The 143,886-nt window shown below is 45.9% G+C and overlaps 8 protein-coding genes across 9 annotated transcripts in view; 5 read left to right on the top strand and 3 right to left on the bottom strand.

Annotated features, from left to right (window-relative positions):
* LOC144480712 (uncharacterized) overlaps positions 1-21,509 on the top strand; it is a 22,910-nt gene extending 1,401 nt beyond the window's left edge. Inside the window, exons 2-3 of the mRNA XM_078200304.1 lie at positions 3,878-3,880; positions 20,796-21,509. Coding sequence (XP_078056430.1) covers positions 3,878-3,880; positions 20,796-21,509 — 717 coding nt within the window. The remainder of the gene's footprint in view (positions 1-3,877; positions 3,881-20,795) is intronic.
* Positions 21,510-28,926: 7,417 nt separating this feature from the next.
* Positions 28,927-77,392, top strand: LOC144480711 (uncharacterized). Its single transcript, XM_078200303.1, has 2 exons — positions 28,927-29,542; positions 76,871-77,392. The coding sequence occupies exons 1-2, from the start codon at positions 28,961-28,963 to the stop codon at positions 77,390-77,392; spliced, it is 1,104 nt and encodes a 367-aa protein (XP_078056429.1). The 5' UTR covers positions 28,927-28,960.
* On the bottom strand, positions 41,312-46,572 carry LOC144480988 (uncharacterized). Its single transcript, XM_078200614.1, has 2 exons — positions 46,414-46,572; positions 41,312-42,841 (listed from the first exon to the last, which is right to left on the bottom strand). The coding sequence occupies exon 2, from the start codon at positions 42,488-42,490 to the stop codon at positions 41,984-41,986; it is 507 nt and encodes a 168-aa protein (XP_078056740.1). The 5' UTR covers positions 42,491-42,841; positions 46,414-46,572; the 3' UTR covers positions 41,312-41,983.
* LOC144480982 (uncharacterized) lies at positions 51,083-56,953 on the bottom strand. Its single transcript, XM_078200607.1, has 2 exons — positions 56,766-56,953; positions 51,083-52,830 (listed from the first exon to the last, which is right to left on the bottom strand). Exon 2 carries the CDS (start codon positions 52,645-52,647, stop codon positions 51,634-51,636), a length of 1,014 nt encoding a protein of 337 aa, XP_078056733.1. The 5' UTR covers positions 52,648-52,830; positions 56,766-56,953; the 3' UTR covers positions 51,083-51,633.
* On the bottom strand, positions 57,541-68,759 carry LOC144480981 (uncharacterized). 2 transcript variants are annotated; one of them, XM_078200604.1, is made up of 4 exons: positions 68,676-68,759; positions 68,206-68,293; positions 64,061-64,299; positions 57,541-59,592 (listed from the first exon to the last, which is right to left on the bottom strand). In XM_078200604.1, the coding sequence occupies exon 4, from the start codon at positions 59,481-59,483 to the stop codon at positions 58,446-58,448; it is 1,038 nt and encodes a 345-aa protein (XP_078056730.1). In that variant the 5' UTR covers positions 59,484-59,592; positions 64,061-64,299; positions 68,206-68,293; positions 68,676-68,759; the 3' UTR covers positions 57,541-58,445. The 2 variants fall into 2 exon arrangements, with proteins under 2 accessions (XP_078056730.1, XP_078056731.1); XM_078200605.1 differs by lacking the exons at positions 64,061-64,299; positions 68,206-68,293; positions 68,676-68,759 and adding an exon at positions 60,151-60,174.
* Positions 77,393-79,346: 1,954 nt separating the features above from the next.
* LOC144480710 (uncharacterized) lies at positions 79,347-108,306 on the top strand. Its single transcript, XM_078200302.1, has 3 exons — positions 79,347-79,474; positions 80,925-82,254; positions 106,679-108,306. The coding sequence occupies exons 2-3, from the start codon at positions 81,283-81,285 to the stop codon at positions 107,705-107,707; spliced, it is 2,001 nt and encodes a 666-aa protein (XP_078056428.1). The 5' UTR covers positions 79,347-79,474; positions 80,925-81,282; the 3' UTR covers positions 107,708-108,306.
* LOC144480983 (uncharacterized) lies at positions 92,011-101,333 on the top strand. The gene is made up of 2 exons (XM_078200608.1): positions 92,011-92,062; positions 98,378-101,333. The coding sequence occupies exon 2, from the start codon at positions 98,730-98,732 to the stop codon at positions 99,651-99,653; it is 924 nt and encodes a 307-aa protein (XP_078056734.1). The 5' UTR covers positions 92,011-92,062; positions 98,378-98,729; the 3' UTR covers positions 99,654-101,333.
* Positions 108,307-115,978: 7,672 nt separating the features above from the next.
* On the top strand, positions 115,979-135,117 carry LOC144480709 (uncharacterized). Its single transcript, XM_078200301.1, has 4 exons — positions 115,979-116,465; positions 116,700-116,875; positions 134,026-134,351; positions 134,436-135,117. Exons 1-4 carry the CDS (start codon positions 115,979-115,981, stop codon positions 135,115-135,117), a joined length of 1,671 nt encoding a protein of 556 aa, XP_078056427.1.
* The last annotated feature ends 8,769 nt before the right edge of the window (positions 135,118-143,886 follow it).

Raw genomic sequence — 143,886 nt, 5'->3', positions numbered from 1 at the left:
GAAGTTGTTGAACTCAATGTTGAGTCCAGGAGGCTGTAAAGTGCCTCATCGGAAGATGAGGGGCTGTTTGTCCAGCTTGTGTTGGGCTTCTCCGGAACATTGCAGCAGGCCGAGGACAGAAATGTGAGTGTGAGAGCAAGGTGGTGAATTCTAATGGCAAGCAAGCGGAAGGTCAGGGTCATGCTTGTGGACTGAGCGGAGGTGTTCCACAAAGAGGGCAGGGAACAGGCTACAGATGAATTCAAGAGAAACCATTTGTGTCCAGAACATTGTGAACATCCTTTTACTCTGGTTGTCTTTGATCCTCAAGTCATTTTCTGTTTGTTTTTAACCATGTTCTGTTTCATTAATAAACTTTTATCAGTAAAAATATTTGATTTTTTTTCTGGACTTTTCCTGATGAGATTGATGCACTTTAGGGAAAGTGGGTGAGAGGGGTTGGCAGGCTCTTTAACAGAAAGTGATCCCTCTAAGGTAATTGGCAAAGGAGCCAGAGGGAGAGATGAGATTTTATTTTTTGACACAGTGAGTTGTTCTGATCTGCCTGAAAGCAGATTCAATAGTTAACCTCCAAAGGGTAAAGACTTGAGTGGGAAGAATTTGGGGAAAGAACAGTGCAGTTGGATGAATCAGAGAGTTCTTTCAAAGAGATAGCAGGAGGATGATGGGCTGTATGGACTCCTCCTGCAGCCTGTCAATCTCATCCTCCAGCTTTTGTGCATGTTAAAAGGGGCAGATTTCATTGCAGCCTCTTCCCTGTATATGTATTTAAAGAGACGGGTTTCTCTTTAGCCCTGAGTGACCGATATAACAATTGATTGGAGGCCCATTTCTCACTCAGTCCTCCAGCACCTTCCTGTCTCTCGATTACTGCAACATACATTGCAGTTTTCCAACTGGGGCGCAGGCCTCATTATTCACAGCTAAATTCAGCCCTCAGCTCCGTCGCCTGGCTGTCATTGACAAGAGCAATAGAGAGACAGAAAGGTACCCCAGGCTCAAATGGGAAGTCAAAACACAGGGCTTTGAATGAATTATTAGGATCTCTGTAATGATCAATAATTTAAAGAAATGAATTCTAAACTCAATGAGTAAATTGAAGAATCACAGGACAAAACTTCCAAGTTTTATGACTTCTACTCCAACAAACTGGAAGCAACAATGACTAAACACTTCTTTGTCGGGAACATAACCCTTAAACTGTAAAATTGAACTTTGCCCTTTTCCTCTTAACACCATCAAATGTCCCACTCAATGGTTATATTTTATTCCACCTTGGAATGTTCACACTCAATTCTCCAAGAATGAGTCCAAGGTGATTTTTCACTCCCCAAGAGTTTATTTCCATTGTTTTCCTTTTCCAGTCGGGCAACCTTTAATCCCAGAGCTGTCCTTCACAGTGATGGTTCTCCTGGACATTTTCCCACGAACACAAGCAAGGCGAATCTTCCAGCCTTGTTTCACAATTCTCAGGAATTTGTGACCAACATTCGACATAGGAGCAGAAGTTGGCCATTTGGCCCTTTGAGTCTGCTCCACCATTTATTTAGATCATGGCTGATCTGCTTGTGTTGTGGGAAATTTCCCACTTCGGAGTCAGACTTGGAGGTTCAACAAAACAGTTTTATTTCGGACAAAGCTTTGGGAGAAAGCACTGGTACTCCGCAGTACTTGGCAGCGACCTTCTCAACTACACAATGGTAGTTGAGCATCTTTGTACCTTTTAGACAATAGATAGTACGGACATTAGCCGTTAATAGATCGTTACAAGTTGAGGAGGCAGATACAGACATCGACAATTAACACATTGTTACAAGCAGACAGGTACAGACATGGACAGTTAACACATCATTATACATAGAATGGATACATTTATGCAGTTATGTCCTCTATCAATGACTGGTTTCGATATATACATTTATGTATTTATGTCTCCATCAGTGGCTGATCTCGTTACATTTATGTCCCCATCAGTGGTGGATCTTATTATCAAACTCATTGTTCTGGGTCTGCTCTTATCTCAAATCTTAAAGTGCCCCAGGTCTGACCAGCTTCCTGCAGCAATTCAGATACTGCAGGTTTTAACTCTTTGTGTAACTGTCTGTGCCCAAAGCCAGTGCCTTTTAATGTCCCTTCCCAGAGTCCATTTTGTGTGCCAGGTAACCATTTTGTGTCCATTATTTTAATGTCACTATAACAGTTGCGTTCCACATTCTCGTTCCACACCCGATATTTTTGATGCCCTTATCCAACAACAGTTGGTATGAAGGCAAAATTCTGCTGTTGTTGGAATGTGAAACAAAAACAGAAAATGCTGGACAATCTCAACAAGTCTGACATCATCTGTAAAGAGAGAATAGAGACAACATTTTGAGTCAGGATGACTCTTTGTCAGAGGTGAAGACAAGGAAAATCGGACAAACTTTATCCTGTGAGGGTCAAGAATTGGGAAGCAATCTATTAAACCTCCTCTGAACCACCCTCAATGCATTTGTATCATTTCATAAATAGGAGACAAAGCTGCACCCAGTGTTCAAGATGCAGTCTCAGAAACGCCCTGTATAACTGAAGCAGAACTTCTTTACTCCGATGTTCAATTTCTCTCGTAATAAAGGATAACATTCCATTTGTCAGAACTTTGATTTATTTGAACTAAGATTTATGGGGGTTCTCTTGTTTACAATAATCTCCCCAATCGTAAATCACACCAGGTTCCAGTGTCTTAACCATATGGCAAGAAAGAACAATTTAAATGGTGAATTCAGAAAGTTTATTAATCATTAAAAATGTAACAAGTCAGAACGATAAAAGGCAAAGTATCGATTAACAGTTAATCGAGAAAGTTTAACTTTAACAATTGAACAGACTTCTCTCCATCTCTCTCAGACCAGGACATGAAGTGACGGCTCCAAAAACGTGGATAACTTGTAAAACCAACAGCTCTCCACACCTCTCTGTAAACATCTCTCCCTTCACCTCTCTCTACCAAATTGCCTTCTCAAGATCACTTTTTTATACTTTAAAAATGCCGAAAGCCCATCTTAGCCAATTCCCATAAATCTTCAATTATAAACTAAAATAGACACGGGTTTTCAGGTGATTTGAAAAGAAATGAACTGTCTGCTGAAAGGGTTAACTTTTCTACAGAACCTAAAGGGATGGGGAGTGAGCAGAAAAAAATTGGCCCACAATAATACCACTTTACACAAGTATAAAAATCAAAACAAACTCGATTGTAAACTTCATCTCTTAATTTTTTTGTTATATTCCACAACCTAATTATTTTTATTTGATCAGTTTTGTTAGGGATGGGTAACTTCTGTTCTTTATAAACTGGCTCACTCATTTTGTTTATTCTACATGGGCTCAGAGAATCAGAACCCAGACTTTACCATCCTTATCCTTTTTCTCCCTTTGCCACCACTCCCTCCGTTTTGCGGAAGGGTCGTGGGGATTCCAATCAGAACTAATCATTTTATCATAAAAGTTAAATACTGTGGATGCTGGAATCTGAAACAAAAACAGAAAATGCTGGAAAATGTCAGCAGGTCTGACAGCATCTGTGGAAAACACAGTAAGAAGTTTAACAACACCAGGTTAAAGTCCAACAGGTTTATTTGGTAGCAAAAGCCACACAAGCTTTCGAAACCACATAAACCTGTTGGACTTTAACCTGGTGTTGTTAAACTTCTTACTGTGTTTACCCCAGTCCAACGCCGGCATCTCCACAGCATCTGTGGAGACAGAGTGGAGCCAATGTTTCAGGTATGGATGACCCTTCATAAGAGCTGTTATGAAGTGTCTTCCAGACTCGAAATGTTGGCTCTATTCTCTAATAATTTTATCGATAAGTTTCTTGTTCTTCGTTTCCAAATAGCAGGTAAGAGACCTGTCCAGTCCTCGCTCAAGCTCTGATTTTTTCACTGGCCATGCTTGGGTCAGTTTATAACCATTAGAATCTACTCTCAGAGGTCTGCTTTTCAGTCCAGTGCTATTTGGAGTATGCCGTCACTTCACCGACTATCGGGTCACATGTCCCTCATAGTTCTTATCACAAATTTGGGATAAAATAATTTAAACAATGCCTGAGAACGCTTTTTAACTTCTTAACCAACTATCTCACACTGTTTGTTGATTGGTCAGACCTCCTCTTCACAGATTCGGGTATCTCAGCCGCTGAACACCAGCCGGTCCTGGAATAAGATTCATTCAAACTCATTCTGAGTAAATATTCTCACCAGGTCCTCTGTCGGGGCCCTGCTAAGCAGCTTTAATGGTTCGTGATTGCAGAAACTGAGCTGTCACAGGAATGTGGTCAAGATAGTCCAGTCCCATAATGCCTCACATTCAATTTGCAGTCCTTCAATTATAACAGAATATGTGGCTGTATGTAGCTGCCTCGGCCGTGGTCAACCCCAACACTGCCTTCCTGAACTGCTACAATGCCTGAGGTGTAAGTACACCCACAGTGCTGTTAGGGAGGGATTTCCAGCTACACATTCCAGACTTTCACTGGACTGTAGGTGGATATCAGATTGATATATTCCATTCAACCACACCCAAGGTGAGTTATTGCAATTCCTTTATTGTCCAGGACAAGATATTCACAATATCTTTAAAACAGAAATTAAACATTCCCATTTGATTTCAGGTATTAACATATTCTGTTAGTTTGTTCTTTATTGTCAATGTCAGGCTGGGGTTGTTCCTCTTGGAGCAAAGGAGGTTGAGGGGAGATTTGATAGAGGTGGACAAGATTCTGACAGGTTTAGATAAGGTGGACAAAGAAAAGCTGTTCCCATTAGCTGATGGGACATGGACGAGGGGGGACACAGATTTAAAGTTTCAGGTCAGAGATGTAGGGAGGGATGTGAGGAAGAATATTTTGATGCAGCGAATGGTAATGACCTGGAACTCACTGCCTCCGAGGATGGAGGAAATGGAGACAATAAACAATTACAAAGGAAATTGGATGGGCACCTGGGGGAGTTTCAAACAGAAATGCTGACTAAATATCTCTGAACTTCCTAACACCCTGTCACTCTGTGATCCTTGTGAAATTTAAAACAAGGTATTCGCAACAAGACTCAAAGAACATCAGCTCACTGGAGGCAAAGTTGTGAGACCGGCCAGTCCAGCAGAAAGAAACCCTCCGACCCTCCCCATTGACCAACTGTGAGAATGAACAAAATGCAGTCCTGGATGTAACTGAGAGCAGAAACAATAACAGCAGAATCCAACCCCTGTGAACTTGTTGGTGCCTCAGCAGCTGTGATGAAATTCTGAACACTTTTTATACACTGAGCAGGTGGACAGTTTCTCCCCAGTGTAACTTCACTGATGTCTCAACAGGTGGGGTAACTGAGTGAATTCCTTCCCACACTCAGAGCAGGTGAATGGTCTCTCCCCATGTGAATTTGCTGGTGTCTCTGCAGGTTGGATAACTGACTGAAACCCTTCCCACACTGAGAGCAGGTAAATGGCCTCTCCCCTGAGTGAACTTGCTGGTGTCTCCGCAGGTGGGATGACTGAGTGAATCTCTTCCCACACTGAGAGCAGGTGAAGGGCCTCTCTCCAGTGTGAACTCGCTGGTGTTTCTGCTGGGTGGATAAGTGACTGAAACCCTTCCCACACTGAGCGCAGGTAAATGGCCTCTCCCCAGTGTGAACTCGCTGGTGTCTCCGCAGGTCGAATGACCGAGTGAATCTCTTCCCACACTGAGAGCAGGTGAACAGCCTCTCCCCAGTGTGAACTCGCTGGTGTCTCTGCAGGTCGGATGACCGAGTGAATCTCTTCCCACACTGAGAGCAGGTGAATGGCCTCTCCCCGGTGTGAATGTGCTGATGTGTCCGCAGGTCGGATGACTGAGTGAATCTCTTCCCACAACGAGAGCAGATGAATGGCCTCTCCCCAGTATGAATTCGCATGTGTGTCCATAGATTGGATAACTGGTTGAATCCCTTCCTACACCGAGAGCAGATAAACAGCCTCTCCCCAGTGTGAATTCGCTGGTGTCTCTGCAAAGTGGATAACACAGTGAATCCCTTTCCACACTGAGAGCAGGTGAACGGTCTCTCTCCGGTGTGAACTCGCTTGTGTGACTGCAGGCTGGGCAACAGAGCGAATCCCTCCCCACACTGAAAGCAGATGAATGGCCTTTCCCCAGTGTGGCTGCGCCGATGAGCATCTAGCAGAGAGGGGGCTCTGTATCTCTTTCCACAGTCTGCACATTTCCATGGTTTCTCCATGGTGCAGGTGTCCTTGCCTCTCCCTTGGGTGGCCAATCAGTTGACGCCTTGTCCACACACAGAACACGGGTACAGTCTCTCCCTGCTGTGAATGGTGTGATATTTATTCAGGCAGTGTAACTGGTTAAAGCTCTTTAGTCAGTGCACTGGAACACACTCACTCGGGTGTGGCAGTGTGTTGCTGCTTTTCCACTCACTGATGGCCGAAGTATTTTCAAATCCAAGTGGAAGCTTTAATCTGAAGCTCAGTGGTCAACTTCCGCATTGAGACGTCACAATGGAGCGCTGCCTGAATCAGCCAATAGGAATTACTCGGCTCCGCAGTGACGTGTCGGGGTTCCATGACGCAGGCCCGGCTCGCGGACCTGGGAGCCCCGCCCCCACCCATTGTTCCCCTCCCCCCTGAACCTCCTCCAGCCACGGTTTCCAGGCAACCGGCTGGCGGCTCCGGCCAGAGCGAGAAGCCGCTCGGTGATCTCCCCCTCCCCCCTCTCTCTCCGGCGGCTGCTCCAAAAAGAGATCGAGAGCGAACGTTGGCGGCAGCCGCACTGCGCCTGCTCCGGACAGCTCGGCTCAGCAGCGCTCTCTGCGCCTGCTCCGGACAGCTCGGCTCAGCAGCGCTCTCTGCGCCTGCGCGTTGGGCTGCCAGCTGAGGGAGTGGGGGAGGGGACTTTGCAAAATCTCTTCCCATCATTTTCTTCCAAGTCCCGCAGTTTGATTTGAAACAGAACAGCTTTTGTTTGTAGCTTCACCACAGACTCAAACTTCACCACAGACTCAAACTTCACCACAGACTCAAACTTCACACACAGACTCAAACTTCACCACAGACTCAAACTTCACACACAGACTCAAACTTCACACACAGACTCAAACTTCATCCTCTGGACAACATCTGTGAGGAAAACACTTTCTTTCTCCCCCTGGGAAATACAGAGACAGAGAAATTCTCTGGAACTGGAATTAGAGCCAAATATACTGAGGGGGAAATGTTTGTGATTTTGTGGAACCTGTTTTTATTGTCTTAGCTTTTTAAAGTGTAATTTATCCTGTCTATTCAAATACTGTTTCTTAATGCATGATTCAGTGATGTTAATTTTAGATTAATTTTTAATGTAAAATTTTTAAAAATGAAACATTGTCTTTTAGTTTATTCTATTGGGATTTGTGGGAATTTGCTGATTATAAGGTGACCATGAGGATCGTAACAACATTGATATGTCTGGTGTTGTTATATGGTGCATATGATGTGGAGATGCCGGTGTTGGACTGGGGTGGGCACAGTAAGAAGTCTCACAACACCTGGTTAAAGTCCAACGGGTTTATTTGGAATCACGAGCTTTCAGAGCGCTGCTCCTTCTCACCTGATGAAGGGGCAGCGCTGTGAAAGCTTGTGATTCCAAATAAACCTGTTGGACTTTAACCTGGTGTTGTGAGACTTCTTACTATATGGTGCATATTAGGTATATTATTTATGGATTTGTATTACAGTTGATTTTGTTTAATTCCAGAATAGTATTGTAACTACTCTGTATATTTTCCAGTCAAAGAGTCAGCAGAGCACAAGATAAATCAATTCAGCAACTTGAGTCCGTGCCCAGTCTCTGTCGGGGAATCCACTCGGTGCCATTTTTCCTCGATATCCCTGTTCCCCAGTACGTTTCATTCCTTCAGGTGCCCGACCAATTTTATTTTGAAATCACTGGTCGTCTCCACTTCCACCACTCTCATCATCAGTGAGTTCCAGAACATGATTGCTTGCTCCCCAAGTCAAGTTCTTCCGCACCCATCTGTATCTCTAATCATGTAATAGAGTGCTGAATATTGCATACATTTTTAGTTCACTAAATATGCAAATGTTTTATATGCTTAGACACAAGCCTGTGTGAAGATTTCAGGAATATGTGTCCTGTACATGAAACAGTCGGCACGGATCTGTCGATTAGGTTGAATCAGCACCCTCAGGAAAATGTTAGACCTCAAATAGACAAAGGTGAGAATGGAGGGAGAGTGTTTGGGATGGAGATTTACAAATTTTCAAGAATGAGAGGAAAGAATGTTCCACAGAAACTAGAATTGTCTGTTCTGAGTTTTTATCCTGTACTGACAGCAATGATTCTTGTGAATTTCTTTCACAGGCTATTAGAAGGGGAGAATTTACAGACACAAATCTCAACAAACATGACGTTAGGATCTGACAGAGTCACACAATTATTCAGGATCTGAATACCATCGGCATTTGAAACTAGAATGGAAAATGTTTGTCTGTCCCTTCAAACTGTTTAAACATCAGTGTGACTGGAAAATCACTGAGACACAGACACTCGAGTGAGAGTATTCCAGTGAACTGACTGTGGAAAGAGCTTTAACCAGTTACACAGCCTGGAAAAGATTGAAGGATTCACAGTGAGGAGAGAGACCATGTATGTGTTATCTGTGGGGTCAAACCTTCATCTGAACCTGGAGATGTACAAAGACACTCAGACCATGGAAATGTAGGGACTGTGGGAAGGGATTCAATTGTCCCTCGAAGCTGGAAACCCTTCGATGCAGCCACACTGTGGAGACACTGTTCACCTGCTCTGAGCTTGGAAGGGGATTTCGTGATTCATCCACCCTGAGGAATCACCAGCGACTTCACATCAGGGAGAGGCCATTCACCTGCTCTGAGTGTGGGAAGAAATTCAGCGATTCGTCTGCCCTGCTGACACACCAGCGGGTTCACAATGGGGAGAGACCATTCACCTGTTGTGTGTGTGGAAAGGGATTCACTCAGTCATCTACCCTGCAGAACCACCAGCGATTTCACACGGGTGAGGGACTGTTCCCCTGCTCAGAGCGTGGGAAGGGATTCACTCACTCTTCCCTCCCGCTGACAAACCAACGCGTTCACACTGGGCCGAGGCCATTCATCTGCTCCGAGTGTGGGAGGGGATTCACTCAAGCTTTTGTGAGAAATGACTGAAAGGCAGTGGGAATTGTCAGGGTCTGATTACCTGCTGATGCTCTCGGAGTCTGAACCATACAACCAGTGGAAGAATGAAGTGGCGATGTGGACACGGGTTACATCCTGATCAAGGAGGAAACAAGATCTGGCCTTGGCATTGTCACTTCCTAACACAAGGAAAATCAGCAACAAAGCATTTTCTGATCAGCCAAACTGCAAGTTGATAACTGCACTGGCACGGATGATTCATGTAAAGAATTCACTTCAGGTGGTTGGAGGGTAGAATCCCTGTCAATTGGTCTATGGGAGAAATCCCTAATTACCCTCTGTGCCGGGCGATCGCCCTCCTGCTTTAAAGGGATACAATTAGTTCCATTTTCAGTCATCAATTATCTGATTGTTCCATGAAAAGAATTGCTCAAAGCAACAAATTATTGGAGATACCAGAAGAGGGTTTCTTCATGTGTAACGTTTGTACTGAAGAAGAAAAAACATCTTTCTCTTCGATTTGTTTTGAAACACTGTTTGTGTGAATTTTTGCGATCCCGGTCAGGACTGTTAACGTTTGCAGAGAAATTCGAACACCCGGTGATTAACTGAAAGAATTACATCACAAGATTCCACATTGTTAAACAAAAACAAACTTTATTGTATGTTTAACTAAAATTTAAAAAGACAACACTACAAATTGAATACTACACGCAATAAAGATTTATGATATAAACCTAGTTCTATTTTTTTACCTCACCCCAAGAGTTTCTTTATACTTAACAATATCTTGAAGGTTCATTCACTTCTGTTCCTAGGAACCATCCCTCGGACCATCCCAAAGGTATGTCAAAGCTCTCCACAATTCACTTTAATTCTCCCCAGTACTCCAGATATTCTCCAAGCTCCAAGAGTTTATGGGAGTCCATCCATTATCTTTTCACGAAACAAGCCTCCAATTTTCCTTTAAGCTCTCAAACTGTGGACTCCTCAGTCCAAACATGGGCTTCACTGCATTCTTGCTGAGGGATTTAAATGTTGGAAACACCCCTGGTTTCTAATGGTCCTCTAGGCTTCTAGTCCCACAGCTGGTTCACAGCTCCTGGTCCCACAAGTGGTGGCTTCCAAGCTAACTGCAGACTGTCCGCTGGAACCAGGTCATTGATTGGAAAGGACTCAAAAGGTTACGGGGAAAAGGCAGGAGAATGGGGTTGAGATTTATCAGCCATGATCGAATGGCACAGCAGATTCGATGGGCCGAATAGCCTAATTCTGCTCCTATATCTTATGGTCTAATTCTAACCAAGGCTCCACCCTCAATCACATATCCCCATGGTAACAGAGACCAGGTGGAATATCTGACAGATATTTAGCTTCAAAACTAAACCCTTTTTCCCTGAGGTCTGCATGAAGAATTCACCGAAAACAGTACAATAATTGTCAGACCCTGTCTCCAGCTAAAAGATCCAGCTGACCTTTTACAGTTCTTACCTCTCGAGTTTTGACTTCTTAAACCAACATGGGCCATGCTTTGTGACTGCGAATTCCCTGAGGGTGTTTTCATCAGATTCTCAATCCAGGTTTTCCATTTTTTAAAAGCAATTCTTGCAACTAATTCATATTTCTAAAACATAGGAATTATAAAATTAGATTTTTGGAACAAAAACAGGAAAAAATGAAAATGTATCACCTTCATAATATCCCATTTAGAATATTACAATATACAACATGCTGTATATCTTAACAACAGCCATGATCTTATTGAATGGCGGAGCAGGCTCGAAGGGCCAAATGGCCTCCTCCTGTTCCGAAGTCCACTGTTTTCCTATGTTGATCTATCTTATAACCTGCAATAGACATAATAATCCCTCCATTGTCCACTTCACATTCACAAGTCCAGCTTGGTAACAGCACACTGCTGGGTTCCATGTCCAGGAATCTCAGTCCACTGAAGATGGAAATTACTGCTTGCAGTCTTTTCTGATGGTTTTCTTTTTACAATAATTATAATCCAAAGTTCCTCCTGCAAAGAGAGAGCCTTCATTGCTGTTCATTTGTGAATTTTCAAGTTCTATTTTGAAAACAGTCTGTTCAGAGTTCACATTTTGAAATTTATTTTCTTCCATGTTTGCAGTTCCTCCATTGTTTAAATCCAGAGAGAATATTCCACTCAATTCCACATTGAAACTGTCTTCTTCTTGCTCAGTTATAGCTGATTCCTTTATTGTCCAGGACAATATATTCACAATATCTTTAAAACAGAAATTAAACATTCCCATTTGATTTCAGACAGGAACATATTCTGTTAGTTTGTTCTTTATTGTCAATGTCAGGCTGGGGTTGTTCCCCTTGGAGCAAAGGAGGTTGAGGGGAGATTTGATAGAGGTGGACAAGATTCTGACAGGTTTAGATAAGGTGGACAAAGAAAAGCTGTTCCTATTAGCTGAAGGGACAAGGACGAGGGGGGACACAGATTTCTTGTTTTGGGTCAGAGATGCAGGGGGGGAGTGGGAGGGGGGGGGGAGTGGGGGGTGGGGGGGGGGGAGATGTGAGGAAGAATATTCTAATGCAGCGAATGGTAATGACCTGAAACCCGCTGACTACGAGGGTGGAGGAAGTGGAGACAATAAACAATTAAAAAGGAAATTGGATGGGCATTTGGGATGTTCCAAACAGAACGAAGAACAAAGAAAATTTTGTTTTCTTTAAACAAAAAAACAAAACAAAACAAAAAAAAACCAAAGAAAATCCATCAAGACATCATTTGATTGAGTGTGGCAGGAAGGGACCGACACAGGGTTGGAATCGGTGGGAGTTGGGGGGGGCGGAACTCTCCGCCGGTTGGGGATATACCAGGTACAGACGAGGATGGCTGTGGTTGTTGGTCAGTCATCACTGCAAGGGTCACTGCAGGGTTCATCTAAAACTCTGCTGGCCATGTTTAAACTCACATTAAGTGTTATTCCACTATCACCCTTGTGCACGATGATCCACCCAGTAAAGCAACAACTTAACATTAAAATTCTCATCCTTGGTTTCAAATCACTCCATGACCTTGCCTGTCCCAATATCCATAATCTCCGATAAGCCCCACAACCCTCAATATATTACACTGCTCTAATTCTGGTCTTTAGTTTGTCCCTGACCTTGCTTCACCATTACAAGCTCTACCTTCAGTTGCTGAGGCTCCAACCTCTGGAATACCATCCCGACACATCTCCAACTCTCCACCTCGCTTTACTCCTTTAACACACCCCTTAAAATCTACCACTTTGACCCAACGTTTGGTCATCTAACCAAATATCTTCTTTGTGGCTCAATATCATACTTTATTTTACAATGCTCCTTGGATGTTTTATTACTTTAAGGCGCTATATAAATATATTTTGTTGTTCCTCATGTCTCCTGGGCCTAATCATTTTCAGCTGCTTCATTAATTACCGTCTCCCCACCGTAGGGTGGGAAACGGGGATGTTCACTGATGATTGCAGTGTATATTACCATTCACAACTCTGAATACTGAAGCTGCCCGCATGCAGCGCAGGACCAGGACAACATTCAGGTTGGAGCTGATTGTCAATTCATATTGACACCACATAATTATCAGGAAATATCTATTTCCAGCAAGAAAATCTAACCATCTTCCCTTGATATTCAATGGCATTACCATCAGTGAATGCCCCACCAGCAATAACTTTGGGGTTACCATTGACCAGTCATTTAAACACTGAGGTTACAAGAGCAGATCAGAGGTTGGGAGTTTTGTGGCAGGTTACTCACTTAATGACTCCCCAAAGGCTTGCCATGATTCACAAGGTATAAATCAGGAGTAAGGGGGAATATTCTTTACCTGGATGAGAGCAGGAAAGGTTAAGGAAAGATTTAATAGTGATATTCAAACTTTTGAGAGGTTTTGATAAAATGCATGTCTGTTTCCATTGGTTTAGAACCAAAAGACATCGGGTGGAATTCCATGTAAAAAATTCGAAGTGCTGAATGAGTGAGAAAAGTTTCAAACTCGTTTCTTGGGCAAATTTTAAAAAAGCAATCTTGTGGCACTTAGTCAAAAACAGTCACAATATAATCCTCACTGCAGGAGGAAGGGGAGGAACCTAAACTTGCTGGGGAAGCCAGCTGCTGATCTGGAGGGGTGTCATTGTGCATGCGCTCCATCCTCCCAGTTTCCATCTTCAGTGGACATCCCCCCCTCCCCACAGAAATCGCCCCGCCAATCTCCTCATCTGTAGCGTTTCCCCCAAATCACCAACCCCTCCCCCAATCAGCATCCCTGCAGAGTTCCCCCTCTCACCCCCTCCCCGATCACCACCCCTGCAGAGTTTCCCCGATCACCAGCTCCCTCCCCCATCAGGACTCCTGCAGAGCTCCCCCCACTAACCCTCTCCTCAATCACCACCCCTGCAGAGTTTCCCCGATCACCAGCTCCCTCCCCCATCAGGACTCCTGCAGAGCTCCCCCCACTAACCCTCTCCTCAATCACCACCCCTGCAGAGTTTCCCCGATCACCAGCTCTCTCCCCCATCAGGACTCCTGCAGAGCTCCCCCCAACCCCCTCCTCAATCACCACCCCTGCAGAATTTCCCAATCACCACTCCCTCCCCCGAGTCAGCTTCACCGTCCCATGAAGTGACCCAGGGGTCCATTGGCGCCTCGAGGGAGGAGGGGGGCCTGGGGACGGTGCTGGGGCCTTCCACCCGGGGATTCTGGCCGATGGGATGCAGGGCTTTCCGACTCCCCCTTTCCTGACACCGGTGCATCTCAAGAGCAGCAGGGTGAACAGCAAGGCAAGGATACATCCATATCACCAGGAAGACGGCTGGACCCCTCTAGGTCCCAGCTCTCCAGCAGACGCCTGCCAGGGGCATCACAGGCAAATGGGTGCGGAGTGCAGCTGGCTGCCTCCAGTTCTGATGTGCATCCTGGGGGGACGTGTTGATGTGGCGCTGGACCACGGGAGATGGAGATGTTGTGGGGTCGCCAGGAGGGCACGGGTGAAAGTCTATATGAGAAAGGTTTAGGGAATTGGGCTCTGTTGACGATTACATCCACCTGTTTTATAGCACTGTTAACTATCGGCCCTTCGTGTTATTGCATTGTTAGTTTCACCAATAAATGTCCAAAGATGTGCAGGTTAGGTTGATTGGCCATACTAAATTGATCCTAGTGTCAGGGGGATTAGCAGGGTAAATGTGTGAGGTTGCGGGAGTAGGGCCTGGGTGGGATTGTGGTCAGTACAGACTCGATGGGCCGAATGGCCTCCTTCTGTACTGTATTGATTCTATTTTATTCTCTATAAAATTACAGCACAGAAACAAGCCCTTTGGCCCTCCAAGCATGTGGCAACCATGCTGCCCGTCTGAACTAAAACCCCCTACCTTTCTGGGGACCATATCCCTCTATTCCTATGCTATTCATATATTTGTCAAGACACATCTTAAAGTCACTATCATATCTGCTTCCAATACCTTCCCCGACAACGCGTTCCAGGCACCCACCACCCTCTGTGTAAAAAACCTGCCTTGTACATCTCCTTTAAACTTTGCCCCTCGCACCTTAAACCTATGCCCCCTAGTAATTGACTCTTCCAACCTGGGAAAAAGGTTCTGATTATCCACTCTGTCCATGCCCCTCATAATCTTGTAGACTTCTATCAGGTCGCCCTCTTCAACCTCCGTCGTTCCAGTGAGAACAAACCAAGTTTCTCCAACCTCTCCTCATAGCTAATGCCCTCCACGCCAGGCAACATCCTGATAAATATTTTCCACACCCTCTCCAAAGCCTCCACATCCTTCTGGTAGTGTGGTGACCAGAATTGAACACTAGATTCCAAGTGCGGTCTAACTAAGGTTCTATAAAGCTGCAACATGACTTGCCAATTTTTAAACTCAATGCCCCGGCCGATGAAGGCAAGCATGCCGTATGCCTTCTTGATTATCTTCTCCACCTGCATTGCCACTTTCAATGACCTGTGTACCTGTACACCCAGATCCCTCTGCCTATGAATACTCTTAAGGGTTCTGCCATTTACTGTGTGTTTCCCATCTGTATTAGACCTTCCAAAATGCATTACCTCACATTTGTCCAGACTAAACTTCATCTGCCATCTCTCTGCCCAAGTCTCCAACTGATCTATATCCTGCTGTATCCTCTGCCAGTCCCCATCGCTATCCACAATTCCACCAACCTTTGTGTTGTCCACAAACTTACCAATCAAACCAGTTACATTTTCCTCCAAATCATTTATATACATTACAAACAGCAAAGGTCCCAGCACTGATCCCTGAGGAATGTCACTTGTCACAGCCCTCCATTCAGAAATGTACCTTTGCACTGCCAACCTCTGTTTTCTTCTGACTAAATATCTCTCAACTTCCTAACACCCTGTCACTCTGTGATCCTTGTGACATTTGAAACCAGGTATTCACAAAAAGACTCAAAGAGCATCAGCCCACTGGAGGCTGAGACCAGCCAGTCCAGCACAAAGAAACCCTCTGACCCTTCCCATTGACCGACTGTGAGAATGAACAAAATGCAGTCCTGGATGCAACTGAGAGCAGAAACAAAGCAGCAGAATCCAACCACTGGAATCACTCGTGAACTTGCTGGTGTCTCAGCAGCTCGGATGAAACTCTGAAACGCTTTCCACACTGAGAGCAGGTGAATGGCCTCTCCCCTGTGTGAACTCGCTGGTGTGTCTGCAGGTCAGATGAGTTCGTAAATCCCTTCCCACACTGAGAGCAGATGAATGGTCTCTCCCCAGTATGAACTTGCTGGTGTATCTGCAGGTGGGATGACCGAATGAATCCTTTCCCACACTGAGAGCAGGTGAACGGCCTCTCCCCTGTGTGACGGCGCTGGTGTCTCTGCAGGTCGGCTGACTGAGTGAATTCTTGCCCACACTGAGAGCAGATGAACGGTCTTTCCCCAGTGTGAACTCGTTCGTGCGTCCGCAGGTTGGATGAGTTCATGAATCCCTTCCCACACTGAGAACAGGTGAATGGCCTCTCCCCAGTGTGAACTCGCTGGTGTCTTTGCAGGCTGAATGACCGAGTGAATCCCTTCCCACACTGAGAGCAGGTAAATGGCCTCTCCCCAGTGTGAACTCGCTGGTGTGTCAGCAGGCTGGATGACTGAATGAATCCCTGCCCACATTGAGAGCAGGTGAATGGCCTCTCCCCAGTGTGAACTCGCTGGTATGACTGCAGGTTGGATGACCGAGTGAATCCCTCCCCACAGTGAGAGCAGGTGAATGGCCTCTCCCCTGTGTGACGTAGCTGGTGTGATTGCAGGTTGGATACCCGAGTGAATCCCTTCCCACACTGAGAGCAGATGAACGGCCTCTCCCCAGTGTGGCTGCGCCGATGATCTTCCAGCAGGGATGGGTATCTGTATCTCTTCCCACAGTCCACACATTCCCATGGTTTCTCCATGGTGCAGGTGTCCTTACCTCGCTCTTGGGTGGACAATTATTTGAAACTTCGTCCACACACAGGACAAGATTACAGTCTCTACCCGCTGTGAATGGCGTGATATTTATTCAGACTGTGTAACTGATTAAAGCTCTTTAGTCAGTGTATTGGAACACTCTCACTCGAGTGTGGCAGTGTGTTGATGCTTTTTCACTCACACTGACATTTCAAATCTTTTCAAATCGAAAGACTGGACAATCATTTCTCCTTCTGGATTCAAAGTCCAATGATATTGAGGTCCCAAGGAATATGACTCTGTCAGATCTAGACGTGAAGTTTGAGATTTCAGCCTGTGATTCCTCTTTCAATATCCTGTAAAATCAGTGTCAGTACAGGATAGAAATTCAGAACAGACAATTTCTATGGAACATTCTTTCCTCTCTCATTCCCCAAAAGCTGTAAATCTCCATCCCACACACTGTCTCCCCATTCTCAGCAGGTCTGGCAGCATCTGGATGGAGAGAAAAGAACTGATGTTTCAGAGCTTTGACAAAGGGTCATCGAGACAAGAAACATCAGCTCTTTTCTCTCCTTACAGATGCTGCCAGACCTGCTGAGATTTTCCAGCATTTTCTCTCTTGGTTTCAGATTCCAGCATCCGCAGTAATTTGCTTTTATAAGGCTGCAGATACCTCCTCCCAAGTAACATGCGTGTGCCCAAGACATCACCACTTGTTCCCCTTATTTCTTTAGCACCCATGGTGCTCTCCGCAGTAAACACAGAGGAGAAGTATTCATTAAAAATCTCACCCATCTCCTGTGGCTCCACACACAGATGGCCATACTGATTTTTAAGGGGACCTATTCTCTCTCTAGCCACCATTTTACTCTTAATATAGCTATAGAACCTCTTGGAATTGTCTTTAATCTTACCTGCCAGATCCATATCATACTCTCTTTTTGTCCTCCTGATTTCTCTCTTCAGTATTTTCTTACACTTTTTATAGTCAGAGTGATTCACTTGTCCCCAATTGCCTAAACCCAATGTATGCTTCCTTCTTTTACCTGACCAGAGCCTCAATGTCCCTTGTCTGCCAGAGAACCCTAAATTTACCATTCTTTCCCTTCATCTGAACAGGAATATACTGCCCCTGGACTCTTGATATCACACTTTTAAAACCTCCCATTTGCCAGTCATTCCTTTCCCTTCAAACAAACTCACCTAATCGACATCTGCTAGATCCTGCCTAATGCCCACAAAAGTAGCCCTGCTCCAGTTTAGGGCCTTGACCTGTGGACCTGTCCTATCTTTTTCCTGAACTATTTTGAAACTATTGGTGCTCCCAATAGTGCTCCCTGACTGACACTTCAGTCACTTGCTCGACCTCATTTCTTAACTGTCTCATAGAAAGTGAGTCCAGGAATTGATAATGAAAAATAAGGAGCTGGGAGATGAATTGAACAAGTATTTTGCCTCGGTGTTCACAATAGAGGATACAGTTAAAACTCAGAAACAGCTGGAAATCAGAATGGTTATTAATTAATAATAATGAATAATAAAATACATTGTAGGAGGAGGCCATTCATCTGGAACCCTCATCCATTTCATTGTGATGTCACACCCTCACCCATTCCATTGTGACGTCAGGGCTTCCCTCTCCGATCACAATCCCTGCCGGCCTCCCACATGCAGCCTCAATGGCGGCAGTCAGCCTGGGTCTAACACTACAAGCTGCCGCTCCATTTGGGACAAAGGGGGGAAACGGGAAGTTCATTTCCGGGGTTTGGGTTTGAACAACATGTTTACAAAGCCTCTCCACCCACCCGCCACATTTATCATTCCCCGCGCGCCGCCCTCTACCTCGTATTGATCTCGCTTCCAAACTAAAACCGGCCGTCCGCGCCATTACCCGCACTGCGCGTGCTTCAGGTCCCGCCCCTCATTCACTCCGATTGGCTGGAGGACCAGCCGCTCCCGCTCGGTCCTCCAGCCCTGCCCCCTCTTCCTATTGGTCCGGAGCTACCGTCAATCAGCGCCTGGGCATTGTGATGTGGAGCATGCGCAGTGTCATTGCTGTCCTTGGCGCTTGTTTGTCCCGGAGAAGCGGAGTCAGCGTTAGGCGGTGGCTGGGAGGATTTGGAAACACTTTGTGGATCCGCAAACCCTTCAGAATCATTGTCAGCTCCCTGGTTTGCAGCTGCGGGGCTTCTCCCTCCCGGGAACAGGCCCAGGTTAACGGCCCCATCCTGGCTCAGCCACTGGAGGATGGTTCACATCAGAGGATGGGGGAGGGGGACAATAAATAAGAGGTTACACTTTGGCCTCAAATCAATGAGGACTCTGATCTCTGGGAAGGAAGGAAACCCTGGGAGGTGGGCGGGGAGGATTCACAAACACCCGCTGGAGGCCCCAACACCCCCAGTAAAAAGCTGCAGCTCCCGGGTTTGCAGCTTTTTCCCGGGAGGGAGTTGGGGAAGTTTTGTGGAGACAATTCCCGGCTGGTTCAGTTCGTGGTTCCTGGAGCTCAGAAACCCTGAGTTAGAATCCTGAACCCCACACTGGGTGGTTGTTTTATTAAATACTTTTTATTTATTAATCATTAAAGTATTAATTTGTTTTGAAAAATCATTTTATAGCATGTGAAAATGCCCATTGAAATAGCAATTCTCCCAAAGTATTTCATAGAATCCCTACAGTGCTGAAGGAGGTTATTCGGCCCATCGGGTCTGCACCAACAACAATCCCACCTAAGCCATCTTCCCATAACCCCACATATGTAACCTGCTAATCCCTCGAACCTACTCATCCCAGGACACTAAGGGGCAATTTAGCATAGCCAATGCACCTAACTGGCATATCTTTGGACGATGGGAGGAAACCGGAGCATCTGGAGAAAACCCACGCAGACATGGGGAGAACGGGCAGACTCCACACGGACAGTGACCCAAGTTGGGAATCGAACCCAGGTCCCTGGAGCTGTGAGGCAGCAGTTCTAACCACTGTGCTGCCGTCATTGCTGATGAGAATTTTAATTTACTGACTTGGGAATTAATTCTTGGGAATAGTCATTCTGAAAATGACCATTAAAATGTGTTTTAATTTACCACATAATGCCAGATTTCAGTTTGCATTTCAAAATTGAATTGAGAATGTCTGAGAGCAAATGGTGAAATGAGGTTTGAGACGCCAGCTGCAATTATTTTCTGTGACTGATGATACCTTTGTGCCTGTGCAGGAGGTAATTCCCCTGCTGTTGTGGCACAAATAAAATGGAGCCTTTCCTCGGAACAGGCCCATGTTAATGGTCACCGTGGTGTTTCATTGGTGAGCAGAGCACATGTGCCTATTGTGGTAACAATAGAGTCAGTGGGGCTGCACGTCCCCTGACTTGGAAGGAAAATAATTGACTCCTTGATTGTACTCTCAATCTGTACATGGTCTGGAGGACTGAATCCAGCTGGAGGGAGAGGGAGCTGGGCTCAGAGTGGAGATGGGGCAATGAGTTTGATTTCAGCTCAGGGACAAGAGAGAGTGTGTGGGATGGGGATTACAGCTCAAGATAAATGAGATGGAGAAATGTTTCGTGGAAACTGAAATTGTCAGTTCTGAAGCAGTTTTTTAAAACTCTTTTTGCAGGAAACTTGATGAGGAGGATTCACAGACAGGAAACTCAAACTAAATTTCAGGTCAAGTTCTGACAGAGCCATTCGATTCATCATGACCTGAATATGATTGCTTTTGACAGTGGAGGGAAAAATCATTCCCTGTTTTGTCAGTGGAAGAAAATTTCAAAATTCAATGTGACAGATAAAGAACTGAGACACACACACACATACCCAAGTGAGAGTGCTCCAGTGAACTGACTGTGGATAGAGTTTTAACCAGTTACACAGCCTGAAAAACATCACACCATTCACAGTGGGGAGAAACCATACACATGGTGTGTATGTGGATGAGGCTTCAACTAATCATCCAACCTGGAGAGACAGAAGGACAACAGCACCGTGGACAAACCGTGGAAATGTGAGGATTGTGGTAAAGGATTCAATTATCCATCCCGGTTGGAAACCCATCGACACAGTCACATTGGGGCTGGGAAAATGAAGAAACCATGGAAATGTGATGATTGTGGTAAAGGATTCAATTATCCATACTTGCTGGAAAACCATAGACACAGTCACACTGGAGAGTGGCCATTCATCTGTTCTGTGTGTGGGAAAGGATTCACTACCTCATCCCACCTGCTGTTACACCAGCGAACTCACACTGAGGAGAGGCCATTCAGCTGCTCCACCTGTGGAAAGCGGTTCTCATGTTCATCCAACCTCAGTGCACATCAGCGAGTTCACACTGGGAAGAGATCGTTCACCTGCTCCTTGTGTGGGAAGGATTTTGCTGGGCCATCTGGTCTTTGGTCACACCAGCGAATTCACACAGGAGAGAAGCCATTCACCTGTTCTGTGTGTGGTAAGAGATTCACTCTGTCATCTAACCTGCTGTCACACCAGCGAGTTCACACAGAGGAGAGACCGTTCAGCTGCACTTCCTGTGGAAAGAGGTTCAGGTCTTCATCCAACCTCAGTGCACACAGGCGAGTTCACACTGGGGAAAGGCCGTTCACCTGTTCCATGTGTGGGAGGGAATTCACCAATTCATCCAGCCTCCTGTCACATCAGCGAATTCACACGGAGGAGAAGCCATTTATTTGCACATACTGTGGAAAGAGTTTCAGGCAGTTATCAATCCTCACTGCTCATCAACGCACTCACACTGGGGAGAGACCATTCACTTGCTCCATGTGTGGGAAGGGATTCACTCAGTCTGGCAGCCTGCATTTACATGAGCTCACCCACACTGGGGAGAGGCCATTCACCTGCTCTGTGTGTGGGAAGGGATAAACTCGGTCATCCCACTTGCTGACACATCTGCAAGTTCACAATTGCCTGCAGGAGTTGGATTTTGCAGTTACTGCAGCTGTTAATCACATCCAGGATTGATAGTCTGACAATATTTGGTTTGTTTCTGCTGACATTAACGATCCCTACAACTGGCTGAAGTTTAATATTCTGAGATGTCACTGATTTTCAGGGCTGCTGTGTCCCTTTTTAAAAGCACCATCTGTGATTTTTTTTAAATTCAGGAACTCTCAACAGGAACTTGTTTCTCATAAGTTTATGAACTTTTCCTGCAATCTTAAATTGATGTTTGGTGCAAACTGTACAATTCAGTGTCTGAAAGGTTCCACTGCTTAAGATTTCCAATTAGAAAATGCTGACAATTCTTACTGACTTGCACATTATTCACAGTGACACTTCCCCGATCACATTTAATTATCAAGGAACATAAAACAATGCACAGATACTTGTTAGAACTGAACTTGAATATTGCTGAAAAGAGAGACCTGTTGCTGAATCTCTTCATCATGCACTCATCAGGACAAACAGAAGAATGCCAAATTTCAAATGATCACAATTGGTGGACTCTCATTGACTTGAAGCATCACCATGGAGAAATCAATAGAAGACTGTAGGTTTCTCAAGCTTCTGGGAAATTCAAAAAAGGTGCAAGACTTGAAAATTCTCCTTTTGTTTGCAGGGAAAGGATCGCTGAGTATAAATGTAAGTTGCTTCTCACAACTACAACTGAGCCGTATTATGAACTCGACTGATTATCTTCAGTTGATTATGAGTGTAGCTATTGACACACTCAGGATTGTTCAGCAAGTGCTGCCCAATCTGTATTCACAGTAAACATTGTATTTTTGGTTTGGTGAGTGTTTCCTGCTGAAAAAATCACTACCTATTCTGACAGAATCAAACAGCATGTTCCTTGATTTATCAGCCACTCACTGGGATGTACAGCCTGGTACCCGGCACTGCACTGGCAAAGATATTCATACCCAGCCTTGCTCATTTGTGTGGGAGGCTGAATGCCTTTTTGGTGCTGGCAGCTAATTAGTGGAAAGTATCACTCGTGTAACCACGACATAGTCGCAGAACGAAACAGATTAGTGTTCCCTCTGTATTGTGCAGCCTTGTGATTGTGCTAAAGGCCATCACTTTCAGATCTGAAAAGTGCCTGGGTCAAGGTCAAATTACCCTCTCTCAAATCTGAAGCAACAGGTGAAGCAAATCATTTCACACTGAAACACATCTTCAACGTTGCGGTAGTTTGTTCAGTTACACACTTGGTGGTCACGTGACTCTGGTTGTAGCATTCCTGAGCCTCATTGGAGGGATTCCTCACATGAGCCGAGTTTGAGGAGAGTATCTCTGGCCTCCAGTGATACAGCCGCTGAATCTATTCCTGGAAAAAACACATTTGGAATATTGTGATAATGCTGTCTGAATCCATCAGGACAATTTTGTATTCAAGTGGGGGGGTGGATAATGTTCACTGTTCTTTATTTGGTTCTGGGGGATAATGTTCACTGCTTTATATTCGGATCTGGGGGATAATGTTCACTGTTTTATATTCGGGTCTTGGGGGGGGGGGTAATGTTCATTGTTTTATATTTGGGTCTGGGGGATAATGTTCACTGTTTTATATTCGGTTTGGGAGATAATGTTCACTGTTTTATATTCAGGTCTGGGGGGAGAATGTTCACTGTTTTATATTCGGGTCTGGGAGATAATGTTCACTGCTTTATATTCGGGTCTGGGGGGGTTAATGTTCACTGTTTTATATTCGGGTCTGGGGGGGATAATGTTCACTTTTATATTCGGGTCTGGGGGGGATAATGTTCACTGTTTTATATTCGGGTCTGGGGGATAATGTTCGCTGTTTTATATTCGGGTCTGGGAGATAATGTTCACTGTTTTATATTCGGGTCTGGGGGATAATGTTCACTGTTTTATATTCGGGTCTGGGGGGGATAATGTTCATTGTTTTATATTCGGGTCTGGGGGATAATGTTCACTGTTTTATATTCGGGTCTGGGGGATAATGTTCACTGTTTTATATTCGGGTCTGGGAGATAATGTTCACTGTTTTATATTCGGGTCTGGGGGATAATGTTCACTGTTTTATATTCGGGTCTGGGGGGCATAATGTTCACTGTTTTATATTTGGGTCTGGGGGATAATGTTCACTGTTTTATATTCAGGTCTGGGGGATAATGTTCACTGTTTTATATTTGGGTCTGGGGGGGATAATGTTCACTGTCTGGGGTTTGTTCGCTCGGGTTGATTCTGCTGACGGTGCATTCTCGGTTGTCAGAGCTCTCATTAAAAGCCCTAATTTCCAGTCAGTGACTCAGTTGTCTCTGATGGGATGGGGAATCAGAGTGGGGGTAATGTGCTCATGAACAGCGATGGGTTGGAATGAGTATAAAATAAACCCGGACTACACCAGGTAATTGTGAGAACATTAAAACCATCACAAAAAATCATAGCACCATGTTGGAAAACAGAATACTTTGGCTCAATCTTTGATCAATTTTGTTTGATTCAATATTTTGAGTGGCTTGTTGGATTGCTGGTTATTTTCTAACGGCAGCTCAACACCATCATTTTGACCATAACTCGGCCCTGGTGACTGCTGCATTTTTCCAGCACCTTCTGTTTTAATTTTAAGTGGAACCTTAATATCTGCTTAGTACACAGGCCAGTTTATCTTTCCAGGGGTGAGTGTGTCTGAGAGGTATGCAACTGGAAAACATTTTCCATTCATCTCCTATCTTGCTGCAGTATATAGATATTGTTCTCACTCTGCCAGCAGGGCTGTGGGATTAATTGGATAGATCTTAAAGACAGCCCGACTGGGCAGGATGAGCCAAATGGTTTCCATCTGTGATGTATCATTCCATAAAACATTCAGCATCAGGAGAAAGAAAATGAAAGAAACCAATCTCTGTGGGATTTACCCAACCTGTGTGAGCACCTTCAGGGGAGCAGAGAGAGAGGGAAACCAGTGGGAAAAGTTTTTAAAACTCGGGGTATTCCCACAGGAGAGCACTGGTTTAAATCAATTTTAGAAGTAGAGAATGGCAGCGCACAAATTCCGAGGAATGCATTTTTAAAAATTAATTGATCTTCATTGAACAAGATAATTTCGTACTATCGTCTTTGACAATGACGCCGTTAATTCCCAGGTGCCCTTGCGGGTGCGAAAGTGTCCTCTTCATTCCACAGGAGCCTATTGCGCAGGCGCGGTGCTATGTCTCGCGCGTGCGCAGTGTCACTTTGCCCGGAGTCCTGCGAGTGCGGGAGACGCTTTTATCCCCAAGTGAGTCGGTGGGGCTGCGGGAGAAATGGAACCGGGAGTCGGGGGAGGGAGTGAGCTATGGCTTTACAAACATCCGCTGTAGGCCGCACGGCCCGAATAAGATCCTGCAGGTCTCGGGTTTACAGCTCCCAGGCGTTTATCCCGGGAACAGGCCCCGGTTATCGGCCGCCATCTTGTTTCAGCGGGGAAGGGGAGCGCATGCGCTGCTGTCGGTTGTGGGTCACAATGGGCGTGGTTTCGGGCTGGTTCAGAACCTCGATCTTCAGAGGGACAATAGGTAGCAGGGCGCATGCGCAGCTATCCAAGAACAGGAGCCAGTCATTCGGCCCATCGAGCCTGCTGCATCATTCAATAAGATCATGTCTACTTTGCTACCCCCAGCCCGTCCATACCCTTGACTTTCTTGTGGATCAAAACCTCAGCTTTGAATATATTCAATGACCTGCCTCCAATCCTCACTGGTGAAGACAGAGTTCCAAAGATCAACAACCCGCTGAGAGAAAAGATCTCTCTTCATCTTCATCTTAAATTTGAGATCCTTTATTTTTACTTGATTTCCACACCAGAGGAAACATCCTCTCAGCATCTACCTTGTCAAGCACCTTATATCATATGAATCATAGAATCCCTACAGTGCAGAAGCAGGCCATTCGGCCCATCGAGTCTGTACCGATCACAATCCCACCCAGGCCCCATCCCCACAACCCCATGCATTTGACACTAGGGTCAATTTAGCATGGCCAATCCACTTGACCCACACATCTTTGAACTGTGGGATGAAACCGGAGCACCTGGACGAAACCCACACAGACATGGACAGAAAATGTGCAAACTCCACACAGACAGTGACCCAAGGCTGGAATTGAACCTGGGACCCTGGCACTGTGAGGCAGCAGTACTAACCACCATGCCGCCCTTAAATTCCCAGATGTTTCAATAACTTCTCAGTCTTTTAAACTCCAATGAGTACAGGCCCCAGCTGCTCAACCTGAAAGATAAAACTCCTCATTTCAGGAATCAACCAACTGGACCTTCCCTGAACTGCCTCCACTGCAATTTTGTCCCAGCTAAAGTAATTCTGTGCCAGGTTAAAGGAGGAGAGAATGTTTTGAATTTCTGTTCTGGACAGATGCTGATGGATTTTGGAAACTCCTTTTACAGGGGGTTAGAAGGGGAGGATTTACTCACAGCAAACTCAGACCAAAAGAAATGTTTGACTGTCTTGAATTTCTAACCTTGAATTACACCGATAACTTTCCTCATTTACAGGGACACGATTTGAAGATTGCAACATTTTTCCCGGACACCAATCTCTCTGAGATCTTTTCAGCTGCAGCAGATTTTAAAATTGAAAACAGTGAAATTGTCTTGAGGTGAGTGTTAGTGAGCATTAATTCAAATTTAGAGCATGCTCTGATTCCATGGATTCGGGCTATTATGACTCCTTTACCATGGATGGGGAGGCAATGGTGCAGTGATAGTGTTATTGGATTAGTAACACAGGGATCCAGGCAACACACTGTGAACCCTGGGTTCGAATCCCACAACGGCAGATGTTGAAATTTGAATTCAGTACAAATCTAGAATTAGAAGTCCATTGATGACAATTGTCGTAAAAATCCATCCGATTTAATAATGTCCTTTTAAAGAAGGAAATTACCACTTCCCCCAGCAATGCAAGCCACTCAGTTCAAGGGCAATGAGTTGTAGGCAATAGATGCTGATGCAGCCAACACATAGAGTCATAGAGCAATACAGCACGGAAACAGGCCCTTCGGCCCAACTGATCCATGCCAACCATGGTGCCCTCCCAGCTAGTCCCAATTGCCCATGTTTGGCTCATATCCCTCTAATCCTTTCCAATTCATGTACTTATCCAAATGCTTTTTAAATGTTTAAACCTGCTGTTTAAACCTGCCTCAACCACTTTCTCTGGCAGCTCATTCCATGGACACACCACCCTCTGCATGAAGAAGTTGCCCCTCAGGTCTCTTTTAATCTTTCCCCTCTCATCTTAAACCTATGCCCTCCAGTTTTCAATTCCCCTACCCTGGCAAAAAGACTATGTGGGTTCATCCTACCAATGCCCCCCATGATTTAATACACCTCAATATAGTCACCCCACATTCTCCTACATTCGAAGGAATAAAGCCCTTGCCTGTCCACCTCTCGTGATCACTCAGGCCCATTAGTCCCAGCAACATCCTCATAAATCTTCTTTGCACTTTTTCCAGTTTATCAATGTCTTTCCTATAACAGGGTTACAAAAACTGTACACAATACTCCAAGTGCAGCCTCACCAACGAATAATACAACTATAACATAATGTCCCAACTCCTATACTCAGTGCCCTGACTGATGAAGGCCAGTGTGCTAAATGCCTTCTTCACCACTCTGTCTACCTGTGACATCACTTTCAACGAACTATGTACTTGTGCTCCTGGGTCCCTCTGTACTCCTGGGTTCCTCTGTTCCTCAACACTCCCCAGGGCCTTACCATTTACTGTATAAGTCCTACCCTGGTTTGACTTTCCAAAATGCAACACTCACACTCAAGACCATAAGACATAGGAGCAGAATTAGGCCACTTGGCCCATCGAGTCTGCTCCACCATTCAATCATGGCTGATATTTTTCTCATCACCATTCTTCTGCCTTTTTCCCATCACCCCTGATCCTCTTATTAATCAAGAACCTATATATCTCTGTTTTAAAGACACTCAATGACCTGGCCTCCACAGCCTTCTGCGGCAAAAAGTTCCACAAATTCACCACTCTCTGGCCGAAGAAATTCCTCCTTATCTCTGTTTTAAAGGATTGTCCCTTTAGCCTGAGGTTGTGCCTCTGTACTCTGTATTATCTGTACTAAAATCCATTTGCCAATCATCGACCCACTTCCCTAACCGATCAACTGATCAAGATCCCCCTATAATTTTTGATAACCTTCTTCGCTATCAGCGATACCTCCTAATTTAGTATCATCTGCAAACTTGCTAACCATGCCTTGTACATCCATGAATGAATATTTTAACGGCCATCCATTTCTCTGTTTCACCTCTGCCCTCCCTGATCAGCTCTCTGCCATTGTCTACCTTCCTCTGCCTCTAACAAAGGGTGTATTTTAACTATTATTTTGGCAAGCTATGTCTTGATGTTTTTACCACTTCACAACTCTATTCACTGCTGATTTACCAGCTTAGTCTTACAATGTTCAGGAATTGTTTCTCTTCCACTGGAGATCATTTCCCTTCCACTTCTGAGCTTATATTGACCAACAAAATCTGAGACATTTTTATTCCCTCTAATTCATTCTGCCCACCCTGAAACGTTAATCTTCTTTCTGTCTAAAAGGATGGTCTCTTTCCAAATGTTCACAATTAAAGGGCAGCAGATGGCTGATATTTAAGGGGACAGTAAATTAATATAGGACAGAGATATGTCTCGTGTTATTATATGGTACCCAGATTAGATATATTATTTATGTTTCTGTAATAAAATACATTTATTATTATTTCTTGCATTATAATATAATGCTGCAGCGATGTTATACATTTCGAGCCATAACGTCATTACAGCACAGAAGGAATCCATTTGGTAACTCGAGTCCATGCTGACTCTCTGTATAACATTCCAGTCCCATTCCCACTCTATATCCCCATTCTCCTGAAAGTTTATTTCCTTGAAGTGCCCATCTACTTTCATTTTTAAATAGAATCCTGTTCTGAATTTCTATCCTGTACTGACACTGATGATATGTGTAAACTCATTTTACAGGATATTGAAAGAGGAATCACAGGCCGAAATCTCAAATGTCACATCAGATCTGACAGAGTCATATCCCTTGGGAGCTGAATATCATCGGACTTTGAATCTAGAAGGAGAAATGATTGTCCAGTCTGTTGATTTGAAAAGATTTCAAACATCAGTGTGACTGGAAAAGCACCAACACACTGCCACACTCGAGTGAGTGTGTTCCAGCGCACGAACTAAAGAGCTTTAACCAGTTACACAGCCTGAATAAATATCACACCATTCACAGCAGGGAGTGACTGTACCCTTGTTCTGTGTGTGGATGAGGCTTCAACTGATTGTCCACCCAAGACAGAGGCAAGGACACCTGCACCATGGAGAAACCATGGAAATGTGCGGACTGTGGGAAGAGATACAGAGTCCCATCAGAGCTGGAAGCTCATCGGCGCAGCCACACTGGGGAGAGACCATTCACGTGTTCTCAGTGTGGGGAGGGATTCACTCATTTATCCAGCCTGCGCAAACACCAGCGAGTTCACACTGGGGAGAGACCGTTCACCTGCTCTCAGTGTGAGAAGGGATTCACTCGGTCATCCCACCTGCAGACACACCAGCGAGTTCACACTGGAGAGAGGCCATTCACCTGCTCTCAATGTGGGAAGGGATTCACTCGGTCATCCCACCTGCAGACACACCAGCGAGTTCACACTGGAGAGAGGCCATTCACCTGCTCTCAATGTGGGAAGGGATTCACTCGGACATCCCACCTGCAGACACACCAGCGAGTTCACACTGGAGAGAGGCCGTTCACCTGTTCTCAGTGTGGGGAGAGATTCACTCAGTCATCTGCCCTGCGGAGACACCAGCGAGTTCACACTGGGGAGAGGCCATTCACCTGCTCTGAGTGTGGGGAGGGATTCACTCGGACATCCCACCTGTTGAGACACCAGCGAGTTCACGAGTGATTCCAGGGGTTGGATTCTGCTGTTATTGTTTCTGCTCTCAATTACATCCAGGACTGCATTTTGTTCATTCTCACAGTTGGTCAATGGGGAGGGTCGGGGGGTTTCTTTCTGCTGGACTGGCCGGTCTCACAACTGCCTCCAGTGAGCTGATGCTCTTTGAGTCTTGTTGCGAATACCCGGTTTTAAATTTCACACGGATCACAGAGTGACAGGGTGTGAGGAAGTTAAGAGTCACTATATTTGTTTGAAACCCCCTCAAACGCCCATCCCATTTCCTTTGTAATTGTTTATTGTCTCCACTTCCTCCACCCTCGTAGGCAGCGAGTTCCAGGTCATTACCATTCGCTGCATCAAAATATTCTTCCTCACATCCCCCCTGCATCTCTGACCCAAAACCTTAAATCTGTGACCTCCTCATCCTTGTCCCATCAGCGAATGGGAACAGCTTTTCTTTGTCCATCTTATCTAAACCTGTCAGAATCTTGTCCACCTCTATCAAATCTCCCCTCAACCTCCTTTGCTCCAAGGGGAACAACCCCAGCCTGACAGCGACAATAAAGAACAAACTAACAGAATATGTTCCTGTCTGAAATCAAATGGGAATGTTTAATTTCTGTTTTAAAGATATTGTAAATATATTGTCCTGGACAATAAAGGAATTGGAAAAACTCACCTTGGGTGTGTTGAATGGAATATATCAATCTGGAACCCACCAACAGTTAGTGAAAGTCTGGAATGTGTAGCTGGAAATCCCTCCCTAACAGCACTGTGGGTGTACCTACACCTCAGGCATTGTAGCAGTTCAGGAAGGCAGTGTTGGCGCTGATCGTGGCCGAGGCAGCTACATACAGCCACATATTCTGTTATAATTGAAGGACTGCAGATTGAATGTGAGGCATTATAGGACTGGACTATCTTGACCACATTCCTGTGACTGCTCAGTTTCTGCAATCACGGACCATTAAAGCTGCTCAGCAGGGCCCTGACAGAGGACCTGGTGAGAATATTTACTCAGAATGAGCTCGAATTAAACTGGGGCGGCACGGTGGTACAGTGGTTAGCACTGCTGCCTCAAAGCGCCAGGGACCCGGGTTTGATTCCCAGCTTGGATCACTGTCTGTGTAGAGTTTGCACATTCTCCAGTGTCTGTGTAGGTTTCCTCCGGGTGCTCCGGTTTCCTCGCACAGTACAAAGATGTGTGGGTTAGGTGGATTGGCCATGCTAAATTGCCCCTTTGTGTCAGGGGGACTAGCTAGCGTAAATGAATGGGGTTATGGGGACAGTGTCGGTGGGATTGTGGTTGGTGCAGACTTGATGGGCCGAATGGCCTCCTTCTGCACTGGAGAGATTCTATGAGATTATTGCAGGACCGGCTGGTGTTCAGCGGCTGAGGAACCTGGAATCTGTAAAAAAGGGGTCTGACTAATCAACAAACGGGGGTAGGTCGCTGACTAAGAAGTTAAGAAGTGTTCTCAGGCATGTTTAAATTATTTTATCATAAATTTGTGATAAGAACTGTGAGGGACTTGTGACCTGATAGTTGGTGAAGTGACGGTATACTCCAAGTAGCACTGGACTGAAAAGCAGACCTCTGAGAGTAGATTCTAATGGTTATAATCCTACCCAAGCATGGCCAGTGAAAAAATCAGAGTGGGGACCGGACAGGTCTCTTACCTGCCATTTGGAAACTAAGAACAAGAAACTTATCGATTAAAATTATGAGAGAATAGAGCCAATCTTTCGAGTCTGGATGACACTTCATATGAGCTCTTATAAAGGGTCATCCAGACTCGAAACATTGGCTCTATTCTCTCTTCACAGATACTGTCAGACCTGCTGAGATTTTCCAGCATTTTCTGTTTTTGTTTCAGATTCCAGCATCCGCAGTATTTTACTTTTTTGATAAAATGATTCGGTCTGATTGGAATCCCCACAACCCTCCCGCAAAACAGAGGGAGTGGTGGCAAAGGGAGAAAAAGGATCAGGATGATAAAGTCTGGGTTCTGATTCTCCGAGCCCATGTCGAATGAACAAAATGAGTGAATCAGTTTATAAAGAACAGAAGTTACCCATCCCTAACAAAAACTGATCAAATTAAATAGGTTGAGGAATATAACAAAAAAATTAATAGATGAAGTTTAAAACCATTTGTTTTGTTTTAATCTTGTGTAAAGTGATGTAATTGTGTGCCAAGTTTTTGCTGCTCACTCCCCATCCCTTTAGGTTCTGTAGAAAAGTTAACCCTTTCAGCAGACAGTTCATTTGTTTTTAAATCACTTGAAAACTCGTGTCTATTTTAGTTCATAATTGAAGATTTATGGGAATTGGCTAAGATGGGCTTTTTACATGTTTTAAGTATAAAAAAGTGGTCTTGAGAAGGCAATTTGGTAGAGAGAGGTGGAGGGAGAGATGTTTACAGAGAGGTGTGGAGAGCTGTTGGTTTTACAAGTTATCCATGTTTTTGGAGCAGTCACTTCATGTCCTGGTCTGAGAGGGATGGAGAGAAGTCTGTTCAATTGTTAAAGTTAAACTTTCTCTATTAACTGTTAATCAACACTCTGTTTTTTATCTTTCTGACTTGTTACATTTTTAATGATTAATAAACTTTCTGAATTCACCATTTAAAGTATTCTTTCTTGCCACATGGTTAAGTCACTGGAACCTGGTGTGATTTACGATTAGGGAGGTTATTGTAAACAAGAGAACCCTCATAAATCTTAGTTCAAACAAATCAAAGTTCTGACAAATGGAATGTTATCCTTTATTATTCCGGACAAATGTGAGGTAATGCATTTTGGAAGGTCTAATACAGATAGGAAATATACAGTAAATGGCAGAACCCTTAAGGGTATTGATAGGCAAAGGGATCTGGGTGTACAGGTACACAGGTCACTGAAAGTGGCAATGCAGGTGGAGAAGGTAGTCAAGAAGGCATATGGCATGCTTGCCTTCATCGGCCGGGGTATTGAGTTTAAAAATTGGCAAGTCAGGTTGCAGCTTTATAGAAGCTTAGTTAGGCCGCACTTAGAATATAGTGTTCAATGCTGGTCGCCACACTACCAGAAGGATGTGGAGGCTTTGGAGACGGTGCAGAAAAGTTTTACCAGGATGTTGTCTGGTATGGAGCGCATTAGCTATGAGGAGAGGTTGGAGAAGCTTGGTTTGTTCTCACTGGAGTGACAGAGGTTGAGGGGGGACCTGATAGAAGTCTACAAGATTGAGAGGCATGGACGGAGTGGATAGTCAGAAGCTTTTTCCCAGGGTGGAAGGTTTAAAGGAGATGTTCGAGGCAGATTTTTTACAGAATAGCGGGTGTTTGGAACTCGTTGGCAGGGGAGGTAATGGAAGCGGATACAGTAGTGACTTTTAAGGAGCGTCTTGACAAATACATGAATAGGATGGGAATATATATGGTCCCCGGAAGGGTAGGAGGTTTTAGTTAAGTTGGGCAGCATGGTCGGTGCAGACTTGGAGGGCTGAAGGGCAGAATTTTGCCTTTATACTAATTCTTGTTGGATAAGGACATCAAAAGTATCGGGTATAACACGAGAACGCAACACAAACAGATCAGCCATGATCTAAATAAACGGTGGAGCCGACTCAAAGGGCCAAATGGCCGACTTCTGCTCCGATGTCGAATGTTGGTCACAAATTCCTGAGAATTGTGAAACAAGACTGGAAGATTCGCCTTGCTTGTGTTAGTGGGAAAATGTCCAGGAGAACCGTCTCTGTGAAGGACAGTTCTGGGATTAAAGGTTGCCAGACTGGAAAAGGAGGAGTAAAGAATCACTTTGGGCTGGTTTTTGGAGAAAGTATGTCAACATTCCAAGGCAGAGTAAAATATATCCATTGAGTTGGATATTTAATGGTGTTAAGAGTAAAAGGGCAAAGTTTAATTGTACAGTTTAAGGGCGATGTTCCCTATAAAAAAGTGTTTAGTCATTGTTGCCTCCAGTTTGTTGGAGTAAACATCAGAAAACTTGAAGTTTTGTCATGTGAATCTTTAATTTGTTTACCGAACAGTTCATTTAAAGCCACACGTTTCGACTTCCCATTTGAGCCTGGGGCACCTTTCTGTCTCTCTATTGCTCGTGTTAATGACAGCCAGGCGACGGAGCTGAGGGCTGAATTTAGCTGAGAATAACGGGGCCTGCGCTCCAGTTGGGAAACTGCCATGGGCGTCGCACTAATAGAGAGACAGGAAGCTGCTGGAGGACTGAGTGGGAAATGGGCCTCCAACCAATTGTTATATCAGTCATTCAGAACTAAAGAGAGACCCGTCTCTTTAAATACCTATACAGGGAAGAGGCTGCACTGAAATCTGTTCCTTTTAACCTGCACAAAAGCAGGAGGCTGAGATTGACGGGCTGCAGGAGTCCATTCAGCCCGTCATGTCCCTGCTATCTCTTTGCAAGAACTCTCTGATTCATCCAACTGCTCTGTTCTTTCCCCACAGCCCTGCAAATTCTTCCCTTTCAAGTCTTTACCCTTTGGGAATATACTATTGAATCTTTCAAGCAGATCTGAACAACTCGCTGTGTCAAAAAATAAAATCCCATCTCCCCCTCTGGCTCCTTTGCCAATTACCTTAGAGGGACTCACTTTCTGTTAAAGAGCCTGCCAACCCCTCTCACCCACTTTCCCTAAAGTGCATCAATCTCATCAGGAAAAGTCCAGCAAAATCAAATATTTTTACTGATAAAAGTTTATTAATGAAACAGAACATGGTTAAAACAAACAGAAAATGACTTGAGGATCAAAGACAACCAGAGTAAAAGGATGTTCACAACGTTCTGGACCCAAATGGTTTATCTTTAATTCATATGTAGCCTGTTCCCTGCCCTCTTTGTGGTAAAGGCAGAATTCTCTGGATAGTAAATTTAAAAAGAAGTTTATTGAATGAAAAAGGTTTACTGAATACGGTGGTACAGTGGTTACTGCTGCCTCACAGTGCCAGGGACCCGGGTTCAATTCCCGGCTTGGGTCACTGTCTGTGCGGAGTCTGCACATTCTCCCCATGTCTGCATGGGTTTCCTCCCCGTCCTCCGGTTTCCTCCCACAGCCCAATGATGTGAAGGTTAGGTGGATTGGCCATGCTAAATTCTCATTCAGTGTACCTGAACAGAGTGTGGCAACTAGGGGAATTTCACAGTAGCTTCATTGCAGCGTGAATGTAAGCTGACTTGTGACTAATAAATAAACTTTAAGACATTGACTTTTACAGCTTCATGCGGGTGATCAGTCTGTAGAAGAGTAACCCTCTCTGGCTCCTTCTTTGACAGGAATTCTTGTGTAATTCAGCTTTGGGAGTCTGGCTCCTTCTTTGACAGTAATTTCCTTGGAACTTGGCCTTGGGAGGCTTCAGAATTTGGTTCACAAGGAAAACCTTCAGAACCTCTACTTTTATCACCAAAGTGACCGTTACTGGTGGCACGGTAGCACAGTGGTTAGCACTGCTGCTTCACAGCTCCAGGGTCCCGGGTTCGATTCCCGGCTCGGGTCACTGTCTGTGTGGAGTTTGCACATTCTCCTCATGTCTGCGTGGGTTTCCTCCGGGTGCTCCGGTTTCCTCCCACAGTCCAAAGATGTGCGGGTTAGGTTGATTGGCCAGGTTAAAAATTGCCCCTTAGAGTCCTGGGATGCGTAGGTTAGAGGGATTAGTGGGTAAAATATGTGGGGTGGGATTGTGGTCGGTGCAGACTCGATGGGCCGAATGGCCTCCTTCTGCACTGTCGGGTTTCTATGATTACCACACGTCAGAGTTGGGCCTGTTGTAACATGACAATTGGTCAATTTGGTCTCCAGATTAATTGAATTGGATCCGCAATTACTGACACCACTTTCTCTTATTATCTTAGACAGGAATACAAGAGAACTGGTTCATACTATCCCTTTATCTGATTCTATACAATACCCTTATTCACACAGTTTCAAATGTTGAGGCTAATCAGAGCTTGAAGATCTCTCTCGCCAGTACACTATGCCAGCTGCGGCACAGTGGTTAGCATTGCTGCCTCACAGCGCCAGGGATCGATTCTCGGCTTGGGTCACTGTCCATGTGGTGTCTGCATGTTCTCCCCGTGTCTGCCTGGGTTTCCTCCAGCTGCTCCTGTTTCCTTCCCCAGTCTGAAAGACGGGCTGGTTCAGTGCATTGGCCATGCTACATTCTCCCTCAGAGTAACCCGAACAGGCACCAGAGTGTGGTGACTAGGGGATTTTCACAGTCACTTCATTGCAGTGTTAATGTGAGCCTACTTGTGACACAAATAAATAAACTTTAAAAATGTATCTTCATTGCACATTCGTTACATACACAATTAAGATTTTACATTTTAAAAGCAAATAAAAACTCAGTCTTTTACTATAACGACTGATTCATTAATTGTAACTCAATTAAGGGTCACTGCTTATTCAATCACCATGATGCCCCCTCCGTGGCCAATTCCTGAACGCCCCCCCGTGCACATCCACCCTCCTTGGCAGAGATTCACCCCCCGCCGTCCCCCCCGATCACCCTCCCCCCCCATACAAAGCTCCCCCCTTGGCATCCACCCTCCTTGCATAAGCCTCCAGTCATTATAAATACCCCTCCACTAAGCCCCACCCCCACCCATCCCCTTGGCACTGCCCATGGTACATTTATGGTACTCAACTGGGCACTGCCAGGGTGCCAGGAGGGTACTGAATGTGGCACTGCCCCATGGGCACTGCCCCTGACCACCATGGTGGCTTCAATGGCCTCCGATCCCACCCCCCCCCCCACACCCCCAGTGTGGCCCAAGCACCTGGTCCCCGCTGGTGAAGACCAGTAGTGATTCTCGCCGATGTGACGTCTCGCCAGTGAGGGGGGGAAGCAGCCATGCTGAACCCACCAATCACATTGTAATGTAGGCAACTCTGTGCAAATAACCTTCACTCACTTTCTGGGAATGAAGCCGGCAAAACACGGGCCGGGAAGATAGCAATCCTTTAGTCTCGCACGCTATCCTCCTGGCTCACCGGTCTAATCGAGCGGCGAGTCAAGCCGGTAAGATCGCCCCCTGTATCTTTCTTTCACACTCAGACTGAACAATCAGCCTTATTCTTGAGGCAGATTTCACAGAATATAATGTCCTCTCGCTGATCAAAATGAAAGAAGAAATTCTTAGTTTAAACAATTCCTGCTCGCTACACAGATTCCACAAGCATTGAGGTGAATACAGTGTGGTCACAACAAAATGACAACAATACAGTTCAGTAACAACAAACTTTTTTAAACTTCATCTTTTTTTAATTATATTCCTCAACCTAATTATTTTAATTTGATCAGTTTTTGTTAGGGATGGGTAACTTCTGTTCTTTATAAACTGATTCACTCATTTTGTTAATTCTGCATGGGCTCGGAGAATCAGAACCCAGACTTTATCATCCTTATCCTTTTTCTCCTTCTGCCACCACTCCCTCTGTTTTGCGAGAGGGTCGTGGGGATTCCAATCAGACTGAATCATTTTATCATAAAAGTAAAATACTGCGGATACTGGAATCTGAATAAAAACAGAAAATGATGGAAAGTCTCAACAGGTCTGACAGCATCTGTGGAGAGAGAATAGAGCCAATGTTTCAAGACTGGATGACCCTTCATAAGAGATCTTCTGAAGTGTAATCCAGACTCAATGTTGGCTCTATTCTCTTCTCATTGTATCGATATGTTTCTTGTTCTTAGTTTCCAAATGGCAGGTAAGCTCTGGTTTTTCACTGGCCATGCTCGGGTAGGATTATAACTATTAGAAGCTATGCTCAGAGGTCCACTTTTCAATCCAGTGCTACTTGGAGTATACCGTCACTTCACCGATTATCGGGTCACAAATTTATGATAAAATAATTTAAATAATGCCTGAGAATGCTTCTTCACCAACTACCTATCACCGTGTGTTGATTGGTCAGACCCACTTTTTACAGATTCGGGAATCTCAGCCGCTGAACACCAGCCGATCCTGGAATAAGTTTAATTCTAACTCATTCTGAGTAAATATTCTCACCAGGTCCTCTGGCGGGGCCCTGCTAAGCAGCTTTAATGGTCCGTGATTGCAGAAACTGAGCAGTCACAGGAATGTGGTCAAGATAGTCCAGTCCCACAATGCCTCACATTCAATCTGCTGTCCTTCAATTCTAACAGAATATGTGGCTGTATGTAGCTGCCTCGGACATGGTCAACCCCAACACTGCCTTCTTGAACTGCTACAATGCCTGAGGTGTAAGTACACCCACAGTGCTGTTAGGGAGGGATTTCTCGCTACACATTCCAGACATTCACTGGACTGTAGGTGGATACCAGATTGATATATTCCATTCAACCACACCCAAGGTGAGTTATTCAAATTTCTTTATTGTCCAAGACAATATATTCACAATATCTTTAAAACAGAAATTAAACATTCTCATTTGGTTTCAGGTATTAACATATTCTGTTAGTTTGTTCTTTATTGTCAATGTCAGGCTGGGGTTGTTCCCCTTGGAGCAAAGGAGGTTGAGGGGAGATTTGATAGAGGTGGACAAGTTTCTGACAGGTTTAGATAAGGTGGACAAAGAAAAGCTGTTCCCATTAGCTGATGGGACAAGGATGAGGGGGGTGCAGATTTTGGTTCAGAGATGCAGGGGGGGATGTGAGGAAGAATATTTTGATGCAGCGAATGGTAATGACCTGGAACTCGCTGCCTACGAGGGTGGAGGAAGTGGAGACAATAAACAATTACAAAGGAAATTGGATGAGCATTTGGGGGGCTTTCAAACAGAAATGCTGACTAAATATCTCTTAACTTCCAGCCTGGGCTCGATTCCCGGCTTGGGTCACTTGTGTGTGGAGTTTGCACATTCTCATCGTGTCTGCATGTGTTTCCTCCGGGTGCTCTGGTTTCCTCCCACAGTCCAAAGATGTGCAGGTTAGGTGGATTGGCCATGATAAATTGCCCCTTAGTGTTAGGGGGACCAGCTAAGGTAAATGCATGGGGTTATGGGGATAGGGCCTGGGTGGGATTGTGGTCTGTGCAGTCAATGGGCCAAATGGCCTCCTTCTGCACCGTCGGGATTCTATGATTCCTAACACCCTGTCACTCTGTGACCCGTGTGAAATTTAAAACCAGGTATTCGCAACAAGACTCAGAGGGTATCAGTCCACTGGAGGCAAAGTCATGAGACCGGCCAGTCCAGCAAAAAGAAACCCTCCGACCCTCCCCATTGACCAACTGTGAGAATGAACAAAGCGCAGTCCTGGATGTAATTGAGAGCAGAAACAATAACAGCAGAATCCAACCCCGAATATCACTCATGAACGCGTTGGTGTCTCAGCAGGGCAAATGAAGCTCTGAATCCCTTCCCACACTGAGAGCAGGTAAAGGGCCTCTCCCCAGTGTGAACTCGCTGGTGTGTCCGCAGGTTGGATAACTGAGTGAATCCCTTCCCACACTGCGAGCAGGTTGCGAATACCTGGTTTTAAATTTCACAAGGATCACAGAGTGACCGGGTGTTAGGAATCATAGAATCCCGACGGTGCAGAAGGAGGCCATTCGGCCCATTGACTCTGCACAGACCACAATCCCACCCAGGCCCTATCCCCATAACCCCATGCATTTACCTTAGCTGGTCCCCCTGACACTAAGGTGCAATTTAGCGTGGCCAATCCACCTAACCTGGTTTCTCCCCGGTGTGAACTCGCTGGTGTCTCTGCAGGATGGATGAGTGACTGAATCCCTTCGCACACACATAGCAGGTGAACAGTCTCTCCCCAGTGTGACTGCGTCGATGAGTTTCCAGATCAGATGGGACTTTGAATCCCTTCCCATAGTCCCCACAGTTTCTCCATGGTGCGGGTGTCCTTGTGACTCTACAAGTTAAACAATCAGTTAAATCTCACACAGAACAGTCTCTCCCGCTGTGAATGCTGTTATATTTTTTCAGGCTGTGTAACTGGTGAAAGCTCTTTCCACACTCAGTGCACTGGAACACTCTCACTCGAGGGTGTGTTTGTGTCTCGGGGTTTTTCCAGCCACACTGATGTTTAAAATCTTTTGAAGCAGAAAGAACATGGAAACATTTCTCCTTCTAGAGTCAAAGGTCGATAATATTCCAGTCTTGATTATATGATATATTATATTATTATGATTATATTATTCAGATTCTATGATTCCGATTTAAAAACAAATGAACTGTCTGCTGAAAGGGTTAACTTTTCTACAGAACCTAAAGGGGTGGGAAGTGAGCAGCAAAAACTTGGCACACAATTACATCACTTTACACAAGTTTAAAACAAAACAAATGATTTTAAACTTCATCTATTAATTTTTTTTGTTATATTCCTCAACCTATTTACTTTAATTTGATCAGTTTTTGTCAGGGATGGTAACTTCTGTTCTTTATAAACTGATCCACCTATTTTGTTTATTCGACATGGGCTCGGGAATCAGAACCCTGACTTTATCATCCTTATCCTTTTTCTCCTTCTGCCACCACTCCCTCTGTTTTGCGGGAGGGTCGTGGGGATTCCAATCAGAACTAATCATTTTATCATAAAATACTGCAGATACTGGAATCTTAAAAATAACAGAAAATGCTGGAAAATCTCAGCAGGTCTGACAGTATCTGCGGAGAGAGAATAGAGCCAATGTTTCGAGTCTGGATGACCCTTTATAAGAGCTCTTATGAAGTGTCATCCAGACTCGAAAGATTGGCTCTATTCTCTAATCATTTTAATCGATAAGTTTCTTGTTCTTAGTTTCCAAATGGCAGGTAAGAGACCTGTCCGGTCCCCACTTGAGCTCTGATTTGTCACTGGCCATGCTTGGGTAAGATTATAATCATTGGAATCTACTCTCTGAGATCTGCTTTTCAGTCCAGTGCTACTTGGAGTGTACCATCACTTCACCGACTATCAGGTCACAAGTCCCTCACAGTTCTTATCACACATTTATGATAAAATAATTTAAACACACCTGAAAACGCTTCTTAACGTCTTAACCTCCCCCCGTTTGTTGATTCGTCAGACCCCTTTTTCACAGATTCCAGGTTTCTCAGCCACTGAACACCAGCCGGTCCTGCAATAATCTGATTGAATCTCTATAGTGCAGAAGTAGGCCATTCGGCCCATCAAGTCTGCACCAACCACAATCCCACCGACCCTATCTCCATAACCCCATGCATTTACCCCAGCTAGTCCCCCTGACACTAAGAGGCAACTTAGCATGCCCAATGCACTTAACCTGCACTTCTTTGGACTGTGGGAGGAAACCGGAGCACCCGGAGGAAACCTACACAGACATGGGGAGAACGTGCAAACTCCACACAGTGATCTAAGCTGGAAATCGAACCCGGGCCCCTGGCGCTGTGATGCAGCACTGGTAACCACTGTGCCACCGTGCTGCCCCAGTTAATTTTAACTCATTCTGAGTAAATATTCTCACCAGGTCCTCTGTTGGGGCCCTGCTAAGCAGCTTTAATGGTCCGTGATTGCAGAAACTGAGCAGTCACAGGAATGTGGTCAAGATAATCCAGTCCCATAATGCCTTACATTCAATCTACAGTCCTTCAATTATAACAGAATATGTGGCTGTATGTAGCTGCCTCGGCCGTGGTCAACCCCAACACTGCCTTCCTGAACTGCTACAATGCCTGAGGTGTAGGTACACCCACAGTGCTGTTAGGGAGGGATTTCCAGCTACACATTCCAGTCTTTCACGAGACTGTAGGTGGATATCAGATTGATATATTCCATTCACCCACACCCAAGTTGAGTTTTTCCAATTCCTTTATTGTCCAGGACAATATATTCACAATAACTTAAAACAGAAATTAAACATTCCCATTTGATTTCAGGTATTAACATATTCTGTTAGTTTGTTCTTTATTGTCGATGTCAGGCTGGAGTTGTTCCTCTTGGAGCAAAGGAGGTTGAAGGGAGATTTGATAGAGGTGGACAAGATTCTGACAGGTTTAGACAAGGTGGACAAAGAAAAGCTGTTCCCATTAGCCGACGGGACAAGGATGAGGGGGACACAGATTTATGGTTTTGGGTCAGAGATGCAGGGGGGGAAGTGAGGAAGAATATTTTGATGCAGCGAATGGTAATGACCTGGAACTCGCTGCCTATGAGGGTGGAGGAAGTGGAGTCAATAAACAATTACAAAGGGAATTGGATGGGCATCTGGGGGGTTTCAAACAGAAATAGTGACTCTTAACTTCCTAACACCCTGTCACTCTGTGATCCTTGTGAAATTTGAAACCATGTATTCGCAACAAGACTCAAAGAGCATCAGCCCACAGGAGGCAATGTTGTGAGACCGGCCAGTCCAGCAGAAAGAAACCCTCTGACCCTCCCCATTGACCAACTGTGAGAATGAACAAAATGCAGTCCTGGATGTAACTGAGAGCAGAAACAATAACAGCAGAATCCAACCCCTGGAATCACTCGTGAACCCGTTGGTGTCTCAGCAGCTGGGATAAAAGACTGAATCTCTTCTCACACACAGAGCACGTGAACGGCCTCTCCCCAATGTGAATTCGCTGGTGTGTCAGCAGGCTGGATGAATCACAGAATCCCTTCCTACACTGAGAGCAGGTGAATGGCCTCTCCCCAGTATGAAATCGCTGGTGTCTCTGCAGGTGGGATGACTGAGTGAATCCCTCCCCACATCGAGAGCAGGTAAAGGGCCTCTCCCCAGTGTGAACTCGTTGGTGTTTCCGCAGGGTGGATGAACAAGCGAATCCCTTCCCACACTGAGAGCAGGTGAATGGTCTCTCCCCAGTGTGAACTCGCTGGTGTCTCTTCATGTTGGATGAGTGAGTGAATCCCTCCCCACACTGAGAGCAGGTGAATGGCCTCTCCCCAGTGTGGCTGCGCCGATGAGCTTCCAGCAGAGAGGGGGCTCTGTATCTCTTCCCACAGTCCCCACATTTCCATGGTTTCTCCATGGTGCAGGTGTCCTTGCCTCTCCCTTGGGTGGACAATCAGTTGACGCCTCGTCCACACACAGAACACGTGTACAGACTCTCCCTGCTGTGAATGGTGTGATATTTATTCAGGCTGTGTGACTGGTTAAAGCTCTTTAGTCAGTGCACTGGAACACTCTCACTCGAGTGTGGCAGTGTGTTGGTGCTTTTCCAGTCACACTGATGTTTGAAATCTTTTCAATTCAACAGACCGGACAATCATTTCTCCTTCGAGATTCAAAGTCCGATGATATTCAGCTCCCATGGAATATGACTCTGTCACGTCTAGACGTGACGTTTGAGATTTCGGCCTGTGATTCCTCTTTCAATATCCTGTAAAACAAGTTTATAAAAGTCATCACTGTCAGTACAGGATAGAAATTCAGAACAGACAATTCTAGTTTCTATGGAACATTCTTTCCTATTTCAGTCCCAAAAAGCTGTAAATCTCCATCCCACACACTCTCCCTCCATTCTCACTCTGCTGTATCTAATATTCACCCTCCCAATTCTCCTGAAGGTGCTGATTGAGGCTGATTGACAGATCCGTGCTCACTGCTTCCTGTCCTGGACACTGAGACCATAACAAATAGGAGCTGCAGTCGGCCATTTGGCTCATCGAGCCTTTTAAACTATTCAATGAGATAATTCGTTCATCTACCTCAGCATCATTCTCCCCACACTAAACCCATATCCCTTGATCTCCTCAATATCCAGAAACCAATCAATCTCTCTCTTGAAAATAGTTGATGACTGAGGCTTCACTGTCCTCAGGGGTTGAGAATTCCAAATCTTCACCACATCCTTGAGTGAAGAAATCCCCTCACATCTTAGCTTTTGCTCCATCTTCTTGTCTGTTCCCCATAACTCTTGACACCCTTGTCAGTCAAAGATCTGTCTAACTGGAATATATTCAATGATCCTCAGCCTCCACTGGTCCCTGTGGAAGAGAAATCCAAAACCTCACAACCCTCTGAGGGAAGGGATGTCTGGAAATATATAACGTAGCTACAGTTCCATATTACAAGATATTCAGATCCCAACAAATATGACTCTGTCTAGATGTGACGGTTGAGATTTTTGCCTGCGATTCCTCGTTCAATATCCTGTGAAATGAGTTTGCAAAAGTCATCACAGTCAGTATAGGATAGAAATTCAGAGCAGACATTTCTAGTTTCTCTGGAACATTCTTTCATATTTCATTCCCAAAAAGTTGTAAATCTCCATCCATATCTATGGATTCTATTTACAAATGAAAGTGGATGGGCACTTGAAGGAAATAAACTTTCAGGAGAACGGGGATATCGAGTGGGAATGGGACTGGAATGTTATACAGAGAGTCAGCATGGACTCGAGTTGCCAAATGGATTCCTTCTGTGCTGTAATCATTTTATGACTGGAAATGTATAACATCGCTACAGCCTTATATTACAATGCAAGAAATAATAATGAATGTATTTTTTTACAGAAACATAAATAATATATCTAATCTGGGTAGACATATCTCTGTCCTATATTAATGTACTGTACCACTTAAATGTCAGCCATCTCCTGGGGAAAGCTGCCCTTTAATTATGAACATGATGAAAAAGACCATCCTTTTCGCCAGACAAATAAATGTGTCAAGCTGAGGGAGCAAAGGATGTTCACCAGGCTGATTCAGGGAATCGCGGGACTGATGTATGAGGAGAGATTGACGAGGTTCGGATTGTTTTTGTTGGAGTTCATATGAATGAGGGGGAATCTCATAGAGACTTATAAAATTCTAACAGGTCGAGACAGGATAGATGCAGGGAGGATGTTCCCGATGGAGTCCAGAACCGGGGGTCACAGTCTGAGGATTCAGGGCAGACCATTTAGGACGGAGGTGAGGAGACATTTCTTCACCCAAAGAGAGGTCACCCTGTGGAATTTATTACCACAGGAAGTAGTTGATGCCAAAACATTGAATGTATTCAAGAGGTGGCTGGATATAGCACTTGGGGCAAATGGGATCACAGGTTATGGGGAAAAAGCAGGATTAGGCTATTGAGTTGGATGATCAGCCATGGTTGTAATGAATGGCGGAGCAGGCTCGAAGGGCCAAATGGCCTCCTCCTGCTTCTACCTTCTATGTTTCTATATCAATGTCTTCAAGAGAGAGAGAGAGAGACCTGGGCCAACCTTTCCAGAGTCTGCAGCCTCCCTGGATTCACTTCCTTTCCCTTCAGTTGCTGCAAGTCCCCAATTTCCCCCAGAATGAGAAAAGAAATGGAAAGGGGGAGAAAAGAAAGTGTTTTACTCACAGATGTTGCCCTCTTTTAGGTCAAAACAAATAAACAAACTCAAGTTAAATCAGGACAAAGTAAAAGGGGCAGCTCCCCAAAAGGAGGAGGAACAGCCCGAACAAAAATCAAAGTACAAAGGAAACTTAAAAACATCAAATTAAAATGTGATTATTAGGGTCAAAGTACAAAGGAAACTTAAAAACATCAAATTAAAATGTGATTATTAGGGTCAATAACGCACCCCAACCCCTGCAGTGCCCAACGGGCACGGAAGGCGTCAATCGCGCCCGTGGACACCGCATGCTCCCTCTCCAGGGGCACCCGGCCGCGAACGTAGCTGCAGTAGAGGGGAAAACAGTCAGGATGGACGGCCCCCTCGATCGCCCGGTGCCTGGACATGTAAATGGCGCGTTTCGCCAATCCCAGGAGCAGGTTCACGAGGAGGTCGCCATCCCGACCCCAACAAAAAGAGAGTGCAACCTAAGACACAAAACATAGACATGGTCCACGGACTCCACAAGGCCACAGAAGGGGCAAGCTTCATAGCCCGTGAACCAGTGAATCCTACGGTTGTGCGGAACTGCTGCATGCATCACCCTTCACCCCAGGTCCCCGATGTAATTGGGGCAATCCCTCCGTAGAGGACCTCTACGGAAACAAGGCCCGCCAAGGTGTATCTGGGCGACAGGCGAGGAGGCGGTAGTGGAAGGTGTGCAGCAGCAGCCCGCACAGGAGACGCCTCCGCGCGGTAGAAAAAGACACGGAGGTGGAGAGAATGTTTATCCTCCTACCCTGACCTTGACCCGGGAGCCGTAAAGGTTGGTGAGAGTCATAGCGGACATGCCAAATTTCCTTAGTCTTCTGGGAAAGTTGGTGGGGCTTACTTATCTACAGTGTAATTTTTCGTTAGAGAGAAGAAGGTTAAGAGGTGACTTAATAGAAGCGTACAAGATGATCAGAGGATTAGATAGGGTGGACAGTGAGAGCCTTTTTCCTCGGATGGTGATATCTAGCACGAGGGGTCATAGCTTTAAGTTGAGGGGTGATAGATATAGGACAGATGTCAGAGGTAGGTTCTTCACTCAGAGAGTAGTAAGGGCGTGGAATGCCCTGCCTTCAGCAGTAGTGGACTCACCAACATTAAGGGCATTTAAATGGTCATTGGATAAACATATGGATGATATTGGAATAGTGTAGGTTAGATGGGCTTTGGATTGGTTTCACAGGTCAGCGCAACATTGAGGGCTGAAGGGCCTGTACTGCGCTGTAATGTTCTATGCTATCAGATCTGCAGAGATTTTCCAGCATTTTCTGTTTTTATTTCCCTTTCTTTTTCCTTCTCTGTCACCGCTCTGTCTCATCAATAAGACATTGGGACTCAAAGGGTTGATGCAGTTTGATGGACAAGTTGTCTCTATTCTGAACACTGGGGAACAAGCTCCTCCCACTCATTGACAACATTGCCCTCCACAAACTTGCACATGCGCACTGCTGCATATTGCCCCCAATAAAGATGGCAAACGTTAACCCCGGACGAACATGAGGAGCTGCAGCCCTGCTCGGTACAAACTGGGTCCGGGAAGTTCTCTTCCGCGGTTTGCGGCTTACACAACATGCTTACGCAGCGTTTCCACCCACCCGGGCGATCCATTGCTCTCTCCGTACCGCCAATCACCTCTAACAGATTTCCGAGCCCAAAACAAACGCCGTTTTCCATCGCCATTACTCACACTGCGCATGCTCGAGTTAAAGTTGGCCCCGCCCCTCGTTCGCTCCTATTGGTTGGAGGACCGACCGCTCCAGATCGGTCCTCCAGCACTGCCCCCTCTTCCCATTGGTCCGCGCTGCCGTCAATCAGCCGGGCATTGTGACGGTGACTTGCTGTTTGTCCAATAATCACAGTGACAGAGTCTCAGTGTAACAATGACACACACAGACTCCAATACAATCAGAGTGGGGATGGAGCACAGAGACAACACAGCAAAGCACTGACTTACTCTGAGTGTAACAATGACACACACAGGCTCCAATACAATCAGAGTGGGGATGGAGCACAGAGACAACACAGCAAAGCACTGACTTACTCTGAGTGTAACAATGACACACACAGGCTCCAATACAATCAGAGTGGGGATGGAGCACAGAGACAACACAGCAAAGCACTGACTTACTCTGAGTGTGACAATGACACACACAGGCTCCAATACAATCAGAGTGGAGATGGAGCACAGAGACAACACAGCAAAGCACTGACTTCAAATCAGAAAATGCTGCAAAACCTCAGCAGGTCTGACAGCAACTGTGGAGAGGGATTCCAGACAACTCTTCAAGTCTGGATGACCCTTTGTCATGGATTGGCTTGATTTACTTTGGATTGACTGACTCTGAGTGTGACAAACACAGTGTTTGTTCCAATAATAAGAGTCAAGCTGCAGTGTGTTAGTGAATACAGTATTGGATCTAATGTAATGATAGTACAGACGGTTTAGAATCCCTACAGTGCAGGAGGCCATTGAGTTTATACCAACAGTGATCCCACCCAGTCCACCCATGTAGATATCCTGCTAATCCCCGACACTAAGGGCCAATTTAGCATGGCCAATCAATCTAATCTGCACATTTTTGGAGTGTGGGAGGAAACAAGAGTACCTGGAGGTAACCCACACAGATACAGGGAGAATGTAGGTCGGTCCATGGGAGATGGACCCCCTTCCGGAGGAGCTCAGGCCTTTCACCTGTAGCAGGACCAACCGCCTCTGCTTGGGGGCCCATCTCTGCCCCGCCAAAGAATCCTGGCCGATGAACTGGCGGGAGCTGGAGGCCAAGGTCTCCGCCCACCTGAATCGCTGGACAGGACTGCTCCGAGTGCTGTCCTCCGGGGCGCGAGTTCTCGTCATAAACCAGTTGCTCGCCTCCATGCTGTGATACCGGCTGGTCCCTTTGACCCCTCCCCCTGGCTTTGTCACCAATCTCCAGAAAACCCTCCTGCGGTTCTTCTGGGACAACCGACTGCACTGGATCTCTGCCGCAGTTCTGCATCTCCCGCTTGCGGAGGGCAGTCACACAGGTGGCGACCTTCCGCCTTCAGACCCTGCAGAGGTACCTTTACGTTGAGTCTTCTTCACGATGGTGTGCCATGGCGACGTATTTCTTCCATCAGTTGCACGGCCTGAATTATGACGTGCAGCTCCTGCATATAAATCTGGGACGTTTCGACCGCCCTGCAGGAGTTGCCTGTCTTTTACTAGGACCTCCTCACTGTCTGGAACACGCTTGCCTCGTGACGCAGCTCTCCCCCGTCAGGAGTAGCGGCTGTCGTGCGAGAGCCGCTGCTCAGGAATCCGCTCCTCCAGCTGTATAACTTCAGGTGGCTGGCGGAGAGGAGGGCTGTGGACGCCGGAGGGACCAGGATCGGGGATGTGCTGGATGGCAGAGGAGCAGGCTGGATGAACCCCCACATGCTGGCTGAGTGTGCGGGGGTGCCCGTTTGGCACACGGCCAAAGCCATCCAAGATCTTAGGACGGTTGTGCTCGGCCCCGAATGTGCACATGGTCTCGAGGCGGCGCAGGCGTGCGGTGGGATCCCGCCTGAGCATTCCCCTGTTCAGACAGAATTCCACATTGGCCCAAAGCCTATGCCCCCCCTCCCGGAACAGGATGTGCTGCATCACGGAAATGTCCTCCGTGCCTTTTTCCACTGCGCGGAGGCGTTTCCTGTGCGGGCTGCTGCTGCACACCTTCCACTACCGCCTCCTCGCCTGTCGCCCGGATACACCTTGGCGGGCCTTGCCGCCGGGCGGCCAAGATCCCCAGTGGAGGGACCTCTACGGAGGGATCTCCCTCAATTATCTTGGGGACCTGGGATGGAGGGTGATGCATGCAGCAGTTCCACACAACCGTACGTTTCACGGGCTCTCAAGTTTGCCCTTTCTGTGGCCTTGTGGAGTCCGTGGACCACGTCTACGTTTTGTGTCTTAGGCTGCACTCCCTTTTTGTTTTCCTGAAGAATCTTTTATTTATGTTTTGTTTGCACTTCAGTCCCATGTTCCTGATCTACGGACACCCGGTGCGGAGAGGGGAGGGTCGGGATGGCGACCTCTTCGTGAACCTGCTCCTGGGCCTGGTGAAAGGCGCCATTAACAGGTCCAGGCAGCAGGCGATCGAGGGGGCCGTCCATCCTGACTGTCTGCCCCTCTACCGCGGGTACGTTCGTGGCCGGATGTCCCTGGAGAGGGAGCATGCGGTGTCCACGGGCGCAGTTGACGCCTTCCGCGGCCATTGGGCACCGCAGGAGCTGGGGTGCATTATAGACCCCGATAATCACATTTTGATTTGATGTTTTAAGTTTCCTTTGCACTTTGTTTCTGTTCGGGCTGTTCCCCCTCCTTTTGGGGAGCTGCCCCTTTTACTTTGTCCCTGAGTTAATTTGAGTTTGTTTATTTGGTTTGCCCTAAAAGAGGCACAGGGAAAATGTGCAGACTCCACACAGTCAGCTGAGGCACGAATTGAACCCGGGTTCCTGGCGCTGTGAGGCAGCAATGCTGACCACTGTGCTGCCAGGCTGCCTGTGTTTTAAGAAATCTCATTAAAATCTGGAACTCAGATGGGGATATGGGTTGGTGTTTGGTGGGAATCAGATTTACAGAATTTCAGAATGGATTCCTGTAATAGCAGCAATCCAATTGCTATATGTTGGTAAGACTGAGGGAAGTATTTAAAGTGGAGACCATCGGTGTGTTTAAAGGTCGTGATGGAATTTATGAACTGAGAAAATATGTGAGAGCAAAGAAATCAATCTCGAAAATTGTAGTCACTTCACGGTGTTCCAGGAGAAGTGGCGTCTGGTTGTGGAGATGTCAGGTTTTACACAGCACATGGTCATTCTGAATGGAGAATCTCTGAGTTGTACAATTCACATCATTCAGGGGCCAGATTGTCTGCTCAGAAAGAGGAAGGTTTCTGTGACACCAATGAAAAGCAACACACGGACTCACAGACACCCTCACACACACAGAGTCTCACACCCTGCAAATTATCTCCTGTCACTTTATTGTTTTTAGTCTTTTTGAAATAAATCCTGAATGAACTATAAAATCATTCATAAGTACTTGTTGAGATTCCCCTGAAAGGCATCGACACTGTTCATTTCACTCCCTGTAGTTGTGATTTCCATATTCTCGCCACTCTTTGTGTAGAGAAATTTATCCTGGATTTCCGATTGGATTTCTTAGTGACTGTTTTATATTGATTGTCTCCAGTCCCAGTAACTTCATTGCAGTGTTAATCTAAGCCGACTTGTGACTAATAAATAAACTTTACTTTTTGCTTTTCCCCTCAAGAGGAAACACTATTTTTGTATCTAAACATTTTATAATTTTGAAGACCTCTGCTCAGGTTACCCCTCAGCCTTCATTTCTCAAGAAAGAAGAACTAGCCTGTCAATCCTTTCCTGATAAAAAAAAACACACATTTTGAAATTCATTTATGGGATGTGGGCATTGCTGGCTTGGCCAGCATTTATGGCTAATCCAGAGAAGGTGGTGGTGAGCTGCCTTCTACATTAAAATCTCATCATTAAAATCTTCTCTGCGCCCTCTCCAGTGCCTGGATATTTTTTAATAATACGGTGACCAGAATGGTGTGCAGTGGTCAGTAAGATTCTTGATCAGAGAGTCACAGATTTTCCAAAAGTGGTTTGAGCTTATCCATGGTTTTAAATTAGATTCTTAGGAAGCAACAATTTAAAAATGATGTATAATAAACAAGGGAAAAAAAACAAGACCCATGGCAGGTGAGTAACCGAGGCCCCAGCACTGATCCTGCGTTACCCAAATAGTCACTGCCTGCCAGTTGGAAAAAGACCCGTTTAATCCTACTCTTTGTTTCTTGTCTGCCAATCAGTTTTCTACCCATCTCAGTACAACAGCCCCAATCCCATGTGCTTTACTTTTTGTGAAGAAGTTGCCGAGTTGGCGGACGAGGGGAATCGGGTTCACATTTTCTATCTCAGGGCATAATCATCAACAACTTGTGTTTACACAGAGTGTTGTGGGGCTGGAGGAGGTTACTGAGATACTGAGGAACTTTTTTAAGTTCATTTTTACGGAATGTAGGCGTCACTGGCTGGGCCAGCATTTCTTGCCCATCTCTAACTGCCCTCCATTTCAGAGGGCATTTGAGAGTCAACCACATTGCTGGTCTGGAGTCACATGTAGGCCTGACCAGGTAAGGACGGCAGGTTTCCTTTTCTAAAGGACGTTACTGAACCAAATGGGTTTTTACGACAATTGATTAAAGGTTGAGGTTTGTCATTAGACTTTTAATTGAAGATTTTAATTGAATACAAATTTCACCATTGCCTGTGGTGGGATTCGAACCTGGGTCCCCAGAGCCTTACCCTGAGTCCAGTGATAATTCCACTGTGCCGCTGCCTCCCCTATTCATCCAATTGTTATTGTTTATCTCAGGGCGCAGAAACAACAGAATCCAACTGTGCCGGTCACACATGAAGTCGTCTATGTTTCAGCAGGCTGTAATACTGATTAAATCCCTTCCCACACATGGAGCAGTTGAAAGGTTTTGCCCCAGTGTGAACTCGCTGGTGTCTCTGCAGGCGGGATGGATCAGTGAATCCCTTCCCACACAGGGAGCAGGTGAACGGTTCTGTCGCAGTGTGAGCTCGCTGGTGTTTCAGCATATAGGATGAATCAGTGAATCCCTTCCCACACACAGAGCAGGTGAACGGCTTCTCCCCAGTGTGAATGCGTTGGTGTCTCAGCAGGCCAGACGACTGAGCGAATCCCTTTCCACACACAGAGCACAGGAACGGCCTCTCCCCGGTGTGAATGCGTTTGTGTTTCAGCAGATCATCACTTCTTTTAAAGGTCTTATTGCATTCTGAGCATTGAAAAGGTCTCTGATCAGAGTGAATGTGTTGGTGTTGATTGCAGGAGGAAAACTGAGCAAATCTTTTGCCACAAATGGAGCAGGAGAACGGCCTCTCCCCTGTGTGAATGCGCCGGTGTCTCCGGAGGTGGGTGACTCCGTGAAAGCCTTCCCACACACGGAGCAGATGAATGCCTTCTCCCCGGTGTGAATACGCCGGTGACTCAGCAGATGCTGCAAACAAGTAAATGCTTTCCCGCACACAGGGCAAACATATGGCCTCTCCCCAGTGTGAGTGCCCTGGTGTCTCAGCAGACTAATCCTTCTTTTGAAGGTCTTCTCACATTTGAAGCATTTAAAATGTCTCTTCTGAAAATGAATCTGTTGGTGAACGGTGCAGTGGGAGGACTGAGTGAATCTCTTCCCACACTGGGAGCAGCTGAATGGCCTGTCCTTGGTGTGAACCTGTTGGTGCTCAGTGAGATGCACTGAGTTGCTAAACGACTCCCCACAGTGAGAGCAGCTGAACGGTCTCTCGTGTGTGTGAAGGAGCTGGTGCTCTGCAAGGCGGGAGGACTGGCTGAACCTCTTCCCGCAGTGGGAGCAGCTGAACGGTCTCTCGTGTGTGTGAAGGAGCTGGTGCTCTGCAAGGCGGGAGGACTGGCTGAACCTCTTCCCGCAGTGGGAGCAGCTGAACGGTCTCTCGTGTGTGTGAAGGAGCTGGTGCTCTGCAAGGCGGGAGGACTGGCTGAACCTCTTCCCGCAGTGGGAGCAGCTGAACGGTCTCTTGTCAGTGTGAAGGAGCTGGTGTTGGGCCTGTTCCTCAGAGGTTTCAATGCTTTGCCCAGAGTCAGAGCTTTGAAGAGGCTTCTGAATAATGTGGTCGAGTTGGTGAGCCAGCAGGTTGGACGAACACATGAATTTCTTCCCACACACGGAGCAGGTGAATGAACTCTCACTGTTGCGAGCTCGCTGTCGTGTCAGCATGTTTTCCAGCTGTATCAATCCCTCCCCACAGGAGGAGCAAGGAAACAGATTCTCACCAGTTTCCAACTGAGATGGTCAATTAAATCCCTTCAGATGTACAAACCTTCAAATCCCAATGAATTGATTGACTCTGTCTGACGTGAGATTTGTTTGTCCAGACTGCAAATCCTCCTCTTCTATTTCCTGTAAAATAAGTTTACAAAGAATTACGTGGCTGGCACGGTGGCACAGTGGTTAGTCCTCCTGCCTCACAGCGCCAGGGACCTGGGTTCGATTCCGGCCTTGGTTACCTGTCTGTGTGGAGTTTACACAGTAAGGAGTCTAACAACACCAGGTTAAAGTCCAACAGGTTTATTTGGTAGCAAACGCCACTAGCTTTCAGTCCAAAGGTTAGGTGGATTGGCCATGCTAAATTATCCATTTTTCCCCCAGGACGTGTAGGTTGGGGAGATTAGTGGGGTAAATAAGCTGGGTTATGTTGTTGGGGCCTTGGTGGGATGCTCTGTCGGAGAGTTGACTTGATGGGCCAAATAGCCTCCTTCCGAACTGTGGAATTCTATGAATATATCTATCCTGGACTGACAGTGATGACTTTTGTAAACTCCCTTTACAGGATAATGGAAAGGAGGATTTACAGCAAGAAAACACAAACCAAACATCACGTTGAGATCTGACAGTCACTCGGATCATTAGGAGCTGATTGTTATTGTCTTTGAACAGGGAAGGAGAATTGTTTGTTCTGTCTGTGACAATACACAAACAGGCCATTCAGTTTATCGAGTCTGTACTGGAGTTTATACTCCACATGAGTCTCCTCTCATTCTGATCACCACATCTCAGCTTTTCACTTGATTTTTCCAATCCCTTTTCTCTCATAGGCTCATATATTTTCCTTTTGAAAGCATCTAAAGTATTTGTGTCAACCACTTCCAGTCGCAGTGAGTTCCAAATTCTAACAACTGTCTGAAGAAAGAAACATCTCCTATTTTCCTGTTTGATTTATTTGTTGTCTGTTCATGGTTCCCAGTAATGGAAGAACCAACAAGTGGAAACATTCCATTCACATCTACCTACTTATCCCATTCAGAAAGCCCGTATGGTTTGAGCTTGTTGTGTGTAAATCCTCCCTTTCTAACCCCCTGTAACAAAAAAGTGTTCAAAATCCATCACGATAGAAAATCCAGGGACAAGTAATTCAGAAAGCTATTATTTGTTATGAGGGGAATGGAGTAAAAGCAGGGAAGTTATGTTTCAGTTGCACACGGTGAGTCTGTATCTGGAGCAATGTGTACATTATCGATTTCCTTATTTAAGGAAAAATATAAGTGCATTAGAAGAAGTTCATAGAAGGTTTAGTCGACTAACACCTGGAATAGGTGGATTGTCTGATGAGGAGCAGTGAGACAGTCTCTGCTCGAGTTTAGCTTCTGCTCGAGTTTAAAAGAGTAAGAGGCAACTTAATTTAAACCTTTCACATCCTGAAAGGTCTTGGATGTGGAGAGGAGTTATAGAGGTTTACAGCATGGAAACAGGCCCTTCAGCCCAACTTGTCCATGCCGCCCCTTTTTTTAACCCCGAAGCTAGTCCCAATTGCCCGCATTTGGCCCATATCCCTCTATACCCATCATACCCGTGTAACTGTCTAAACGCTTTTCAAAAGACAAAATTGTACCCACCTCTACTACTGCCTCTGGCAGTTTGCTCAAGACACTCACCACCCTCTGTATGAAAATATTGCCCCTCTCGACTCTTTTTATCTCTCCCCTTAAACCTATGACCTCTAGTTTTAGACTCCCCTACCTTTGGTAAAAGATATTGACTATCTAGCTGATCTATGTCCCTCATTATTTTATAGACCGCTATAAGATCACCCCTCAGCCTCCTGCGCTCCAGAAAAAAAAGTCCCAGTCTATCCAGTCTCGCCTTATAACCATCAAGTCCCGGTAGCATCCTAGTAAATCTTTTCTGCACTCTTTCTCGTTTAATACCATCCTTTCTATAATAGGGTGACCAGAACTGCACACAGTATTCCAAGTGTGGCCTTACCAATGTTTTGTACAACTTCAACAAGACGTACCAACTCCTGTATTCAATGTTCTGACCAATGAAACCAAGCATGCCGAATGCCTTCTACACCACTCTGTCCACCTGTGACTCCACTTTCAAGGAGCTATGAATCTGTTCCCCCAGATCTCTTTGTTCTAGTACTCTCCCCAATGCCCTACTATTAACTGAGTAAGTCCTGCCCTGGTTCAATCTACCAAAATGCATCACTTCGCATTTATCTAAATTAAACTCCATCTGGCATTCGTCAGCCCACTGGCCCAATTGATCAAGATTCCGTTGCAATCAGAGATAATCTTCTTCACTGTCCACTATGCCACAATCCTGGCGTCTGCAAACTTGCTAACCATGCCTCCTAAATTCTCATCCACATCATTAATATAAATGATAAATAACAGTGGACGCAACACCAATCCCTGAGGCACACTGCTGGTCACAGGCCTCCAGTTTGAAAAACAATCCTCTACAACCATCCTCTGTCTTCTTTCATGAAGGGGCAGTGTTCTGAAAGCTTGTGGCTTGTGCTACCAAATAAACCTGTTGGACTTTAACCTGGTGTTGTGAGACTTTTTCTGTCATCAGGCCAATTTTGTACCTATTTGGCCACCTCACCCTGGATCCCGAGAGATTTAACCTTATGCAACAACTTACCATGTGGTATCTTGTCAAAGGCCTTGCTAAAGGTCATGTAGAGAACATCAACTGCACTGCCCTCATCTACCTTCTTGGTTACTCCTTCAAAAAACTCAATCAAATTTGTGAGATATGATTTTCCACTCCAAAGCCATGCTGTCTCTAAATGCCACTCACATGACTGTCTCTAATCAGTCCTTGTGTCTCTAAATGCCTGTAGATCCTGTCTCTCAAAATACCTTCTAAAAACTTGTTAGAACTGTTGTTTACTCTTATGGGAGAATCTTGCGGTCACTATTTAAAAAACAGTGCTGCCCATAGAGACAGAGATGAGATGTTTTTCTCTCAGTGGGTTGTGACTCTTTGGATCTCCGTTCCTCAAAAGTGGAAGTAGAGCCTGATTTCAATTAGATATATCTCTTGGGGCTAAAGGGATATTATGGGGTGGGGGTGGGATTAGGGTATTGAATTTGAGGATCAGCCATGACTATAATGAATGGCAGGGAATGCCCAAAGAGCTGAATGGTCTACTTCCGCTTCTATGTAAACATGAGGAGCCTGGGGCTGAAGCGTAACGAAAAGGCTATAAGACATCGGAGCAGAATTGGGCCACTCGGCCCACTGAGTCTGCTCCACCATTCAATCATGGCTGATATTTTTCTCATCCCCATTCTCCTGCCTTTTCCCCATAACCCCTGATCTGCTTATTAATCAACAACCTATCTATCTCTATCTTAAAGACACTCAATGACCTGGCCTCCACAGCCTTCTGCAGCAGAGTTCCACAGATTGACCACTCTCTGGCTGAAGAAATTCCTCCTCATCTCTGTTTTAAAGGATCATCCCTTTAGTCTGAGGTTGTGCCCTCTGGTTCCAGGTTTTCCTACTCGTGGAAGCATCCTCGCCACATCCACTCTGTCCAGGCCTCGCCGTATCCTGTAAGTTTCAATAAATTCTTCCTCAACCTTCTAAACTCCAACGAGTACAAAAGCCGTGTAACCGCTTCATCTAAGTACACAGGGATGCAACCTCTCACACTGAATATGTACATGACCCATAAACTTCTCTCGGCTGCAAACGTCAGGTGCAGCCTGGGAGTGGGTGAAGCTGTTTGAAAATCTGTTGTTCATTGTTGGTATGCATTAGGACCCGATGGGTGCATTAGGACCCGGTGGGAGCAGAAACACAAAGACCCGCCCACTCACAGTTGCGTCACCAAGACACCAACGCGTGCGCTCTGCTCCCCGCTGAATCAAGATGGCGGCCGTTAACCTGAGCTTCGTCTCGGGACAAAGACCTGAAGCTGCAAACACGGGACCTACGGGCTCATATTCGAGGTTTGAGGCCTTCACCAGATATTTAGAAACCTTCTACGTCCATCCGCCGCTTCCATTGCTCCCTCTATATTTCTGCATCCTTACCGGCTGCTGATGAGACACAGGAACTTCTCTCCAATTGCTGTCACCCGCACTGCGAACGCCGTTGCTTACTGCGCATGTGCATCTCTCCCATGCAAAGAATAGGGAACTCTTCCTATTGGTCCGGACCCTCATTCAGTGCGATTGGCTGGAGGACCAGCCGCTCCCGCTCGGTCCTCCAGTCCCGCCCCTCATTCACTCCGATTGGTTGGGGGACCAGCCCCGCCCCCTCTTTCTATTGGTCCGGAGCTGCCGTCAATCAATCCCCGGGCATTGTGATATGGAGCATGCGCAGTGTCATTGCTGTCCTTGGCGCTTGTTTGTCCCGGAGAAGCGGAGTCAGCGTTAGGCGGTGGCTGGGAGGATTTGGAAACACTTTGTGGATCCGCAAACCCTTCAGAATCATTGTCAGCTCCCTGGTTTGCAGCTGCGGGGCTTCTCCCTCCCTCCCTCCCGGGAACAGGCCCAGGTTAACGGCCCCATCCTGGCTCAGCCACTGGAGGATGGTTCACATCAGAGGATGGGGGAGGGGGACAATAAATAAGAGGTTACACTTTGGCCTCAAATCAATGAGGACTCTGATCTCTGGGAAGGAAGGAAACCCTGGGAGGTGGGCGGGGAGGATTCACAAACACCCGCTGGAGGCCCCAACACCCCCAATAAGAGCCATTGGTTTTATTGTCAGATGGCAGACAGCAGCTGGAGAACTGAATCCATGATGTGGAGATGCCGGCGTTGACTGGGGTAAAGACAGTAAGAAGTTTAACAACACCAGGTTAAAGTCCAACAGGTTTATTTGGTCGCAAATGCCACTAGCTTTTGGAGCGCTGCCCCTTCGTCAGGTGGAGTGGAGAAATGCTCACAAACAGGGCATACAGAGACACAAACTCAATTTACAGAATAATGATTGGAATGCAGTCTTTACAGATCATCAAGTCTTAAAGGTACAAACAATGTGAATGGAGGGAGCATTAAGCACACGTTAAAGAGATGTATATTGTCTCCAGACAGGACAGCCAGTGAGATTCTGCAAGTCCAGACAAGCTGTTCGGGTCAATGTGCCTAACCAGCACGTCTTTCAGAATGTGGGAGGAAACCGGAGCACCCGGAGGAAACCCACGCAGACACGGGGAGAATGTGCAAACTCCACACAGACAGTGACCCAAGCCGGCAATCAAATCTGGGTCCCTGGCGCTGTGAAGCAGCAGTGCTAACCACTGTGCTACCGTGCCTCCCAAAACATTAAATCTGTTTCTCTCGCCAGAGGTGCTGTCAGACTCGGTGTTTTTACAGCACTTCCTGTTTGTATTTATGAGTTCAAGAGTTAGGCCAGAAGGAAATTTAAAGACAGTTTGGCCCGGTGGGCGAATGGAAGAGAGGGAAGGAGCAGAGGCAGCTGATCAGATTGTCTCAATCTTGGTGACAAAGAAGCTCCATGAGCTCCTCACACTTGTTGGAGGTGAGGATGGAGGAGACGGGAGAGGGGGAAGCCCTTCAAATGGAACTAACATGTTTGAGGTATTAAAAGCATCCATCACACTGTGTTGAACATAAAGCTTGTGTATTTGAGTTCCACCCAAAATATAAACCTTCCAACTGGGCTAGGATTTATCAGCAGAAACAGACACCAATGAAAATAGTCAGGACCTTGATGTGATTAAGAGCAAACTCCAGTCCTTGCAGTCACTCGTGAACACGCTGGTGTTTCAGCAGGTGAGGTGACTGAGTGAATCCCTTCCCACACACGGAGCAGGTGAATGGCCTGTCCCCAGTGTGAATTCGCTGGTGCTTTACCAGGTTGGATGATTGACTGAATCTCTTACCACAATCAGAGCAGGTGAATGGTCTCTCCCCGGTGTGAACTCGCTGGTGTCTCTGCAGGGTGGATGAATCAATAAATCCCTTCCCACAACTGGAGCAAGTGAATGGCCTCTCCCCAGTGTGAACTCGCTGGTGTTTCAACAAGATGAATGACTGACTGAAGCCCTTCCCACACTCAGAGCAGGTGAACGGCCTCTCGCCGGTGTGACCTCGCTGGTGTTTTAGGAGGTTGAATGATTGAGTGAATCTCTTCCCACACTCGGAGCAGATAAATGGCCTCTCCCCGTTATGAATTCTCTGGTGTTTCAGCAGGTCGGATGAATCAGTGAATCCCTTCCCACAATCAGAGCAGGTGAATGGCCTCTCTCCAGTGTGAACTCGCTGGTGTTTCAGCAGGATAGAAGAGGTAGGGAATCCCTTCCCACAATCAGAGCATCTGAATGGTCTCTCTCTAGTGTGAACTCTCTGGTGTGTCAGCAGGATTGATGAGGTAGCAAATCCCTTCCCACACTCATGACAGTTGAATGGCCTCTCCCCAGTGTGAACCCACCGGTGTTTCAGCAGATGGGATGAACAAATGAATCCCATCCCACACTTGGAGCAGGTGAACGGTCTCTCCCCAGTGTGAACTCGCCGGTGTGTCAACAAGATGGATGAGGTAGTGAATCCCTTCCCACACTCAGAGCAGGTGAATGGTCTCTCTCCAGTGTGATTGTGTCGATGAGTTTTCAGTTCAGATGGAAATCTGAATCTCTTCCCACAGTCTCCACATTTCCATTGTTTCTCCTTGTTGTGACTGCATTTATGTTTCAACAGGCCAGATGATCGGCTGAATGTTCGTCCACACACAGAACAGGTGTACGGTTTCTCTCCACTGTTAACCGTGCTTTCCCCTTCCATGTTTGAAACCCAATGATATTCAGATTACAATAATTTAGGCGATAGCGTCAGATCCTGATGCGACGTTTGGTTTGAGTTTTCTCCCTTCCACTCCTGCACTTCTAATATCCTGTAAAAAAAAAGTCCAAAGTTAAAAATTGAAGCAAATATTTCTCTTGGTTTGAGTTTACTGTGTGTAAATCCTCCCCTTCTCACCCTCCGGAAAAGGAGACTCCAAAATCCGTCAATGTCAGTCCAGGATAGAAATTCACAACATTTTGTCACAGGGACAGTGATAACCGTGCCTGTGTCCTGCCCCCGAGAAAGATGACAGCCATTAACCCAAGTCTATCAGTGTTTCTCCTTCACTATTTCATGTGATGTGGGTTTTATTGCCAAGACCAGCATTTATTTCCTGCCCCTGAGGAGGGCAGTTAGAGACTGAATCGCATGTTGACAAATCTATGGAGAGACAGCAGATTCCCATGAATAAACAGGATGGGTTTTTAAAATTGTTCACAGCTGTAATGGTTACTCAAGTGAAATTATATTCCAGATTTTCCAGCGTTTTGTGAATTCTATTTAAACCCCCCCAGCTCCATGATGGGACTTGAACCCATCCCCAGAACATGAGGCTGTGTCACTGATATTACCACCACCTCCCCGATTTTAGAGCTGCTGCAATTACCCCCCGGGTCGGTGCAAACTCGGGCCCGGGGGTTCTTTATTCTGGGTTTTGAGGCCTCCTCCACTGGCTGTTTCTGAAGCCTCTGCACCCACTTCCCCGCCTCCCTGCAGCTCCAGCACCCACACTGCGCATGGGCCAGTCCGAATCCGCACAGCGCATGCTCCACTCAGAATCAGGTACTGCGCCTGCGCAAGCGGCTGCTATTGTGACAATACGGCACATTCTCTCTCGCTGCGAATGCTGGGTAAGAGGACCGCCATAGGAAGGAGATAATGTTCAACACAAAATTGTGCTTTGTCATCCAATTACGATCAGAACTACAGCGTTAATATATAAAATTATTAAATAAATTGATACATCTACCAATGTGCATGGTGGGATTATTACTGGACGAGTATTCCAGAGACCCAGGGTCCTTTTAGAGTCTACCCCACTCTGTTGTAGGTTGCAGCACGACATAGTTGGGTTGGTCACATGGGCAGAACAGTGATAGACTTCGAAATATATCACCATTCCTTCACAGTCACTGGGTCAAAATCCTGGAATTCCCTCCCGAACCGCATTGTAGGTAAACCCACAGCACATATACTGCAGCGATTCAAGAAGGTAGCTCACCACCACCTTCTCAAGGGCAACTAGGGATGGCCAGTGAGCGACGCCCATGTCCCACAAATTAATAAAAAAAATATGGTATTTAATCTTGATAAGTGCGAAGTAATGCACTTTGGAATAAGTAACAAGACAAAGAAATAATGAATGAATGGAAGGACACGAGGTAAAATCAGAGGAGCAGATGGGGATCTTGGGGTACTTATTCACTTAAGGTAACAGAGCAGCTGAATAGAATAGATAAGAAGGCATATGAGACACTTGCTTTTATCAGTCGTGGCATACAGTATAAGAACAAAGAGATAATGTTGGAGCTGTACAGAATGTTAGTTAGTCCACAGCTGGAGTATTGTGTGCAGTTCTTGTCACCTCACTATAGGAAGGATGTGATTGCACTGGAGGGGGTACAGAGGAGATTCACCAGGATGTTGCCTGGGATGGAACATTTGAGCTATAAGGAGACTGGATAGGTTTAGAGTGTTTAGAGCAGAGAAGGCTGAGGGGGACATGACTGTGGTGAATAAGATTATGAAGGATATGGATCGGGTGAGTAGAACCCTTGGTTGAGAGGTCAATCATGAGGGGACATAGTTTTAGGGTGCCAGGCAAGAGATTCAGAGGGAAGTTGAGAAAAAAAAAATCAGAGGGTGGTGGGAATCTGTAATAAACTGCCTGGGAAGGTAGTGGAGGCTGGAAACGTAACAACCGTTAAAAAGTATTTGGATGAGCACTTGAAATATTATAGCATTCAGATAAGGATCTGGGACAGGTGCTGGAAAATGGGATTAGCATGGGAGTTAGTGGTAGCTATTGTTGGTGCAGACTCGATGGGTCGAAGGGTGTTTTCTGCACTGTATGACTATGACTGTAAATCTCGCTCAGTCTCTTTCACTCTAACAGTCTCTGTCTGTGTCTCTATTTCCCTCTTTTGGTCTTTGTTCTATCTGCTCACTGTCTTTGTGCAACTAAATTTCACTGGATTGATTCCTGAGATGAGGCGGTTGTCCTTGGAGGACATTCAGTGGGATGAGTCTGTCCTCTCTGAAATTCACAACAATGAGAAGTGATATCATTGAAAAGGGAGGGAAAAGGAAGGATCAGGAAAGCAGCAAACACTTGATGTTGTTCCAGGAAAAGTGGGGTCTGGAGGTGTGGATGTCAGGTTTTACACAGCACATGGTCAGCCTGTGGATTCACCCAGGATGAAGAATCTCTGAATGATTCTGTTCAAATCACCCAGAGAGGAACCTTTGAGACAAACCACCTAAGAAGGAGCAGCACATAAAGATATCCAAACACAGAGATCCAAACACACTCTCTCTCCCCGTCTCTTACACAGAAATGGGCAAACATAGAGACACACCCACACCCAGACAGACATCTTCATTCATAGACACACACCCACACCCAGACAGACACCTTCATTCATAGACACACACCCACACAGATAATTCCAGCCCTATCACGTGGAGAATACAGCCCATTCTGACTAATACTGGAGATGAAATAACAGTGTCTTTACAAACCACAATGTTTGAGAAATTCAAGTAACCATTACCCTCCAGGGACTGTGAGAGTTCTGATTACCCATTTCCACTCCTTTCTCTAAACTTGAGTCTACGTTGAACAACATCTGGAACAGCAGCAATGACAAATCACGAACACTGAGCTGCCTCTTGTCAGCCTGGGTGAAGAGCCCTGCTGGGGGATAGTGTAAATTACAGAACAACATCCCTGGGTAATCAGTGTCTCTTGGTTCTGGAATTACAGAAGATGCTAATTCCCCTCACATTGATGGTCCAGTTAATGAAGAGAATTCTAAGACAGGTTTCAAGCATAAAGAATATAATGTTGTTTTGACTCTGTCATCAGTGTCTGTGGTACCTGCTGCACCACATCCAGCAGGTACCACAGACACTGTTCATCTTTTTCAAAATGTGGATTCGAATCCGGGTCCCCAGAACATTAGCTGGGATTCTGGATTAATAGTCTATCGATAATACCATTAGGCATCGCCTCCCCCAAATTTGTTCCCTTTGGAACAAAGAAGCTGAAATGGAGATTTCATGGATCTGTTCAAGATTATCGGGGTGGGGACGGGTGGTTTGATGGAGCAGGTCGGGAGAAACTGTTCCACTGATGCGGGTCAGTAACCAGAGGACTGGGATTGAAGATAATTAAAGAAAGACAGACTGGCATCAATATCGCACATTTCCCAACCAGCAGGAATCACAATGGGATCATTGTTATAATGAAGGCTGAATGGCCGAATGCTGCTCCTACGGCTTATGGTCTATTCCTTAGTTCCCTCGAAACAGGGATAATCCCAGCCTCCCAAATGAAGATGCAGTCATTCAAAAATTAAAACAAAGTTGATTTTTAAAATTTTTTAAATCCAGAATACTAATATCTAAATCTGCACTGGATATTGTTAACAACAGACCCCAATAAATATAGTTCAGTTCTGGATGTGATTAACAGCAAACTCCAATCTGGCTGGTGTGTCAACACGTTGGATGACTGATTGAATCCTTTCCCACACTTGAAGCAGATGAATGGTTTCTCCCCAGTGTGAACTCGCTGGTTTACAGTGAGAGGAGATGATTGTCTGAACTCAGTCCCACGGTGAAAGCATCCGAACGGACTCGAGTGTGAACCCGTTGATGGGTCATCAAGTTCCCAAAACTTTTAAAGCACTTTCCACAGTCTGGGCATTTAAAAGGTCTCTCGTCAGTGTGAATCCGTTGATGGCAGATCAGGTTCGAAGAGTTAGCGAATTTCTTCCCACATTTGGAGCAGGTGAACGGGTTATCCTCAGTGTGAATCCGCTGGTGTGTCAACAGTTCTGTTGATGTAATGAATGCCTTCTCACACTCAGAGCAGGTGAATGGTCTCTCTCCAGAGTGAATTCGCTGGTGAATCAGAAGGTGAAACGACCGGCTGAATTTCTTCCCACACTCGGAGCAGGTGAATGGTCTCTCCCCAGTGTGAACTCGCTGGTGTGTCACCAGGTGGGTTGACTGAGTGAATCCCATTTTGCACTCGGAGCAGGTGAATGGTCTCTCCCCAGTGTGAACTCGCTGGTGTGACACCAGGTGGGCTGACTGAGTGAATCCCACCTTGCACACAGAGCAGGTGAACGGTCTCTCCCCAGTGTGAATTCGCTGGTGTCTCACCAGGTGGGACAACTGAGTGAATCCCTTCCCACACTCGGAGCAGGTGAACGGTCTCTCCCCAGTGTGACACCGTCGATGAATTTCCAGCTCTGATGGGGAACTGAATCCCTTGCCACAATACTCACATTTCCACAATTTCTCTCCGTTGTGACTGCATTTATGTTTTGACAGGGCAGATAAACGGCTGAATCCTCGTCCACACACGGAACACGTGTACAGTTTCTCCTCACTGTGAGCGGTGCTTTTTCCTTCCATGTTCAAAATCCAATGATACGCATATTACGATAAATTGGGCGACTCTGTCTGATCCTGATGTGATGTTTGGTTTCAGTTTTCCGACTGCAAATCCTCACCTTTGAATATGCTGTGAAATTGATTTAAAAAAGAAAAAAAGAGAGTGAGAGAGAACCCACAAAAACACAAAGGCAGGTTGTGAAATTGAGCTGAATGAATCTGGTAATTTGTGGGGCCGGCACTGGGAAAAAGAGACCAAGAAAACTGATGGATTGTCACAAAAACCCAACTGGTTCACTAATGTCCTTCAGGGAAGGGAACCTTTGAGCCAGTCTGAACCTATACAAGACCAGAGCTTCAATGTGAAGAGGCAGCGGATGGGCGGGATTAAGAGATGTGGGAGGAGAAGAGGTGAAGGAGTGGATACATCTACAACCAGACAGAAACTCCCAAACCCTCAACCTCCACCATTTAGAAAGACCAGGTTCACAGGTGAATGTGAACATCATCACCTCAAAGTCACACAGCATCGCGACTGGACTGAGATCCTGTCCTGGATTAGGAGAAGTTTCCTCCATTTAAAGAGTGAGAAACATGAAACAATTGTCTTCAGTCCGTGCTACAAACTCCACCCCGTGGACACTGACACCATCCCACTCTGATGCTGAAGCAGGCTGTTTACAACCAGGTTCAAATATTTATTTTCTAAGTCTGACTTTGCAGGGTCGACAAGGCTGTTTCCCGTGCCAAGGCCTATGCCTGGTCTGCCCATTTCCATACCTTTTTAGTAACTTTGTACCAGTTGGGTATAACTGAGTGGCTTGCTGTGTCATATCAGAGGGAATTTAAGATTCAACCACATTGCAGATCTGGAGATACATGTAGGCCAGACCAGGTGAAGATGGCAGATTTGTTTTTCCCTAAACAGCACTAGTGAACCCAATGGGCTTTAATGATAATCAATAATGGTTTTTTGCTCATCATTAGCTTTTCAAATTTAAACTTTTATTAAATGTAAATTCCACCACCTGCCGTGGCAGGATTTGAACCTCGGTTCCCAGAACATTACCCTGGGTCTCACCCCCTCGATGCCCTTCCAACCACACACCTGTCCCATCTCCAAGAATGGGTTTCCATCGGTGAGGGGGCTGGGACCTCACACTGCATACTTCTTTGAAAACATGTATTGATATCCTCATAGCTATTTCTAAAATTATTAAAATGGGAGAAATAGCTGAATCTGTGAGTGTCTCTGACCCCTGAACAAATGGAGCAATCTGGGAGACACAAAGAAACTCACACCTCATTCTCCCAAAAGCGACATTTTGATTCTGGATCATGTGAAACACAATTGTTCTCTGTGATCTCTGCACTGTAAATCTTTCCTTTCTCTGTCCATCTTCTATGTATGAATGCATCCATCATTATGAAGTGCTTCGAAAGGTTAGTCATGGCACAAATCAGTCCGGCCTCCCAGACTGCCTGGATCCACTACAGTTCACTACTGCCACAACAGGTCCACAGCAGACACCACCTCCCTGGCCCTGCACTCAACCCTGGAACCACCTGGATAACAAAGCACCTATTTCAGACTCCTATGTATTGACTACAGCTCAGCCTTCAACACCATTATTCCTACGAAACACATCTCCAAATTCCGTGGCCTGGGGCTTAGCTCCTCTCTCTACGACTGGATCCAAGACTTCCGAACACACAGACTGCAATCAGTAAGAATAAGCAACAACACCTCCTCCACAATCATCCTCAACACCGGTGCCCAACAAGGCTGTGTCCTCAGCCCGTTACTATACTCCTTATACACCTATGACTGTGTGGCCAAATTCCCCCGCAACTTGATTTTCATGTTTGCTGATGACACCACCGCAGTGAGTCATTTCTCAAACAATGATGAGACAGAGACAGGAATGAGACAGAGAATCTGGTGAACTGGTGACAATAATCTCTCCCTCAATGTCAACAAAATGAAGGAGATAGTCATCGACTTCAGGAATCGTAAAGGAGAACATGCCCCTGTCTACATCAACAGAGATGAAGTGGAAATGGTCGAGAGCTGAGTTTCTAGGTGACCAGATACCAACAAACTGTCCTGGTCCCTCCAGCCAATGCTACAATTACGAAAGCCCACCAATGTCTCTGCTTTCTCAGGAAGCTAAGGAAATTTGGCATGTCCGTTATGACTTTCAACAACTTTTATAGATACACCATAGAAAGCATTCTTTCTGGTTGTATCACAGCTTGGCGTGGTTCCTGCTCTGTCCAAGAACGCAAGAAACTACAATGGGTCATGACCGAAGCCTAGTCCATCACGCAAACCAGCCTCCCAACCATTGACTCTGTCTACACTTACCGCAACCTCAGAAAAGCAGCCAGTATAATCAATGACCCCACACACCCCGGACATTCTCTCTTCCAACTTCTTCCATCGGGAAAAAGATACAAAAGTCTGAGGTCCCGTACCAATCGACTCAATAACAGCTTCTTCCCTGCTGCTGTCAGACTTTTGAATGGACTTACCTTACATTAAGTTGATCTTTCTCTACACCCTAGCTATGACTGTAACACAACATTCTGCACTCTCTCCTTTCTTCCTCTATCTATGGTATGCAAGAAACAATACTTTTCACTTCATACTAATACATGGTGGCACAGTGGTTAGCACTGCTGCCTCACAGCACTGGGGACCCAGATTCGATTCCCGGCTTGGCTCACTGTCTGTGTGGAGTTTGCATATTCTCCCTGTGTCTGCATGGGTTTCTTCCGGAAGCTCTGGTTTCCTCCCACAGTCCAAAGATGTGCAGGTGAGGTTAATTGGCCGTGCTAAAATTCTCCCTCTGAACAGGTGCCAGAGTGTGGCGACGAGGGGATTTTTACAGGACCTTCATCGCAGTCTGAATGTAAGCCTACTTGTGACTAATAAATAAACTTTGTGTGACAATAATAAATCAAATCAAATGGTGCAACATTGAGTTACCACATTTGGAGTGTCTGTGAGTAAACTAAAGTTAATTCTCACTTAGAGTCATAGAGGTTTACAGCATGGAAACAGGCCCTTCGGCCCAACTTGTCCATGCCACCCCTTTTTTTAAACCCCTAAGCTAGTCCCAATTGCCCGCATTTGGCCCATATCCCTCTATAGCCATCGTACCCATTTCCTTCCCTAAAGGACATTAGTGAACATACATACGGATGTATGAATTACGAGCAGGAGTAAGCCTTGAAGTATTGGGTCGTATGCCACTGCTTATAAAGGACGAATCAAATCAAAAACATCTTTCTGGTCACAGACAGATGTGAGATGAGAAATCAATGTGGAATAAGTTACCTTCCGCCCCTCCTGTAGATAACATATCCCCCTAACATGGCTCACCCTGGCCCTGTCTTAGTGTTGTTTCTGAAAATTTCATGCATTCCCTCCTGACTTGACTGGACAGCCTCATCTATTCATTACCAACTTGAGTTTCGCTAAATCCCTGTCTCAGCTGAGGTTTCTAGAACTTTCATTCATTCCTTTATTTTCTTTAGACTTGACTGTCAGTGTCCCTCATTTAACCCATGAAAAACGTTGCTGTATATAAACCCCTGTCCTCTGCATCAAGTCCCACACACTCACCCATCACCATGTCCTCACCATGGGGCTGCAGTGGTTAGCACTGCTGCCTCACAGTGGGTTCAATTCATGGCTTGGGTGACTGTGTGTGTGGAGTCTGCACATTCTTCCCATGTCTGCATGGGTTTCCTCCCACAGTCAGGAAGGCTTGCTGGTTAGGTGCATTGACCCGAACAAGTGCCGGAGTGTGACAACTAGAGGAATTTTACAGGAACTTGCAGTGTTAATATAGGCTAAGCCTACTTGTGACACTAATAAATAAAGTTTAAAACACTGACCCACACAGGCTCCCAGTTAAACAACTCAATTTAAAACATTGCATCTTTTTTTGCAAATCCTTCCATGACATTATTGTTCCGTATTTCCAGTCACACAGATGTTTGAATCTTTTTCTACAGACACACTTACAATCAGGTTCTGATGAATGGAGTGACTCTGGCAGGTTTTGATCTGATGTCTGGTTTGAGTTTCCCTTCAAATTTTGTCGTCAAATTTCCTGTAAAAAAAGATCATCACTGTCAGTCAAGAATAGAAATTAAGTGAGAAACATTTCTCTTGGGTTGAGTTTTCTGTGTGTAAATCCTCCCCTTCTAACTCCCTGTAAAAGGAGTTTCCAAAGTCCATCCCTGTCAGTCCAGGAGAGAAATTCACAACATTCTCTCCTCCTGCTGACAGGGAGCAGCGCGCATGCGCGCTATTGCCCATCGCTCCGAGAAAGATGGTCTCCGTCAACTCGGGGCCTCCAACTCGGCATCTGCGGTCGCGGCCCCGAATGGTTGGAACGCGGCACTGAGCAGTTATTATTCGGGTTCTCCTGTCTCCACTGGGTGCTTATGAAGCCCCACCCACCCACCCACCCACCCCACCGCCTGCATTACCCTCCAGAATAAGCCGTTTCCCTGGAAACCCGGAGCCGATATAACCGCCCTGCTGCTACTGCGGCAGCAACATCCACTGCGCATGCACTTTGGATCTACAATGCGCGTGCGCAAAGTCTGTTGTAAGGATAGATCATATTCTGATTCACTGTGAATGCTGGGTAAGATAGCCACCATTGAAGTATGTTATTGCATATTAAAAAATTATGTTTTGTGATTCAATTACAACTGAAGCCAAAGCACCAAGGTATAAAATGCAAATAACTAATACAGCAGCTAATGTCAACAGGCACCACAGCTCTGTCCTGAGTTTAATTAATAGCGGAACAAACGTCTACATCTGAAGATGAACTCCTTGGAGTGTCAGCTGGTGTAACAAACTGATTGATTTACCATCCACCCCCTCTCCACACACACACACACACACACACACACACACACACACACACACACACGGACTTGAAAATAAGAATGAACTCATGGTTGATCAAATCCTTTGAACTTTTAAATATGTTAACAGAAGGGGAAAATGAATAAATCCATTTACACACACAACATACCTGAATGGTCTCTTTCTGGTGTGGCTGTGCTGCTGTAAATAGGATAACTGACCACTTACATTCCAGAACTGACTGGGTCAGCACTGCCCTATTTCCAAGACCAACATTGAGGGGCAGTTGTTTCACAGCGCCTGGGACCCGGGTTCAATTCCCAGCTTGGGTCACTATCTGTGTGGAGTTTGCACGTTCTCCCTGTGTCTATGTGTGTTTCCTCTGGGTGCATTCACCATTGTTCTTCCTGACTCTAAACACAGTTGTGAAGGAGCTTCTGTTCCGTGTCTAGGAGCTCTGAACCATGGAAAAGAACGACTGGGACACATTTCTTACACTCCTCAAGATTCACCCACACGGGGACTTTGTTGTCAGTGAAAAGTGACGAAAAAGAACAAAGTGCTGTTTGTCCCTCTCAGCGTGACCCTGAAGGACTGGGTCAAGAATGAAGTTCTGTTCCTACTGTATGATCCTCCCTCAGATTTCCCTTTCTGAGCTCCAGCCTGGTGACGTTAAACACTTAAATGGAAAAGACAAAAATTGACAACAATGATTCAATCAAATGTCTATTTCACATTTATTCAGAATATCAAACCTCAACAGAAGAAAAAAGTCAGAGTGAACATGATTCAGACCTGGATATGATTAACAGCATCAATAAGTGTAGAATCCAAACCTTGCAGTCCCTTGTGAACTCGCTGGTGTGTTAGCAGGTGGGATGACTGAATAAATCCCTTTCCACAGACGTTACAGGTGAATGGCCTCTCCCCAGTGTGAACTCGCTGGTGATTCAATAGATTGGATGAACGAGTGAATCCCTTCCCACACACGGAGCAAGTGAATGGCCTCTCCTCACTGTGAACCTGCTGGTGTGTCAGAAGGTTGTATGAACGGGTGAATTTCTTCCCACATCCAGAGCAGGTGAACGGTCTATCCCCTGTATGGAGCTGCTGGTGTATCAGAAGATTGGATGAATTAATGAATCCCTTCCCACAGTCTGAGCAGGTGAAGGGCCTCTCCCCAGTGTGAATTCTCTGGTGGTTCAGTAGGCCAGATGGGCGGCTGAATCCCTTCCCACACACACAGCAGGTGAATGGCCTCTCCCCAGTGTGAGTATATTGGTGCGTCAGCAGATCTTTTTTGCATTTAAAACTCTTCTCACAGTCAGAACATGGAGACAGTCTCTCATCAGTGTGAACAACTTGGTGTGTCACAATGTGGTATGAGCGAGTGAATCCTTTCCCACAGACAGGGCAGGTGAACGGCCTCTCCCCAGTGTGAACCCGTTGGTGAGTCAGAAGGTTGTATGAATGGGTGAATCCCTTCCCACAAACAGAGCAGGTGAACGGTCTCTCTCCAGTGTGACTGCGCCGATGAACTTCCAGTTGTGATGGGAAACTGATTCCTTTCCCGCACTCCACACATTTCCACGGTTTCTCCATGGTGCTGGTGCCCTTGTGTTTCTCCAGGTTGGATGATCAGTTCAAGCCTCATCCACACACACAACATACACGTAGTTTCACCCTGCTGTGAACTGTGATGTTTTTTCAGGCTGTGTAACTGGTTAAAGATCTATCCACATGCAGTTCACTGGAACACTCTCACTCGGGTGTGTGTTTGTCTCGATGCTTTTCCAGTCACAGTGATGTTTAATTTCTTTGCCCACAGGCAGAACAGACAAATATTTCTCTTTCCAAATTCAAAGACCGATGATATTCAGCTCTGAAGGAACTGAATGACTTTGCCAGTTATGATGTTCGGTTTGAGTTTTCTGTCTGCCATTCTTTCACTTCCAATATCCTGTAAAAACAGTTCAGAAAAGTCATCACTGTCAGAACAGGATAGAAACTCTGAACAGACAATTCTAGTTTGTCAGGAACATTTTTTCCTCTCTTGTTCCCCCAAATCTGTAAATCCCCGTCCCACCCACTCTCTCTCCCTCCTCCCTGGGCTGAAATCCAAACCCATCTCACCATCTCTTTCCTCCACTCCCAGTTTTCTCCCTCCCTCTCCTCTGTCTGGGTTCAGTTCTCCAGCTCCTGTCTGCAGACTGACAATAAAACCAATGGGTCTTATTGGGGGTGTTGGGGCCTCCAGCGGGTGTTTGTGAATCCTCCCCGCCCACCTCCCAGGGTTTCCTTCCTTCCCAGAGATCAGAGTCCTCATTGATTTGAGGCCAAAGTGTAACCTCTTATTTATTGTCCCCCTCCCCCATCCTCTGATGTGAACCATCCTCCAGTGGCTGAGCCAGGATGGGGCCGTTAACCTGGGCCTGTTCCCGGGAGGGAGGGAGGGAGAAGCCCCGCAGCTGCAAACCAGGGAGCTGACAATGATTCTGAAGGGTTTGCGGATCCACAAAGTGTTTCCAAATCCTCCCAGCCACCGCCTAACGCTGACTCCGCTTCTCCGGGACAAACAAGCGCCAAGGACAGCAATGACACTGCGCATGCTCCACATCACAATGCCCGGGGACTGATTGACGGCAGCTCGGACCAATAGGAAGAGGGGGCGGGGCTGGAGGACCGAGCGGGAGCGGCTGGTCCTCCAACCAATCGGAGTGAATGGGGGGCGCGACCTGAAGCATGCGCAGTGCCGGTAATGGCGACGGATGGATGGTTTTGACTCGGAACCGAGATCAATACGAGGTAGAGGGCGGCGTGCGGGGAATGATAAATGTGGCGGGTGGGTGGAGAGACTTTGTAAACATGTTGTTCAAACCCAAACCCCGGAAATGAACTTCCCGGTTCCCCCCCTTTGTACCAAATGGAGCGGCAGCTTGTAGTGTTAGACCCGGGCTGACTGCCGCCATTGAGGCTGCATGTGGGAGACCGGCAGGGATTGTGACCGGAGAGTGAAGCCCTGACGTCACAATGGAATGGGTGAGGGTGTGACATCACAATGGAATGGGTGAGAGTGTGACATCACAATGGAATGGGTGAGAGTGTGACGTCACAATGGAATGGGTGAGAGTGTGACGTCACAATGGAATGGGTGGGAGTGTGACGTCACAATGGAATGGGTCGGAGTGTGAGGTCACAATGGAATGGGAAAAGATATTGACTATCTCGCTGATCTATGCCCCTCATTATTTTATAGACCTCTATAAGGTCACTACAAAGCCTCCTACGCTCCAGAGAAAAAAGTCGCAGTCTATCCAGCCTTATAACTCAAACCATCAAGTCCCGGTAGCATCCTAGTAAATCTTTTCTGCACGTTTTCTTGTTTAATAATATCCTTTCTACAATAGGGTGACCAGAACTGGACACAGTATTCCAAGTGTGGCCTTACCAATGTCTTTTACAACTTCAACAAGACGTCCCAACTCCTGTATTCAATGTTCTGACCAATGAAACCAAGCATGCTGAATGCCTTCTTCACCATTCTGTCCACCTGTGACTCCGTTTTCAAGGAGCTATGAACCTGTACTCCTGGATCTCTTTATTCTATAGCTCTCTTCAAGTCCCACCATTAACTGAGTAAGTCCTGCCCTGGTTCGATCCACCAAAATGCATCACCTTGCATTTATCTAAATTTAACTCCATCTACCATTCATCAGCCCACTGGCCCAATTGACCAGGATCCTGTTGCAATCCTAGATAACCTTCACTGTCCAATATGCCACCAATCTTGGTGTCATCTGCAAAATTAATAACAATGCCTCCTATATTCCCATCCAAATCATGAATATAAATGGCAAATAACAGAGGACCCAGCACCGATCCGTGAGGCACACTGCTGGTCACAAGCCTCCAGTTTGAAAAACAACCCTCCACAACCACCCTCTATCTTCTGTCATCAAGCCCATTTTGTATCCATTTGGCTACCGTACCCTGGCTCCTGTGAGATTTAACCTTCTGCGACAACCTACCATGTGGTACCTTGTCAAAGGCCTTGCTAAAGTCCATGTAGACAACATCAACTGCACTGCCCTCATCTACCTTCTTGGTTACCCCTTCAAAAATATAATATCAAGGGTAAGACTCTTAGCAGTGTAGAGGATCAGAAGGACCTTGGGGTCCGGGTCCATAGGACTCTTAAATCGGCCTCGCAGGTAGAGGAGGTGGTTAAGAAGGCGTATGGTGTGCTGGCCTTCATCAATCGAGGGATTGAGTTTAGGAGTTGGGAGATAATGATGCAGCTTCATAAGACCCTCGTCAGACCCCACTTGGAGGACTGTGCTCAGTTCTGGTCACCTCATTACAGGAGGGATGTGTAAATGATTGCAAGGGTGCAGAGAAGATTTACAAGGATGTTGCCTGGATTGGTTGGCATGCCTTATGAGGATAGGTTGAGGGAGCTCGGTCTTTTCTCCTTGGAGAGTCGAAGGATGAGAGGTGACCTGATCGAGGTGTACAAGATGTTGAGAGGTATAGATCGAGTGGATTCTCGGAGGCTTTTTCCCAGGGCTGAAATGGCTGCTATGAGAGGATACAGGTTTAAGGTCCTGGGGAGTAGCTACAGAGGAGATGTCAGGGGTAAGTTCTTCACTCAGAGGGTGATGGGTAGTGGAATCGGCTGCCGTCAGGGTGGTGGAGGCAAACTCGATAGGGTCTTTTAAGAGACTTCTGGATGAGTACATGGGACTTAATAGGATTGAGGGTTATAGGTAAGCCTATATATAAGCCTAGGTAGGTAGGGACATGACCGGCGCAACTTGTGGGCCGAAGGGCCTGTTTGTGCTGTATTTTTTTCTATGTTCTAAGTTCTAAAAAACTCAATCAAATTTGTGAGACATGATTTTCCACTCACAAAGCCATGCTGTCCCTAATCAGTCCTTGCGTCTCTAAATGCCTGTAGATCCTGTCTCTCAAAATTCCTTCAAGCAACTCAGCCACTACAGATGTGAGGCTCACCCACCGGCCTGTAGTTCCCAGGCTTTTCCCTGCAGCCCTTCTCAAACAAAGGCACAACATTTGCCACCGTCCAATCTTCAGGCACCTCACCTGTGACTATCGATGATTCAAATATCTCTGCTAGGGGACCCACAATTTCCTCCCTAGCCTCCCACAATGTCCTGGGATCCACTTCATCAGGTCCCGGGGATTTATCTACCTTGATGCACTTTAAGACTTCCAGCACCTCCTTCTCTGTTACATGTGCACTCCTGAAGACATCACTATTTATTTCCTCAAGTTCCCTAACATCCATGCTTTTCTCAACAAAGGATTCCTCAAAGGATTGTGAATGAAGCCCAGTCCATCACCCAAACCTGCCTCCCATCCATTGACTCTGTGTACACATCCGGGTGCCTCGGAAAAGCAGCCAGCATAATCAACCCTCGCACCCCGGACATTCACGCTTCCACCTATTTCCTTTGGGAAATGAAACAAAAGTCTGAGCTCACGTACCAACCAACTCAAGAACAGCTTCTTCCCTGTTGCCATCAGACTTTTGAATGGACCTACCCCGCACTAAGTTGATCTTTCTGTCCACCTTAGCTATGACTGTAACACTACATCCTGCACTCTCTCCTTTCCTTCTCTATGAACTGTATGCCTTGTCTTGATAGTGTGCAAGAAACAATTCTTTTCACTGTATACTAGTACATGTGACAATAATAAATCAAATCAAGTGCATCCTCTGATCTTGTGGGAGTTTGGGGAAGAAATTGCAGAGGCTCTTGCAGAAATATTTGCTTCATCCCTTTCCACTGGTGAAGTTCTGGAAGACTAGAGTGTGGCTAATGTTATTCCATTGTTGGAGAAGGGTTGCAAAGAGAAGCCTGGTAATTACAGGCCGGTGAACCTGACAACAGTGGCGGGTAAGTTACTGGAGAGGATTTGGCCAACCTTTGGGTAATCAAGGTCTGGTTAGGGAGAGTTGTCAGAGATCCTGGGTACCAGCAACTTTAAGCATTCTTAGTCAACTTGAGTACAAACAGCACTGGACACCAGGCATAATCCAATGTGGGCCCTTTAATAACTTGTGCACAAGGAGAAACCCTGTGCAGCTGTCCCGCAAGTGGTTCTGATGTTACAGAAAAATAACTTGGCAATAATAGTCAATTACAGCAAATCAGAAACCAGGAATGTTTCTAATCCTTCATTGACGGACATATTCGCCAATTAAATCCTAGCTTTTCGCCCTTTCGCGTTCAAAATTGACTTCTGCTAATCTTTTATTTGCATAGCATATCCCCATATCTCGCCTTTGGTATTTGTTATGGAGAAATCTGGTCTTGCTCACCCTCTGGTGAAGGCCGAAAAGCAGAATGTTCTGGGGCCTACGTAGGTGAAGATTAGCCTGTTCATGCTGAAATAGCAGACACTGACTCCTTTGAAGGTCTGCAAGCCGATAAACATTTTCACTCGCTGTTAAAGAGAAGGCAGGAAACTTTAATCTGAGCATTTCCACATAGTCAGCACTGCTTCGTGCATGTGTTAGAGTGGGCCAAGGCTGAGGCAGCTGTCGTATATATATTTATAGAGTGAGAATAGACTAACATTTCGAGTCTGGATGACCCTTTGTCAGAACTCTGATGAAGGGTCATCCAGACTTTAAACGTTGGCTCTATTCTCTCTCCACAGATGCTGTCAGACCTGCTGACATTTTCCAGCATTTTCTGTTTTTGTTTCAGATTCCAGCATCCGCAATATTTTGCTTTTATATATATTTATATATCCAAATGTGCTATGTTAACAAAATGGGCAGTTACTAACCGAAATATAAAGCATCATGTGATTTAGCTGACTTGACCATATTCCTATAGTTATTCAGTCATTAAAGACACAGTCATGGAGCATTAAACTTGCCTCGCAGGGCCCCTCGTATCAACACACAGGCAGCTGCTTTGTGAGACTGCGAGCAGCACAGACAAGTCAGAGATAAGAGTGTCCTGAGAAGAGAGATTCATTGTGAAGGCTCAGGGACAGTTGATAAGATGTATTAATTCTATGATTCTCATGAACATTTTTTCCCCTCTCATTCCCAAAAGCTGTAAATCTCCATCCCACACACTCTCCCTCCATTCTCACTCTGCTGTATCTAATATTCACCCTCCCAATTCTCCTGAAGGTGCTGATTGAGGCTGATTGACAGATCCATGCTCACTGCTTCCTGTCCACGACTCAGAAATCATAATAGGAGCTGCAGTTGGCCATTCAGCCCATTGAACTGCCTCAACCATTCATTGAGAATTGGCTGATCTACCGCAGCATCATTTCCCACGCTATCCACCAGATAGAGAGAGAATAGAGCCAATGTTCTGAGTCTGGAGAGAGGAAAGAATGTTCCATAGAAACTAGAATTGTGTGTTCTGAATTTCTATCCTGCACTGACACTGATGACTTCTGTAAACTTGTTTTACAGGATATTGAAAGAGGAATCACAGGCTGAAATCTCAAACGTCACATCTAGATCTGACAGAGTCATATTCCTTGGGACCTGAATATCATCGGCCTTTGTATCTTGAAGGAGAAATTGTTGTCTGGTCTGTCAGTTTGAAAAGATTTCAAACATTAGTGTGACTGGAAAAGCACCAACACACGGCCACACTCGAGTGAGAGTCTTCCAGTTCACAGACTCAAGAGCTTTAACCAGTTACATAGCCTGAATAAATATCACACCATTCACAGCGGGGAGAGACTGGACACGTGTTCTGTGTGTGGACGAGGCTTCAACTGATTGTCCACCCAAGAGAGAGGCAAGGACACCTGCACCATGGAGAAACCATGGAAATGTGCGGACTGTGGGAAGGGATACGGAGCCCCTTCAGAGCTGGAAGTTCATCGGCGCAGCCACACTGGGGAGAAGCCATTCACCTGCTCTCAGTGTGAGAAGGGATTCAGTCAGTTATCCAACCTGCAGAGACACCAGCGAGTTCACACTGGGGAGAGACTGTTCACCTGCTCTCAGTGTGGGAAGGGATTCACTAATTTATCCACCCTGCGTAGACACCAGCGAGTTCACACTGGGGAGAGGCCGTTCACCTGCTCTCAGTGTGGGAAGGGGTTCAGTCAATTATCTGACCTGCAGATACACCAGCGAGTTCACACTGGGGAGAGGCCGTTCACCTGCTCTCAGTGTGGGAAGGGATTCAAAGTTTCATCCCGGCTGCTGAGACACCAGCGAGTTCACACTGGGGAGAGACCGTTCTCCTGCTCTGTGTGTGAGAAGATATTCAGTCTTTTATCCCAGCTGCTGAGACACCAAAAAGTTCACGAGTGATTCCAGGGGTTGGATTCTGCTGTTATTGTTTCTGCTCTCAATTACATCCAGGACTGCATTTTGTTCATTCTCACAGTTGGTCAATGGGGAGGGTCAGAGGGTTTCTTTCTGCTGGACTGGCCGGTCTCATGACTTTGTCTCCAGTGGGCTGATGCTCTTTGAGTCTTGTTGCGAATACCTGGTTTCAGATTTCACACGGATCACAGAGTGACAGGGTGTTAGGAAGTTCAGAGTCACTATTTCTGTTTGAAACCTCCCAATGCCCATCCAATTTCCTTTGTAATTGTTTATTGTCTCCACTTCCTCCACCCTCGTAGGCAGCGAGTTCCAGGTCATTACCATTCGCTGCATCAAAATATTCTTCCTCACATCCCTCCTGCATCTCTGACCCAAAACCATAAATCTGTGTCCCCCTCGTCCTTGTCCGTCAGCTAATGGGAACAGCTTTTCTTTGTCCACCTTATCTAAACCTGTCAGAATCTTGTCCACCTCTATCAAATCTCCCCTCAACCTCCTTTTCTCCAAGAGGAACAACCCCCAGCCTGACATTGACAATAAAGAACAAACTAACAGAATATGTTAATACCTGAAATCAAATGGGAATGTTTAATTTCTGTTTTAAAGAAATCATGAATATATTGTCCCGTACAATAAAGGGATTTGAATAACTCAGCTTGGGTGCAGTTGAATGAAATGTATCAATCTCGTATCCACCCACAGTCTAGAGGAAGTGTGGAATGTGTAGCTGGAAATCCCTCCCTAACAGTACTGTGGGTGTACTTACACCTCAGGCATTGTAGCAGTTCAGGAAGGCAGTGTTGGTGCTGATTGTGGCCGAGGCAGCTACAGACAGCCACATATCCTGTTATAACTGAAGGACTGCAGATTAAATGCGAGGCATTGTGGGACATGACTATCTTGACCACATTCCTGTGACTGCTCAGTTTCTGCAATCATGAACCATTAAAGCTGCTTAGCAGGGCTCTGAAAGAGGACCTGGTGAGAATATTTACTCATAATGAGTTAGAATTAAACTTATCCCAGGACCGGCTGGTGTTCAGTGGCTGAGATTCCTGAATGTGTAAAAAGGGGGTCTGATCAATCAACAAACAGTGGTAGGTAGTTAGTTAAGAAGCGTTCTCATGCATTATTTGAATTATTTTATCATAAATTTGTGATCAGAACTGTGAGGGACTTGTAACCCAATAGTTGTTGAATTGACGGTAAACTCCAAGTAGCACTGGACTGAAAAGGGGGTCTGACCAAGAAGTGAAGTGATCTCAAGGCATTGTTTAAATTACATCATCATTGGCCAACTTCCCCTTTGTGACGTCACAGTGGAGCCATCCTTGAATCAGCCAATGGGAATCACTGTGCTCCGCGGTGACGTCTCCGGGTTCCAGTGAGCAGGCCCGGGCGCGCGGACCCGGGAGCCCCGCCCCCACCCATTGTTCCCCTCCGCCTGCACCACATCGAGCCACGGTTTCCAGGCAACCGACTGGCGGCTCCGGCCAGAGCGAGAAGCCGCTCGGTGAGCTCCCCCTCCCCCCGGCCCGGGACTGCGCAGGTCCAAGGGAGGGGGAAGCTGTGAATTGCAGGGCAGATCCTGCCCCCTGACCTTCTGAGGTGTTGATTAATAGGAAGAGTTGGAGGACCGGAAGGACTCTGGTTCTCCAGCTGATCAGAGCGCGGGCTTTGCGTGAATGAAGATTGAGCTTCAGACAGACTGAAACTTCCTCCTGTCTCCAACATCAGAGAGGTTGTTTCTGTAGTGAAGTGGTTGTCACGTTTGCCTGACACGCAAAAGGTCCCCGGGTCAGAACCGGGCAGGAATGTTAATTTGTTAATTCCAGCATCTGAAAGTGGGAAGGGGGAGGAAGGTGAGCTGTTGCCTGCCTGCCTGCCTGTCGTCTGGCCTGCCTGTCTTCCGTCCGTCCGCCCACTGGAGGGTGCTCTCTCCCTGGAGGGAGAGAGGACACGGAGTGACTTTCTTTCTTTTTTCTTTCCATCTCTGGGAGGGAGGACTGCACGTTTCAACATCGAGGGACTGAGTGGTTGGGCTGGTGCCCTCATCATCAGAAGGTCGGTGCCTGAAAGGGATGGGGGGGTGAAGTAAATTCAGACTGTTTTTTCCATCGGCGGGCGGGCGGGCGAAGACACCCCGGACTTGAACTGTTTGCGCCCAAAAGGGCTGGAGGAGTAAAGTCCCCCACCCACTGCTGCTGCCCCCAACACCGGCACCCCCTCCCCTCTTTCCCCCTGACTGGGGCACCGGCCCCCCTCCGTGCCTTGTCCCTCGTCCTCCCTCCTGCTCCTCCGACCTCCTCTCTCGCTCCGGGGAGAGAGCACCTAGATCCCCATCCACCTACCCTACCCTCCCTTATTTTTCCCTCCTCTTATACGCCCTGCCGTGGCAGAGCCTTCTCGGCCCACCTATGCGGGCGTGGCAGCTGCCAGAGCCCCCGCCGCTCCCAAGGCCCTGCCACCTTTTTCGTTGCTCACGCGGCAGCTCGGGGTGAAGTGCTACGCCCACCCCGACATGTCCATCGAGGCCTGTGTCAAGGCAATGGCTGGGGTTGTCGGCCCCTCAGCCATTGTCGCGGCCTCTAAGATGTACGGCCGGGCCGTATTCTTTTTGAAGGCCACCCACCCGCCACATTTATCATTCCCCGCACGCCGCCCTCTACCTTGTATTGATCTCGCTTCCAAGTTGAAACCGTCCGTCCGCCGCCGCCATTACCCGCACTGCGCATGCTTCAGGTCCCGCCCCTCATTCACTCCGATTGGTTGGAGGACCAGCCGCTCCCGCTCGGTCCTCCAGTCCCGCCCCCTCTTCCTATTGGTCCGGAGCTGGCGTCAATCAGCTCCCGGGCATTGTGATGTGGAGCATGCGCAGTGTCATTGCTGTCCTTAGCGCTTGTTTGTCCCGGAGAAGCGGAGTCAGCGTTAGGCGGTGGCTGGGAGGATTTGGAAACACTTTGTGGATCCGCAAACCCTTCAGAATCATTGTCAGCTCCCTGGTTTGCAGCTGCGGGGCTTCTCCCTCCCTCCCTCCCGGGAACAGACCCAGGTTAACGGCCCCATCCTGGCTCAGCCACTGGAGGATGGTTCACATCAGAGGATGGGGGAGGGGGACAATAAATAAGAGGTTACACTTTGGCCTCAGATCAATGAGGGTTCTGATCTCTGGGAAGGAAGGAAACCCTGGGAGGTGGGCGGGGAGGATTCACAAACACCCGCTGGAGGCCCCAACACCCCCAATAAGACCCATTGGTTTTATTGTCAGTCTGCAGACAGGAGCTGGAGAACTGAACCCAGACAGAGGAGAGGGAGGGAGAAAACTGGGAGTGGAGGAAAGAAATGGTGAGATGGATTTGGATTTCAGCCCAGGGAGGAGGGAGAGTGTGTGGGACGGAGATTTACAGATTTGGGGGAACAAGAGAGGAAAAAATGTTCCAGACGAACTAGAATTGTCTGTTCAGAGTTTCTATCGTGTTCTGACAGTGATGACTTTTCTAAACTGTTTTTACAGGATATTGGAAGTGAAAGATTGGCAGACAGAAAATTCAAACCGGACATCACATCTGACAAAGTCATTCAGTTCCTTCGGAGCTGAATATCATTGGTCTTTGAATATAGAAAGAGAAATATTTGTCTGTTCTGCCTGTGGGCAAAGAAATTAAACATCAGTGTGACCGGAAAAGCATCGAGACAAACACACACCCGAGTGAGAGTGTTCCAGTGAACTGAATGTGGAAAGAGCTTTAACCAGTTACACAGCCTGAAAAAACATCACAGTTCACAGCAGGGTGAAACTACGTGTATGTTGTGTGTGTGGATGAGGCTTGAACTGATCATCCAACCTGGAGAAACACAAGGACACCCGCACCATGGAGAAACCGTGGAAATGTGTGGATTGTGGGAAGGGATTCGGTTTCCCATCACAACTGGAAGTTCATCGGCGCAGTCACACTGGGGAGAGACCGTTCACCTGCTCCGTCTGTGGGAAGGGATTCACCCATTCATACAACCTTCTGACTCACCAACGGGTTCACACTGGGGAGAGGCCGTTCACCTGCCCTGTGTGTGGGAAGGGATTCACTCGCTCATCCCACATTGTGACACACCAACTTGTTCACACTGATGAGAGAATGTTTACATGTTCTGACTGTGAGAAGAGTTTTAAATGCAAAAAGGATCTGCTGACACACCAACGAATTCACACTGGGGAGAGACCGTTCACCTGCTCTGTGTGTGGGAAAGGATTCAATCAGTCATCCCACTTGCAGACACATCAACTTGTTCACTCTGATAACAAACTTTTTAATTGTTCCCACTGTGAGAAGAGCTTTAAAAATAAAAAGGATCTGCTAACGCACCAATATGCTCACACTGGGGAGAGGCCATTCACCTGCTGTGTGTGTGGGAAGGGATTCAGCCGTCCATCTGCCCTATTGAACCACCAGAGAATTCACACTGGGGAGAGGCCCTTCACCTGCTCAGACTGTGGGAAGGGATTCACTCGTTCATCCAACTTATTGAATCACCAGCGAGTTCACACTGGGGAGAGGCCGTTCACCTGCTCTGTGTGTGGGAAGGGATTCAGTCAGTCATCCAACCTGCTGACACACCAGAAAGTTCACAGTGCGGAGAGGCCATTTACCTGCTCTGTCTGTGGGAAGGGATTTTCTCATTTATCTTATCTTCTGAAACACCAGCGAGTTCACACTGGGGAGAGGCCGTTCACCTGTAATGTCTGTGGAAAGGGATTTATTCAGTCATCCCACCTGCTAACACACCAGCGAGTTCACAAACGACTGCAAGGTTTGGATTCTACTCTTAATGATGCTGTTAATCATATCCAGGACTGAATCGTGTTCACTCTGACAGTCTTCATCCGTTGAGGTTTAATATTCTGAATAAATATGAAATAGACCAGCTTTGTTTTTTAAAATTGTTGTCGATTTTTGTCTTTCCCACCTGACCCCACATCACCAGGCTGGAGCTCAGAAAGGACAATCGGGGGAGGATCATATGGCAAACAGGACGCAGTCCTTCAGGGTCACAGAGAGGGACAAACAGCACTTTGCTCTTCCTCATCTCTCTTCACGACAGCAAAGTACCCGTGTGGTTTAATCCTGAGATGTGCAAGAACCTCAGTCGCTCCCTTCTATGTTTCAGCGCTCCTAGACCAGGAACAGAAGTTCCTTTACAACTGTGTTTAGAGTCAGGAAGAACAACAGTGAATGCTGGTAGGATGCTGCTAAATCAGAGATTGGTGCAAAACTCGGATCTGTTCCTGACTGAGAGTGAAACGGCAGGATTAGATTTCCAGACTGAAAATGCAGAAAAGTCTAAAATATTTTAATGTGTTTGTGTCAGTGCCAGTTTATTGAACAGAAACCAGTTTAAAATAAATTGGTTAAAGTCTGCATTAAAGTAGCAGCTGGAGAGTTCAAAGGAACCTGTTATCTGCTGGGACAATTGGACAACAATTTGATTCCCAGATAAAAAGGAGCTACAGCGTGTCCAAGAATTCCCAGTTTTATTGATGAGGCTTCCCACACATTGTCCTTTTAAATAAACCTCACTCCTATCAACCTTTAACCATTATAAACAGAATAGAGAGAAGAGTGAAGCTGTGCCTGTCCCTTTAACTGGAAACTGAACAGCATCAAGCCCCAACTGTCCCTTTAAGAATGAATGATGTGTTCAGCTGAAGATTCCTATTGGTAGTTTTCTGGGTGATCTCCTTATTTTGGATTATTCTCAGTGATCCTCAGTTGTGTGAACCTCTTCTCACTCACTTAATATCTCTCCTCTCTGTCAGATACTCACTTAATATCTCTCCCCTCTGTCAGGTACTCACTTAATATCTCTCCTCTCTGTCAGATACTCAATATCTCTCCTCTCTGTCAGGTACTCACTTAATATCTCTCCTCTCTGTCAGATACTCAATATCTCTCCTCTCTGTCAGATACTCAATATCTCTCCTCTCTGTCAGATACTCACTTAATATCTCTCCTCTCTGTCAGGTACTCACTTAATATCTCTCCTCTCTGTCAGATACTCAATATCTCTCCTCTCTGTCAGATACTCACTTAATATCTCTCCTCTCTGTCAGGTACTCACTTAATATCTCTCCTCTCTGTCAGATACTCAATATCTCTCCTCTCTGTCAGGTACTCAGTTAATATCTCTCCTCTCTGTCAGATACTGACTCACTTAACATCGCTCTCCTCTCAGACACTCATTTCACTTACCTTCCACCTCTACACTCAATTAAACACGCTCCTTTCACTCCCTTACCTCTCTCTCAAATACTGTCTCAGTCACTTAACCTCTATCTTTCTCTCAGACACTCATTCATTTAACTTTTTTATGTCAGATAGTGCTGAAACTCACTTAATTTTTTTATTCTCTGGTTATCTCTCTCTAAAAAAGCACCAAACACCTTCAATCTCTCTTCTCTGTCTGAGACAACATCGAATTTACAGAGACTCAATCTTCTCTCTCTGTTTTTTTTATTCATATGTGGGACACAGGTGCCGCTGACTGGCCAGCATTTATTACCCATCCCTAGTTGCCCTTGTTCAGAGGGCAGCTGAGAGTCAACCACATTGCTGTGGCCCTGGAGTCACATGTAGACCAGACCGGGTAAAGACAGCAGATTTCCTTCCCTAAAGGACATTAGCGAACCAGATGGGTTTTTCTGACAATGGTTTCATGGTCATCACTCGATTCTTAATTCCAGATGTTTTGAATTGAATTCAAATTCCACCATCTGCCATGGCGGTATTCGAATCTGGGTCCCCAGAAAATTTGCTGAGTTTCTGCATTAACATCTAGCGATAATACCACGAGGCCATTGTCTCCCCACTTCTCTCTCCCACTTCCTCTGACAGGCCCTGACTCACTCTCATTTTCTGATCACCCTCTTTGGGGGAAACTCATTCCTTTCTATAATTTCCCCTCATCTCTCCCAGTGATGACCCTCAGTCCATCTCCCAATTCATTGACTGTTAAAAACCCAAATAATCTTTGTTTATTGTTTAACATGGGAATGGAGATGAATGTAATGCTGAGAGCGGCAGCAATCTGTGTGGTTGTTCTTGATGCTGTCAGAGTGAGTTCACCCTCACAGACAGGAAGACCGTTCACGGTGATAACATCTCAAACTGATGTCGCCTGTTTCACTCTCAGGAAATACAACTTCCTGTTTCTCTGCTGCCGGTTGCAAACCGCGCATCTCACTTCTGGGCAAAAAATAAATCCAGGGGCCACAATCTGGTGAGAACATGTATCAGTGCGGCCTATATCCATCCACAGAGACAGGATCAGAGTCACACAGGATCACATTGCGGTGATATTTACAAATGAGTCTGTTATTTCTGTTCAGAGTCTCCATTCCCGGATATAACGAGCTGTATTTGTGGATCAGTCACTGAGTTCCCTCTGCTCCCCATAGCTGGGGACTGATAGCCTGCTCCCTTATATTGTATATCATTCTCTCTGTATTGCTTGTTTCCTCTGTTTCTCAGCTTTTATCTCTGACCACCTCATCTTTCTGTTTTTTAAAATCTCTCTCAATGTTTCTGTCTTTCTGTCTCTCCTCTGTATCTCTCTCAGTCTCTGTGTGTTCCTATTTAACCGAGATGTTCAGCATCATGAAGGGTTTCTGATTGATTATAGAAGGAAAAACAGGGAAAAAAGCAGAAAAACTCAGCAAGTCAGAGAGAAACAGTTAACATTTTGAGTCCATATGATTCTTCAGGGCAGGAAAAACATGGGCTTTTCTGTCTTAGATCAGGGTACGTGATGGGGAGGTTTAATAGAGGTGTTTAAAATGACAAACGATTTATGATAGTGTCAATGGAGAGGAACTGTTTCCCAGAAGCAGGAGGGTCTGTCGATGGGGAGAAACTTTCCCAGGTGCAGAAGGGTCTGTCGATGGGGAGAAACTTTCCCAGGTGCAGAAGGGTCTTTCGATGGAGAGAATCTATTTCCCAGGTATTGGAGGGTCTGTCGATAGGAAGAAACTGTTTCCCAGGTGCAGGAGAGTCTGTTCACAGAGGGGATACAGAGATTTAACATAATTGACAACTTAACTGGAGAGGGTGATGAGGATGATTTTTTACACAATAATTTGATGCAATCTGGAATGTACAAACTGACAGGTGCTAGAAGCAGATTTCAAGTAAAGTTTATTAGTCACAAGTAAGACTTACATTAACACTGCAATGAAGTTATGTGAAATTCCCCGTGTCGCCACAGTCCGGCGCCTGTTTGGGTCAATGCATCTAACTAGCACGTCTTTCAGAATGTGGGAGGAAACCGGAGCACCCGGAAAAACCCACGCAGACATGGGGAGAACGTGCAAACTCCACACAGTGACTCAAGCCGGGAATTGAACCCGGCGCTGTGAAGCAGCAGTGCTAACCACTGTGCCGCCGTGTTGCCCAGCCACCGTGCTGCCCAATTTAATAGTAAATTTCAAAGAGAATTGGATAAATACTTGCAGAGGGAATTTGGCAGAACGATGGTAAATGGGATTAATTGACAGTTCACTCGTCTTTGTGACATTCTGAATGTTTCTCTCCTGAGGTTTTAACATTTGATCTTTTCAGTCACAATGTGTCTCAAACAGAAGATCAAAATATTGGGTTTGATGAGCTGTCAGATCTGTTTCCCATGTGACTGTAACTCAAGAATTGCAGATAACCATGAGAAGGAACTGATTATTTTCAGTTCCTCTCACAGGTACACCTCAATATCAGAAATCTCTGGAGTTCCCCATGTCCTCATTATTCTCCCCTTGAGCATAACAGCTCTCAGTCAAGTAGAGTCAGTAACACATGTCTCTGCCATAATGTTTGCATTCCTATTTTCCCACTCACCTCCCAGTGACACTCAGCATAACACACAAACCTCAAACTATCATTGCCCCCTTACATCTTGTCCTCCTCTTACAAGCAAATATTTGTTGGGCCTCTTGTCTCCCTTAATGTCAGGTTACCTGCAGGCAAAATGACCTCAGCGACACTGGAACCGATCTTTGTGATTATCATTGTTACACCAGATTCCAATCAGCCCCAGGACCTGCAGTTGTAAAATGCAGTAACATTTTAATATCAGGCAGGTTATTGTCAAATAGTAAGTGGCAGAGTGACAAATAACAGAATTGGAATATATTATATCAATAGACCATGACTCACTCGCTATCAAATGAGACCCAAACTTTGGTTATGGTGCACGAGATATTGACTGTATTATCATTACATTGGATCCCCAGGCCTAGAATACCCGACGCTAAAATGCCACCCTGACTACCTTCCATGGGAGTTCACCTCTGTTAGCCTGACAGCAGTTTACGTCCCACCCCACGCAGGCGTGAAGACGGCATTGGATGAAATATACACCACCACAAATAGCCTTGAGACGAGGCCTTGTCCTGAGGCCTTGTTCATCGTAGCCGAAACTTCAATCAGGCCAAGCTCAAGGGTGTTCTACCAAGGTACCTGCAACACATCTCCTGTTCCATCAGAGGCCCAAACATCCTAGACCACTGCTATACAAATATCAAAAATGCCGACTGCTCTATCACCAGTCCACACCTTGGAAAATCACGTCTGTGCTCCTGCTCCCAGCTTAAAAGCAAAAACTGAAATGGGAGAATCTGCCAAAGAAAGTCGTGCAATATTGGTCTGAGGAATCGGATGATCTCCTACTAGACTGCTTAGAGTCAGTAGATTGGTCAGTATTTAAAAACTCTGTGACCAGCCTGAATGAGTCCTCCACCACAGTAACTGACTCATTAGTAAGCGTGTAGAAGACTGCGTGCCAAAGAAGCAAATCCATGTGTTTCCCAACCAGAAACCATGGATGAACAGGGATATCCACTGTCTGCTGAAGTTTAGATCTGAGACGTTCATGTCAGGCGACACTGACCTATACAAGACAGCCAGATATGATCTATGAAGATCCATCAAAGATGCCAAAAGACAGTACCGGATCAAGCTAGAATCCTAGGCTATCCACATGGATTCCCGTCGACTATGGCAAGGTCTGCAAGACATAAAAGGCTACGAGATTAAGGCAGGTAAAATCACCGGCTCCAATGCACCCCTCCCCACTGAGCTCAACACATTCAATGCCCGTTGTGAGCAAGAGGTCAGCGAGAGCACACCCTCCATACCAGAAGCCTCGAATGATTCTGTATGTTAGGTCACCAGTGCAGACATCAGAGTAGCCTTCTCAAAAGTCAACCCATGGAAAGCAACTGGCCCAGACGGGGTACCCCAATGAGCACTGAGGTCCTGCGTGGATCAGCTGGCAAGGGTATTCACAGACATCTTCAACCTCTCATTACAACAATCTAAGGTCCCTACCTGCTTCAAGAAGAGGACCATCATCCCGATACCAAAGAAAAGCCAGGGCAGCGTGCCTTAATGACTATCATCCGGTGGCTCTGACAAACCATCTTTTTGTGATTCATGCACAAGGACACCCAGGTCCCTTTGCGCAGCAGCTTGCTGCAATTTATTACCATTTAAATGCATGGTTGGGGACCCCGCGCACCCCCGACATTCTCTCTTCCACCTTCTTCCATCGGGAGGGGGATGCAGAGGTCTTGAGGTCGCGTGCCGACCGACTCGAGAGCAGCTTCTTCCCGTGCTGCTGTCGGACTTTTAGGTGGGCCTATCTTGCATTGGGTTGGTCTTTCTCTGCACCCTAGCTGTGGCTGTGGCACTGCATTCTGCGCTCTCTCATTTCCTTCTCTATGAACGGTATGTTTTGTCTTTATAGCGCAGAAGAAACAATACTTTTCATTGTATGCTAAAACATGTGACAATTAAAAAAAATAGTCCATTTTGCTGTTATTCCTACCAAAATGGATGACCTCACATTTACCAACATTGTACTCGATTTCTGTTGGAAAAATAGGTTGCATGCTTACTTTTTAATTATACAATGTTCAGAGCACTAAATTTGACACACACAATCATAGAATCCCTATAGTGCAGAAGAAGGCCATTCGGCCCATCAAGCCTGCACCGACAACGATCCCATCCAGGCCCTATTCCTGTAATCTCATGCCCCAACATGAAAGGGGCAATTTATCATGGCTAATCCACCTAACCTGCACATCTTTGGACTGTGGGAGGAAACCCACGCAGACACAGGGAGAATGTGCAAACTCCACACAGTAAACTGAGGCTGGAATTGAACCCAGGTCCCTGGCGCTGTGAGGCAGCAGTGCTGACCACATGTGACCAATAATCAAGGACATGGCAGACATGACCAGTGTGTGAATTGCTGATGAATGGTCTTGTCCCTGTTGTTCCAATCTGTGTCCACAAAGGGACAATCCAATGGCAGAGCCATTGCCCAGCATTCACTGCGGGAGCTGCTGCGCATGCGCACTGTCAGGCTGTGATTGGAGCATGCGCGGTGCGGGTGCTGCAGCTTGATGGAAGCGCGAGGCGGTCGTGTGGCTTTCGCAACGGGTGAAATAAAACACCCAGTGTGGGTGGGGAACGGAGCCGGTGGGTGGAGAGATTTCATTACCACCAGACTCGGCTCGCAAAGTTCGAGTAAAAATCTAACGGTCCCCAATTTGGACCGAGACGGTTGTTCTCTCGGTGTCGGGCCGGGCTCGCCGGCCGCCATCTTTATAAGGGGCAATGTTCCGGCAAGGGCACTGCCATCTTTATAAGGGGCAATGTTCCGGCAAGGACGCTGCCATCTTTATAGGGGGCAATACCAGCAGCAGGAGAGAACTTTATGCATTTCTATGTTAAAAGCAAAATTCTGTGAGTTCTAGAAATCTGAAATAAAAACTGAAAATGGTGGATTGCTAACCTGGACTGACAATAATGTATTTACAGGATACTCGGAGGAGAGAATTCACAATTCAAAACATTGTATCTAGATTCAGTCGATTCATCAAGATCATTGACCTTTGAATGTGTAAAGAAGCTGTTCTGTCTGTGGGAAATTATTTCAGCTATCAATGTGTCTGGTATTTGGATATAAGAATGATAATTTCAAAACCAGGACTCTGCTTGACTGGAAATCATGACAAAGTACTGCAGATGCTGAAATCTGATGAAGGGTCATCCTGACTCGAAAAGTTGGCTCTATTCTCTGTCCACAGATGCTGTCAGACCTGCTGAGAGTTTCCAGCAGTTTCTGCTTTTGTTGTGACTGGGAATCAATGTGGGTGAGCAGGCACTGAGGTCTTGGGGCTAACTGGACTTGCTGTCATAGAGTCACACAGCACAGAAAGAGGTCCTTCAGCCCATAAGTGAACAAGCAAGGAAAAGATGTTCCACAGCATCAGAATTGTCTATTTAGAATTTCTGTCCTGTACTTACGAGGATTCATTTTATAAACTCCTTTTACAGGCTATGAGAAAGGGAGGAATTCCAAACAAGAACATCAAACCAAACATGACATCCAACATCTACTCACTTGATTCATCAGCGCTTGAATATTGTGAACCTTTGAATGTGGAATGAGAAATGTTTCTCTGTTTCTGTCTGAGGATTTCAAACTGAAAGTTTTGAAACAATTGACTGGAAAAGCACCGAGTGAGAGTGTTCCAGTGAACTGACTGTGGAAAGAGCTTTAACCAGTTATACAGCCTGATAAAACATCACATCATTCACAGCAAGGAGAAACCATACAGTTTGGACAAGGTTTCAACTGATTGTCCAATCTGGAGAGTCACAAGGACACTGGCATCATGGAGAAACTGTGGAAATGTGGGGACTGTGGGAAGAGCTTCAATTACCCAAAGCTGAGAAAACGTTATCATTGTCACACTGGGGAGACACCATTCACCTGCTCTGTATGTGGGAAGCGATTCACTCAGTCATCCCATCTCACTGACCATCAACTTGTACACAGTGATCAGAGACCTTTTAAATGCTCTGATTGTGAGAAGAGGTTTAAAAGCAAGAAGCACCTGGTAGCACATCAGCTTGTTCACACTGGGGAGAGGCCGTTCCTCTGCTCTGTGTGTGGGAAGAGATTCAATCGGTCATCCCACCTTCTGACACATCAGCAAGTTCACACTGGGGAGAGACCATTCCTCTGCTCTGTGTGTGGTAAGGATTCATTCAGTCATCCCAACTTCTGAGACATCAGCGAGTTCACACTGGGGAGAGGCCATTTACCTGCTGTGAGTGTGGGAAGGGATTCAGTCAGTTGTCCGACCTTCTGGTACACCAACGAGTTCACACTGGGAAGAGGCCTTTCACCTGTTCTGTATGTCGGAACAGCTTTGCTCAGTCATCTACTCTTCAGAGACACCAACGAGTTCATACTGGAGAGAGGCCATTCACCTGCTCTGAGTGTGAGAAGGGATTCATTCAGTTATCCGACCTTCTGAGACACCAGCGAGTTCACAAATGATTGTAGAATTTGGAGTTTGTCATTGCTGCTTTTAGTGACATCCCGGACTGAACATGTGGCTGTGTAAGCTGAGGTGTGTAAGGAATGTGTCCCAGCCACGCTCTTCCATGGTTCAGTGGTCCTGGAGGCAGAACAGAAACTCCTTTACAACTGGGTTTAGAGTCAGGAAGAACAACGGTGAATTTTGGAAATGTGATGTCAAGTCAGAGATTGGTGTTAAATTGGGATCTGTTCCTAACTGAGACTTTGAGAAGAAATAGAAATGTGGAATGAACATTTAAAATGTTTGTGATATTCCTGATCTATCATTGTCAGACAATAACAACACTCTACATTTATATTGTCTCTTTAACAGAGTAAATGTGAAAACTGACACTGTTTTCAGATGATGTCACTGATGGGAATATGTTGATAAGAAATAAGAGGCTAAGGCTGGAGCTCTGGAGACACCAGAGGTAAGTGTGGGAATGGGAAGGGAAGATATTATAAGTGATTCTCTGACTCTGATTAAAGAGAGAAGAATAGGTTTAAAGTTTAATGTTTATTTATTAGTTTCACAAGTAGGCTTAACAATTAACATTGCGATGAAGTTACTATGAAAATCCCCGAGTCGCCACATTCCTGTGCCTGTTTGGGTACACTGAGGGAGAATTTGGCATGGTCAATGCGAACCAGTACATCTTTTGGACTGTGGAGGAAACCAGAACATCCGGAGGAAACCCACACAGACAGTGACCCAGAATCGAACCCGAGTCCCTGGTGCTTGAGACAGCAGTGCTAACCACTGTGCCACCGTGCCGCCCATGTAGAACCAGGAGAGAGTAGCCCCACCCAGCTGGACGACAGTGGAGAGGGATGGAGCAGAATGATGTGGGCGACCTTGCCAAAGGCTGCAAATAGGTCGAGGATAAAAAGGGAAAGTTCATTTTTGTTGCAGTCACATAGGATGTCAGTGCGGACTTTGATAAGAGCTGTTTCAGTAATGTGGCAAGGCAGAAACCTGATTGAAGAATTCAAATGTGGAGTTCTGGGAAAGATGGCCTTGGGTTTTGGGAGAAGACAAAACATTCAGAATGAATGAGGGGGCGGGGCTGGAGGACCGAGCGAGAGCGGCTGGTCCTCCAACCAATCGGAGTGAATGAGGGGCGGGGCTGAGGGCGAGTTGCACTGTGGGGATCTGGAGCATGCGCAGTGCCGATCACTGAGGATTGAGGCGGTTGAGGAAATATTCAGTCCGGGCGATAACACCGGGTAAATCAGGAATGAGTGATGGAGCCGGTGGGTGGGCGGACTTGGAGGCTTCATAAAAGTCCCGTGTAGGCCGCAAGCCCCCAATAGGAAGCTCGAATTCGATATTTGAACCGTTGAAAGGTTGTTCGGGCTTTTCCCCCGATTCAGGCCCGGGTGAACGACCGCCATCTTGACAGTGTGCGGCCGAGCGCACGCGCAGACAGAGGGAGCTCCATGCTCAGCCCCCTCCGCCCCGATTCAGTCTGATTGGTTGGAGGACCAGCCGCTTGTGCTCGGTCCTCCAGCCCCGCCCCCTCCTCCTATTGGTCCGGAGCTGCCGTCAATCAGCTCCCGGGCATTGTGATGTGGAGCATGCGCAGTGTCATTGCTGTCCTTGTCCCGGAGAAGCGGAGTCAGCGTTAGGCGGTGGCTGGGAGGATTTGGAAACACTTTGTGGATCCGCAAACCCTTCAGAATCATTGTCAGCTCCCTGGTTTGCAGCTGCGGGGCTTCTCCCTCCCTCCCGGGAACAGGCCCAGGTTAACGGCCCCATCCTGGCTCAGCCACTGGAGGATGGTTCACATCAGAGGATGGGGGAGGGGGACAATAAATAAGGTTACACTTTGGCCTCAAATCAATGAGGACTCTGATCTCTGGGAAGGAAGGAAACCCTGGGAGGTGGGCGGGGAGGATTCACAAACACCCGCTGGAGGCCCCAACACCCCCAATAAAAAGCTGCAGCTCCCGGGTTTGCAGCTTTTTCCCGGGAGAGAGTTGGGGAAGTTTTGTGGAGACAATTCCCGGCTGGTTCAGTTAGTGGTTAATGAAGCTCAGAAATCCTGAGTCACGATCCTCATTGGGTGGTTGTTTTATTAAAATATTATTATTCATCTGTTGAAGAAAATATTAATTTGTTTTGAAGAATCATTTTTATAGCGTTTGTGAAAATGTCCATTAAAATAGCCATTTTTCCAATGTATTTCTGATGAGAATTTTAATATTACTGATTTGGGAATTGATTCTCGGGAATGGTCATTCTGAAAATGATTATGTTTTAATTTACTCCATAATGCCAGAAGTCAGTTTGTATTTCAAATGTAATTTAGAATATCTGAGAGCAAATGTTAAAATGAGGTTTGAGACACCAGCTGCCATTACTTCCTGTGACTGATGATACCTTTGTGCCTGTGCAGGAGGTAATTCCCCTGGTGCTGTGGCACAAATAAAATGGAGCCTTTCCTCGGAACAGGTCCGTGTTAACGGTCACCGTGTTGTTTCAGTGGTGAGCAGGGGACGTGTGGCCATTGTGGTAACAACAGAGTCGGTGGGACTTCATGTCCCCTGACCTTAAAAGAAAATAATTGACTCCTTGGTTGTACAGTCAATCTGCACATGGTCTGGAGAACTGAATCCAGCCAGAGTGACAAGGCAGAGGGAGCTGGTCTCAGAGTGGAGACATGAAATGGTGGAGATGGGGCAAGGAGTTTGATTTAGACCAGGGACAAGAGAGAGTGTGTGGGATGGAGATTATAGCTCAAGATAAATGAGATGAAGAAGTGTTCCATGGAAACTCGAATTGTCTGTTATGAATTCGTTTTTTAAGCTCTTTTTGCAGGGAACTAGAAGAGGAGGATTCACAGACAGGAAACTCAAACTAAACTTTAGGTCAAGGTCTGCAGAACCATTTGATTCATCATGACCTCAGTATGATTGCTTTTTACAGTGGAGGGAGAAATCATTGCCTGTTTTGTCAGTGGAAGAAAATTTTAAAAATTCAATGTGGCAGAAAAAGACCCGAGACACACACCCCCGAGTGAGAGTGTTCCAGTGAACTGACTGAAAAGAGCTTTAACCGGTTACACAGCCTGAAAAAAATCACACCATTCACAGTGAGAAGAAACCATAAACGTGGTCCGTGTGTGGATAAGGCTTCAACTGATCATCCAACCTGGAGAGACACAAGGTCACCTGCACCGTGGAAATGTGAGGATTGTGGTAAAGAATTCAATTATCCATACTTGCTGGAAAACCATAGACACAGTCACACTGGAGAGAGGCCATTCACCTGCTCCGTGTGTGGGAAAAGATTCACTACCTCATCCCACCTGCTGTTACACCAACAAATTCACACTGAGGAGAGGCTGTACAGCTGCTCCACCTGTGGAAAGGGGTTCTCATATTCATCCAACCTCGGTGCACATCAGCGAGTTCACACTGGGGAGAGATCGTTCACCTGCTCCTTGTGTGGGAAGGAATTGCTGGACCATCCGGTCTTTGATCACACCAGCGAATTCACACAGGGGAGAAGCCATTCACCTATTGTGTGTGTGGTAGAAATTCACTCTGTCATCTAACCTGCTGTCACACCAGCGAGTTCACACAGAGGAGAGACCGTTCAGCTTTCCTGTGGAAAGAGGTTCAGGTCTTCATCCAACCTCAGTGCACACAAGCGAGTTCACACTGGGGAAAGGCCGTTCACCTGTTCCACGTGTGGGAGGGAATTCACCAATTCATCCGGCCTCCTGTCACATCAGTGAATTCACACTGAGGAGAAGCCATTTATTTGCACATACTGTGGAAAGAGTTTCAGGCAGTTATCAATCCTCACTGCAAATCAACGCACTCACACTGGGGAGAGACCATTCACTTGCTCCATGTGTGGGAAGGGATTCACTCAGTCTGGCAGCCTGCATTTACATGAGCTCACCCACACTGGGGAGAGGCCATTCGCCTGCTCTGTGTGTGGGAAGGGATACACTCGGTCATCCCACTTGCTGACACCTCTGCAAGTTCACAATTGTCAGCAGGAGTTAGATTTTGCAGTTACTGCTGCTGTTAATCACATTCAGGATTGATATTCTGACAATATTGGTTTGTTTCTGCTGACATTAACAATCCCTACAACTGGAATTCTGCTTTAATATTCTGAGATGTCACTGATTTTCAGGGCTGTTGTGTCCCCTTTTAAACGTACTATCTGTGATTTTTTTTTTGTTTTATTCAGGAACTTGTTTATAATACATTTTCCTTCAATCTGAAATTGACATTTGGTACAAACTACAATTCAGTGTCTGAAAGATTCCACTGATTAAGATTTCCAATGAGAAAATGCTGACAATTCTTACTGACTTACACATTCTTCACAGTGACACTTCCACGATCACATTTAATTATCAAGGAACATAAAACAATGCACAGATACTTGTTGGTACTGAACTTGAATATTGCTGACAAGAGAGACATGTTGCTGAATCTTTTCAGCATGCACTCATCAGGACAAACGGAAGAATGCCAAATTTTAAATGATTGCAATTTATACTACAGGAGAAAAGGGTGCTAATTGGTGAACTCTCATTGACTTGAAGCTTTGCCATGGAGAAACCAATAGGAGACTGTAGGTTTCTCAAGCTTCTGGGAAATTCAAAAAAGGTGCAAGGCTTTTGTTTGCAGGGAAAGGATCGCTGCGTATGTATGTATGTCAGTCACTTCTCGCAAATATAACTGAGCCGTATTATGAACTCGACTGATTATCTTCAATTGATTGAGTGTAGCTATTAGCACACTCAGGATTGTTCAGCAAGTGCTGCCCAATCTGTAATCACAGTAAACATTGTATTTTTGGTTTTGTGAGTGTGGGCTGCTGAAAAGGAAATCACGACCCATTATGAACAAATCAAGGAATATGCTGTTTTATTCTGTCAGCCATTTACTGGGCGAGCCGGCACTGTAATGTTCACCATTTTATATTCAAATCTGGGGGGGATAATGTTCACTGTTTTATATTCGGGTCTGAGGGGGATAATGTTCACTGTTTTATATTCGGGTCTGGGGGGGATAATGTTCACTGTTTTATATTCGGGTCTGGGGGATAATGTTCACTGTTTTATATTCGGGTCTGGGGGGATAATGTTCACTGTTTTCTATTCGGGTCTGGGGGATAATGTTCACTGTTTTATATTCGGGTCTGGGGGAGAATGTTCACTGTTTTATATTTGGGTCTGGGGGTGATAATGTTCACTGTTTCATATTTGGGTCTGGGGGTGATAATGTTCACTGTTTCATATTCGGGTCTGGGGGGGGATAATGTTCACTGTTTTATATTCGGGTCTGGGGGGGATAATGTTCATTGTTTTATATTCGGGTCTGGGGGGGATAATGTTCACTGTTTTATATTCGGGTCTGGGGGGGATAATGTTCACTGTTTTATATTCGGGTCTGGGGGATAATGTTCACTGTTTTATATTCGGGTCTGGGGGATAATGTTCACTGTTTTATATTCGGGTCTGGGGGGGATAATGTTCACTGTTTCATATTCGGGTCTGGGGGTGATAATGTTCACTGTTTTATATTTGGGTCTGGGGGATAATGTTCACTGTTTTATATTCGGGTCTGGGGGGGATAATGTTCACTGTTTTATATTCGGGTCTGGGGGGGATAATGTTCACTGTTTTATATTCGGGTCTGGGGAGGATAATGTTCACTGTTTTATATTCGGGTCTGGGGGGGGGATAATGTTCACTGTTTTGTATTCGGGTCTGGGGGGGGATAATGTTCACTGTTTTATATTCGGGTCTGGGGGTGATAATGTTCACTGTTTTATATTCGGGTCTGGGGGATAATGTTCACTGTTTTATATTCGGATCTGGGGGATAATGTTCACTGTTTTATATTCGGGTCTGGGGGGGATAATGTTCACTGTTTTATATTCGGGTCTGGGGGGGATAATGTTCACTGTTTTATATTCGGGTCTGGGGGATAATGTTCACTGTTTTATATTCGGGTCTGGGGGATAATGTTCACTGTTTTATATTTGGGTCTGGGAGATAATGTTCACTGTTTTATATTCGGGTCTGGGGAGGATAATGTTCACTGTTTTATATTCGGGTCTGGGGGATAATGTTCACTGTTTTATATTCGGGTCTGGGGGGGATAATGTTCACTGTTTTATATTCGGGTCTGGGGAGGATAATGTTCATTGTTTTATTTTCGGGTCTGGGAGATAATGTTCACTGTTTTATATTCGGGTCTGGGGGGGATAATGTTCACTGTTTTATATTCAGGTCTGGGGGATAATGTTCACTGTTTTATATTCGGGTCTGGGGGATAATGTTCACTGTTTTATATTCGGGTCTGGGGGGGATAATGTTCACTGTTTTATATTCGGGTCTGGGGGATAATGTTCACTGTTCTTTATTCGGGTCTGGGGGGGATAATGTTCACTGTTTTATATTCGGTCTGGGGGATAATGTTCACTGTTTTATATTCGGGTCTGGGGGAGATAATGTTCACTGTTTTATATTCGGGTCTGGGGGGGATAATGTTCACTGTTTTATATTCGGGTCTGGGAGATAATGTTCACTGTCTGGGGTTTGTTAGCTCGGGTTGATTCTGCCTACGGTGCATTCTCGGTTATCAGAGCTCTCATTAAAAGCCCTAATTTCCAGTCAGTGACTGAGTTGTCTCTGATGGGATGGAGAATCAGAGTGGGGGTAATGTGCTTCATGGACAGCGATGGGTGGGAGTGAGTATTAAATAAACCAGGACTACACCAAGTAATTTTGAGAACATTGAAACCATCACAAAATATCACAGCATCATGTTGGAAAACAGAATACTTTATCTGAATCTTTGATCAATTTTGTTTGATTCAATATTGTGAGTGACTTGTTGGATTGCTGGTTATTTTCTAAAGGCAGCTCAGCACCATCATTTTGACCATCAACTCGGCCCTGGTAACTGCTGTTTTTTCTCTGTACCTTCTGTTTTAATTTTAAGTGGAACCTTAATATTTGCTTGGTCCACCAGCCGATTGATCTTTCCAGGGGTGTGTGTCTGAGAAATATACAACGAAAAACATTCTCTATTTACCTCCTGCATTGCTGCAGTAAATATACATTGTTCTGACTCTGCCAGCAGGGCTGTGGAATTAATTGGATCGATCTTAAAGAGAGCCCGGCTGGGCAGGATAGAGTCACAGAGGTTTACAGCATGGAAACGTGAGCCAAATGGTTTCCATCTGTGATGTATCATTGCATAAAACAGAATATTCAGTCTCAGGAGAAAGAAAGTGAAATAAACCAGTTTCTGGGGGATTTACCCAATCAGTATGAGCACCTTCAGGAGAGCAGAGAGGGGGGGGAGGGGGGAAACCAGTGAGAAATGTTTTAAAAACTCGGGGTATTCCCACAGGAGAGCACTGGTTTAAATCAATTTTAGAAATAGAGAATGGCAGTGCACAAATTCAGAGGAATGTATTTTTAAAAATTAATTGATCTCAATTGCACAAGATAATTTTCTATTATGTCTTTGATTGACAATGGCGCTGTTAATTCCCAGGTGCCCCTGCGGTTGTGAACGTGCCCTATTCTTCCGGTGAAGCGGGCAGAGAGGGGAGTGATTTTTGGAGGGCAGAACTGGAAGATAAGCTGAATTTATTTTTACTTACTTTTTTCGGAGTTGTTTTTTTCCTGAGAAACAGGAAACCGGAAGTCAGCCGTAGGGAGACCTGGGACGGTTTTTTTTTGCCCACTAAATTTGAACGGGGAGGTAACCCGAGACTCGACACGTGTAGAGTCTCCCACCCTCCCTCCTCCTCTAACCTAAAAAAAAAGACTCTGCGTGAGAGCAGGTGAGCTTTCTTTTTCTTTTTCTTTTCTCTTTCATTTATTAGTTCGGGAAGTTAGCAGGGATGTCAGTGCAGGCAGTGCAATGTTCCTCCTGTGGGATGTGTGAGGTGAGGGACACCATTAGTGTCCCAGCTGAGTACACCTGCAGGAAGTGCACCCAATTCCAGCTCCTTGAAGACTGTGTTAGGGATCTGGAGTTGGAACTGGATGAACTCAGGATCATTCGGGAGGCAGAGACAGTTATAGATAAAAGCTACAGGGAGGTTCATACTCCTAGGAATGAGGATACTTGGGTGACTGTTAGAAAGGATAAGAAGCAGACAGTGCAGCGATCCCCTGTGGCCGTTCCTCTGTATAACAAGTATACCGTTTTGGATCCTGTTGGGGAGGGCGACTTACCAGGGGTAAGACATGGGGTACAGGTCTCTGGCACAGAGTCTGTCCCTGTTGCTCAGAAGGGAAAGGGGGGGAGGAGTAGAGCATTAGTCATTGGGAACTGCATAGTTAGGGGGACAGATCGGAGATTCTGTGAGAGCGAGAGGGACTCGCGGCTGGTGTGTTGCCTCCCAGGTGCCAGGGTCTTTGATGTCTCGGATCGTGTTTTCAAGATCCTTAAGGGGGAAGGGGACCAGCCCCAAGTTGTGGTCCACACAGGCACCAATGACATAGGTAGGAAAAGAGATGGGGATGTAAGGCAGAAATTCAGGGAGTTAGGGTGGAAGCTTAGAGCGAGAACAAATAGAGTTGTTATCTCTGGTTTGTTACCCGTGCCACGTGCTAGTGAGGAGAGGAATAGGGAGAGAGAGCAGTTGAACACGTGGCTACAGGAATGGTGCAGGAGGGAAGGATTTAGATACCTGGATAATTGGCGCTCATTCTGGGGTAGGTGGGACCTCTACAAACGGGATGGTCTTCACCTGGACCAGAGGGGTACTAATATCCTGGGGGGGAAATTTGCTAATGCTCTTCGGGAGGGTTTAAACTAATTCGGCAGGGGGGTGGGAACCTGGATTTCTGCTCCAGTGTACAGGAGGATGTGAGTGGTGAGGTGATGAATAAGATTTCAAGGTCGCAGGAGTGTACCGGCAGGCAGGAAGGTGCTTTGAAGTGTGTCTACTTCAATGCCAGGAGCATCCGGAATAACGTGGGTGAACTTGCAGCATGGGCTGGTACCTGGGACTTCGATGTTGTGGCCATTTCGGGGACATGGATAGAGCAGGGACAGGAATGGTTGTTGCAGGTTCCGGGGTTTAGATGTTTCAGTAAGATCAGGGAAGGTGGTAAAAGAGGAGGAGGTGCGGCATTGTTAGTCAAGGACAGTATTACGGTGGCAGAAAGGATGTTTGATGAGGACTCGTCTACTGAGGTAGTATGGGCTGAGGTTAGAAACAGGAAAGGAGAGGTCACCCTGATGGGAGTTTTCTATAGGTCTCCGAAAAGTTCCAGAGATGTAGAGGAAAAGATTGCAAAGATGATTCTGGATAGGAGCGAAAGTAACAGGGCAGTTGTTATGGGGGACTTTAATTTTACAAATATTGACTGGAAATGCTATAGTTCGAGTACTTTAGATGGGTCAGTTTTTGTCCAATGTGTGCAGGAGGGTTTGCTGACACAGTATGTAGATAGGCCAACAAGAGGCGAGGCCACATAGGATTTGGTACTGGGTAATGAACCAGGCCAGGTGTTAGATTTGGAGGTAGGTGAGCACTTTGGTGATAGTGACCACAATTCGGTTACGTTTACTTTAGCAATGGAAAGGGATAGGTATACACCGCAGGGCAAGTATTATAGCTGGGGGAAAGGAAATTATGATGCGATTAGGCGAGATTTAGGATGCACAGGATGGGGAAGAAATCTGTAGGGGATGGGCACAATTGAAATGTGGAGCTTGTTCAATGAACAGCTACTGCGTGTCCTTGATAAGTATGTACCTGTCAGGCAAGGAGGTAGTGGTCGAGCGGGGGAACCGTGGTTTACTAAAGAAGTTGAATCTCTTGTGAAGAGGAAGAAGGAGACTTATGTAAAGATGAGACGTGAAGGCTCAGTAAGGGCGCTTGAGAGTTACAAGTTCGCCAGGAAGGAGCTGAAGAGAGAGCTAAGAAGAGCCAGGAGGGGACATGAGAAGTCTTTGGCAGGTAGGATCAAGGAAAATCCTAACGCTTTCTACAGGTATGTCAGGAATAAAAGAATGACTAGGGTAAGATTAGGGCCAGTCAAGGACAGTAGTGGGAAGTTGTGCGTGGAGTCTGAAGAGATAGGAGAGGCGCTAAATGAATATTTTTCGTCAGTATTCACACAGGAAAAAGACAATGTTGTCGAAGAGAATACTGAGATACAGGCTATTGGACTAGACGGGATTGAGGTTCATAAGGAGGAGGTGTTAGCAATTCTGGAAAGTGTGAAAATAGATAAGTCCCCTGGGCCGGATGGGATTTATCCTAGCATTCGCTGGGAAGCTAGGGAGGAGATTGCAGAGCCTTTGGCTTTGATTTTTATGTCATTGTCTACAGGAATAGTGCCAGAAGACTGGAGAATAGCAAATGTTGTCCCCTTGTTCAAGAAGGGGAGTAGAGACAACCCTGGTAATTATAGACCAGTGAGCCTTACTTCTGTTGTGGGCAAAGTTTTGGAAAGGATTAGAAGAGATAGGATTTATAAGCATCTAGAAATTAATAATTTGATTAGGGATAGTCAGCACGGTTTTGTGAAGGGAAGGTCGTGCTTCACAAACCTTATTGAGTTCTTTGAGAAGGTGACCAAAGAGGTGGATGAGGGTAAAGCAGTTGATGTGGTGTTTATGGATTTAAGTAAAGCATTTGATAAAGTTCCCCACGGTAAGCTATTGCAGAAAATACGGAGGCATGGGATTGAGGGTGATTTTGAGATTTGGATCAGAAATTGGCGAGCTGTAAGAAGACAGAGGGTGGTGGTTGATGGGAAATGTTCATCCTGGAGTTCAGTTACTAGTGTACCGCAAGGATCTGTTTTGGGGCCACTTTTGTTTGTCATTTTTATAAATGGTCTGGATGAGGGCGTAGAAGGATGGGTTAGTAAATTTGCGGATGACACTAAAGTCGGTGGAGTTGAGGACAGTGTGGAAGGATGTTGCAGGTTACAGAGGGACATAGATAAGCTGCAGTGCTGGGCTGAGAGGTGGCAAATGGAGTTTGATGTGGAAAAGTGTGAGGTGATTCACTTTGGAAGGAGTAACAGGAATACAGAGTACTGGGCTAATGGTAAGATACTTGGTAGTGTGGATGAGCAGAGAGATCTCGATGTCCATGTGCATAGATCCCTGAAAGTTGGCACCCAGATTGATAGGGTTGCTAAGAAGGCGTACAGTGTGTTAGCTTTTATTAGAAGAGGGATTGAGTTTCGGAGCCATGCTGTCATGTTGCAGCTGTACAAAACTCTGGTGCAGCCGCACTTGGACTATTGCGTACAGTTCTGGTCGCCGCATTATAGGAAGGATGTGGAAGCATTGGAAAGGGTGCAGAGGAGATTTACCAGGATGTTGCCTGGTATGGTGGGAAGGTCTTATGAGGAAAGGCTGAGTGACTTGAGACTTTTTTCGTTGGAGAGAAGAAGTTTAAGAGGTGACTTAATAGAGGCATTCAAGATGATCAGAGGATTAGATAGGTTGGACAGTGTAAGCCTTTTTCCTCGGATGATGATGGCTAGCACGAGGGGGCATAGCTTTAAATTGAGGGGTGATAGATATAGATCAGATGTCAGAGGTAGGTTCTTTACTCAGAGAGTAGTAAGGGTGTGGAATGCCCTGCCTGCAACAGTAGTGGACTCGTCAACATGAAGGGCATTTAAAGGGTCATTGGATAAACATATGGATGAGATTGGAATAGTGTAGGTTGGATGGGTTTAGATTCGTTTCACAGGTCGGTGCAACATTGAGGGCCGAAGGGCCTGTACTGCGCTGTAATGTTCTATGTTCTATAGTCATTCCACAGGAGCCTATTGCGCAGGCGCAGTGCTGTATCTGGGGCATGCGCAGTGTCACTGCTCAGAGTCCTGAATGCGGGAGACGCTTTTTTCAGCGGGTGAGTCGGTTGGGCTGCGGGAGAAGTGGAGCCGGGAGTTGGGGTAGGGAGGGAGCGAGCGGAGGCTTCACAAACATCCGCTGTAGGCTGCACGGCCCGAATCAGACCCTGCAGGTCCCGGGTTTACAGCTCCCAGGCTTTTATCTCGGGAACAGGCCCCGGTTATCGGCCGCCATCTTGTTTCAGCGGGGAAGGAGGGCACATGCGCTGCTGTCTGTGACGGGTCACAATGGGTGTGGTTTCGGGGGCTGGTTCAGAACCTCTATCTTCAGAGGGACAATAGGTAGCAGGGCGCATGCGCAGCTATCCAAGAACATCGGAATAAGAATTCGAAACAGGAGCCCGTCATTCGGCCCATCGAGCCTGCTGCATCATTCAATAAGATCATGTCTACTTTGCTACCCCCAGCCCGTCCATACCCTTAACTCTCTTGTGGATCAAAACCTCAGCTTTGAATATATTCAATGACCTGCCTCCAATCCTCACTGGTGAAGACAGAGTTCCAAAGATCAACAACCCGCTGAGAGAAAAGATCTCTCTTCATCTTCATCTTAAATTTGAGATCCTTTATTTTTACTTGATTCCCACACCTGAGGAAACATCCTCTCAGCATCTACCTTGTCAAGCACCTTATATCATATGAATCACAGAATCCCTACAGTGCAGAAGCAGGCCATTTGGCCCATCGAGTCTGTGCCGACCACAATCCCACCCAAGCCCCATCCCCACAACCCCATGCATTTGACACGAGGGTCAATTTAGCATAGCCAATCCACCGAACCACAGTCTTTGGACTGTGGGAGGAAACCAGAGCACCTGGAGGAAACCCACACAGACAGTGCACAGAAAATGTGCAAACTCCACACAGACAGTGACCCAAGGCCGGAATTGAACCTGGGACCCTGGCGCTGTGAGGCAGCAGTGCTAGCCACCATGCCGCCCTTAAATTCCCAGATATTTCAATAGGATTACTTCTCAGTCTTCTAAACTCCAAAGAGTACAGGCCCAAGCTGCTCAACCTGAAAGATAAAACCCCTCATTTCAGGAATCAACCAACTGGATCTTCCCTGAACTGCCTCCACTGCAATTTTGTCCCAGCTGAAGTAATTCTGTGCCAGGTTAAAGGAGGAGTGAATGTTTGGAATTTCTGTTCTGGACGGATGCTGATGGATTTTGGAAACTCCTTTTACAGGGGATTAGAAGGGAAAGATTTACACACAGCAAACTCAGACCAAAAGAAATGTTTGTCTGTCTTGAATTTCTAACCTTGAATTACACCTATAACTTTCCTCATTTACAGGGACAAGATTTAAAGATTGCAACATTTTTCCCGGACACCAATCTCTCTGAGATCTTTGCAGATGTAGACTCCAGCGGATTTAAAATGTTGAAAACAGTGAAATGGTTTTGGGGTGAGTGCTACTGAGCATTAAGTTAAATTTAGAGCATGCTCTGATTCATTGGATCTCGGGCTACTGTGACTCCTTTACCATGGATGGGCAGGCAATGGTGCAGTGATAGTGTTATTGGATTAGTAATACAGGGATCCAGGGCAATGCACTGTGAACCCTGGGTTCGAATCCCACAGTGGCAGATGTTGAAATTTGAATTCAGTAAAAATCTAGAATTGGAAGTCCATTGATGACAATTGTTGTAAAAATCCATCTGATTTAATAATGTCCTTTAAAGAAGGAAATCTACCACATCCCCCAGCAATGCAAGCCACTCAGTTCAAGGGCAATGAGTTATGGGCAGTAGATGCTGATGCAGCCAGCACATAGAGTCATAGAGCAATACAGCACGGAAACAGGCCCTTAGGCCCAACTGATCCATGCCAACCATGGTGCCCTCCCAGCTAGTCCCAAATGCCCGTGTTTGGCTCATGAATTGGAAAGGATTAGAGGGATATGTACTTATCCAAATGCTTTTTAAATGTTTAAACCTGCTGTTTGAACATTCAACCACTTTCTCTGGCAGCTCAATCCATGTACACATCACCCTCTGCATGAAGAAGTTGCCCCTCAGGTCCCTTTTAATCTTTCCCCTCTCATATTAAATCTATGCCCTCTAGTTTTCAATTCCCCGACCCTGGCAAAAAGACAATGTGGGTTCATCCTATCTATGCCCCTCATTATTTAATACACCTCAATATAGTCACCCCACATTCTCCTACATTCGAAGGAATAAACCCGAGCCTGTCCAACCTCTCATGATCATTCAGACCCATTAGTCCCGGCAACATCCTCATAAATCTTCTTTGCACTCTTTACAGTTTATCAATGTTTTTCCTATAACAGGGTTACAAAAACTGTCCACAATACTCCAAGTGCAGCCTCACCAACGACTCATACAACTATAACATAATGTCCCAACTCCTATACTCAGTGCCCTGACTGATGAAGGCCAGTGTGCTAAATGCCTTCTTCACCACTCTGTCTACCTGTGACATCACTTTCAACGAACGATATACTTGTACTCCTGGGTTCCTCTGTTCCTCAACACTCCCCAGGGCCTTACCATTCACTGTATAAGTCCTACCCTGGTTTGACTTTCCAAAATGCAACACTCACACTTAAGACCATAAGACATAGGAGCAGAATTAGGCCACTTGGCCCATTGAGTCTGCTCCGCCATTCAATCATGGCAGATATTTTTCTCATCCCCATTCTCCTGCCTTTTTGCCATCACCCCTGATCCCCTTATTAATCAAGAACCTATCTATCTCTGTCTTAAAGACAGTCAATGACCCGGCCTCCACAGCCTTCTGCGGCAAAGAGTTCCACAAATTCCCCACTCTCTGGCTGAAGAAATTCCTCCTTATCTCTGTTTTAAAGGATCGTCCCTTTAGCCTGAGGTTGTGCCTCTGTGCTCTGTATTATTTGTACTGAAATCCATTTGCCAATCATCGGCTCACTTCCTTAACCGATCAACTGATGAAGATCCCCCTGTATATATATATATTTCCAGACGTCTCTTCCCTCAGAGGGCTGTTAGTCTTTTGGATTTCTCTTCTACAGGGACCAGTGGAGGTTGAGGATCATTGAATATATTCCAGTTAGACAGATCTTTGACTGACAAGGGTGTCAAGGGTTATGGGGAACAGACAAGAAGATGGAGCAAAAGCTAAGATGTGGGGGGATTTCTTCACTCAAGGATGTGGTAAAGCTTTGGAATTCTCAATCCCTGAGGACAGTGAAGCCTCAGTCATCAACTACTTGCAAGAGAGCGATTGATTGGTTTCTAGATATTGAGGATATCAAGGGATATGGGTTTAGTGTGGGGAGAATGATGCTGAGGTAGATGAACGAATTATCTCATTGAATTGTTTAAAAGGCTCGATGGGCCAAATGGCCGACTGCAGCTCCTATTTGTTATGGTCTCTGTGTCCAGGACAGGAAGCAGTGAGCATGGATCTGTCAATCAGCCTCAATCAGCACCTTCAGGAGAATTGGGAGGGTGAATATTAGATACAGCAGAGTGAGAATGGAGGGAGAGTGTGTGGGATGGAGATTTACAGCTTCTTGGGACTGAAATAGGAAAGAATCTTTGATAGAAACTAGAATTGTCTGTTCTGAATTTCTATCCTGTACTGATACTGATGACTTTTGTAAACTTGTTTTACAGGATATTGAAAGAGGAATCACAGGCCGAAATCTCAAACGTCACGTCAGATCTGACAGAGTCATATTCCATGGGAGCTGAATATCATCGGCCTTTGAATCTAGAAGGAGAAATGGTTGTCCAGTCTGTTGATTTGAAAAGATTTCAAACATCAGTGTGACTGGAAAAGCACCAACACACGGCCACACTGGAGTGAGAGTCTTCCAGTGCACTGACTAAAGAGCTTTAACCAGTTACACAGCCTGAATAACTATCACACCATTCACAGCGGGGAGAGACTGTACCCGTGTTCTGTGTGTGGACAAGGCTTCAACTGATTGTCCACCCAAGGGAGAGGCAAGGACACCTGCACCATGGAGAAACCATGGAAATGTGCGGACTGTGGGAAGAGATACAGATACCCAAATGAGCTGGAAGCTCATCGGCGCAACCACATTGGGGGGAGGCCATTCACCTGCTCTCAGTGTGGGAAGGGATTCACTCGGTTATCCATCCTGCAGTCACACCAGCAAGTTCACACTGGGGAGAGACCGTTCACCTGCTCTCAGTGTGGGAAGGGATTCACTCGGTTATCCACCCTGCAGAAACACCAGCGAGTTCACACTGGGGAGAGGCCATTCACCTGCTCTCAGTGTGGGAAGGGATTCACTCGGTTATCCATCCTGCAGTCACACCAGCGAGTTCACACTGGGGAGAGGCCGTTCACCTGCTCTCAGTGTGGGAAGGGATTCTGTGATCCATCCAGCCTGCGGATACACCAGCGGGTTCACACTGGGGAGAGGCCATTCACCTGCTCTCAGTGTGAGAAGGGATTCTGTAATCCATCCAGCCTGCTGAGACACCAGCGAGTTCACACTGGGGAGAGGCCGTTCACCTGCTCTCAGTGTGGGAAGGGATTCTGTGATTCATCCAGCCTGCGGATACACCAGCGGGTTCACACTGGGGAGAGGCCATTCACCTGCTCTCAGTGTGGGAAGGGATTCACTTGGTCAAACCAGCTGCAGAGACACCAGCGAGTTCACACTGGGGAGAGGCCATTCACCTGCTCTCAGTGTGGGAAGGAATTCACTCGGTCATCCCAGCTGCAGAGACACCATGAAGTTCACACTGGGGAGAGGCCATTCACCTGCTCTCAGTGTGGGGAGGGATTCACTCAGTCATCCCACCTGCTGAGACACCAGCGAATTCACACTGGGGAGAGGCCGTTCACCTGCTCTCAGTGTGAGAAGGGATTCACTCGATTATCCAGCCTGCGGATACACCAGCGAGTTCACACTGGGGAGAGGCCATTCACCTGCTCTCAGTGTGGGAAGGGATTCAGTCTTTCATCCCAGCTGCTGAGACACCAACGAGTTCACGAGTGATTCCAGGGGTTGGATTCTGCTGTTATTGTTTCTGCTCTCAGTTACATCCAGGACTGCATTTTGTTCATTCTCACAGTTGGTCAATGGGGAGGATGCTCTGATTGTGGGAAGGGATTCACTGATTCATCCGACCTGTTGAAACACCAGAGAATTCATAATAGGGAGAGGCCATTTATCTGCTCCGAGTGTGGGATGGGATTTACTCAGTCATTCAACCTGCTAAAACACCAGCCAAGTCACACTGGAGAAAGGCCATTCACTTGCTCCAGTTGTGGGAAGGGATTTATTGATTCATCCAGCCTGCGGAGGCACCAGCGAGTTCACACCAGGGAGAGACCATTCACCTCCTCTGATTGTGGCAAGGGATTCAGTCAATCATCCAACCTGATAAAGCACCAGCGAATTCACACTGGGGACAGGCCATTCACCTGCTCCGTGTGTGGGAAGGGATTCACTCAGTCACCTCACCTGCTGAAACACCATCATGTTCACGAGTGACTGCAAGGACTGAATTTTGCTGTTAATCACATCGAGGTCCCAACCATTTTCATTGGTGTCTGTTTCTGCTGATGTTAATAAACCCTGGCCCAGTTGTAAGATTTGTATTGTGGGTTGTCTTGTCTGAGTCCTGAACTCGTAAATAAAAACAAGAAGTGCTGTAAAAACTCAGCAGGTCTGACAGCATCTCTGGAGAGAGAAACAGAGCTAATGTTTTGACACTGAAGAAGAGTCACATTCAACTGGAAACATTAACTGTTCCTGTCTTTACAGATTCTGTCAGACGTACTGAGATTTTGCAGCAACTTCTGTTTTTAGAATGACGGTGAATGCTGGATACATGAATCAGAGATTGGTGTAAAACTGGGATCTGCTCCTAAATGAAAGTGAAACAGCAGGTTAAAGTTTCCAGTCTGAAAAGTACTATGGTTATTATACTATATCTACCATTTTAAGGCTGGTTTTAACTCATTTAAAATAAACCTATTTAAAATATATTTGTTAAAGTCAGTATTAAAATACGAGTTGGATGAGTTCACAGGAGCCTGTTAACCACTGGGACAATTATTCAACAAACATTGGATCTCCAGATAGAGAAGAAGCTGCAGTTTATTTGCAGGAATTCCCTGTTTTATTGATGTGTGTGTGTTAGACATCAGGACAACTAAAAATACACAAACCTGGACATCAATGGTGATCTGATTGACAGTTACTCTGGGAATCACTCCCACGGTGAAACTTCAGCACTGACACTGCTGAATTTTGTCGGCTCAGGGAGTGGGACCTCCAGGAGTGGACTGTAAAAAAAGCTGGGTTTCAGTATCCTGACTAATATACGGTGAGGAACCAGAAAAATCCTTACTGAGGAACTGCCTGGGGTTTTACCAGTGTAGGTTCAGGGGTGAATGATTCCTGACTCCCTGAAATGTCTGAGATTGAACCCAGTTTGGAACAAGATTCATTCAGTTTCCAGGAGAATAGAGACAAATATCACCCACAACTGAGAGAGAGAAAAACAGCCACCTTGATCAATGACTTGGATGAAGCCAGAATTGATGATACAAAGATAGGTAAAAAAGCAAGTTGTGAGGTTATTACAAAAAATCTGTAAGGGACACAGATAAGTTACCTGAATGGACAGAAAAATGGCAGATGGAGTATAGTGCGGGAAAGTGGGAGCTTTTCCACTTTGGCAGGAAAAATAGAGAAGCAAACAATTTATAAATGTACAGAAACTGAAGAATACTGCCGTAGAGAGGAATCTGGGTGACCTTGTACATGAATCGTGAAAAAATAGGATGAAGGTAGAGCAAGTAAAGAAGGCAGCAAATGGAGTGTTGGACTTTACTGCAAGGGGGTGGAGTTTGAAAAAGGGAACTTGCTGCACCTACACAGGACATTGCTGACATAGCAGCTGGAATACTGTGTACGGTTCTGGTCTCCCTACTTATGGAATGACATGCTTTCATTGGAAAGTTCAGAGAAAGTTCACCAGGCCCATTCCTAAGATGAAGGTGTTGTCTTTTGAGGAAAGGTTGTGAAGGTGTAGGGGAGAATTCTCCCATCCCGCCCACCACAGGAATCGTAGCAGGCCGGGGGGTGGACCACACAAAGGTCCTTTGACCTCGAGGGGGATTCTCCGGTTTTGGGGCCAGCGTGGCCGGAGAATCCAACTCGTTGTCTTTTGGGGAAGGGTTGCACCTATACTCATTAAGTTTAGAAGAATAAGCGGTGAACTTTCTGAAACGTATAAGATTCTCATGGGGGGTTGACAGGCGAGAGGTCAAGAGGATGATTCATGAAGGAGTCTTGAACTTCATGGCACAGATCTACAAGGGAGCCAAGTGTATTTCTTTAGCCCTTACAGACAACAATACTTTATCCTCACTTTTAGTCAGGTTAGCTGGTGTTGTCCACCCAATGGCACAGGCCCTGTTTCATGTGAGAGGATTTGATTTGATTTGATTTACGATTGTCACATGTATTGGGATACAGTGAATATTATTGTTTCTTGTGCGCTATACAGACAAAACATACCATCCATAAAGTACATCGGGGAGAAGAAGAGGGTGCAGAATATAGTGTTACAGTCATAGCTAGGGTGTAGAATAAGATCAATGTTGGTCCATTCAAAAGTCTGATAGCAGGGAAGAAGCAGTTCTTAATTCAGTTGGTACAGCGTGTGGGTGGGTGGGTGGGAGGATGGCTGCATGTGTTAGTTTCGGTGCATGAGGATGTGTGTATATGTGTGTGTGTGCGCGTGTGTGTGTGTGAGAGAGAAAGAGTATGTGTCTCTGTGTGTGTGGGTGTCTGAGTGAGGCTGCTTCTCATCAGTTGCAACACAAACCTTCATCCAAGCAGACAATGATAGGTCTCTGAGTTTCCAATTGAGTGATTTGAGTGATTCAGAGATTCTCCATCCAGAGTGAAACCACTGTGTGCTGTGTAAAACCTGACATATACACAACCAGACCCCACTTCTCCTGGAACAACGTGTCTGCTGCTTTCCTGATCCCTTCCTTTCCCCTCGCCATTATCCTCAGATAGTTCACAAATTCCATTGTACCTCATCCTCCAATGGTCTTCACTTTAAATATTTCCATCAGTCTTGCCAACAGATAGCAATGGGATTGCTGCTATCACAGTGATAAATTCTGAAATACTGCCTCTCTGATCTCGATCTCCCCACCATATCCTCACCTGAGTTCCATTTTTTAATATGAGGAAACTAATATAATTTAACTTTCAACAGCACCTTCCAACACTGCGACCTTTACCTTCCAATCCTACAAACTGTCCCACCGAGAGAACAAGGGCAGCAGATAATTGGTAACATGGACAACTGCAAGTTATCTAAAGAACAAAGAACAGTACAGCAGAGGAACAGACCCTTCACCGAAAAACAATGGCACCCAAGACTTAAACGATCCTGACTTGGAATCATGTTGCTGTCCTTTCACTGTTGCTGATCAAAAATCCTGGAAATCCCTTCCTCACAGCACTTTGGATGTACCTACACTACATGGACTAACAGCAAACTTATAAACATAGGAGCAGGAGTAGATCATTCAGCCCATGGCCCATTTAATTAGATCACGGCTGATCTGACGGTAACTTCAACTCTGCAGTTCAAGAAGGCAGCCTCAACCACCTTCTCAAGAATAATTTGGATTGGATAATCGATGCTGGTCGAGCCAGCAATGCCCACATTGTATAAACAAATATAAAACCCCATTAAAACTGGTTCAGCACACCCCCTCCACACAGAATGAGAAAGATTGGCTTTAAGCTCACTTGTTCCTTTATAGTCTGTTGTTCTGAACGATGACAGTATTAACCTTCTGTCTAACCTGTCTTTATGGGCGGCATGGTGGCACAGCGGTTAGCGATGCTACTTCACAGCACCAGGAACCCAGGTTCAATCCCCAGCTTGGGTCACTGTCTCTATGGAGTTTGCACGTTCTTTGTGGGTTTCCTCCGAGTGCTCCAGTTTCCTCCCACAGTCTGAAAGACATGCTGGTTTGGTGCATTGGCAATGCTAAATTCTCCCTCAGTGTACCCAAACAGGCACCAGAGTGTGGCGATTAGGGGAATTTCACAGTAACTTCATTGCAGTGTTAATGTAAGCCTTACTTGTGACTAATAAATAAACTTTAACTTTTCTTAACCCTTCTTGCAGTTCAATTACTGAAATCAGTCCTTGTTCTAATGATGAGATTCCCTGTCTGCTGTTACTTTAGGAAGTCTCACAACACCAGGTTAAAGTCCAACAGGTTTATTTGGTAGCAAAAGCCACACAAGCTTTCGGAGGTCTGCTCCTTCGTCAGGTGAGTGGGAGTTGTGTTCACAAACAGGGCATATAAAGACACAAACTCAATTTACAAAATGATGGTTGGAATGCGAGGCTTTACAGGTAATCAAGTCTTAAAGGTACGTTGTTACTTTAAATCAGCCCTTGAATTAGTTGTGTTTTTTTCCCTCATGTTCCCACATTTCAGTAACAAAATGTTTTGTTCTTCGCTCTGACAAAGGGTCATCCAGACTCGAAACGTTGGCTCTATTCTCTCTCCACAGACCACCTGAGATTTTCCAGCATTTTCTGTTTTTGTTTCAGTGACAAATGTTGATGTGTTTGCCCCTACACCCACAGGGCTCCATCTGTTTGAAACCACAAACAGAAAGGTCCAGTTTTCTCCTGGACTTTTTTTTTATACTTTTCCAATTCAATCAAATCAAATCCAATTCAGAGTCTCAACAAGTTCAGACACTTCAGATCCAGGCTGACAAGACAGGGCGAGCGACCAAACCACCCTGTCCTGGGCCTGATCTACATGAGCCAAGCTGATTGGAGAAGGGGGACATGATGTGGAGATGCCGGTAACTTTCACAATGATGCAGAGTTTCAGCCAATGAGGGAGATCCGGGCTCAGCCCCGCCCCTCGTTCACTCCGATTGGTTGGAGGACCAGCCCCGCCCCCTCTTCCTATTGGGCCGGAGCTGCCATCAATCACTGCCTGGGCATTGTGATGTGGGGCATTGTGATGTGGAGCATGCGCAGTCCGGATACTGGAAGTGGTTGTTGCGTTGCAATTCGGAGCAACTCAAATTTAGAAATCGCCGAGTAAGCGGGGTGCGATAGAGCCGGTGTGTGGGTTGGAAGCTTCAGAAGTATATGATAGAGGCTCCGAATCCCGAATAGAAAGCTCCCGGTCCCGCGTTTGCAGGCAGCGGGCCGCGTTCGCGGTTCAAGGGTAACGGCCGCCATCTTGAAACGGAGGGGATACAACATAGCGCATGCGCGACCGCCATCTTTATTATGGGCAATGAGAAGTAGTGCGCATGCGCAGCGTGAGCCTGGAATTCCAGGTCAGCCCCGCCCCCTCCCAGGGACATGTTTATCTCCAATTGCAGGAATTTGTTATTTATTTATTATTTCACAGGGCGTGGGCCTCAGTTGTGTTTATTGCATGTAGGGGAATATTCACAGTCTAAAGATGCTGAACTTAATGTTGAGTCCAAAAGGCTGTAATGTGCCCAATCGGAAGATGGGGTGTTGTTCCTCCAGATTGCATTGGGCAACACTGGGGCATTGCAACAGGCCAAGGACAGAGATGTGGGCATGAGAGCAAGATGCTGAGTTGAAATGGCAAGTGACTGGAAAGCGAATGTCATGCTTGTGGACTGAGCAAAGGTGTTCTGCAAAGCAGTAACTCAGTCTGTGTTTAATCTCCCCAGCAAAGAGGAGACGGTATTGTAATAGAACCATAGAAAATTACAGCTCAGAAACAGGCCTTTTGGCCCTTCTTGGCTGTGCCGAACCATTTTATGCCTAGTCCCACTGACCTGCACTTGGACCATATCCCTCCACACCCCTCTCATCCATGAACCCGTCCAAGTTTTTCTTAAATGTTAAAAGTGACCCCGCATTTACCACTTTATCTGGCAGCTCATTCCACACTCCCACCACTCTCTGCGTGAAGAAGCCCCCCCTAATATTCCCTTTAAACTTTTCTCCTTTCACCTTAACCCATGCCCTCTGGTTTTTTTCTCCCCTAGCCTCAGCGGAAAAAGCCTGCTTGCATTCACTCTATCTATACCCATCAAAATCTTATACACCTCTACCAAATCTCCCCTCAATCTTCTACGCTCCAGGGAATAAAGTCCCAACCTATTCAATCTCTCTCTGTAACTCAGCTTCTCAAGTCCCGACAACATCCTTGTGAACCTTCTCTGCACTCTTTCAATCTTATTTACATCCTTCCTGTAACTAGGTGACCAAAACTGCACACAATACTCTAAATTCTGCCTCACCAATGCCTTATATAAACTTACCATAACACTCCAACTTTTATACTCGATACTCCGATTTATAAAGGCCAATGTACCAAAGGCACTCTTTACGACCCTATCCACCTGTGACGTCACTTTTAGGGAATTCTGTACCTGTATTCCCAGATCCCTCTGTCCAACTGCACTCTTCAGAGTCCTACCATTTACCCTGTACGTTCTTCTTTGGTTTGTCCTTCCAAAGTGCAATATCTCACACTTGTCTGCGTTAAATTCCATTTGCCATTTTTCAGCCCATTTTTCTAGTTGGTCCAAATCCCTCTGCAAGCTTTGAAAACCTTCCTCACTGTCCACTACACCTCCAATCTTTGTATCATCAGCAAACTTGCTGATCCAATTTACCACATTATCATCCAGATCATTGATATAGATGACAAACAACAATGGACCCAACACCGATCCCTGCGGCACACCACTAGTCACAGGCCTCCACTCAGAGAAGCAATCCTCCACAACCACTCTCTGGCTTCTTCCATTGAGCCAGTGTCTTATCCAATTTACTACCTCCCCATGTATACCTAGCGACTGAACCTTCCTAACAAACTCCCATGAGGGACCTTGTCAAAGGCCTTGCTGAAATCCAGGTAGACAACATCCACCGCCTTCCCTTCATCCACCTTCCTGGTAACCTCCTCGAAAAACTCTAATAGATTGGTCAAACATGACCTACCATGCACAAAGCCATGTTGACTCTCCCTAATAAGTCCTAATAAGTAATGCAGTGGACTAAATTGAAGGAGATACAAATGAAATGCTGCTTCACCTGAAGGGAGTGTTAGGAGTGTTGGACAAGGAGGATGTACTATTGCACCTTTTGCGAATGCGTGGGCATGTAAAGTGGGATGAGGGGTTGAGGGTGATGGAGGAGTGGACCGGGTATCATGGAGGAAACGGTCTCTGCAGAATGCTGATTGGGGTGGTGAGCGGATGTGTTTCATGGTGGTAGCATGCTAGAATTGGCAGAAATGATCACATGGTTAGCACGACTGCCTCACAGCTCCAGGGACCTGTGTTCAATTCCCAGCTTGGTCACTGTCTGTGCAGAGTTTGCACATTCTCCCCTTGTCTGTGTGGGTTTCCTCCAGGTGCTCTGGTTTCCTCCCATGGTCCAAAGATGTGCAGATTAGGTGGATTAGCCATGTCAAAATGCCCCTTAGTGTCCCGGGATGTGTATGTTAGAGGGATTAGCAGGGTAAATATGTGGGGTTTCGGGGATAGGACCTGAGTGGGATTGTTGTTGGTGCAGGCTCGATCGGCCAAATGGCCTTCTTCTGACTGCAGGGCATCTATCCTTTGATTGTGGCCGCTGGTGTTGTGAAAAGGCAAGACAAGGGGTGGGGGGGGACACCTTTCACCTTAATCATATTGAGTGACAGAGTAGGCTTGATGGGGTGAATGGCCTGCTTCTGTTCCTATTTCTTACTATCTCTGAGTCCAAGACAGGAAGCCGTTAACAGAGATCTGTCCATCAGCAGAATTGCAAAGGTGTAGAATTACGTACAGCAGAGTGGGGATAGAGGGAGGCTGTGTGGTGTGGAGATTAGCAGATTTTGAGGATTGAGGGAGGAAAGAATATTCCTTAGAAACTAGAATTGTCTGTTCAGAATTTCTATCCCGGACTGACTGCTTAATTTTGTAAACTCTCTTTACAGGTATTACAAGGGAAAAGTTTGCAGATGCAAAACTCAGGACAAACATCTTGACTTGAGTCACTCGATAATTCTTCAACCTTTGAATGTGGAAGTAGAAATGTTTGTCTGTGGAAAAGATGTCAATCGTCAGTGTGACTGGAAAAGCACTGAGTTGCATCACATGTAAAAACATCATACCGTTCAGAGTGGAGAGAAGCTGTACACGTGTTCTGTGTGTGTGGACGAGGCTTCAACTGATCATCAAACCAGGAGAAACAACAAGGACACCAGCACCATGGAGAAACCCTGGAAATGTGAGGTTTGTGGGAAAGGATTCCGTGCTCCCTGTGAACTGGAAACTCATCAACGCAGTCACAGCGGAGAAAGGCCATTCACCTGCTCGATGTGTGGGAAAGGATTCATTGATTCATCCACCCTGCACAGACACCAGAGAGTTCACACCGGGGAGAGGCCGTTCACCTGCTCTGAATGTGGGAAAGGCTTCAGTGATTCATCCAACCTGCTGATACACCAGCGAGTTCACACTGGGGAGAGACCATTCACCTGCTCTCAGTGTGGGAAAGGATTCACACGGGCATCTGCTTTGAGGAATCACGAGAGCTTTCACACCGGTGAGGGGCTGTTCACCTGTTCTGACTGTGGGAAGGGATTCGCTCACTCATCCCTCCTGCTGACACACCAGCGCATTCACACCGGGGAGAGGCCGTTCAGCTGCTCTGACTGTGGAAGGGGATTCACTCAGTCATCAAGTCTGGTGAGACATCGACGCATTCACACCAGGGAGACGCCATTCACCTGCTCCGTGTGTGGGAAGGGATTCAGTCAGTCTGACAGTCTGCTGGGACAACGAGGCACCCACACCAATGAGACACATTTTAAATGCTCTGACTGTGGGAGTTGCTTCATACAATCTGTGCTGCTGGACACTGAGGAGAGACCGTTCAGCTGCTCTCACTGCACGAAGTGCTTTAGAATGTCATACGATCTGCTGAGACATCAGAGAGTTCACACCAGGGAGAAGCCATTCACCTGTTCTGACTGTGGGAAGGGGTTCAGTGATTCATCCAACCTGCAGAGACACCAACGAGTTCACACTGGGGAGAAGCCATTCACCTGCTCTCAGTGTGGGAAAGGATTCACTCAGTCATCCCACCTACAGACACACCAACGAGTTCACAATGGGGAGAGACCGTTCACCTGCTCCGTGTGTGAGAAAGGATTCAATGATTTATCCAATTTACTGAGACACCAACGATTTCATAACGCAGAGATTCATTCACCTGCTGTGTGTGTGGGCAGGGATTCACTTGTTCATCCAAACTGCTGAGACACCAAGGCAGTTACAGTGATTCGATGCGCTGTGGCTGTTAATCGCATCAATTGAGCGACCACATATAAAGAGAGAGTGACAAGGAGTGGAGTTAGGAAGTATACACCTGTAATGTTTCACTCTGAATAAATCTATTCCAAGTAAAGATTGGCTCCAGTTTCTTCCTTCACCATAAGACTGTCAGGAATAATAGATGGTCACAGAATTCTTGCTGAATGTTGGAAACTCAAGAAAAATAAAATTTCAGGCAGAAGATTACAATCCCAGCAGCTTTTGTGAGGATGGCTGAAAGTGAGTGGGAATTGTCAGGGTCTGATTTCCCACCGATGTTCTCGGAGTCTGAACCATAAGACCAGTGGAAGAATGAAGTGGAGATGTGGACAGGGGTTACATTTCGACCAAGGAGGAAACAAGGTCCGGCCTTGGCATTGTCACTTCCTCATTAAAGAAAGCTGAATACCTTCTTTAAACCAACAAAGCTACACAATTCTTTTTACCAAAATGAACTTTATTGTACATAATACTATTTTGTTTTAATTCTTTTAATTTAACACTATTATTTATAACTGTGTGTGATGTGTTCAGGTTTACTTTTTACCTGCCCAGATTCTCTCACAAGGCACAATCTGGAAGTTATTTATTTCTGTCTAGACCACAATAAACATACCACTGTCCCTTGGGAGAATTCTCCTCAGCTCCAGTTATTCTCCAAGGTAAAACTTTCATTTACCAGCCCCTGTCTATAAATGCTCAGACTTTTGTTCTCATTCCACACGCTAATCTGCTGTAGGTCATTGGTCCAAATTTTCTTCAGCCATTTCCAGAATGTCATTCAAATACTTCTGATGTTTAAGCAAAATGGTTTGCTGCTCCTGTTTGTTCTTTGAACATTTCATAATCCTGGAGTTTCTCCTGATCTAATTCAGATTGAGTTTTATTTAATTTCTTTCCAGCGATGTCGAAGCTTCTTCATTCTGGACTTTCATTTTGTTTTCTAACATTTTGAATCTTCCTCATCACTCACAAACTACTCATTCCAATCGTTGGGGGGGGTTTAAATATTTTAAAAAAAAATAATTTGTCCATTTCTCTGAACTCCTGTTGTTGTTATTTCTTGTTCTGTCTCAGCAATAGCAGCTACTCAGTGTCAATTGTCATTCACTATTTGAGGTCTTATTTCCTCTGGTGGTGGACTTTTATCTTGAAATGTTTCCAGCACTTTTCCTGCCTCTGCATTGTCCATTACCAGGGTGGATATCAATATCTTTACTCATGTTAGTTTGATTTGATTTATTATTGTCACATGTACTAATATACAGTGAAAAGTATTGTTTCTTTGCACAATACAGACAAGGCATACCATTCATAGAGAAGGAAAGTAGTGTGTGCAAAATGTAGTGTTACAGTCATAGCTAGAGTGTAGCAAAAGATCAACTTAGTGTGAGGTAGGTCCATTCAAAAGTCTGATGGCAGCAGGAAAGAGGCTGTTCTTGAGTCGGTTGGTATGGGACCTCAGACTTTTGTATCTTTTTCTGACAGAAGAAGGTGGGAGAGAGAATGTCCGGGGTGCGTGGGGTCCTTAATTATGCAGATTGCTTTTCCGAGGCAGCGGGAAGTGTTGACACTCAATGGATGGGAGGCTGGTTTGCGTGATGGACTGGGTTTCATTCACAACCCCCTTTGTAGTTCTTGCGGTCTTGGGCAGAGTAGGAGCCATACCAAGCTGTGATACAACCAGAAAGAATGCTTTCTATGGTGCATCTGTAAACGTTGGTGAGAGTCGTAGCTGATATGTCAAGTTTCCTTCGTCTTCCGAGAAAGTAGAGGCACCTCTGGGTGAAGAAATTTGTTGCTTCACTGGAGCACAAATAGATGAGGGATTGTTTTACTCACAGGAACATCTTCTGAACCGTGAACATGGTTTCAGAACATGAAAAACAATATCACCGACTATATAATTCCCCACTATAAAATCTCTAATCAGTAAGCCGATAACTGTCCCCTTTATTAAAGCGTAGTTTAAATTTACACTGCACAATGATAGACACACATTTAGAAACATAGAAACTAGAAGCAGGAGTAGGCCATTCAACCCTTCGAGCCTGCTCCGCCATTCATTTTGCTCATGGTTGATCATCAAACTCAATATCCTGATCCCCTTCCCCCCATATCCCTTGATCCCTTTAGCCCCAAGAGCTATATCTGATTTCTTCTTGAAATCAGACAACATTTTGGCCTCAACTATATTTTGTGATGATGAATTCCACACATTCACCACCTTCTAGGTAAAGAAATTTCTCCTCACCTCAAAAAGGTGTAAAAGTTTTACCCCTTATCCTCAATCTATGACCCCTAGTTCTGGACTCCATCAATACCCAAATTGTAGTTTTAACTCTACACAAATGAGATAGACACACAATTCAAATCAATGACCAAAGTGTAGTTTAAGTTCACTCTCCTGAATGTCACACACACTTCCCATCACAGCAGCTGGTGAAATTTGAATGCAATAAAAAAATGTAGAATTAAGAATCTACTGATGACCATGAAACCATTGTCGATTATCGGAAAAACTCCATCTGGTTCAGTAATGTCCTTTAGGGAAGGAAATCTGCCATCCTTACCTGGTTTGGTCCACATGCAACTCCAGAGCCACAGAAATGTGGTTGACTCTTAGATGTCCTCTGAAACGGAGGGCAATTAGGGATGGGAAATAAATGCTGGTGCAGCCAGTGATGCACACATCTGATAAATGAATTTTTAAAAAAAATCTACACAATGGGATAGACAGACACTTCCAATCAATGTCTCAAAATCAATACATTTTGTTTCAGAGAACTTTTGGAAAAGTCTAAATCTTTTCCCAACAATAAACTCTGAACTGAGGCAGTATCCCTCAGGATAACAATCTTTCTCGGCTCTTGGACAAAAATGGAGTGATTTCCCCTTCAAATATAAATGCTTCATAAAAGCAAAATTCTGTGGATGAAGGATTCTGAAACAAAAACAGAGAATGCTGGAAAAACTGCAGGTTTGGCAACAACTGTAGGAAGAAAATAGAGATAATGTTTCAAATCTGTGTGACTATTTCAGAACTAAAGAGAAGAAAAATGTGTTATTTACTGTATAGGACAAGGTGGAATTTACAATTCCTTCATAATCCCTCATGTCTCTATTTTCACCCATCATAAATACATTAGAAGGTACTGATTTCTGACAAGCTCCCTCCTTTGCTGCAACCTTCGCAGGAGAAACACCAGCCATCTTTAGCAATGCCATTGGTTTAGTTTTAATCTCCAATAATCTGATTTTAAATGTACGACCATGAAAACATATTGGTGTTTTAGACTCAGTTCTATCCTTTTACAACCCTGTGAGCATCTGTTTTCTTTCATTCCTCCAGCGTGTTCTGCAATAGTTAGAGGTCGGGTTGGCAACTCGAGTCCATGACGACTCTCTGTAGAGCAATCCTGTCAATCCTATTCCCCTTCTAGATTCCAATTCCCCTGCAATTTGATTTCCTTCAAATCAATTTCAATCATCCATCCAGTTTCATTTTGGAATCATTGATCATCTCCAATTCCACTCCGCTCCTGGTCAGTGAGTTCCTGTATGAGTAGTGGGCAGGCTGGAGCGGGCAAGAGTTGACAGTGGGAACAGCAATGGCCGGTAGAGTTACAGCGATCCTTCGTGGCCAGGAGGGGAAACTGCAGCAGCAGCAGCACAGTCTGGCCAAAAGCTTCCCCAGTTCAGCTGCTCAGAGACACTGGTAACCTCTTCAAATGTAAACTTCAGCTTCTCACATTCAGCCCCATCCATCCATCTCTCCCACAATCCACCTCACACTTCTTCTCTCTCTCTCTATCCCTCCTCCCATCCCTCCCTAAAACAAGAACCATTCACTCTGCACAGCAGTTTCATCTTCATTCCCCCAGTCTGTATTCCAGCCTTCATCACACCCACTCTGCTCCCAGATACTTTACACCATTAGATATTACAATTCAAACTTTATAATCTCTACAATTTAATATTTGTTATTTGGCATTTAGAACGGAACAATCTCATTAGTGACAGACAGCATGGTTTTGTAAGAGGGAGGTCGTGCCTTACAAATTTGGTGGAGTTTTTTGAGGAAGTGACAAAAACGGTTGATGAAGGAAGGGCCGTGGATGTCGTCTATATGGATTTCAGTAAGGCATTTGACAAAGTCCCACATGGCAGGTTGGTTAAGAAGGTTAAGGTTCATGGGATACAAGGAGAAGTGGCTAGATGGGTGGAGAACTGGCTTGGCCATAGGAGACAGAGGGTAGTGGTCGAAGGGTCTTTTTCCGGCTGGAGGTCTGTGACCAGTGGTGTTCCGCTCTGTACTGGGACCTCTGCTATTTGTGATATACATAAATCATTTGGAAGAAGGTGTAACTGGTGTAATCAGCAAGTTTGCGGATGACACGAAGATGGCTGGACTTGCGGATAGCGAAGAGCATTGTCGGGCAATACAGCAGGATATAGATAGGCTGGAAAATTGGGCGGAGAGGTGGCAGATGGAGTTTAATCCGGATAAATGCGAAGTGATGCATTTTGGAAGAAATAATGTAGGGAGGAGTTATACAATAAATGGCAGAGTCAACAGGAGTATAGAAACACAGAGGGACCTAGGTGTGCAAGTCCACAAATCCTTGAAGGTGGCAACACAGGTGGAGAAGGTGGTGAAGAAGGCATATGGTATGCTTGCCTTTATAGGACGGGGTATAGAGTATAAAAGCTGGAGTCTGATGATGCAGCTGTATAGAACGCTGGTTAGGCCACATTTGGAGTACTGTGTCCAGTTCTGGTCGCCGCACTACCAGAAGGACGTGAAGGCATTGGAGAGAGTGCAGAGAAGGTTTACCAGGATGTTGCCTGGTATGGAGGGTCTTAGCTATGAGGAGAGATTGGGTAGACTGGGGTTGTTCTCCTTGGAAAGACGGAGAATGAGGGGAGACCTAATAGAGGTATACAAGATTATGAAGGGTATAGATAGGGTGAACAGTGGGAAGCTTTTTCCCAGGTCGGAGGTGACGATCACGAGGGGTCACGGGCTCAAGCTGAGAGGGGCGAAGTATAACTCAGACATCAGAGGGACGTTTTTTACACAGAGGGTGGTGGGGGCCTGGAATGTGCTGCCAAGTAGGGTGGTGGAGGCAGGCACGCTGACATCGTTTAAGACTTACCTGGATAGTCACATGAGCAGCCTGGGAATGGAGGGATACAAACGGTTGGTCTCGTTGGACCAAGGAGCGGCACAGGCTTGGAGGGCCGAAGGGCCTGTTTCCTGTGCTGTACTGTTCTTTGTTCAAGGCAATCACAGACAGCAGATAAATCATCAATTCCACTCCCACCCTGAGCAATAGGGGATATATTTATACATTATCTCATTTCATAGTAAAACCCACACACTGAGCCTCAGATTTGCTTCTGTTATTATTTTAGTGTCCAGCAGGTGGATATTAGAATGAGATTAACATCAACCCTTCATGGTCTCAGTCTCCGTGTTTGTGAGAGTGTGTGTGATAATGTGTATGTCTGTGCATGTGTTTGTGTAAGTCTGAATATTTTTTCGTCTGCATGTCTGTGAATGTGTTTGTCTGCCAGTTTGCCTGTAGATGTTTGTCTGAGATTATGTATATCTGGAGATATGTTTGTGAGTTTCCCAGTGTCTGTCAATGTGTCTGTGTGTCTGCGAGTTTGCCTGTTGCTGTTTCTGAGATTGTTATCGATTTGTGAATGGGTCCATCTGTATTAAAGTATATTAAAATGAAAAATAATAGCAACAAGAAAATTACGGCAGCACAATTCTCCAATAAGATCCTTTCGTCATCTGAGAATTCAGTGATCTCCCAGGTAGAGACCAATTATCTCACAGCACCATAAGAGGGAGCTCCCTCACTGTGTTCGCTGCAGCAGGAGGAGGGTGGGATGAAAAGGTCTTCAGTTATTGTCAATCTTTTCATGTTTAATAGATGTTTTGTTAAAAGCTAATTGGCCGTCCAGTGACTCTGTTCATCCACATTTCTAAAACAAAAAGGTAAAAGTTATGGTCACTTGAGCCAGGGTTTTATTCTTGGACCGTCCTGTCCAATAGTAACATCAGCTGGGATTGTAACATTCCATCTCCTCTCAGCAGCTCATCGTGTCCAGGAAACCCACCTTCTGTTCTGTTCACCCAATTCCCACTAAACTGCTTTTAGATTTGGATAAGTTTGTATAAAATAGATAAAGGTGGATATTCAAGATACTCCACAAGTGAATAAAGGCACAAAATTCCACAGATTCTGAACAAACAAAATAAACTTTTCTATACACCTGTGAGAAAGGTATAACAATTCACAATATGAGGAAGGGGAGATTGAATGGTAGTTTACAAGGGCATGTGTCAAGGATATTTTGGAGAGAAGTGGATGATGATATTGGATTTGAAGGAGGGAGCTATTAACAATAGCAGCTATTATGGAGAAGTCGTGCTGTCAGTAGTTCAGTGGGAATAGGACTGAAGGATCAGGAGATGGGTCTCATGGACAAGATGAGCTCTAAGAGGACACGAGGGGAGGTGGGAGAGAAACTGCAGAAAGATCAGAGTTCAGAGCGCAGGCAAAAGGGAGCGTTAGAGGAGGTTTGGTTCAGTGGGTTAGGGGAAGGAGGGAAGCAGCAGAGGCAGCTGATTGGATTGTCCCAATCCTAGTGACAAAGAAGATCATGAGTTTCTCCTCCATGAGCACTTGTGGGGAGGTGAAGATAGAGGAAGATCAACGGGAGAGCACCACAAAAGGAATTCAATTGTGTTGATGATATTAAAAAGATTCAACATAGCATTGAACACAAAGATAATTTATTTGACTTTTATTCAGAATGTTAAACAGTACAACTGGCTGGAGTTCATTAACATCAACAAAAACAAACCCAATGAACATATTACAGTCATGGACAGGATTAACAGCAGATTCCAATCACTGTGTTACTTGTGAATTCTTTGGTGTTTAAGCAGGTTGGATGAATCAGTGAATCCATTCCCACACTCAGAGCCTTTCTCCGGTGTGAACTCACTGGTGTCTCAGCAGGCTGGAGGACCGAGTGAACCCCTGCCCACATTCAGAGCAGGTGAACGGCCTCTCCCCGGTGTGAACTCGCTGGTGTCTCAGCAGGTTGAAGGACTGAGTGAATCCCTTCCCACATTCGGAGCAGGTGAATGGCCTCTCCCCAGTGTGAACTCGCTGATGGACAATGAGGCTACATGATTGCCTGAACCCAGCCTCACAGTGAGAGCACCTGAATGGTCTCTCGTCAGTGTGAACACGTTGATGGGACATCAGTTCACTAGAACTTTTATAGCACTTCTCACAGTCAGAGCATTTAAAAGGTCTCTCCCGAGTGTGAATAAGCTGGTGTGTCAATAGGTGGGATGACCGAGTGAATCCCTTCCCACAGTCGGAGCAGGTGACTGGCCTCTCCCCAGTGTGAACTCGCTGGTGTAATGCTAAATTGTATGACTGAATGAACCTTTTCCCACACACAGAGCAGCTGAACGGACTCTCCCCAGTATGAACACGCTGATGTAATGCTAGGTTGGATGACTGAGTGAAATCCTTCCCACATATGGAGCAGGTGAAGGGTCTCTCCCCAGTGTGGGTGCGTCGATGTGTTTCCAGTTTGGATGGACAAGTGAATGCTTTCCCACAGTCCCCACATATCCACGGTTTCTCCGTGGTGTCGGTGTCATCATGTCTCTCCAGGTTGATGATCAGTTGAAGCCTCGTCCGCACACACAACATGTGTACAGTTTCTACTCACTGTGAATGGTGATGTATTTTCAGGCTGTGTAACTGGTTAAAGCTCTTTCCACAGTCAGTTCACTGGAACACTCTCACTCGGGTGTGCGTGTGTCTTGGTGCTTTTCCAGTCACACTGATGTTTGAAATCTTTTCCCATAGACAAAACAAACAAACATTTCTCCTTCCACTTTCCAAGTCCGATGATATCCAGGTCCTAATGAATCGAGTGATTCTGTCAGATCTTGATGTGATGTCTGGTTTGAGATTCCCGACTGCAATCCTCAACTTCTAATAGCTGTAAAAACCGTCAATAAAAGTCATCACTGACAGCCCAGGATAGAAATTCTCAACAGACAATTCTAGTTTCTCTGGAATTTTTTCCTCTCGAACCCCCAAAGTTGCAGATCCCCATCCCACACACTCTCCCTCCTCCCTGAACTGAAATCCAAATAAATGAACAGATAATCATTTCAGTATCCTTTTAAAAAATGTGTACAACTAGAGATAGTATTTTCGATGATTCACTTCATTCATAACACATGAGAAAACATTAATCTGAATCACCCCGACCCGATCAGTCAGAATAGCAGATATTAACTTTGTGTCCAGAACTGACTGTTTAGAGATTTGATGAGAAATTGTGAAGGGGGTTTCTCTAAACCTCCCTCTCTAACTAAGTTAAACCTGGTTTCAGTCTCGGGGCCTATTCTGCTTTCTGGTTCTCTTCCTGCTGACTAATTAACCTCAATTAAATATCAAGAATACTGAAGCCACTGTTTTTGGTCCCCCTTCCAAGTCTTGTTCCTTTGCAATCCACTCAATCCCTCTTCCTGGAAAATGTCTGAAATTAAGCCAGTTTGTTCATAACTTGGTGTCCCATTTGATCCCAAGTTTCTGGGACTGCCTATTTCCACCTCGGTAACATCACATGCCCTCAACTCTGCCTCAGTGCATCTGCTACTCAAACCTTCATTCAGGCCATTGTTACCTCCAAACTCAACTGTTCCATCGCACTCTTCCAGGCCTCCCACATTTTACACATGGGAACGTGAAGTCATCCAAAAGTCTGCCAACCCTTTCCTAATTAACAGCAAGTCCCTGATCACCCCTGTCCTCCGTGACTTGCCTTGGCTCCCAGTCATGCAACACCTTGATTGTAAAATTCTCATCTTTGTTTTCAAATCGTTCCATGGCTTCAGCCCTCCCGATCTCTGTAATCTTCCCACAAACATCTGAGATATCAGTGCTGCTCTTGTACATTCCCTACTGTAATTGCTCCATGACTGGTGGTTGTGTCTTCAGTTCTTCAGTCCCAGGATCTGAATTCCCTTCCTACACCTCTCTGTCTCTACCTCACTTTCCTCCTTTAAGCCTCTCTTTAAAACTCACCTCTTTGTCCAAGCTTTTGGTCATCTGTCCTAATATCTCCTGATGAATCTAGGAATCTCACTTTGTTTTATAATGTTCCTCAAAGTTTATTTATCAGTCACAAGTAAGACTTACATTAACACTGCAATGAAATTACTGTGAAATTCCCCAAGTCGTCACACTCCAGCACCTGTTTGGGTGAATGCACCTAAGCAGCACATCTTTCCGACTGTGGGAGGAAACATGGTACCCGAAGGAAACCCACGCACACACGGGGGAGAATGTACAAACTCCACACAGTGACCCAAGCCGGGAATCGAATCCTGGCGCTGTGAGGCAGCAGTGCTAACCACTGTGCCGCCTGTGTGAAGTGCACTGGGATGATTTATGATGTTATAAATAGAAGTTGTTGTTGGCTATAATTCTGACCTCCTGTTTTACAACAACCCACTGTTTTCACAATAAACTCTATCTCTGATGTTTTTCTCTGCTGAGGGTTATCCATTTGGTTTTGCCCTTAATAAAGATGGCAGATGTTAACGTCTGAGGATTTTGTCTTATAAATTGAGGGATTAAAGTTTAATTATTAGTGCCACAAGTAGGTTTACATTAACACTGCAATGAAGTTACTGTGAGAATCCCCGAGTCACCACACTCCGGCGCCTGTTCGGGTAACACTGAGGGAGAATTTAGCACGGTCAATGCACCCGAACCAGCACATCTTTCAGACTGTGGGAGGAAACCGGAGCACCCGGAGGAAACCCACGCAGACACGGGGAGAATGTGCAGACTCCGCACAGACAGTGACCCAGGCTGGGAGTTGAACCCGGGTCCCTGGCGCTGTGAAGCAGCAGTGTTAACCACTGTGTCACCCATGCCCGAGATCCGGCATCTGGCCGACACCGGGTGTTTATGAAGCCTCACCGCCCGGATCCATTTATGTTTCCGGTTTTCTTTCGGGCTCTGGATCCGCGCCATTTAAAATTTCCATTGAAAACCCGCCGGCTCGAGCTCCTTCCCGCCTCCGGATCCACAAAGTGTTTCCAAATCCTCCCAGCCACCGCCTAACGCTGACAGTTGGTGTCTCAGTGAGGGAGTGCTGCTCGGGCTGCAGTGGAGAGTGACAGTTGGTGTCTCAGTGTGGGAGTGCTGCTCGGGCTGCAGTGGAGAGTGACAGTTGGTGTCTCAGTGAGGGAGTGCTGCTCGGGCTGCAGTAGAGAGTGACAGTTGGTGTCTCACTGTGGGAGTGTTGCTCGGGCTGCAGTGGAGAGTGACAGTTGGTGTCTCAGTGAGGGAGTGCTGCTCGGGCTGCAGTAGAGAGTGACAGTTGGTGTCTCAGTGAGGGAGTGTTGCTCGGGCTGCAGTGGAGAGTGACAGTTGGTGTCTCACTGTGGGAGTGCTGCTCGGGCTGCAGTGGAGAGTGACAGTTGGTGTCTCACTGTGGGAGTGCTGCTCGGGCTGCAGTGGAGAGTGACAGTTGGTGTCTCAGTGAGGGAGTGTTGCTCGGGCTGCAGTAGAGTGTGACAGTTGGTGTCTCAGTGAGGGAGTGTTGCTCGGGCTGCAGTAGAGTGTGACAGTTGGTGTCTCAGTGAGGGAGTGCTGCTCGGGCTGCAGTGGAGAGTGACAGTTGGTGTCTCAGTGAGGGAGTGTTGCTCGGGCTGCAGTGGAGAGTGACAGTTGGGGAAGTGTGGGGAAGTTTTTTGTTTTCTTTTTTTCTTGCTGGTAATGGCTTCAGGGATGGCAGTTCAGGCAGTATGCTGCATCTCCTGTGGGATGTATGTGGTGAGGAAATCCAGTAGTGTTTCAGGAGATTTTAGTTGTAAGAAGTGCATTAGATTGCAGCTTCTGGAGGAGCGTGTAAAGGAGCTGGAGGGGGAGGTAGAGGAACTCCGCATAATTCGGGAGGCGGAGGTGGAAGTTGATAGGAGTTATAGAGAAATAGTAACTCCTAGAAATGAGGCTTGGGTCAATGCCAGGAGGAGGGGTAAGAAGCAATCGGGAAGACAATCCCCTGGGGCGGTTCCCCTCCATAATAGGTTTTCGGTGCTGGAGGCTACAGTTGAGGAGGAATCAACTGAGCATAGAGAGCAGATCTCTGGGGGTGAGCCGAGTGAGAAAGCTCAGGTGGTTAGGGGCTGTAAAAGACTGGGCCTTGTGATTGGGGACTCCACAATTAAGGAGACAGATAGGAGGGTCGGAACTAAAGGTAGGGACTCAGGGTTGGTGTGTTGCCTACCAGGGGCTGGGGTCCGGGATGTGTCTGACAGGTATTCAGGACTCTTAGGGGGGAGGGAGATAAACCACAAGTTATTGTACATGTGGGGACACACGACATAGGGAGGATAGGGGAAGGGGATATTAGGCAGGGATTTATGGAGTTGGGGTGGAAACTAAAGGCCAAGACTGACAGAGTGGTTATCTCTGGACTCTTGCCTGTACCACGGGATAGTTTAGAGAGGAATAGGGAGAGGGAAGGTTTGAATTCATGGCTGAGGGGATGGTGCAGGAGGGAGGGGTTCAGGTACTTAAGCAATTGGGGCTCGTACTGGGGAAGGTGTGACCTCTATGAGAAGGATGGTCTACACCTTAATCAGAAGGGGACCAATATCCTGGGGGGTAAATTTGCTAAGGCCATGCAGGGAGGTTTAAACTGATTCGGGGGGGGGAGGGATCCTGAGTAGTGGGGCTGAAAGTGAGGGATGCATGGATGGGGACTGCAATGCACGGCATTGCAGAGGTGGGGTGGAGCAGGGTTTGAAATGTGTATACTTCAATGCCAGGAGTATTCGCAATAAAGTGGGTGAACTTGCAGCGTGGATCAGTACCTGGGACTTCGATGTTGTGGCTATTTCAGAGACATGGATAGAGCAGGGGCAGGAATGGATGCTGCAGGTCCCGGGGTTCAAATGTTTTAGTCGAAGTAGGGAAGGAGGTCGAAGAGGGGGAGGGGTAGCATTATTGGTCAGAGATTGTATCACAGTGTCAGAGAGGAGGTTTGATGAGGACTTATCTGTTGAGGTAGTATGGGCGGAGATTAGAAATAGGAGAGGAGAGGTCACCCTGTTGGGAGTCTTTTATAGACCTCCTAAAAGTTCTAGAGAGGTTGAGGAAAGGATTGCGGAGTCAATCCTGCTTAGGAGTGAAAGTAATAGGGCAATTGTTATGGGGGATTTTAACTTGACTAATATTGACTGGAATTGTTATAGCTCTAGCTCGTTAGAGGGGTCAGTTTTTGTTCAAAGCGTGCAGGAAGGTTTTTTGACTCAGTATGTAGACAGGCCAACTAGAGGTGAGGCTATATTGGATCTGGTGCTGGGAAATGAGCCAGACCAGGTGCTAGACTTGGAAGTTGGTGTGCATTTTGGTGATAGTGACCACAATTCGGTTACGTTCACCTTAGTGATGGAAAGGGATAGGCATGAACCTCGGGCCAGTGGTTTTAGCTGGGGGAAGGGTAATTATGAGGCTATTAGGAGAGAATTAGGAAACATAGGTTGGACTAGGAGATTACAGGGACTGGGAACGTCCGACATGTGGAGTTTTTTCAAGGAGCAGCTACTGCGAGTCTGTGATAGGTATGTCCCTGTCAGGCAAGGAGGAATTGGTAGGGCTAGGGAACCGTGGTGCACCAAAAAAGTTTCTTTGTTGGTTAAAAAGAAAAAGGAGGCTTATGTTCGGATGAGACGTGAGCACTCGGGTAGTGCACTAGAAAGCTTTAGATTGGCTAAGAGGGAGTTGAAGAGCGAGCTTAGAAGGGCTAAAAGGGGACATGAGAAGACTTTGGCGGATAGGGTTAAAGAGAATCCTAAGGCGTTCTATAGGTATGTCAAGAACAGAAGGTTGGTTAGGGCAAGTTTAGGGCCAGTTATAGATGGCAGAGGGAAGTTATGTGTGGAACCGGAGGAGATTGGTGAAGCATTGAACCAATATTTCTCTTCGGTGTTCACGCAAGGGGACATGAATATAGCTGAGGAGGACACTGGGTTGCAAGGGAGTAGAATAGACAGTATTACAGTTGATAAGGAGGATGTGCAGGATATTCTGGAGGGTCTGAAAATAGATAAATCCCCTGGTCCGGATGGGATTTATCCAAGGATTCTCTGGGAGGCAAGAGAAGTGATTGCAGAGCCTCTGGCTCTGATCTTCAGGTCGTCGTTGGCCTCTGGTATAGTACCAGAAGATTGGAGGTTAGCGAATGTTGTCCCATTGTTTAAGAAGGGGAACAGAGACTTCCCCGGGAATTATAGACCGGTGAGTCTCACTTCTGTTGTCGGCAAGATGTTGGAAAAAATTATAAGGGATAGGATTTATAGTTATTTGGAGAGTAATGAATTGATAGGTGATAGTCAGCATGGTTTTGTGGCAGGTAGGTCGTGCCTTACTAACCTTATTGAGTTTTTTGAGAAAGTGACCAAGGAGGTGGATGGGGGCAAGGCAGTGGACGTGGTATATATGGATTTTAGTAAGGCGTTTGATAAGGTTCACCATGGTAGGCTTCTGCAGAAAATGCAGATGTATGGGATTGGGGGTGATCTAGGAAATTGGATCAGGAATTGGCTAGCGGATAGGAAACAGAGGGTGGTGGTTGATAGTAAATATTCATCATGGAGTGCGGTTACAAGTGGTGTACCTCAGGGATCTGTTTTGGGGCCACTGCTGTTTGTAATATTTATTAATGATCTGGATGAGGGTATAGTTGGGTGGATTAGCAAATTTGCTGATGACACCAAAGTCGGTGGTGTGGTAGACAGTGAGGAAGGGTGTCGTAGTTTGCAGGAAGACTTAGACAGGTTGCAAAGTTGGGCCGAGAGGTGGCGGATGGAGTTTAATGCGGAGAAGTGTGAGGTAATTCACTTTGGTAGGAATAACAGATGTGTTGAGTATAGGGCTAACGGGAGGACTTTGAATAGTGTGGAGGAGCAGAGGGATCTAGGTGTATGTGTGCATAGATCCCTGAAAGTTGGGAATCAAGTAGATAAGGTTGTTAAGAAGGCATATGGTGTCTTGGCGTTTATTGGTAGGGGGATTGAATTTAGGAGTCGTAGCGTTATGTTGCAACTGTACACAACTCTGGTGCGGCCGCACTTGGAGTACTGTGTGCAGTTCTGGTCCCCACATTACAGGAAGGATGTGGAGGCTTTGGAGAGGGTGCAGAGGAGGTTTACCAGGATGTTGCCTGGTATGGAGGGGAGATCCTATGAGGAGAGGCTGAGGGATTTGGGATTGTTTTCGCTGGAAAGGCGGCGGCTAAGAGGGGATCTTATTGAAACATATAAGATGATTAGAGGTTTAGATAGGGTGGATAGTGATAGCCTTTTTCCTCTGATGGAGAAATCCAGCACGAGGGGGCATGGCTTTAAATTGAGGGGGGGTAGTTATAGAACCGATGTCAGGGGTAGGTTCTTTACCCAGAGGGTGGTGAGGGATTGGAATGCCCTGCCAGCATCAGTAGTAAATGCGCCTAGTTTGGGGGCGTTTAAGAGATCCGTAGATAGGTTCATGGACGAAAAGAAATTGGTTTAGGTTGGAGGGTCACAGTTTTTTTTTTAACTGGTCGGTGCAACATCGTGGGCCGAAGGGCCTGTTCTGCGCTGTAATGTTCTATGTTCTATGACTCCGCTTCTCCGGGACAAACAAGCGCCAAGGACAGCAATGACACTGCGCATGCTCCACATCACAATGCCCGGGGACTGATTGACGGCAGCTCCGGACCAATAGGAAGAGGGGGCGCGGCTGGAGGACCGAGCGGGAGTGGCTGGTCCTCCAACCAATCGGAGTGAATGAGGGGCGAGTCCAGGCTGGGAGTGGAGCATGCGCAAAGATGATAAGGCGCTGGGGAGCCTGGGAACGCACTGCGCAGGTGTGGTGAGCACAGTCAGAAGTCACAACACCAGGTTCACATCTAACAGGTTTATTTGGAATCACGAGCTTTCGGAGCTCCGCCCCTTTATCAGGTGACTCACCCAGTCCAACACCGGCATCTCCACATCAGGTGGTGTGGGTGTGCGCTCTGAGCATGCTCAGTGTCAATCATGGTATTGGGGAGGGTTCTGGGGGAGATTATGATGTGGAGATGCCGGCGTTGGACTGGGGTAAACACAGTAAGATGTTTAACAACACCAGGTTAAAGTCCAACAGGTTTATTTGGTAGCAAAAGCCACCAAATAAACCTGTTGGACTTTAACCTGGTGTTGTTAAACTTCTTACGGAGATTATGAGCACAGGGTAGGAATGGAAACCACGGCTGCACTGGAAACAGCACCAACTTCTGGCCCAGGAAACAGGCCCTGGCTTTACCGCAGGCGGCTGGACATCTGGGAGGATTTGGAAACACTTTGTGGATCCACAAACCCTTCAGAATCATTGTTAGCTCCTGGTTTGCAGCTGCGGGGCTTCTCCCTCCCTCCCGGGAACAGGCCCAGGTTAACGGCCCCATCCTGGCTCAGCCACTGGAGGATGGTTCACATCAGAGGATGGGGGAGGGGGACAATAAATAAGAGGTTACACTTTGTCCTCAAATCAATGAGGACTCTGATCTCTGGGAAGGAAGGAAACCCTGGGAGGTGGGCGGGGAGGATTCACAAACACCCGCTGGAGGCCCCAACACCCCCAATAAGACCCATTGGTTTTATTGTCAGTCTGCAGACAGGAGCTGGAGAACTGAACCCAGACAGAGGAGAGGGAGGGAGAAAACTGAGAGTGGAGGAAAGAGAATTGTCTGTTCAGCATTTCTATTGTGGACTGACACTGAGATGTTTGAAAACTGCTTTTACACATTGTTACAAGTTGACGATTTACACAGAGAACTCAACCCCAAGAGAAATGTTTGTCTCTCTGTGATTTCTGTTCTGCATTGACTGTGATGATTTTTGTAAACAGAGATTATAGCTTTCAGGAAAGATTAAATGGATTGAAGTTTTTTCCTATCGAGCAGTGACCTGATAAAAGTCTTTCAAATTATTAGTGGCTTGGACAGGGGAAATGTGGAGAGAATGTTCCACTTGTGACAGAGTCTAAAAGAAGGAACGATCAATAAACAGAGTCATAAATACAAGATAGTTACCAATAAATCCAAGAAGCAATACGGACAAATTTCTTCACTCACAGGTTTAGAATGACCATAGAAATGAGTTGAGGGAAGTGCTGAGATTGTTTCAAAAGGAAATGGGAGAAACACACAAGAGAAAAAGAAATAGAAAAATCAACTGAAAGGCTGAGATGAGGTCTATGGGACAGGAGACGATGTGTCAAGTATAAAGAATTAAACTGAATGGCTTGTTTGTGTCTTGTGTATTCAAAGTAATTCAATGTAAACTCCTTTTCCAGAATATCTGCAGACGGCCGATTCAAACCAAAGGTCTCAGGATCTGACAGTGTCACATGATTCTTCAGGATCTGAATATCAAAGGCCTATGAATGTGGAATTATTCAACATCAGTGTGACTGGAAAAGCCCCGAGACACAGACATCTCAGTTATTTTTCCACAGTCAGCTGGAACAGAGCTTTAACCAGTCACACAGCGTGAAAAGAAATAGCACATTTACATCAGGTAGACACCGTACTCGTGTTCTGTGTGTGGACCTGGTTTCAACTGATTATATAACCTGGAGAGACAGGAGGACACCTGCACCATGTGAACAAGGAGCAGCAATAGGCCATTCGGCCCCACAGGCCAGTTCCGCCATTTAATAACATCATGGCTGATCTGATAGTGAGCTCAAATCTGCATCCCGCCTACACCCGATAGCCTGTCAATAATCATGGAGAAACCGTGGAAATGTGCGGACTGTGGGACGGGATTCAATTACCCATCTGAGTTGGAAACCCATCGACGTATTCACACTGGGGAGAGGCCGTTCACCTGCTCTGTGTGTGGGAAGGGATTCACTCAGTCATCCAGCCTGTACACACACCAGCATGTCCATACTGGTGAGAGGCCATTCACCTGTCTTCAATGTGGGAAGGGATTTAATGCTTTATCAAACCTCCGGACTCACCACCAGGTTCACTCTGATCAGAGACCGTTTCAATGTTCTGATTGTGAGAAGAGCTTTAAAAGCAGAAAGGATTTGTTGATTCACCAACGCACTCACACTGGGGAGAGGCCATTCATCTGCAACATGTGTGGTAAGGGATTCACTCAGTCATCCCACCTCCTGACACACCAAAGTGTTCACACTGATCAGAGACCATTTAAATGTTGTGAGTGTGAGAAGAACTTTAAAAGTAAAAAGGATTTACTGATTCACCAACGCACTCACAGTGGAGAGAGGCCGTTCACCTGCTCCGTGTGTGGGAAGGGATTCACTTGTTCATCCCAGCTCCTGAAACATCGATTTGTTCACATTGATCAGAGACCTTTCAATTGTCCTGAATGTGATAAAACATTTAAAAGCAAAAAGGATCTTCTGAAACACCAAAACACTCACACTGGGGAGAGGCCGTTCACCTGCTCTCTCTGTGGGAAGGGATTCACTCGATTAGCTCACCTTCTGAGACACCATCGAGTTCACACTGGGGAGAGGCTGTTCACCTGCCCTGTGTGTTGTCAGGAATTCATTGATACATCTGACCTTCTGATACACCGGCGAGTTCACACTGGAGAGAGACCGTACACTTGCCCCCTGTGCGGCAAGAGATTCACTCAGTCATCCCACCTGACTACACACCAACTTGTTCACACTGATCAGAGACCTTTTGAATGTTCTGATTGTGAGAAGAGATTTAAAAGTAAACAGAATCTGCTGAAACACCAGCGAGTTCACACTGGGGAAAGGCCGTTCAACTGCTCCATGTGTGGGAAGGGATTCGCTCAGTCAAACAACCTGCTGAGACACCAGCAAGTTCACAGGCGACAGCAGGGGTTGGATTCTGCTGTTATTGCTGTTGTTCATCACATCCAGGACTGAACGATGCCAAGATGCCTGTTTCCAGTGGTGTTCCACAGTTTTCTGGTATGTGTCAATAATTTCGGCTCAACTGTGTGGAAAATGATTGCTAAGTTTGCATCTGATACAAAAGTAGCTCCCATGGTTGACAATGAGGAATAAAGCTGTGGACGGCAGGAAGATATTAATGGACTGGGGGGTTCGTCAACACAAAAATAGCAAGTAGAATTCAATCTGGATCAATGAGAGATTGAATTTGGGAGAGTAAATAAGACAAGGGGATGAACAATACATGGGATGATGTTAAGAATTATAGAGGAACAGAGGGACTTTGGAGTGCATATCCACTGATCCCTGAAGATGGCTGCACATGTAGATCAGATGGTCAAGAAGGCATTTGGGACACTTTCCTGTCTGAGGCCTAGAATATAAGAGCAGGGAGATTATGTTAGAACTGATAAAAGACGAGTTAGAACACAGCTAGAATACTGAGCACAGTTCTGGTCACTGCATCATCCAACTACAAAGTAAGACATGATTCATTAATTTGCATAAAACTGATAAATTATCATATAATTGCAGTCAATGTTTAATTCATCAAATTTAGGAGAAAAATAATTATAAGGTGACTTCAGGAAAATGCTGATTACTGACTACCTGAAGAATCTTTATTTATTTTAACGTTTTGTTTACTTTTCATAGAATCCCTACAATGCAGAAGGAGGCCATTCAGCCCATCGAGTCTGCGCTGACTCTCAGAGTCTCTAGAGGAGTTGGATTCTGCTTTTGTTGATGCTGTTGATCATATTTAGGATTGAATCACATTAATTCTGACTTTTCGTTTGCTTATGTTAACTCCTGTAATGTGGCTGGAGTTTAATATTTTAATGCATCAAATAAATCAGCTTTGTTTCAAACAGACAGCGTTTCGTGTGGTTCATCTCTGAGATGTCATGAACATTTTCCCTTAAATCTGCTCTGGAAATGTACTTAACAGCAGATCAACAATTAAATACGTAGCATCAATTGGGAAAAATCCACTGGGGGCATTCATTTCTCAATTAATTCTGCTCTGGAACGTTCTGCCTGAAAGGGGATGGAAGCAGATTCAGATACATCTTTCTGAAGTGAATTGGATCTCCAGTTGAAGGTAAAGTTAGCAGGGCTCTGGGGAAAGGGGAGGGGAGTGGGGCTGATGGGCAGCTCTTTCAAATGTGACCACAACCCCATAAGGCAGCTGTATATTGACAGGAGAAAGGCTGATGTCCAAATACCCGAGAATAACAAGGAAGTTGTGATGAACCAGAATAAAACCTTGGTTCAGCCTCAACTGGAGCATTGTGGCCAACTCCGGATAGATCGCTATAGGAAGGAGGTGAAGACATTGTAGAGGATGCAGAAAAGATTCATGAGACTGGTTCCAGGGATGAGAAACTTCAGTTATGAGGGTAGATTGGCAAAGCTGGGGCTGATCTCTAGAGAGAAGAGGAGGTTCGATAGAAATATTCAAAATCAAGAGGGAGTTGGACAGAGTAGATCGGAAGAAACTATTCTGATTGGCAAAAAGGTTAAGAAGCAGAGGACACAGATTAAAGGTGATTTGTGAAATAAGCAATGGTGATTTGAGGAAATCCCGTTTCCAGAGTGAGTGGTGAGAACCCGGCGTGCACTGACCCAGTGTGGGGAGGAGGAAGGTTCAAACAAGATTTCAAAACACAACTGGAGTCCAAAGATGTGCGGGTTAGGTTGATTGGCCAGGTTAAAAATTGTCCCTTAGAGTCCTGAGATGCGTAGGTTAGAGGGATTAGCGGGTAAATGTGTGGGGGTAGGGCCTGGGTGGGATTGTGGTCGGTGCAGACTCGATGGGCCGAATGGCCTCCTTCTGCACTGTAGGGTTTCTATGATTCTATGATAATTATATGAAGAGAAAAAAAAATGTTCAGGGTTACGAGAGAAAGACTGTGCACTGACCGAGGGAGAGGCCAGGGAGGGATCGAGGGCGAGGCCGGGGAGTGACCAAGGGAAAGTCCAGAGTGACCGAGGGAGAGGTCGGGGAGTGGGACTGGCTGTGTCACTCTCTCAGAAAGCTGGTGTGGGTGTGAACACGATGGGCTGAATGACCTCTTTATTTGCTGTCATCATTCTCTAATTGTAGTGAAGGCTCTGAGGAAAAGGGACTAACTGGCAGCTCCTTCAGAGATGATCCTGACCCTGCAATGCAGCTGTACATCGACAGGACACAGTCACAGTGGTCATGCTGAGTATATCCCTCATCAAGGAGACCACTGTGGAATTCTGCAGTCTCTCTATTTAAATAAAATGCTGATTTTCTATTCTTCCCAACAATGCGGACAACCTTTTTCCCCAAATTATACTTTATCATTCCCACGTTCCCATCTACTTACCCTATAGTGTGATGTATTTTCAGGCTGTGTAACTGGTTAAAGCTCTTTCCACACTCAGTTCACTGGAACACTCTCACTCGGGTATGTGTGTGTCTCAGTGTCTCCAGTCACAATTATATCTGAAATCTTATCCCATGGACAGAATAGACGTTACATTGCTCCTTCCACATCCAAAGGCCAGTGATGTTCAGGGCTGTTACGGGGTTTCTTTCAGAGACAAAGTATTGCCAAAACTTTAGTTAATACAAAGACTTGCGACACAGCATCCCGGTGAAAGGTATTTTTATTGACCAATGTGAGACAAAACACCTGGAAAATGTGCACAAGGAAGGCCCGAGATGGCACGGGTGGATAATATCAGAATGTGGACCGGCCTCTCGATGGGACAGGCAGTGAGAGCAGCTGAGAAATCAGTGGAGAAAGATTGTTCAGAGTACAGCCAACCCGCAGAACGAGGATGGATAAAGGACAAGACACCTGTAGTGATAGGAAAAAGACGATTTACTATCCAGGATAAAGTTAATGTACTCTATAGAAACTCGGAGCAGGCTATTCGAGTCTGCTCCACCATTCAATATGATCATGGCTGATCCTCGATCTCAATACCGTATTCTCCCCACACCGCTTGAAGCCATTAAAATCTAAAACAAAAAATCTATCTCTTCCTTGAATCTATTCAGTGATTGGGATTCCACAGCTTTCTGTGGTGGAGAATTCCACAAGTTCACTACCCTTTGAGTTAAGAATTTTTTCCTCATCTCAGTCTCATCTGACACCTGCTTTTGTGGATCATTTCAGTGGAAATGTGCCCTCGCTCAAAGAGAACCAGCCACTGGAATGAAAATTGAGAGACCGGTCAGTCCAACAGCAAGAAACCCTCTGACCCCCACACTTCAACAACTGTCAGAATGAACATGGTTCAGTCCTGGATGTGATTAACAGCAGCAAGAACAGCAGAATCCAACCCCTGTAATCACTTGTGAACTCGCTGGTGTCTCAGCAGGTGGGGTGACTGAGTGAATCCCTTCCCACACACAGAGCAGGTAAATGGTCTCTCCCCAGTGTGAACTCGCTGGTGTGTGAGCAGGTTCGATGACCGATTGAATCTCTTCCCACACACGGAGCAGGTAAATGGCTTCTCCCCGGTGTGAACTCGCTGGTGTGTCAGCAGGGTAGGTAAATCACTGAATCGCTTCTCACACTCTGAGCAGGTGAAAGGCCTCTCCCCGTCCCCGCTGTGAATTTGCTGGTGTCTCAGCAGGTTGGCTAACTGAGTGAACCCCTTCCCACAATTGGAGCAGGTGAACGGCCTCTCCCCAGTGTGAACTCGCTGGTGTGTCAGTAGGGTGGAGGAATCTCCGAATCCTTTCCCACACACGGAGCAGATGAATGGCCTCTCCCCAGTGTGAACTCGCTGATGTGCCAGCAGGTCAGATGAATCTCTGAATCCTTTCCCACACTCTGAGCAGGTGAATGGTCTCTCCCCAGTGTGAACGCGATGGTGTCTCTGCAGACTGGATAACCGAGTGAATCCCTTCCCACACTCAGAACAAGTGAACAGCCTCTCCTTGGTGTGAACTTGCTGGTGTGCCAGCAGGGTGGATGAATCTCTGCATCTTTTCCCACACACTGAGCAGGTGAATGGTCTCTCCCCAGAGTGAACTCGACGGTGTCTCACTAGATTGGATGAAATACTAAATTTCTTCCCACAATCAGAGCAGGTGAATGGCCTCTCCCCAGTGTGAACTCGCTGGTGTGTGAGCAGGTCTGATGAATTAGTAAATCTCTTCCCACACTGATAGCAGGTGAATGGCCTCTCCCCAGTGTGACTGCGTCGATGTGTTTCCAGCTCAGATGGGGATCTGAATCCCTTTCCACAATCCCCACATTTCCACGGTTTTCCCATGGTGTGGGTTCTGCGTCTCGGTGCTTTTCCTGTCACTCTGATGGTAAAATGGGCGATGATTTTCCCCGTCCTAACGAGTGACTCTGTCAGAGCTTGACGTGAAGTTTCGTTTGAGATTTCTTCTGGCAAATCCTCCCCTTTTAATATCCTGTAAAAGGAGTTTACAAATGTCATCACAGTCAGTACAGCTCAGAAACTGAGAACAGACAATTCTAGTTGCTGTGGAACACTCTGTCTTCACTGGTTTAGAGTGAATAATGAATTTGAAACATCATTGCGAGCCAGCAAATCAATCAAAATGCTCACAAAGGAGTGGAATTTATCTCCAGATGGACGGAAATCAGAAATAGTGAAATTATCTTCAATTCGGACAGAATTTTAAGAATCCGTGGAACCCCTACAGTGCAGAAAGAGACTATTCAGCCCATCAAATCTGCATCGATGATTCAGATGAATGAACATGGTTCAATCTTGAATGTGATTTAACAGCAGCAAAACAGCAAAATCCAATCCCTGTAACCACTTGTGAACTCGCTGGTGTCTCAGCAGGTGGATGACCGACTGAATCCCTTCCCACACACAATGCAGGTGAACAGCCTCTCCCCAGTGTGAACTCACTGGTGAATCACACCGGCCCCAGAGCCATGAAACCTCTCTCAGACAACAGAGCAAAGCACTAAAAACTCTAAACTGTAGATGAATGCGCAATAATACTCACCTCTGGAACAATTTCACTGTTTTCAAATTTAAAACCTCCTGCTGGAACCTGTAGCTGGAAAGATGCCAGAAGCACTGGAGTCGGAGAACAATTGCAATCTTCAAATCTTCTAATTCCCTGTGAAAGGAGATTACAAGAGTCATGTGTTAACAGTGGTTAGAGATTAAGAGATAAATATTTTTCTTGGTTTGAGATTGCTGTGAATAAATCCTCCCCTTCTAACCGTAAAAGGAGTTTCCAAAATCCATTAGTTAGTCCAGAATATAAATTCATAACATCCTCTCCTTCTGTTTCCTAGCATAGGATTATTTAAGATTGAAATGGTGACATAGGTTGCAGTTCAGACAAGGTCCACTACGATAATTCCTGGCATAAAGAAGTTTGTTTATTAAGGAAAGGTTAACAGGGTGCGTCGATACTCATTGGATTTTAGATAAATGAGAGGAGATCTAACTGAAGCATATATGATTCTGAGGGTACTTCACAGGGTAAATTCGGAAAGGATGTTTCCCCATATCAGGGAATCAAAAGTTGCAGGGACAGTTTAAAAAAAGGGACAGAGATGAGGAGCAATTGCATCTCTCAGACGGCCAGTAGCCCGTGGAGTTCTCTCCCCCAGTGGGCAGTGGAGACTGGTCATTGAGTATATTCAAGGCTGTGTTCGCACCGGGAGTTTCACCTCCAAGGGAGTTAAGGGTGAGAGAGGCTGGAGGAAAATTGAGTTATGACAATGAGCATATGAGCTCTGACGAAGGGTCATCCAGACTTGAAACTTTAGCTCTATTCTCTCTCCACAGATGCTGTTACACGTGAGATTTTCCAGCATTTTCTTGATCAGATGAGCCATGAGTTTATTGAATCGCAGAGCAACCTTGATGGGTCGAATGGCCTCCTCATGCTCCTAATTCTGATTATATTTTCTTCTGTTATTCGGATGGCCGCACATTCGCCCTGCAGCACCTTCCCTCTCTGAAGAGAGCGCCAATTAACCCGCTCTGTCAGTCAGTGAGTCAAACCTTTCCTCTCCTGGTCACCGGGACCCTGAAGCACCGCCTACTGGCCGCGCATGCGCCCTCTGCTCCCCGCTGAACAAAGATGGCGGCCGCTGCACTGGGCCTGATCCCGGATTCAATCCCCGCAGCTGCAAACCCAAGACCCGCAGGCTCTGATTCGGACCTTGCGGCCCACAGCGGGTGTTTATGAAGCCTCCACTCCCTCCCCACCCTGACTCCCGGCTTCATTCCTCCCTCCGCCCCACAGACTCTCACCCGTTGAAAAAAGCGACTCCGGCACCGGCAGGGCTCCGAACAAAGTGGCATTGCGCATGCGTCACATGCAGCACCGCGCCTGCACAGTGGGCTCCTGTGGGGTGAATAGGGTACTTTCACATCCGCAAGGAATGGTGGTTAACAGCAGCGCCATTGTAACCTCAAACAGTGAATTTAAAATAATATTGTTCGCTATTGAGATAAATTAATTTTTTAAAAACGCAAATTATTGCGAATCGATGATCTGCTATGTTAAATTTCTCAAAGTTCTCCTGTGGGACTACACAGAAATTTAGAAGCTTTTACACTGTCTCCTCTCTTTCCCCTTCCCTGATGGTGCTGACTCTGGCTGGATTCAATCGCACAGTCACTGGTTCCTCTCGTTCTGTCTCTTCCTGATTCTGAATATTCATTATTTTACAGAATGATACAGATGGATGGAAACCATTCAGCTCAGTATGTCTGTGCTGGCCTTTGGAAGATCTATCCAATAAATTCCATAGCCCTGTTGGCAAACTCAGAACAATAAGACCACTCTTGGAAGACTGTGTGCAATTCTGGTCACCCTATTATAGACAGGATATTATTAAACTAGAAAGAGTGCAGAAAAGATTTACTCGGATGCTACCGGGACTTAGATAGATTCATAGAAACCCTACAGTGCAGAAGGAGGTCATTCGGCCCATCGAGTCTGCACCGAGCACAATCCCACCCAGGCCCTACCCCCACATATTTACCCGCTAATCCCTCTAACCTACGCATTTTTTTTAGGAATCTAAGGGGCAATTTTTAACCTGGCCAATCAACCTACCGCACATCTTTGGACTGTGGGAGGAAACTGGAGCACCCGGAGGAAACCCACGCAGACACGGGGAGAATGTGCAAACTCCACACAGACAGTGACCCAAGCCGGGAATCGAACCTGGGACCCTGGAGCTGTGAAGCAGCAGTGCTAACCACTGCGCTACCGTGCCGCCCCTTGATGGATTGAGTTATAAGGAGAGGCTGGATAGACTGGGACTTTTTTCTCTGAGGCTTAGGAGGCTGAGGGGTGATCTTATCGAGGTCTATAAAATAATGAGGGACACAGATCAGCTAGATAGTCAATATCTTTTCCCAAAGGTAGGGGAGTCTAAAACTAGAGGGCATAGGTTTAAGGTGAGAGGGGAGAGATACAAAAGTGCCCAGAGGGGCAATCTTTTCACACAGAGGGTGGTGAGTGTCTGGAACAATCTGCCAGAGGTAGTAGTAGAGGCGGGTACAATTTTGTCTTTTAAAAAGCATTTAGATAGTTACATGGGTACGATGGGTATAGAGGGATATGGGCCAAATGCGGGCAATTGGGATTAGCTTTGGGGTTTTAAAAAAAAAGAGCAGCATGGACAAGTTGGGCCGAAGGGGCTGTTTCCATGCTGTAAACCTCTATGACTAATATATATATGCTCTCGTGAACTGAGAGCTTAATGGAAAAGGTATTCCAGGTTGATACATCTCAGACACATTCACCTGTGTGCAAAGATTGATTGTCCCGTTCATTTGGCATATATTAAATGCTCACTGGAGTGAAACGCACAGAGTACCTGTTAGACTTTAATTGGATGAGTCTACAAACTGGACAAGCCATGGTAACATTGTGAATAAAGGGAGTGCTCCTGGTGTTAAAGAGTAGACGAATTGTGAGATTACAAAGTAAAGACATTAATATCCTGAAACTTCACAATTATCACTCGGCTGGGATATTGGAGCATGAAAGAATCCCACATACCTCTCAGAAGAAAGAGACAAAGTCCAATCCTGTTGAAGTCATATCCCTGTTTGACTATTAGAGTTCGTAGATTGATCTGGGTTTTATGAATCAGGTCCATATCAGTCTGGTGCTGTGTCGTTGATTTCCAGTGACAGTATGTGGCATCCTTATTAAATTGGCACCACAATATTTAGCCCAGAAATCTGAGGACATCATCAATACAGCCCATTACTGATAGAATCACCAATTATTCTGAAAGTTTCATTAGTTGGACCTCCTTCACTGGAAACAGCTTCTCTGGCAAAAAAAAATCGCCCACCATTCCAAACTCTGAATGATTGGGGAAGTTGCTGGTAAGTGTCCGGGACAAATTGCTATTTGTAAGGTGAAGGTAGATCAGCAGCAGGAGTTAGTGAAGAGTGACGGTAATAACCAGGCAGACTGACTCACCAAGAAAGCTGCTTTAGAGGAGATTCCATGGGCTTCACCCAAAACATAATCATTAACACTGGTATGACAGACTCCAGTTAAACCTGATTTTAAAACTTGTCACGATCCTGACTCTGATGTGACTGTGGTCAGATAGGCCGTACACCATAGGAACAACTTTCCCTTATGGCTCACAGCGAGTAAGGACTCAACAATCCTACAAGGTGGATTGAATTTAACTTGCTGCATTGTGATGTCTTACAAAACAACTAGTTTAGTTTCGGGATTAAATTAGGAAGTGTTTCTCTTTTGATTCA

Source organism: Mustelus asterias, chromosome 30, assembly GCF_964213995.1.
Source record: "Mustelus asterias chromosome 30, sMusAst1.hap1.1, whole genome shotgun sequence".
Classification (NCBI taxonomy): Eukaryota; Metazoa; Chordata; class Chondrichthyes; order Carcharhiniformes; family Triakidae; genus Mustelus; species Mustelus asterias.
This window is presented reverse-complemented; position numbering and strand designations above follow the sequence as displayed.

Coding starts and splice junctions, on each gene's coding strand:
- LOC144480710 (XM_078200302.1), top strand. CDS start 81,283: ATGGAGAAACCGTGGAAATGTGTGGATTGTGGGAAGGGATTCGGTTTC. Junction 82,255..106,678: donor ATGATGCTGTTAATCATATC/CAGGACTGAATC, acceptor ACCCAAGGGAGA/GGCAAGGACACCTGCACCAT.
- LOC144480711 (XM_078200303.1), top strand. CDS start 28,961: ATGGAGAAACCATGGAAATGTGCGGACTGTGGGAAGAGATACAGAGTC. Junction 29,543..76,870: donor TGTTGAGACACCAGCGAGTT/CACGAGTGATTC, acceptor CAAGAGAGAGGC/AAGGACACCTGCACCATGGA.
- LOC144480983 (XM_078200608.1), top strand. CDS start 98,730: ATGTCAGTGCAGGCAGTGCAATGTTCCTCCTGTGGGATGTGTGAGGTG.
- LOC144480709 (XM_078200301.1), top strand. CDS start 115,979: ATGGAGAAACCCTGGAAATGTGAGGTTTGTGGGAAAGGATTCCGTGCT. Junction 116,466..116,699: donor GTCATCAAGTCTGGTGAGAC/ATCGACGCATTC, acceptor ATCTGCTGAGAC/ATCAGAGAGTTCACACCAGG. Junction 134,352..134,435: donor TGTGGTAAGGGATTCACTCA/GTCATCCCACCT, acceptor GAACTTTAAAAG/TAAAAAGGATTTACTGATTC.
- LOC144480981 (XM_078200604.1), bottom strand. CDS start 59,483: ATGGAAGGGGAAAGCACGGTTAACAGTGGAGAGAAACCGTACACCTGT.
- LOC144480982 (XM_078200607.1), bottom strand. CDS start 52,647: ATGCTGACACGACAGCGAGCTCGCAACAGTGAGAGTTCATTCACCTGC.
- LOC144480988 (XM_078200614.1), bottom strand. CDS start 42,490: ATGGAGAAACCATGGAAATGTGGGGACTGTGGGAAGAGATACAGAGCC.